This window comes from Callorhinus ursinus, unplaced genomic scaffold (genome assembly GCF_003265705.2).
Source record: "Callorhinus ursinus isolate GAN/ISIS: 27379988/994484 unplaced genomic scaffold, GSC_fseal_2.0 scaffold22, whole genome shotgun sequence".
In the NCBI taxonomy this organism is placed as follows: domain Eukaryota; kingdom Metazoa; phylum Chordata; class Mammalia; order Carnivora; family Otariidae; genus Callorhinus; species Callorhinus ursinus.
Window position 1 is genome coordinate 17,817,083 of NW_027397084.1, and position 118,528 is coordinate 17,935,610.

At 36.1% G+C, this 118,528-nt stretch overlaps 1 protein-coding gene across 6 annotated transcripts; it reads left to right on the forward strand.

Moving 5' to 3' along the window:
* Positions 1-29,350: 29,350 nt before the first annotated feature.
* On the forward strand, positions 29,351-115,307 carry PHF3 (PHD finger protein 3). 6 transcript variants are annotated; one of them, XM_025890359.2, is made up of 17 exons: positions 29,351-29,690; positions 30,482-30,630; positions 39,885-40,153; positions 75,100-75,261; positions 79,799-81,578; positions 87,085-87,394; positions 96,162-96,345; positions 99,221-99,368; positions 99,451-99,607; positions 101,153-101,269; positions 102,947-103,078; positions 103,864-103,999; positions 106,442-106,637; positions 107,153-107,300; positions 109,579-109,668; positions 111,800-111,995; positions 112,439-115,307. In XM_025890359.2, coding segments are annotated over exons 2-17 (6,153 nt in total). In that variant the 5' UTR covers positions 29,351-29,690; positions 30,482-30,628; the 3' UTR covers positions 114,565-115,307. The 6 variants fall into 6 exon arrangements, with proteins under 6 accessions (XP_025746144.1, XP_025746145.1, XP_025746147.1 ...); XM_025890360.2 differs by lacking the exon at positions 30,482-30,630; XM_025890362.2 differs by lacking the exon at positions 30,482-30,630 and having other exon boundaries at positions 39,977-40,153.
* The last annotated feature ends 3,221 nt before the right edge of the window (positions 115,308-118,528 follow it).

Sequence of the window (118,528 nt, forward strand, 5' to 3'; positions counted from 1 at the left end):
ACAAATTCCTTTTTTTTTTTTTTTTGCCTAAATTAGTCCCTTAAACTGGGATTTTCTGACTTACAAACAAGAGTTATAATGAACCTATTAGACAAATACTCTGGAAATTTACCAGTTACTAATTACATCTTAGTTAACTAATCTTAGTTAATACTTAGTTATACTTTCAATCTTAGTTAAACTAATGTTTTAACTTTTTTTAATGTTTGATTTGGTCATTTTAAAGTTAATTTTTAATCTTTTTTCCTTGGAAATCCTCCTTTCTAACCTTTCTTTGAAGGTTGTTATTCCACATTTGAAGGATGAGAAGTAACAATACAGAGAAAGAAGTCCTTGGGTAGAGGCAATACCTCAAAATTAAACTCATTCTTTAAGTATACAGTGGCTAAAAAACTCAGATAAATAGGCTAGCATTTTGAAGACAGTGCATTAAACTTTATACTGAAAAGAAAGCACCAAGACTCAAAAAATGAAGTTAAACTTTGAAGCCAAACTCTAGAAGGGTGAGTTATAAGACCACTTTACAAAATAGGTGTATTTCCCATTTGTGGTAAGAACAATGACTCAAATGCAAGGGTGTGCAGTATTGGTGCATTTTCCCTGAACACTGTTTTAATGATGAGATGAAAGGGCTCAGCTGCTTCAGACTGCTTCATTTATTCAACACACATTGATTGTTCCCTCTTGATGATAAAGCACAGCCAGGGACCAGAACAGGGGAAAGAAGAAATTGATACTATTAAATCTGAGAATTCGGGGTCTGGTAACTGGTCCTACCCTCTCTTCCACATGTTCCACTCATATATTGTAGTGTAAAAAAAAACACCCCAAAACTTAGTGGCTGAAAGCAACAATCATTGCCTTATCTTTCATGGTTTCTGTGGATCAGGAATTCAGAAAGGGCTTGGCTATCTAGTTCTGAATACAGTTGCAGTCAGAGCGTGGGACCCGTGGAGGGCTAGAGCAGCTGGGGGCAGGTCAGGCATTTGTCCTTCCAAGTAGTCTCAGAGTTCCTCCTTGTTCTTCAGTGGGTGTTGGTTTAGGCCTCCTCACAGCAGGGCAGCCTCAGAGCACTTGAACTGGTGATATGTGGGTAGCACACCCTAGCGTGAGCATCCCAAGATCAAAATGAACATATGTAGCATATTTATGACCTCTCCTTGGAAATCCCACAGCATCACTGCGTCGTACACTTTGGTTAAGGCCTGGGTTGTCCTTAATACTGTTTAAACCAGATTTCACCTCCACTTTTATGAATATGGATGAATGAGTAATAAAGCAAATAAAAGACACAATGTGCTTCGTTTCAGGTGCTACAACCCACCAGTGATAGCCATGTCCATTGTAAAGTGTCTATAAACTCCCACCAATCCCATCTCTATTCCTATTTGAAAACAGCTGGAAGTACTGAGTTTTGTTTTGACAGACTAGAGATCTCTACAAACCATAGCAGTCAATTTATAGCCTATGTATCTGATATTCCTATTTCCTGGCACATATTCTATAGACAAACCATAGTATATGCATGGCATTTTACAGCTAACAAGCATAAAATTATATCATTGAATAAACCAGATTTTTATTAGGAATTTCATTTTTTCGTTGGTTTCTGAATGTTCTTACATTTTCAGAAATACCTTATAATGAAATCATTTAAAAAATAGCTCTTGGGACATTGTTTAGTTATCTTTTCATTTTTCATTTTAAATTAAAACACTTCACACATATCAAAGAGTGTGAAAATAAAAAGCCATCTACTAATGAACAACAAGATTGAACAAAAGTTAACATCTGACCACATTAGCTCCCCTTCTTTCCCCCCCCAAAATAAGTTACAAATAAAATTTTAAAATGATTCCCATATTTCTGCCCTTGCTTCTCAGGTCTGCCATATAAGAGACTGTACAGATTGTGTAAACATTGTAGTTAACATGAATGTTGATCTAGAGGGTCATGCACCTAGAACACAATTATTCATGGCAGTCCCAGAATTACAAAATTATTGGTTTTCATTATAATCCTAATTTTTATACTTTTACTACAAATAAGGACAATGTATAAATGTTCTTCATGTGCTGGTCTTTAAATTTTTACATTGATACTATTATATAATTAATTTGAAATTTGCTTTTTTACTTACTTTAGTTAATAAATGTGTCTAAATAAGTATTACTATTCTATAGTATTCCATTGAACAAACCACAATCTATCCACTCCTTTGTGAAAGTAGTTATATCTTCCCCCAATTTTTCCTCTACAAACATGAGTGCCACAATTAACATTCTTTTTTTCCCCTTTCTTTTTTAAAATGTAAGCTCTACACCCAACATGGGGTTTGAACTCAGGACCCCAACATCAAGAGTTGCATACCCTACTGAGCCAGCCGGGCACCCCAGCAATTAACATTCTTGAACATGTATCCTTGTTCACATAACTGTGAGTTTCACAGGGAATAAATATACTTAGAAACAGAATTGTTGGCAACTAGGGTATGTAGATACTGTATATTACCAAATGTATCTCTAAGGTATACTAGGCTACAGTATCAAATGGACCCCAAAATGTAATACTTTGACTCAATAGTAGTTTACTTCTCATTCACCCAAAAGCTGAGAATGGCATGAGCTTAGACCTTCATAGTTACTTGAATGAATACTAGATAACTTGCAGAGTGGGTTGGGCGATGGGGACTCCGCTCCACACAGCTGTTCAGGTAACCATGCTCTCCGGGATTCTCCCTTCTTTAACCTGCAGCTTCCAACTTTCCCTGTGCATTGCCATCCCAGTTAGCCAGAAAGGGAAAAATACATGGAGAAGTACATTGCTTTGAATCCCATTCTAATAGTAACTCTCTACATCTAACCACAAGGGAAGCTGGGAAAGTTAGTATCTAGTTGTGTGTCCAGGAAAAAGAGGAGAATGGATTTGGTAAAGACTTAGCATTCTCTGCTTCCTTCATTTTACAAAGTAGTGGAAATAAGTTATATTGCCTCCAGGAGTGTACAAGAATTTCTATTCCCTCACACTCTTACCAATATGTGATATTGTCAAACTTTTCCATTTTCTCAAGATAATGGGTATGCAATAGCCTAGCATTGTGTTCTTAACTTAAATTTCTTTGATTAATGGTACAGTTAACATTTTCACATGTGTTTCTTTTGTCATCCATTTTTCCTCTTCTGTTCAAATCAAGTGCTCCATTTTTTTCTCTAGCTTTTCCTTATTGATCTAACAGTTCTTCCTAAATTCTATCTACCTATTATAACTACTTTGGCTATATGAATTGTACAGTTCTTCTAGTTGGTGGATGTCTTTTCACTTGTTATTGTGCCTTATCAAACTTTGTCATACAAAGTTTCAAATTTTATTGTAAACCTGTTTATGGAGTGTGCCATTTATGCCTTATTTAAGAAATCCATCCTTGCCTAGATGTAATGAAGATATTTTCTATGTTTTTCTTTTGGAAGTTTTATATTTTCACTTTCCATATTCATCACCTATTTTTATCTGAATTTATTTTTGCGGGGGTGGAGTTGGCAAAAGATTCTTTAATACCCACATATGGACAGCTGATTGTTCCAGCATTATTTATTGAATAGTCCAAATGTCCTCCACTGATTAAAAATACCACCTCTGTCATAAGTCAAAATCCATGTACACATGTGTCTGTTTCTATATCCTTATCTCTTTTTATTGGTCTATTTGGCTATCTAACTGGTTGTAACAAGGGCATATTTTAAGTAATATAGATTTCTTGTAAGACTTGATAAATGGTAAGGATAATCCTCCCTCTTCTTCAAAGTTGTCCTGGCTCTTCTTGGCTTTTTCCATTTGAGTTTTAGAATGGGGTTTTCAGGTTCCATTGGAAGTACAATAGGAATTGCAATAACTTCACAGATTGATCTGAAAAAAACCAACATCTCTATAATAAGATTTTGGTATTGTTTAAGTATCTTTTTATTGTGATGTGGAGTTAAGATTTTAAACTGTGCATTTGTCAACGCCCATGATCTGTACAACATAAAACATGAACCCTAACGTAAACTATGGACTTCAGTTAATAATAATATATCAATATTGGTTTATAAATTATAAAAAACATACCACACTAATACAAGAAGTTAATAATAGGGGAAACTGTGATCCTGGGAGTAAGGAGGCATATGGAAACTCCCTGGGCTATCGGCTCAATTTTCTAAAATTGACCTAAAACTAGTCCAAAGAAATCTATGACTTAAGGGAGAAAAAACCCATAAGCTATGATATCTGACATTTAGTAGTTGTGGAAATTTTTTAAGAGAGAGAGAGAGAGAAAGAGTGAGCATGTGGTTTTGGGGGGGGTGGAGAGTGACTGAGGGAGAGGGAGAGAGAGATGCAGGCTCTATAGGCTCTATACCCAGCACAGAGCCTGATGCAGGGCTGAATCTCATGACTGTCTCTCTCTCTCTCTTTCTCTCTCTATTTCAAACAAACAAACAAACAAATAAATAAAATTTGGCATTTGGGGGCACCTGGCTGGCTCAGTTGGTGGAGCATGTGACTCTTGATCTTGGGCTGTGAGTTTGAGCCACATGTTGCATATAAAAATTACTTAAAAATAAAAAAATAAATTTAAAAAATCTGACATTTGGTTTATTGTAATGTTATGACTGCTAAGTAGTAATTACTCTAGAGCACATTATGAGTTCTGAATGTCTTTTTATCCTATAAAAATTGTTCAGTCGTGTTTCCTGCTTCTTTTTGTTCACTGGGTTTCAGTATCACCCACAATGCCCCTCAAAATACTCTTTGGTTTCTTAAGAAACTAACATAGGAAGCAATCAACAAAAACTATATGCATAAACCAAAGAAACAAATCTGATCCTAAATAAAGCTAATATTTGCCCATATATCCACTAACAAGGAATTATTAGAAGATTGCCATAAAATTTGAAAATAGAGTAAATTTCTTTTGTTCTTGCATGCTTTTAATAGAGACCAAAGCTAAACATCTTCTAAAGTTCAAATGTTTTCTATACATGCATTTGTGTACATAGACATATATATACATAGGTGTAATATGAGATGTAATATAAAAAATAATATGTACATACAATTTATTTAGGAAGAATATATATTATTCTCATATTGCAATCAGCACATAGTTCAAATATTTGCTTGTTTGTTTTAAGAAGTAACAAATAAAAAATTAACATATGAACATGAGTTTGCTATCTTAACAGTTTTTTGGAAATATTAGTTAAAGATTTCTTCTTTCCTGATACACTGCTTTTGAATATGATTTTCTAAATCTGGTAAGAATGCTTATTTAGGGATGCCTGGCTGTCTCAGTCAGAAGAGCATCTGAACTCTCGATCTCCGAGTCATGAGTTCAAGCCATCCTGTAAAGATTATTTTTTTAAAAAAGAATGTTTAGGGAGCCTGGGTGGCTCAGTCATTAAGCATCTGCCTTCGGCTCAGGTCATGATCCTGGAGTCCCAGGATCCATCAAGTCCTGCATTGGGCTCCCTGCTAGGCAGGAAGTCTGCTTCTCCCTCTCCCACTCCGCCTGCTTGTGTTCCCTCTCTCGTTGTCTCTCTCTCTCTCTCTCTCAAATAAATAAAATCTTTAAAAAAAATTTAAAAAGAATGCTTACTTATTTTGAATTCATAAAATTATCTTCATAAAATAGTGATGTTAAGTGCATGAAACATAAAATGACTGACTTAGCAAATGTTTTGTCTTATTGCAATATGCAGTTCATTACTTTTAAAAATTGTAATGATTTCCCTGTGCTATCACTTAATTGAAATTTTAGAGTGATAAATGTAAGGGGAATTAGGTAAAAGAATTCCCCTTGTCAGGATGGGAACAGCTATTAGTTGTTATACTATATTATATTATTTATTAATCATCTTACATTAATTTATAGAATTTTTGTCTTATAGCCTTCTACTTAAAATTCATTTGGCATCACAGAAAATGAAAACAAAAGGAAGCCTTTTTTTAAATTAAGAGATTCTTCCTACTGTACTTTTCAGCCTTTGGGAAACATTTTTTTACATTCTTTTTAAAAAAAGAAAGCAAGAAGAAATGGGAGGGGGAAGGAAAGAAAAGAAAAGAAACCTGGTAGAGCACAAAGTAATAATATTAGAAAAATAAGTAAGACCTGAATCTAACCTTGTTGGAACCCATGGTCTGCTGGGAGAGTTAGATAGCTAAACTTCACAATGAAAAGTGATGAATGTGTTTTCCACTGCCATGGTAACTGTAGATTGGAGCCCAACCTCCAGAGAAAGTTCAGGAAAACATCCTTAACTTCCGATGCCAAATTTTGCCAACACTTTGGAAATTTTTTTAAAGATTTATTTATTTATTCCGGGGGGAAGAGGGAGAGAGAGTTTGAGCGCGGAGACCCCAGATCACCACCTGAGGTGAAACCAAGAGTCGAGGGCTTAACCGGCAGAGCCACCCAGATGCCCCTGGAATCTTATTTCTAAGTGAGCATGTGGAGAGCATTTTGATAAGCCTCAGCTATGCTCTGAATTTTTATGCTTTTGAACACTTAGGTTCCACTCAGTATTTTGTAATTATATGTGTAAAACCTTTTCATGTCCACTAAAACAGGTACTAGATCTGAATGCAGTCAACTGAATGCAGTTTTAAGGCAATTCACAAAGACACGTCTTTTTTAGAAGATTCTTTAACTGTGTGTTCTTTTGGTGTAATTATCTTAAACTGACATAGCAAAATAATTTCTGTAGTTAGAACTTATTAAATCTCAAATAGGCCATTAATGCAATTAAGTTGCAATATCTTTTCTCTTCAAAACATATGGCATGTACCTGGATTTTAGAGTCACAAAGTCTTGCATTTGGCACCTTGCTCTATCACTAATAAGCCATTTGACCTGGAAGGTTATTAACTTCTGTGAGTCTTAGTTTTCTCATCTGTAAAATAGGGATAATAATAACTGCTTGTGCTGATTTCAGTACCTGAGACAGCTAAGGCACTGACTAAATCATTACAACTTTGTGGCCCTTTCCTTAAGGCACATCCGTAATTGAGTAGTCAAAGCAATAGTGTCTGTGGTTTGAGGACCTGGAAGGTGACTGGCAAGATTTGTTTTTATTCTTATAAACTAATAAGTTAATATGTTACTGTTTTGTGGATACTGGCCCAAAACACAAGACTGAAGGGTAGGAAAGAAAGGACTTCATTACTCACCGCACAGTAAAGCTGCATGAGCTTTGGGTGGATGCTATGCATACAGTCAGTTTTCACTGAGGCTGAGGAATACTGAGCTTCAGGAATTCATCACTTTTAGAGTAAGCGGCAAACAAACCTACTCTTTGTCTGGGGTAGGCGTCACCTCATCAAGTTTGCTCACTGCAAACACAACCCTGAGAAATGTCCCAGGGAAGGAACAGTAAGAGCCTTGCATTTTTGGCATACCTAGCAAGATTGTACAGGGATGCTCAAGGCCCATGGTGAATTGCCTCTCCACTCCTACCTATCTCACAGGTGACATTGTTATTAAATATAGATTGAGAGGTGCCTTGGGCTTTTTGGAAAAAAACAACTCCCTAGAATTTAACATAAGACGTGACACAGTGTTTAATGAATAAATTAATGAATAAATGAGAGTATGCCCACGAAAATATAATTAGTATATTTATTGAATTGGTTTTTGTTGTAATTTTATTTTAAAACTAACATAAATGTTAAAAGGGCAATAATTTGTTAATTAAAGTAAAACTATGTATCTTGATTATTACTGTATTTTGTAAAACCATGAGGTAGCCAGAGTCCTACTAGGAAATGTAGAAATCTAACTGAGATAATAACAGAGATAAAAGGGGACTAGGGTGTTTAAACAGATAAATGGCCAGAGTTGACAATACCAAAGTAAACATATCCATAACTATTGAATTTACTTATTATTGTTAACTGCCATCCGCTATTCAAGTTGTAATTTATTTTTTAAAGATTTATTTATTTATTTATTTATTTGACAGAGAGAGAGACCAGGGGAGCACAAGCAGGGAGAGGGGCAGAGGGAGAGGGAGAAATAGGGTATCCGCTGAGCAGGGAGCCCAATGCAGGACTCCATCCCAGGACCCTGGGATCATGACCAGAGACAAAGGCAGCCGCTTAACCAACTGAGCCACCCAGGTGCCCATCAAGTTGCAATTTAGAGAAAAGAGTAAATACATGAGTAACTGACTGAATATGTGATATTAGAAATCCTACAGGGCTACACTATTAATTTTAACTCTGTGGAGCTGCCTTATCTAGACATGCTCTTTGGCTTTCACAGCACACCACTTCCTTTATCCTTTCAAAGCCAACCTTCTATATCCTAAGACAGCTGCTTGATTTAAACTCAGTATATTCTTTCGATAATAATTTCTTCACATGCTCTGATCAATTTCAGGTCTGCTTTTGTGTCATGTGCAAAATGTGGATGGTGTGCTCACTAGCTTTTGTCACCCTAAGGACAGCAGGGTATAAATTAAGCAGTCCATGCAGTGAGAGCAGACACTGCCCTCCGCACTTAAAGTCCACTCTCACAATTTCCAAAATCCTCTGACATATTGTATGCAACTACTTATACCAAAAAATATGAAAGCTTTAACCATGTTTGGGAGGTAGAGAAAGTTGAGCCATTCATTACCAGAAAGGAACTCTTACAGATCAAACACCCCTAGGGAGTGAAGTTCTTGCCAGTCGGATCGTCCTGAGTCTATTGTAGGTGAGCGTTGAGGCTACCTTCTCTTGGTCTCTCTCTTCCTCTCCTCCCTTAAGGTCCCTCTAAAGTTCTTTATCCTTTCCCACCTCTTCCCTCCCATCCCCACCACCCTACTTCCTTTTCCTCACTCTCTGACTCAAAGTCCTTCTGAATCTGACGAACAACTGCCTAAGATAAAGAAGGAGAAAAGGAAGTGGGGTGGGAAGTTAGAGGGCACTGCAGACTATCAAATCTTACACACAATGGAGAAGAGGGAAAGTTGACCACCTCAAGGTCAAAATCATGAAGATAACGAAACTTTCTTTTAGTATCGAATCAAGTGTGTAGTTTTGCCAGAGTATGGTATTTTTTCTTCCATCTTGTTCTCCTTGTAGTATCCCAGCTTTGGGTGAGCCACATCCCCAGCAGAGTTGTGGGTAACTGTCCTAGGAAAAGACTGGGGGGAGGTGGAGTCTCTTACCAAAAATACATGGTTACTTTTGCATGTGATTGGCTTATTAGAGGCATCACATAATATTTCCTTATCTCCTAACCCGTATTTGTCAACCCCAGGGCTGGACCTTACCTTGCTTCCTGAGTGTCATGGAGCACATAACGCTAACACAGTTGCTAAATTGCTCTCTTTATTTTTTCTCCCTGGATCATTTTTCCCTTACTTTTTTTACCGTACCAAATTCTTATCATCTGATGATACTTATCAATTTCCTTCATATACAAAAGATATTTGTATACACATCCTTCATAGTCTCTGCTAGACTGTAAGCTATCTAAGAACAAGTTGCACTTTCAATTTTTATATGCTCACCACTGAACATCTGAAACATATTAAGAATGTATAAATAAATATGTTGAAAAAGAGTGCGAATAAACATTCTCTTCCTTTATACAACTCTATGATGACTCTGCTTTTGGTTTCTCTTTCATTTGGCATCTTTGACTCTTTAGTGTTTTTACTATATAGCTCTTGCTATAATGTTTCCCTCATTTTTACTTTCTAAGGCCATGAGATCTTTCTTTTCTACACTGCTTTTATAGGTCTTGTGACATGGTGACATACTTCAATATCTGTGTAACATATTTTTAATGTCATCTTTTATGAACATAAAATGAATTCTATGCAGACACATGGCAGATGAGGCACTTTCAACCAGAATGAACTCTATTTTGTTACCTGCAATCTTCCCAAATATGACCATACTAATATCTAAAATTGAGAAGAAGCCATCTTTCAGTTAGGAGACTTTTTTTTAAAGATTTTATTTATTTATTTGACAGAGAGAGACAGCAAGAGAGGGAACACAAGCAGGGGGAGTGGGAGAGGGAGAAGCAGGCTTCCCGCTGAGCTGGGAGCCCGATGCCGGGCTCAATCCCAGGACCCCGGGATCATGATCTGAGCCGAAGGCAGACGCTTAACCAACTGAGCCAAGCAGGCGCCCCCTCAGTTAAGAGACTTTTTATTAAATGTGACTGAGTGGGAAGCTTGGGAGGAAGTGATGAGTTTAAATTTAAAGAAAAATATTATGCACATATTAAGTAAATGACTGTTCAAAATGGTTTAAAATGGAAAATACTCTGCTGTCCTGCCTCTAGTTCTTTTAATAATTACCTTCATCGTTCCATAGCTGTAAATAGTTTATTATTTCTAAATTTATCACCTTTATTTAATATGTACTACATCTTGACCCCTAATACAAATTATTTTTCATACTAATTTTCCCATCCACACCTTCTGCCAAATTAAATAGTTGCTTTATTTCCATTATTGATCCATCATTACTAGGTTAACATGGGTAAGTTACTTAACTTACCTGTGTAAGTGGCTGAGTGCCTAACTCAGTTTGTTAGGCACTCTGTGACTGTGTTTTGTGTGTGACTGTGACTCTGTTTTACTGACTCCCAAAAAAAGAAAATCTGAGTACTTCATAAGATTGTTGTGGAAATTAAATGAGTTAATATATGTAAAGAACTGTGCTTAGCATACAGTAAATATTACATAAGTAATGACTTGTTGTTGCTATTTTCCTTCAAATGACTACATTTATAAATTAACATTATATTCTTAAATATTAATTTCTTATTCCATCAGTTTAGAAAATAAATACTAGCTCCCTACTCAAAATGCTATTCTTGCATTTTCCTCCATCTGACCTCTGATCTTGCACCTCCAAATGTATTGGAATTAAATAATTTAATTGCATTAATTTAATTCAATAATTAATTCTGCTTTGTAACCAAAATTAAGGTTTCTGTGTTTTGCAATGAATGATCTTGAAAATTGAACTCTCCCTCAAAAGACAGCATTTACATTATGGTAATGATGTGAATATTATTCAACAAACAAAAGAAGCAGATGATATGATTATACTTCTTTATAAGTCCAACATCATTACCACATACCGATCAAAAAATGATGGGGCACCTAGGTGGCTCAGATGGTTAAGCGACTGCCTTCGGCTCAGGTCATGGTCCCAGGGTCCTGGGATCGAGTCCTGCATCGGGCTCCCTGCTCCTTGGGAGCCTGCTTCTCCCTCTGCCTCTCTCTCTCTCTCTCTCTCTGTCTCTCACGAATAAATAAATAAAATCTTAAAAAACAAAAAACAAAAAATGATGTTCCAAACATTGATAAAATATTTCCTCTTCTCACATTCAATCATCTATTCAAATCATTCCATATTTTAGTTTGCTGTATTTATACCATTGTTTCTGATAAAGCTTTTATTTTTCACTGGTATTTCTAATTGCTTTTCTTTTGCCCTGCTGGTAAAAGAAACATAACCCTTTACCATATGCTGAAGATTATCCAACCTGTACATACTACTATCTGTTGCATTACTATTTCAGGATCCTTCTGATTTCCTGCTTCCATCTGGACAAACTTTGTCCTGATTTTCCTTTGGCTTAGCTTCATTGTTCTAATACTTTCCTCATCATTCACTTCATTCCTTGTTTTGCTAAACTAGATGATTGGGAGGTAAACTTTCTGACTTCTTGCAAGTCTAATATTGTACTATTTGCCCTCATAACTGTCTGATTATTTAACTGGGCATAAAATACTGAGTCCAAAATCATTTCTCTCTTCAGTATTTGTTCATATCCAGTGCTGCTAATTAGAAGACAGAGGCTAGTTGGATTCTCATTACTCTGTTAGTGAACCTGGATTTTCTTTATGGAGGCTTTAGAATTTTCTTTATCCTTGGTAATTTGAAATATAATGAGGACATGTGTGTATGTAATTTTATATATATATAATTATATATGTAATTATATATATATATAATTGACTTGACTCTTCATAGGTATTTTCAATTTAAAAACTTTGTTTTCAATCCCCAAACATTTCTTTTCTTTTATAATTTCCTCTCTCTAGTTCTTCAATTCTCTCTTTCTGAAATACATGTTAGTTAAATGTTGGAGTTCCTGGATTGAGCCTGTATATACCACCTTTCCATCCTTATCTTTTTCCTTCTCATTCTGGGAGATTTTCTTGCAGTCCTTCTATTAATTTTTTTAGAATAATTTTTTGTTGGGGCTCCTGGGTGGCTCAGTCTGTTGAGCAACTGGCTCTTGATTTCCCCTCAGGTCATGATCTCAGGGTCGTGAGATCAAGCCCCACGTTGGGCTGTGCACTCAGTGTGGAGTCAGCTTGTCCCTCTCTCTCTGCTTCTCCTCCTCTCACTCTCACTCTCTTTCAAGTAAATAAATAAGTAAAATCTTTTAAAAATATAATAATATTTTGTTTCCAAAAGTTTTTGTCTTCTGATTGTTTATTTTTCATAGTTTCTAGCAGTCTATAGCATAGTTTTATGAATAAAATATCATTTTGAACTTTTCAGAGGGTAAATTCTGAGTTTTATTCGTGTTATACGTTCTCAATCACACATTGTCTCTGTTTTTGCCAGTTTTACTGTTTGTTCATCTTGGCCGTTTACATTTATTTTATTTTTATTTTTATTATTTTAGAGGTGGGGGGAGGGACAGAGGAGAGAGAAAGCAGGCTCCATGCCCAGCTCAGGGCTCGATCTCACAACCCTGAGATCATGACCTGAGCAAAAATGAAGAGTTAGGCTCTCAGCCAACTGAGCCACCCAGGTGCCCCTTGGCATTTCTACATTTAGACTGTCAATTTCCTTCTTATTTCTCCATTTATGTTTATCTTAAAAAAGTAGATTGAGGGACGCTTGGGTGGCTCAGTCGGTTAAGCAACTGCCTTTGGCTCAGATCATGATCCCAGAGTCCTGGGATCAAGTCCTGCATCAGGCTCCCTGCTCAGTGGGGAGCCTGCTTCTCCTTCTGCTTGCTGTTCCCCCTGTTTGTGCCTTCTCTCTGTCTGATAAATAAATAAAAAAAAAATCTTTAAAAAAAAAAGTAGATTGATTGATGCATGCTTGCGTGGGTTTCTACTGCTGTGTGTTGTTTCTCCAATAGGCCTCTCCATTGACTAGTAGCAACATATATGTAGATGAGTTAGAGGTATTGGTTGGCCAACTTTATTTAGGCTTTTCAAACGTAGAGCAAGAGAACAGTTTGGAGAAACACCAAAGAGTCAGAGTGGGGATGGGGGCAGTTTGCTCTGGGATGTAACTCTTGTACTAGAAGCCTTAAACCTCTGTAGGAAGTTCTTTAAATTTCTTTAGAAAACAGCCTCTGTTCAGCCCTACTGGTAAATTCAGGGCATTTAGTTGCTCTGCTCCTATGGGGAGAGTAAAGTCAGAAGGACAAACTGAATGGTTGTTCCTGAAGTGGACTAATAACTATCCTGTTAGAACATGCCAGTTCTACAACCAGAGCCTCTCTAGGTTCCATTGGAAAGTTCAGATCCTATCACGCTATAGCTTTCTCCTCTTTGTAGAGCTTCCCAAGTGTCATTTGTCAACAAACTACCATCCATTTTCCATCTTCCAGAAATTCATTGAGAACTCTGGTTAAATAATTAACCACGTCCCCATTTTATTCACTATTAAGGGTTTATTCTCTTTTGTATTTCTGTATTGTCACTTAGATGGTGATATTGGGGGGGAAGGAGTATTAAATCACTGTACTCAGGCTATTAACTTAATTCACTCATTTTATAAATATTTACTGAGTGCATACCAGGTGTCAATATTAACATGAGATTGGTTTGTTGAGCTATAGATTTTCTCATTCTCAGAAGGCCATTTTGGGAGAGCAAATAATTTAAAAAATTTTTTAAACAAATACACCAAAGAATCATGCAATGTTGCTAGCATTGGATACAATCCTGGGTCACAAGTCTGCACACTCCTTTGCAACTGGTCCTGTGATGGCAGAACCTTTCATTTCACCTTTATTGTTTACTATGACTCCCATGTTATTTTCAAATAAATGGGGAAATCTGGAATTTTACACCAGAGGACCCACCACGTCCTTGCTTTGACATCTTGAACACTGCTCAGAGGCCATTTTTTTTCTTATTTCATATGTGAGAGACATAAAGGGCCCTGAAGCCTGCCCTCTAACCATAGCTTTACTAGATGGAGCTAGTAGGAAAACTAGAAGGAGCTGATTAAGTCTCTCCCTGAACCAGCAGGGAAACTCCCTCTCTCTCCCTTACACTTTTCCCTGAGGTGTTTTTTTTACCTTTCTGGAATGCTGCCCTTCCTTTACAATCTGGCTTCCACATATCCTTAATAGTATGGAATAAATGGCAAGTTATTAAAAAAAAGTTATTAGGCCAAATTTGAAGGAAAAAATAAGAACCTAGGAAGTTACTTTAAAAAAAAAAAAAAAGAAGCTGCTTTTGACCAAAACGTTTTCCCAAGAGTGAGAGAAGAACCTGATGTCATTATGGACTTAAGGCAGATAAATTCATCCAAATCTGGAACAACGGTTGGGGGTTGGGGTGTGCTCTAAAGGATTATCCCTGCAATAAACAGGGACTCTTCTTTCAAACTGAGAAAGAGCGTATGTAGAGTTACAGCCCAGTCAAATTCCCTGGGACATCCAGAAAAACTCAACATGAACCTGGTTTTCTATGGCCCAGGACTTATAACATGCCCAGACACAAATGCTAATTTTTCTGGAGGAAAGTAACTTCAAAGTGTTTTATTTTCAAACATCATGCCCAGGAAACTGACATAACCAGGCATCTCCAAAAACTAGCTACTATGAGCCAGAAGCAGATCCTCAGAGACTTCAGGTGTTGGAACCACCACATGGAGATTCCATAAACATGATGCTGACCATTTAAAGGAATAAATACAGCATCGAAGATATCTTCAGAGAATAGAAAACTATAAAAAATGATACCTGGGGTAGGTAAGTGTGGAAGAAAGAACAGCCTTCTCATCTTGAGAACCTAACAGGAGAGGTGTTAGACCCTTAATGGGCTTGAAAAATAATAGATATTAACAAGAGCTGACAGAATCTGAACGTTCACTACATATTAAATATTTCAGTCGGCTAGGGCTGCCAAACGAAAATACCACAGACTGGGGCGGGGGGCGGGGCTTAAACAAGAGCAATTTATTTCTCACAGTTCTGGAGGCTGGAAGTCTAAGATTAAGGTGGGGTGGTTCCTCCTGAGGCTTTACTCCTTGGCTTGCAGATGTCTGCCTTCTCTCTGTGTCTTCACATGGCCTTTTCTTTGTGTACTCGTATCCCTGGGGGCTCCTCCTCTTCTTGTAAAGTCTCAATCATACCAGATTAGGGTCCCATCCTTATTACTTCATTTAGCCTTAATTATCTCTTTAAAGACCTTAATCAAATACAGTCACATTGAAGGTTAGGGCTTCAATGTATGACTTTTGTTAAGAGAAAATATTTGCTAGGAAGCTTTAAGAAGAATGCTATACCCATTTTGAGTGAACAGATGTTTATAAAAGCTTAAGTAATAATAAAAGAACAAAAGAGATGAGATTTTATCATCATCATAGTTATAATCTTTGTGGAACTTTGGTAGAACCACTTGACATGCTGAAATTCATAGCATCAAACAAAATAACCTTCAAGAACTGTATTTTATTTTTATCTATTTAATTTCATTTATAGTAAAAAGTCTTTGAAGAAAAATCCCTTTGGGAATTTTTTACTTCTGTGAGGCAGAATTAAAAAGAATATTAATTTTGTCAACTCAGATTTTGGAGTTGCTTGTTTACAAACTATTCAAGGAAGATGGAATATCCACTATCACATGTATAGAACCAAAGGAAGCCTTTTTACTATGCTTTGCAGATAATAATACTAGCATATCAGAATTTACTAACAACCACTGATTGCCTGCAAGAGAAGTTCATTTGCTGCTGAAGAAATAAAATGATGTGCCTGGAGAAGATAAGCCTTTCTCAGGTGATACCTAGTGTAAAGATCCTACCGTCATTTAACTCCAGGAAGATTCTGGAATTAGTAAGCTTGTAATGAATGCTGAGAAGGACATGGAAATTCAGTGGTGATTCTATTTTCCTTAAAGCCAAATCCATTTCCACTGCCACATTTTTAAATCCAAAGTGTAAGCACAAAATGTTTGTGTAAAGGTAGTAGTTGATGCAAAAGTATTTTTTAAGATGTGTATATGTAAAAGCAAATTTTTAAAATTTACTTTTTATCATAAAACTTTTCAAATACACACATGAAAGAACAGTATAGTAAACCCTTTTGGACTTGTCACCTATCATCTACAATTACCAGCATTTTATTACTCTTCTTTTATCTAATCTCCAGTAACTTTTAAATTTATTTATATTTTCTGGAGTCTTTTAAATAAAATTCCAGATATCATATGATTTCACCCCATCTGAATTTCCACATGTATCTCTAAAAGATAAGGATTCTTTAAAAAAATACTATTATCACACTTAACAAAGTTTTTAAAATTTTGTAAACACCCAGTCTGTGTTCAGTGTTTACCCTTTGCGTTTAAGAGTCTTTTTTGTGGTTTAGTTATTAGTTCATCCAATTGTTTATTAACTTGTTCAAATCAGAATCTAAATAAGATCTATGCATTGTATTTGTTTCACATGTCTTTAGGTTTCTTTTACTTTTTCTTTTATTTTCTTCTATTTTTTAAGTAGGCCCCATGCCCAATGTGGGGCTTGAACTCATGACCCTGAGATAAAGAGTTGGATGCTCTATCTACTGAGCTGGCCAGGCATCCCTAAGATTCTCTTAATCATAATATTTCTCCCTTCTTTTTTGTTCTTTTTTTGTAATGTTAATTTGTTAAAGAAACTGGGTGTTTTGACTTGTAGAATTTTCCACATTCTGGATTTGCCTGATTGTATCTTAATAGTGAAGGGAACAACAATCTTAAGACTGATTCTAAAAAAATAAATGCATAAGTAATAAAAATAAATAAAAAGTAAGTTAAAAAGACTGCTTCTAAAAATAATTAGAAACATCTTTTTCCTTCAGTTATAAACTGAGAAATAATTGACATACATCACCATGTAAGTTTAAGGAGTACAGTAAGATGGTTTGATTTACATGTATTGTAAAGTGATTACTACAATAGGTTCAACTAGCATCTATTTCTCATACAGATAAATTAAAAAGAAAGGAAAAAATAAATTTCTCTTTGTGACAATAACTCTTAGGAACATCTTTTTGAGGAAGAACAGGATGTTTATCATAATATTGTCTTTAAAAATATATATATCAAAAGTACCAACCAAATCTTCAAGTCCAGAAATAAAAATAAATCTTTATTTTAGTCAATTACTGCTGGAGAAGAAGGAAAGCTTAATCCCCTCAGTAGCAACATCACTATCAGCAGTACCTACACTGACAGACTTACCCAGAAAAATCTGTAGCTCCTTTAAAGATCTCAGTTGAAAGTAAATAAAAAACTCCAATATGATACTTAGTCTCACAAATGAACATATATTGACCATAAGGGCAACATAGTTGCTGTGTATTTAACAATGGTTTTTCATGAGTGTGCTATAAGATCAAAGATCAAGCTGTTGCAGTACCTGGCTGGCTCAGTCAGTAGAACATGCCACTCTTGCTCTCAGGGTTGTGAATTCAAGCCCCACATTGGGCATGGAGACTACTTAAATAAAAATAAAATAAAATATTTTTAAAAATCAAACTTAAAATTGAACTGCTAATATTTTTAATAATAAACTTATAATAATAAAAATTTTTAAAGTTTTATTGTTTTCTAGTGGTTTATTCTTTTTTAAAAAAGACTTTATTTATTTGTCAGAGAGAGAGAGAGAGCACACACACAAACAGGGGGAAGCAGCAGGTAGAGGGAGAAGCAGGTTCCCCACTGAGCAAGGAGCCCAATGTTGGACTTGATCCCAGGACCCTGGGATCATGACTGAGCTGAAGGCAGATGCTTAACTGACTGAGCCACCCAGGCATCCCTAGAGGTTTATTCTTTTAATGTACCATTTGGTTTGGCATCAGTTTTTGCTGCGTATTCATTTTACCATTCAGCCATATGTCATTTGCCTAAAATGTTCACCTCTATGTGACTAAGTACTTACTTCATTTTATTGTAACATGAAAGAAATCCTCACTTCCTCCTGCCCCAGCTGGAACTGGGGTGCTCCAGTCCATCTTTAGTGTGTAGGAATTTGATTTCCTCATATTCTAGTTAGTGATTACATATTTGAACCAAACATCCCTCCTACCACTTTTATTGGGGGGCAGGAGGGAGAGACAGAGGCAGACAAGAATCTAGTGATCCCATAAGAAGTATCAGTGGCTAAAATTTTTGTTTTTACCTTTGTTTTTTTAAAAGACTTATTTATTCATTTGAGAGAGAGAGAGAGAGAGCAGGGGGAAGGGCAGAAGGAGAGGGAGAGGAAGTCCCAAGCAGATGCCACGCCAAGCACATAGCCTGACGCGAGGCTTGATCTCAAGCCCCTGAGATCACAACCTGGGCCAAAACCGAAAGTGGGATGCACAACCAACTGTGCCACCCACTTGCCCCTAAAATTTTTGGTTTAGATGTATTTGCTTTAATCGGAAGTTTTGTGGGTTTCATATATGCTCACAGTCTTCTCCTATTACCATGTCCCACTTTTCCTCCTCATGTTCATTGCCTACTAAATCACTACAAATATATTTGGTGAGGGAGAAGCACTGTGAAAATAGTGATGGCGGGCTGAAGGTCATGTCTTTCAGAGCTATCAAAACTGTGAACACTTAAAGTGCCAACAAAGCACCACATTCCCTGAAGGTAGGTGCCAAAGCTGTTTATGTTCTACTCCAGGCATGGAGGAATGACCTCCTCCCCCGTCCACACCACACTTAGTCTTCTGGATACCAAAGAGGTAGTGCTTTGTATCTTCACATTTTATGAGTGCCTTCATTGAGAACTTCTTTGGCTTCTACCTACAGAAGCATTGGAACAAAGTAATGGCCTCCTTGGCTTATGAGCCAATATGCTGTCCAGACACCACTTTCTTTGACCCCTGGCTTGGGGGATGCTGGAGTGGGGTGATTGGGGCATTGGTGGGATAAAGACAGAGGAAAGCATGACAACGAAACACAACAAAAATCCTTTTGTAGAGGTTAAATTCTTCCTGCAAATCCATTCTTGGCAGATTTAAGTCATCAAGCCATGGAATGTTTATTGAATTACTACTGTGAGCTAAATATTGTGCTGAGGGCTAGAGACTAAGATTTGAGCTGCATATGGTCTCTGTTCTTTTGAAGCCTACAATCCAGAAGAGAGAAGGAACACTAAAAAATTAATATATACATGCTTAATAAAATAGTTACAAGTGGGCAGGGTTAGGAAAAAGTTGAAGGATGCCCAAGAGAATATAACGGAGGACCTGTGATGTAGGTGTCCTGAAAGAAGTGATGTTTGAGCTAAAACCAAAAAATTATATAGTTTCAAGATACCATTGAAATGAAACATCCAGAATAGGCAAATCTACAAAGACAGAAATTAGATTAGTGAAAGTGATTACTGGTTGCTTAGGGCTGGCAGGAGGATGGAAGTTAGGCAGTGATCGCTAAAAGATATGAGATTACTTTTTGAAATGATTTAAACCTCCTAAAATTGATTGTGGTGATGGTGCGCAACTGTGAGTGTACTAAAAATCATTAGATTACACACTTTAAATGCACGAATTATACAGTATGTGAATTATGTCTCCATAAAGCTGTTACAAAAAAAAAATCAGATCATGTCATTCCTTGCTTAACACATTCTCCAGTGGCATTCAATTTTGTCTGTAATAGATTCTAATTTCTCTGCTTTAGCCTACCAGGTTCTTGCCAATCTCTCAGCTTTCTGTCTTGCACCATATGCTCCAGTCACACTAGCCTTTTCTGTTTCTAGAGCATCCCAAATTCATTACCATCACAGTCTTGAATTAGCTTTTTCATTCCCTAGAGTACTCTTCCGTTGTGACCTCCCTGGTTGTCTCTTGTCACACAGTCTCATCCCCTTACTTCCTCTTGTCTGATGAAATCCTTTTCTCTGGTTCTCCCTTCCAGTCTTTCCAGTATGTGCTCTAATTTCCAACTTAGGATCAGTAAAGTTTCCTATATATTTCTTTTTTTAATTTTTCAAAAAGATTTTATTTCTTAAGTAATGTCTATACCAAACGTGGGGCTTGAACTCACAACCCAAGATCAAAAGTCACATGCTCTACCAACTGAGCCAGCCAGGTTCATGTGTTCCTCCCCCCACTTTTTTTAAGTTATCTACATCTTTCCTTTCTTTCTTTCTTTCTTTCTTTCTTTCTTTCTTTCTTTCTTTCTTTCTTTCTTTCTTTCTTTCTTTCTTTCTTCTTTCTTTCTTTTTCTTCCTTCCTTCCTTCCTTCCTTCCTTCCTTCCTTTCTTTCTTTCTTTCTTTCTTTCTTTCTTTCTTTTTCTTTCTTTCTTTCTTTCTTTCTTTCTTTCTTTCTTTCTTTCTTTCTTTCTTTCTTTCTTTCTTTCTCTCTTTTTTTCTTTCTTTCATTTCCTACATATTTCTATTGAATGAACTACCTGAGAGAACTTTTCTCATAAAGCCTGGACCCTTCTAGCAAATGCGACATTTTCTTGAGGCTCTGTCTCTATAGACATTAGGTTGTACATAATATTTTGTAACTTATTTTCTTCAGCAATAGTTTGAATTCAAACACAAATTATAAACAAGTTATTAGCTTTCGGTGATATAATTCGAAAAAGTTTTAAATGGGCAACCTGGCCTAGGAATGCCAGGACTGGTCCTTTTTGAACAAAGCCATGACTACATTTAGTACCAAAAAAAAAGAGAAGTCCCTCACACCTCATTCCAAGTCAGTCTTGCCTCACGGGCTTATGTTCTGTTGTAACTTGCTGAGCTTCCCGTTGAAGTTGCTTCTCCACCTCTGGCCTGAGTGACATAGACTCAGTGCATCTTGGGAAACTGCAAGCTGCAGAAATGACTACCATCTCCTTCTTTATCTTCTGCTTGGTGTGAAGACAGTTGTAATCCTTCCCATGCCTTTGGGCTATGGATCTACCCTTTTGCTTTTCCACTGCGAGTGGGCCTAGTGCAGGCAGCATAAAACTTGTCTTAATCATATCTGATAAATCTGGTTCTCTACTACTCAGAGAACAAATCACAGCTCTAGCAACTGGGAGATCAGTCTTCAACTAGTTGAAAGTTATATTTAACCACCTCTCAGCAGATCCCCTTCATGTTCTTGACTTAATTGAAATCTGGCTATTCCCTGAGGACCTTATTTGCTCTGCAATTCTCTCAAGCAGAGACTACCTATTTTTCACACCCCTCTTACCTTGGGCTGGCTTTCCATTTCTCCACTCCAGCTTCTTCTAGCTCATTCATTTCTTTCCATTTGGGGGGGGGGCGCAAAGCAAAACTGCTACAGCTCTACCCCCCTTCTCATTACCATCATCTACCTGTCCCTTGTCTTTCCATGATGCCCTTAGCTTCTAGCTCAGCCATCTGTACTCCAACCACCATGTCATTTTCACAGTGTAAGTTTTCATGTAAAGACTCATTTAATACACTGAACTCTCACATCCTTGACACTCATTTCCACTTCACCTTAAATATTCATTCCCGTAGTCATACCTGAAAACTTGTAATCGCCTGAAATTATAACACTTCCAATAGTCTTGATTTCAGAAATCCTCAATTTGGTCACCAGCCTGGCCTTCTACCATCCTTACTTTACCATCCTTTGTACTGTTATTTTCTACTTCATTCAGATGCCAGCCTATTGAACCTCACTACTTTCTCATTATCTAGCATGTTCTTCTTGTCTTTACTTCCTGTATCCCTCTGTTTATAGTCTATGGTCTAACAATGTTACTACTCCCTAAAAATTATCTACCACTCATTGCTTCTCTTTTCTTCCACTGCACTTGTCTGGCAAAACCTCAACTCTAATTGAATCCAATTATCCACATTCTCAATACCTATTGCTGCGTAGTAGACTGTTGCTGAGGTAAATCACACAACCAGGCTAACTGGCTTCATTTTATCATCACTGAAACCTTAAATAGACCCCCAAAACTACCCAAAACGTCTCTTCCATTTTCCTTGGTAGGCTTGCTTTTCCACTCCTAGAAACATCAACTTCATTGTTTTTCATTTCTCCTCAAATATTCCAATATGCTTCCTTTGCTTGCTGTTAGTCATTAGGAAGAACTCCCTCATCCTCTCACAACAACAAAACAACAGTTTTAACTGTAGCTTTATCCACTCTTCCCTCCTTTAAAATGGTGAGAGTATCCTTATGCCTATATAAGGCCAACCTCCAAAGGTTTAGGGTCACCACTTAAACCAGCAAACTAACTACTCATACACACACAACTCTCCTTTGAGTAGAGCTCTGTTGCCTCTTGCTGTTGCTCTGTTTCTATGCTTCCCTTAACAACAAAACTTCTCAAATCAGTGGCTATGCACACCATCTCTGCCTCCGTGCCTATTTAGTGCTCATTACCTACTGTTTCTCCTTCTGTTTCTATGGAGGGAGCGTTCGTTGCAAATCAGCTAGTTTTTTCATTTCAAGCTTGATACTATTCTTTTATTTCTTAGGTGGCAAAGCCATCACTATGAATTGCACATCTTTTATTAGACACTATGAGCCAAAAACTGTTCTTGATTAACCTAAAATAAATTACAGAAAGAGAATTCCAGCAAAGCAAAGCATACCCTTTGTAGAACATAATGATGAGAACAGCAGCAGAACCTACAGTGCCCAAGAGAGGGTTCAGCAGGATTTGTGCTAACGCATGTTGACTAAAGGTTTACAGTTCAGTCTACCCAAAGTTAGTTCTCAATGTCTTAGAGTGTGCAATAGCACTCAGAACATGCATAAATACATAAATATATCAATATCTACTAATGGCTGCTTTAAATATACATATCTTTAAAGAAAAATATTTCAGAACCAAGTAACATAAAAATCAGTGCAGTGTGGGGCAACATTAACCAAATAAGCCAGGCAATAGATGTGCTTACTGCTAGGGACACAGGAAAGAAATGATGTCTTGGTCCTCGAAGAGCTCAATTCTTTTTTTTTTTTTTTTTTAAGATTTATTCATTGATTTGAGAGACAGAGAGTGCACAAGCAGGGGGGTGGGTAGGGGCAGAAAGAGAGGAAAAGAATCTCAAGCAGACTCCACGCAGAGCGCAGAGCCTGACTTGGGATCCTGAGACCATGACCTGAACCAGTCAAGAGTCGGCCACTTAACCGTCTGGGCCTCCCAGCGCCCCCAAGAGCTCAAGTTCTAACTGGAAAGACAGCAGCCTAGTACAGGCTAGAAGTGTGTACAGGATACTAGAAGTGTGTACAGGATACTAGAAGTGTGTACAGGATACAAAGTGGAGGATGAAGTATTTTGCTGTGGGAGGGAGACAATTAGGAAAGATTTTATGAATGAGACATGTGAGTAAGAGTTTGCCAAATAGAATTTTCCAGTAGAGGAAGCATGTGCAAAGGAATGGAAGCATGAGATTGCCCCACAGAATAATAGGAATTTGGTGGCTAGACCATAAGAGCAAGAAAAAGATACTGGTGGCTTGAGATCAGATCATGGATGATCTTATAAATCATGCTAATAAATTAAACATAAGATTATATGTCAGTGTGGAACTTTGAAAGGTCATAGGGAGAGGACTAACATTATTAAATTAGCTTTGGTTTTTGGGAAAAATTGTGTCCTGGCCTGTGGTCAATAGATTGAAGGGGAACTAGAGGGGAGATTACTTCCACAATAAAGTCCAGAGGAGGGGCAGATTTTGGAGATCTCTAGGAGGAAGAATGGATAGGATTTCGCACCATTCTGTTCATTTGGTCATTCCAATAACTTAGTCACTACTTCAGAGAAAATGTTCTAAATATTCAGAAGATGTAAATAAAGTTTTACACATCCTTTAAGTAGGCTTCATGCCTGTAGGCTTCACGCCCAGCTTGGAGCCCAACATAGAGCTCGATGTGGCTCATGAGCCCATGACCCCTGAGATCAAGACCTGAGCCTAGATCAAGAGCCAGATGTTCAGCTGACTGAGCCACCCAGGTGCCCCAAGTTTTACGCATCCTTTAAAATGTTGTTGTAGAGCTACATGATTAACTGGGAGGAATCTTTACTATATATAATTGATTTTTAAAAAACAAACTTAAAGTAATACATACAGTAAATCCCATTTTGTATATAAATCTTTGTGTACTCAACTTTTATTTTCTTAAGATAAATTTCTAGAGGTTGAATTCTAAAGTCAGAAGATTAAAAGTTTAAAATATATATGGGATGGGGTGCAGGGGTGTGTGTGTGTGCATGTGTGCATATATATTGTTATATAGAAAAAAAGTCAGTAAGATATATACTAATATGATGACTGAACTTATAGGTTGTTTTCAATTTTATTTTATGAGCATCCCTATTCATAAATCTTTAGATTCCTCTCCTACTATTTCTTTAGATAAAGTCTTAAGAATGGAAATTCTGTATCAAAAAGTGTGCACACTTAAAGGCTTTTCAGAGATGCCTGGGTGGTTCATTCAGTTAAGCATCTGCTTATCTCTTTCTCTATAATAAATAAATAAATAAATAAATAAATAAATAAATAAATAAATAAATAATCTTTAAAAAATAAAGGCTTTTGATACACCTTGCCAATTTTTTTCTAGAAAATTATCAATTCATATTCCATCCTTAGTATATGAGTTTATACATGCCCACATCAACACTAAATGGTGACTTTTGAAAATATTTTACCTATCTGCCTGCTGATATATGATATATAGTTGAACATTTTCTTTTCTTTTTTTAAAAGATTTTGTTTATTTATTTGAGAGACAGAAAGAACGAGCAGTGGGGAGGGGCAGAGGGAGAGAGAGAGAGAGAGAAGCAGACTCCCTCTATCCCAGGACCCAGAGATCATGATCTGAGCTGAAGGCAGACACTTAACTGACTGAGCCACCCAAGTGCCCCATTTGACCATTTTCTGACACATTTATTAAAGATTCATTTTCTTCTGGAGTCTTAAACATATCTGGAAATACTGTTAGCATACAGTGTGAGATTGGGATTCAACTTCAACTTTCCCCGCAATTGTTGCCATGTAGCAAATAATCCTTTCCCTACAGACTTGAGATGGCATCTTTATTAGAGACAAAAATTTTATTTATATTCATTTTTCTGCTTCCAGACTTTTTTTAACAGCTTTATTGAGATGTAAATTCACAAATTACACAATTAACCCATCTAAACTGTGCAATTTAATTGTTTTTGGTATACTATTTATTTTTAAAGACTGTGGTAAAACATATTTAAAAATTGCCATTTTAACCATGATTCAATGTACAACTTAGCGGCATTAATTACATCCAGAATGTTGCATTATTTCTAAAACTTTTTCATCATCCAAATGGAAACTCTGTAACCATTAAATAGCAAATCCTCATTCCCACTGTTCCTGGCCATCCTATTCTGTTAATCGACCATGTCTCTGTTCTCCAGACAGTCTCATGCCATTTTTATTATGATACATTTATATATTCTGGGACGCCTGGGTGGCTCAGTTGGTTAGGGGTCTGCCTTCAGCTCAGGTCATGATCCCAGGGTTGTGGGATGGAGTCCCGCGTCCCATCGCATTGGAGCTCCTTGCTCAGCAGGGAACCTGCTTCTTCCTCTGCCTGCCGCTCCTTGTGCTTATGTTCTCTCTCTCTCTCTCTGACAAATAAATAAATAAAATCTATAGCTATCGTTGAGCTGCCTCTTAAGAGGATGCAGGAGCAATCCACTTAACATGGTAGGAGGGTCTTTGGTGATGTTTGGGGTCAGTTCAGAAGAGGGCATTCCTGTCAGAGGTAACAGCATGAGCAAAGACTTTAGGTTGAAAGATAGTATGGATGTGTGTAGGAACCAGTATGAACTTACATGTTGTTGCATCATAAATTTAAAAAGCAGGGAATAGTGAGAAAAGATGCTGAAGAACTGGACAAGGACCAATCCTAAAGTGTCTTAATGATCATATTAAGAAGTTTGGATTTTATTCTTTTTATTTTGGAGAACCAGGGAAAGATTTCAAGTAGGCAGATGACATTATCACGGAGGGACATTATCACACTTATTTTATTTATTTATTTTTAGGGAGGGAGAGAGAGATGGGAGGGAGGGGAAGAGGGAGAGGCCCCATGGTCAGCACAGAGCCTGACAGTGGGGCTTGATCTCACAACCCTAACACTATGACCTGAGCGGAAATTGAGAGTTGGATGCTTAACTGACTGAGCCACCCACGCATCCCTCATTAACACATTTTTTTTGTTAAAAGATTTTCAATTATTTTCATTTGCAGTATGTCCAACCAGATAATGAATTGTTTGCAGCTCCAGAACCACAGAGATTTTTCTGGAACTTTCTTGTCCTTGAAGGCATTGCTATGTCAGAAATGCCTTCTCTCCACTCCAGGCCAGTTAAAACATGAATACATGTCCTCTGTGCCAAGCGCTGTCAAAGCACTTAATGACAGAATTGATCCTTCCCCGTGCTAAAGTCTGCAAAGGTCCTTTCTATGCCTTGTGCATGGAAAAGTTTTATTTTATTGTTTGACCTAGCCTCTCTAGGCCCCCCTGATCTCTAGTATGCTGTCCAAATGATTTACCCTGGGTCAGGATATGCACTTCTTTTTCACCTACTGTTTCCTGCTGAAAGCCTGAGTAGCTAGAAGCTATCTTTTTGGAGAAAGTAGGTAAAAAATTGTGTGGAAGGGAGGAAGCCTGACATAAGGAACGATGGTGTTCTGGGTTAAGCCCCTAAATTCCACAATGATCTTAGTAAAATGAATTCAGAATATTTTGATTTCACTGCCTTGGTCCCATGTTTAAGAATAAAAACATTTACATCTATTCTAAACTAACAGGAAAGTGTGTCTGTGTATACAGAAAGTGTTTTCCAGAAAAAAAACCATTAAATATATTTGATATTTTTACTGATTTTCTGTTTGCTGCAGTTAACTCTTCCCATTTTTTCATCTTTAGTGAACTGATACTGTAGAGACCAGTGTTTCAGTGATGACAAGCATTTTTCATATCAGACTTAACCTGCATACCAGCTTGGTGAGCCTCACTCTCCGCCAGGCTCAATATTCCTGGGTAAAGTTTTGCAAGATCCAAATTTTGTCAATTTTCATTTTCCATCATTTTTAGTCATTTACAAGTATACTGGTCATTATTAGCCACTGTTAGTTGTCTTGTCTTGTTTTCTACCAAATTTAATTTTCCTGAGTTAATTTGGAGGTTTCAACACTATCAATACAATCTGATTTTCCAATAAGTCCTTTAACCAAAGCAGTGTCCTCCATGTTGTTAAAGCCATTCCCAGTATGATTATGATGGTTCTTTCTTCTTGTAACCTTTTTATAGACTGGGTAAAGACAGATTGTGTTTATATCTAGAAGTAAAAAGCAAAGATCATTAATGAACAAATGTGAACCTGGGTGCTTGGCTGGTTCAAAATAAGAGTCAAAACATCATGCTTTGTGGTAAGCTTGTTGACTTTTTTAGGATGAGAAATCTTTGTTTTGTGAATGTGACAGGCTTGTCATTTCTGTATTTTCTTTTTACCTCCATTGTGTTTTTTCATAAATTTACTAAAGTTTCCTTAACAAGGTAAATTTTCCCCAGATCTTCCAAGGAAATTTTCCGTCTAATGATTTTCCATTTGATTTCTACTCTAGTAAGTCCCTTAGGATTGGATTTTGTTTATAATCTTATTCTTTCCCAATGCCTTTTTCAAATTTCACATTAAGGTCCAGAAGAAGAGTAAAAATAAATTTAAGATTTATTTATGCAATTCATCCCAGACATTCCAAGTGAAAAAAAAACTACTCATTTCTATTTTCCTTTCTCAAAAAAAAACAACATAAAAAAGATAGTAAAACCAAGTTTTTACGGATTGATGAGTCAAGGCAAGGGATGGAATTCTAGGATTCCAGTAGAATTAGGACAATCTTAAACCTCCTTTGTGGAAGAGTATTTAGTATTGGGAGTGCTCGAAATACCAGAAGTCTGGAGAGAGTAAAGAACAGCTCTTCACCACATGCCTGTGAGCTATTATTCTACTCTGCACAAAACCTACAGTGTGGACTACGGTTGGCATGAGGCTTAAATTAACAAGTAAAGGTTTCTGAAGAGCCTAGCAGGTGCTGGCTATCATTCTTTAGTGGGTACTGTAATGGTCTTTGCAAAAAGAAGGCACAATCCCTGTCCTTAAACGGGCTCATTTTGGTCCTAGTGATGACTGGCAACAATGATCTCACAGTGTTTATAATGGACCGAGATAGAGGTCAGCCCAAGCTGCTGTGGAAGCAAGTAATCTAGACCAGTGGTTTTCAAACTTTTTCGTCTCAGGACCCCTATACACTTCCAAGAGCTTTTGTTTATATGGGTTAGTTATTTACCATCATAGGAATTAAATCTAAGAATAAAACATTTTAAAAAATAACAAAATTCATTGTTATAATCGATTATGAAAAATACATTTTCCAACAAAATTTAATGAAAAGGGTGGCATTGTTTTAAATTTTTGCACATTTCTTCAGGGTCTGGCTGAATAGATGGCTGGATTCTCCTGCTTCTGAATTTAATCAGTTGCTACATGTTTTGGTTGAAGAAGATGAAGAAAATTTGGCCTTAAAACATATGGAATTGTCAAAGAGTTAAAGCTTCTCTGAAAGGTTTCCGGAATCCTTCAGAAGATCCTCTTGATACATTTTGAGAACTGCTGACTTCGACCAGGAATGATTCTTGGAGAAGGCAACTTGAGTCCTGAAGATGACTAAGAAGGGGAATGGAGGTGGTTAATGATGGGACTGTTGTGCACACCCAGCCGGGATTCTTGGGCAAGGGGCTCATCTACTCCGCTCTAGTCTTCCATTTTTGAAAGCAAATCCAATTAATGAAAAGTATTGGGGGGGCAAATTTGACTATCAATATTACATTATCTATGAAGCCTTCGTGCTTATTACAATCGAGAAAAACTGATCTTTGCCTCACCCCTTCGGGCCGCCAGCGAGATGATAGCTAAAGGCCCGAAGGCGTGCCGCGCCCTCAGAAGACTGGGAGGGGCGCGGAAGCGCAGGGAAGTGCGACTGCCTGGGCCCCGCGGAGGCGCGGCGCGGGAGGGCCCACACTGCGCAGGCGCAGCGTGCAGGCCGCGGCCCCCGGAACGGTAAACAGTGGGGTCACGTGACGCGGCCCGGCTCCTGCCCCCGCGCCGCCGCCGCACGCCGATGGCTGCGGGGTCTCGCGCCGCCGCACGGTCCCCACGAGGCGAGCGACCCTCGGGCCCTGGGCGGCGGTGGCTGCTACGAAGATAAAGAGGGCGGCGCGGAAGCCGGGCTAGTGTCGTCAGCAGCAGCCGCTCGGCCCGGTGAGGAAAAGAGGCTGTGGCAGCGACGCCGACGTCCTGCGCGTACCCCCTCTCCTCGGCACCCACCGGGCCCCCTCCTCCTCGGCGGCGGCGGCGGCGGCGGCGGCAGCGGCCACCATCTTCCTCTTGCTGCCAGTGGTAGCGCTCGTCTGGCGGAGCTGGGTGAGTTGCGGCTCTGGCCGCGGCCAGGGAGACGGGCAATCCTCCCCTCCCCCATCCCCTTCCACACGCACAGCGCCTCCGCGGGCCTCCCCGCCCCTCCTGCGGCGGGCACTCCGCGCCTTTCTCCCGCGCAGCCGGGAAACCTGACCGACCTCTTGCGCAACGTCCTCGGCCTGCCCGGGCCGCGCCTCTGTAGCCCGGGACCGTTTGGACCTTGGGCTGGGAGGGAGGCGCGGCGGCGAGGTCGTCAGGCGGGGAGGGTCGGGACCGCGGCCTCTCCCCGGCTCCTGCTCCCGGGCCTTCGGCGGTGAGTGTGCCCTACAGCCGGCGCCGCCGCCGCGCGGGCGCGCAGGCCCGCAGGGACCGCGGGCGCTGCCAGGAAGGCCTGGTCCGCAGGCCCCCGGACCCGGCCCTTCGGACCTCTTTCCTCCAAAGGAGTCCGGCTTTGAGCTTTGGGCCCTGGGTCTGGGAAGCCAGGATTGGCCTTTGCCGCGAGGCCCAGCCTCGTCCCAGCTTTTGGAGGGGGGGGAGTTGGCGCTCTATCCATCCTCCTGCAACCGCGCGCTTTTGTGCTCGGGACCCAAACTGTCGACTCCTTTTGCTTAGTTTGAAATGGGAAGCCTAGAATCTGGCCTTCGGGTAATACGATTAATTTAATGAACCACTTGTCGATACGTGTGTGTTAATGGTGCTAAATAACTGATCACCTGACACGGGGGGGGGCGGGGAGGAGGAAGAAAGGGAGAGAATGTTGGTACGGCGCATAGTCCTGTTTCCCTTCTTTCCCCCAGCAATGTGTTGCCGGGTCCGACGACCTTTTCCCATCTTTGGATTTTTAAGTGCCATTTCCTAGAGACTATGATTCGAGGTAGTTTGAATGCATGGTTATTGGTGCTATTCAGGAATCATTCGCAGATTATGATCATGGATAATCATTAATGTAAGTGGCAACAACGCTTTGTTATCTACCTTTTTAAAATCTTAATTACGTGTAGAGATACTTAATTTAAAATCAGACATTGGTTACTGAGCCTTTCCCAAATGCTTTACTACCTTATTTTAAGCTAAAAAAAAAAAAGATGCAGTAAACTATTTAGGGAGTACTTAGTACATTGTTCTACTTAGTTACTATTTTGGGGTCGGACTTGTCTTCCTTTTTACAAACTGGTTGTTTGAGATCTTCCGAAACTACGCCTGCATTACTCATTCATTTCCTACCATTTTTTGATTCTTGAATGAAGTGTTTGGGATTGTGAAAATGTTTGTAGATGTGTTTGTGGTTGGAAAGAGACATGAGTCAAAGAACCAAGAAATCTTTGCAGCATTCTTCTGTTTTTGAATTTGTATATTCATTCCGGAGCACAAGAGATGTGTAAATATTATTTCGGGTAGTTTTTACCTTTACTACCACTCGACCTTTTCTTAATTTTCTATTATTTTCTGTCCAGTGCTTCTGTTTACTAGCCCTATAGTACAATAACGAATTTTTTCTCCATCATTACACTTTTTTCATTTTTTTTCATTATCACTATTTTAAATTACAAACTTCCCCATGATAGTAATATAATTTGAGAGGGGACTTAGGAGCTGTTATCGCTCTGATTAAGCCACACACTGTTCAGTCAATTCTTGAGCTGCAGAAAGACATCTACTCAACTGAAGTGGGCCACTTTTTAAGTATGCAGAATTTCAACAATAGATTTTAAGCTTTATTTGATAGCTGTATTGGTGATTTGTCAAAAGGATAACAAATGAGTTACTGATGGGACCAGTTTTCCCCTGTTCCTTGCATGCTTTATAGGTCCGTTTATTGAAGAGCATGAAAATGTAATTTATTATACTGCTTTTGCATCCTTGGGGAAGGTAGTGAATTTCCTTATCTATCACATGCCGTTGGGATAGACTTCACATAACTTTAGTTGATCCTTTGGTATACTCATCTGTTGCATATTCAAATAAGTCAAATCTAAAAGAAGTGGTATGTAAATGTAGGTGAAAATTAGCGTTGGTTAAATGCAAATTTCAGAATAGAAAAGTGGTAAAGAAGTTGTCTCTATGTTAAAATGGCTTAAAGCCATACTATTAAAATTTAAAATGTATTGAGATTGGAATTAGATAAGAAAGGTTGGTAATTTTTGAGTTCTGTCATAGCATATTAATAAAACTATTATTGATAAAAGTTTGGAAAGCAGCAGTTGACAATTTGGATTACTGCAAAATTATCTTGAATTTAGATTTTTACATAGTATGGATTATATTTGGAAAAAACTGATGAATGTAAATTAGGCATACAGTTCTGTTGTTTTGAGTGCTGAAATGTAATGGTTATCTTCCTTGGTAATATGGTGTTGCCTTTTTGATACATTTTGCTTTCTTAAATGTGCACTTTTTTCCTTGTTTTTTACACAGATTTCTCATGAAATCCTTTTTACTTAATTTTTTGTCTAGAGATAAAATCTTTTTATTTTTTGAGGTAATGAAATTTATTAATCACCATCTCAGGTTTGTAGGTTACCCATAACTACTTCACCAACATCATGAAGTATCAGGAGGAGGGCTGATTTCAAAATATTTTCATTCATCCATGTTTCAGGAATTCTTTCTGACAAGTGGCTGCTGATTACTTTCTTGTGTGGAGCAGTACATCTTGGGCTTTATTTCTCTCATTTCTTCTTGGAGCACCTCTGAGAATCCTGGAGTATCTTTTCAGAAGCTTAGACATTTTATTTTTTAACTACAAAAATGTCTTGGCAAGTTGTTAGACACTTAAAATACAGTTGTATGTTGAACAGTAAAAGGTAACTCCCTTTTAGTTTCTGCTGTCTGATTACTGGAAAAAGATAATTGAGGGTATTGATTTGATTCAAAATGTTTGACACCCAGGTGCTGTTTGTACCCTCAAACCCTCAAGAAACCTAGGTTGAGAAACAAGATTCAAAGACATGGGGCGTTAAATCATTGTATTAGAGTTAAAAGAAGAAATTTCAAGAATTACAAAAGGCATTGTGTGAGGAATTGTCAAATGTATAGACTGGATACTTCTATGCATTGTATGTTTAATTTAGATCATTTTTTAATGGTCGGGATTTTCATTTTTATCATCATTTGTACCATGAAGAGAGGTGATGGATGAAGAGAAATAGTTGAATAAAAATTTCAAAATACTATACAGAAGTTTTAATCCACACAATCTATTAGATGAAGTTTTAAATGGCATAGTAGATTGTACAGAAAGGCTAAACGTAATAGTTTTGTTTCATTCATAATTCGTGAGAGTTGGCCACATGAAAAAATTCTAAAATTGTAGACTGTGAAAATAAATTGCAGAGTTTGTAGTGGATAACTTCCAAAATGATGTTTATACACACTGAGGATAGATAGCCACTGTATTTTTTATATGTAGGGAGTGGCTTAGTGCGTATTTTCTAACTTATTTTGGAAGAAGTGTATGTCACTTTATTTTTAGTATTTTTAGGATTTCATTAATGATATATTAAGAACAGAAAAATTAGTTTGTGTTATGTGAGTAGAGTGCATAAAGTATGGTAGTTTAAATGTGCAGACTCAGGAATCACAACACTGCCTGGGTTCCAGTTTGGGTATATTGGATATGTGACCTTGGGTAAATTACATAATGGTCTGGGCCTCCGTTTGTTCATCTGTAAAATAGATGCAATAATTGCACCTACCTCACAGTGTTGTTGGGAGGAACTAATGAGATAATGCATACAATACACTGAGCATAGGGCCTGGCACATAGTATATGCTAAAAGTACATGTTAGCAGGACTGTTATTACCTAGGCCATAGTTCTAATGATGAACTACTTCCACTGTTTCTGTGGTTAATCCAAACTGCTAATGCTTTCCATAATATCAATAGGATATAGTTATAAACTTTGAAGTTAACTCAGTACAGTTGGCTGGTGTGATTCTGCTTTTGCCAGTTTGAACTTGTACTTGATAGTTCTTTTTCTAGATTCTTAGGTCAGCTTTAGTCTTAGTATGGCAGACACCTTGGGTTCTTATATTCTTTTACCTGATAAATTCAGAAAAGTTATGAACCTTGGTGCTTCTTACAGATTCTAACCAGTGAAACTGGAGTAGAATTTGATGTGTGTGTTTAGAGCAGTTGATGAGGTTGTGTTGCTCTATAGAATTATACTTCTAGAATTGTGTCATACCACATGGTTTAACCATTTAGTGATTTTCCTTACCTCTGTCGTGGAAGGATAATTTATTATTCATCTTTAATGTTGTTATATTATGGTGGTTAAGAACTGACCTATGTCTCAGAGCAGAATTGAGTCCCAGCCCTGTCACTTACTTATTCTATAATATTGGGTGTAACTTCGCTAAGCTTTAGCCCCACTCTTATGACTTGAGAATAATGATAGTACCTTACTAATTGTGTGGTTGTGAAGATTAAATGACATGCATTTAGCTTTAGTATAGTGCTTGGCACATAATAAATATTCAATGCATTTTACTTTATAAACAGATATTATAGGGTAGTGGTAAGTGCATTGATTCTCGAATGAAATTTTCTGGGTTCAGATTTCAACACCACTTACTATAACAAGTAATTTAATCTCCTTGATCCCAATTAATTTCTTCCTTCCTTCATTTGTTTCTTCCTTTGTTTACTGGATTATAATATAGCATTGTTGTGAGGATTAAATTAATAAATGTAGAGCAGAGTTTCTTAACTTTAGCAGTTTTCTGGCTGGATAATTCTTTGTTGTGGGGCTTTCCTAGTGCATTGTAGTATATTTACTAGATGCCGGTAGCCTGCCCTTCAGTTGCGATGGCCAAATGTCCTCTAGAGGGGCATAATCACCTCTGATTGAGAATTACTGATGTAAAGCATGTAGAACATTGCCTGGTGTAAAATTAGAGCACATCATTTTACGTTTTTCGTCACCATTAGTGGTACTTTTATTTTTCTACTACTACTGCCTATTAGAAATTTGTTTATGGTAAGCATGACTAATGAATTGATGGCTTAATTTAAACTGTAGTATAGGGGCTGGAAGGCACCAAGTTTCCATTTCCAGGCTTTGCATTTAGGTCTTTGCCTGGATTGCTTTTCCCCATTTTTGTATGGATCACTCTCTCTTTCCAGTTTTTGGCTTACATGTTGCCCTGTAATAAGATCTTCGTTTAGCATTGTATATAGAAACTCTCCTCCCCCCATCACTATTACTCTAAGTTTTCATCATAGATTTTATAATCTCCTGAATATATTTGTATCCCCCATGCCATCCCCATACACTTACACACAAATATAGACTGTATGAGACAGACTGTATGAGACAGCTTCATCATGGGATAACCTCTTAGGGCCTTTGATAGCTTTAGTGATTTATTGTTAGGCTTAGATAGATACATATATATATATTTTTTAAGGAGGTAACATGATAGAATACGTAGTTTTACTTTGAAGGTGCTTCTGAAAAGTTGAGATAATTTTAATGTACTCTTAATTTAAAGGGGATTTTTGTAGAAGTGTAATTTTTTGTGTGTGTGCTGTTGGTGCTTTCTAAATCTTTCTGCTTTCTAGTCATACATGGAAAAATACATGCTGGTTTTTTTTCAGCATAAACTAAATTTGGCTGCAGTATAATTTTTTGTGAGTTAAGATAAAATAAGTATTTTAAAGTGGTAAATATCTTCAAACTCAGATTAAATTTTATTCAGAATGTTGGTAGTAATACTTATTTTTTAATTGTATTCTGAGTCTTTCTAAATGGTCTGTTAGGACTAAACTCTGTCATTCATAATTAGCATATGCTGTTCCCTTTGCCTGGAGTATCCTCTGGACCTTGAGGATCCAGCTGCTTAGATTTTCTTGGCCTCATAAGTTTCACCTTCCTCTGTGATGATGTCAGTCTTTCAGTATGACACTTTCGTATTTTGTTGTGATGTTTACATGTTGTATTTGTTTATATGTCTGTAAGTTCCTTGAATTTTGAGAATTGTGTTTGTTTCACAGGTACCTGTGATAACTGATTAAGTGGATTATCCAATTCCCTGACTTAGTTGGATATATTTTATGGTCTGTAAACATGAGTTGTGACTGTGAACTGAGAAATAATTTCTGATTTTAGCATATATATATTCCCAAATTATTAGTATCGATTTAATTGGGTATATTCGTGTCATTAGTCACATAGCGTACACCCTAGATAGGCTTGTTATATTTTATTTTTCTTTATTTTTTTGAAGATTTTATTATTATTTTTTTTATTGGGGGGAGGGACAGAGGGAAAGGGACAGAGAGAATCTCAAATAGAGTCCACCCAGTGTAGAGCCCGATGCGGGCTTGATTTCACAACCTTGAGGTCATGAGCTGAGCTGAAATCAAGAGTTGGACGCTTAGCTGACTGAGCCACTCAGGTGCCCTTTGAAGATTTTATTTTTAAGTAATATGTCTGTACTCAGCGTGGGACTCAAACTCACAACCAAGAGATCAAGAGTTGGATGCCCCACTGACTGAGCCAGCCAGGCTCCCTTGTTTTAATTATTAAACTTATAATGGCAAATATAAGGAAGCATTTAAGTATAATGTCATTGTAAGAAATAGGAATTTGTTTAACTCAGTCTGTTTACTTAACAGGTATTGAATCAACTCTTAATTTTTTTCTTAATTAGATCTGATTGTTTATCCACAATACTAGGTATCTCCCCTAATTCTATTTTATTATTATTTTTAAAATAAACCTTTAAACAATATCATTTTTTAAAAGTTTGTTTATTTAAATAATCTCTACACCCAACTTTGGGCTGGAACTCATGACCCCAAGATCAAGAGTCGCTTGCTCTTCCGACTGAGCCAGCCAGCTGCCCCTTCTCTAATTTTAGGTTAGTGTTTTAAAAAACTTATTTGGAATAATTTTAGACTTATAGAAAAATTGCTGACATTGTATAGAGTTCGTATATATCCTCATCCCATTTTCCTGATTGGTACATCTGACATAATGCTAGTGCCTTAATCAGAACTAGAGATTAAAATTGGTACATTGCTATTAACTAACTTCCGGACTTTATTTTGATTTTACTAGTTTTTCTACTACTGTCCTTTTTTTCTTCCATGATCCAACCCAGTTTACCACTCTGCATTTAGTAGATTTTTATGTTCATGTTAAGTGACTTAATACTCCTGCAGTCAGCTTGTTTTCCAGTTTAGCATGGAAATAACAATAAAATGTTATTATTTTATTTTTGATACTGAATGCTTGAAACTGATTTTTTAAAATAAATTTCTTTATACTTCCATTAAATGTTACTTTCAAGATAGTCTTGTGGGATGACTATATACTATCATTTTTGGAATTCTTTGGAATTGCCCCCAGAGCCAGTTGCAACTGCTTATGAAAAGTCAGTCTTACGAATTTATAGCAATTTTACAAGAAAACTAGTCTTGTGATGTGCTGTGTAAAAATTGTCTTCTTGGGACCCTTAAGTTTGGGATGCTTTATACCCTATTCTCTGTTGGCATATTAGAGATGTCTCAATGGTAGATGCTTAGCAAACATTTGTTGAAAGAATTAAAGGTATTATTAAAGAAATGTAATTTTGTTTTGCCAGTCCTTCTCAACATTTGACCATGGAAGCTTTTTCCCTGATGTTCTTCTTTAAATCCAGATAAAACACGCCTTTTAAGTCATATACCAGTTTTGGCCAAATACCTGTACTGGAAAGTTTGGTTCACCCATCTTATTTACAATATGTTTTACTTTTTTTTTTAATTGTTCTTTAAAGACTAAATATTGTTTACCATTGAGATTAAAAAATATGCCACAGGCTCTTAAGGTAAGGATGGTTCACTAATAGCAGTGTTACTGAAAAAAATATGTTGCCTGTTTAGGTCACTATTTAGAGTGGGCTGGTCTTCCCTATAGCTTTGTGAGTTTGAGCTGTGTGATCATAATTTCTCAATACTCTGAATGTCTCCATCACTTGAAAGCACACAGCTAGTAGTAACAGAAAGGCTGACTTCAGGTGAAGTTTGTAGAATTTACCAGACTCGTGTTGCTGTGAGACTGAGTGCATTTTTAGTAGGTTCAGCATACATTTTTTTAAAGAAGGAAAGTTAACTACTTGCTTTTAGAACTGGAGTTGCCCTTTTTTTCTTTTTGATTTATCTGAGGAAAGAAAAGATTGCTAATTGGGATGCAACTTTGAAGAGGAGGTAGTCTTGGGTTCCAGCACATTCAGATAAACTAATTTGTCTGTAGTTCTAGCTACTTGATTGTGTAAACATTTAGTTAACATCTTTGTAAATTATTTTTAATTACCAGAAATTTATTATACTAAAAATTTTTTTTTGAACTTAAAAACATATTGGTGGAAGTATTGGTGATGTATGATAATTGAGCTTTTCTTAGTTACTGAGAATCAGGTAATTAGAGAATTAAAACTTTTCCTGACTTTTCGTCAGCCTTGTGAGCTATAATTTTCTTTTAATGGTATAGTTAGAGAATGCATGTAAAATAACCAGCAGATCAATCAGATAGTTAACATTTTATTTCAGTGTTTTATCAATATTTTAATATAAGTAAATTGCAAAATTTGAGAAGAGGTAGTAAAATCCTGTTTAGAAGGGGATTAACTTTTGTGAGAATGAGGAAATTTTCTTTCCTTTTTTTAGGATTTTAAATTGCGTTACAATAAACTTTCCACTTAAAATGAACAGGTTGATGAATTTCAGTGTATGTATACATTCATGATTTAGGACATTTTCATCATCTCCCAAAGTATCTTCCTGTCCCTTTGCAGTCTAGCCTTCTGTTATCCGAGGACCCAGGCAACCACTGATTTGTTGAAAGTTATGGACAATTATTTTTAAAGAAGAGCCTTTGATGAGTCAAATCTAGTCAATTTCTAGCTTTGTAGCTCAGTGTGAAAGAGGAAGAGGTGTGGCTATGGGCTATGGAGCCTTGGAACCTGGGATTGAATCTTGGCTATTTTTTGGTTTGGGGGGAAGACATTTAAATTGTTTAAATGAATTTTATTTTATAAAACAAGTTATTTACATGTATCTTCTATATAGAGCCTATTACTAGAAATAAATGTGTTAAATTTAAGTAAAATGTTTAGCAGCATATAATATATAACCAGTAAATTGTTGAGTGTCTTTGGACTTCCTCTTCTTTCATCATTTTTATAGGAGAAAGAATCAAGGACAGTTTGAGGAAATTTTGGTAGATTTGGAGGCAGTCTAAAAATCATGGGAATTTTGGAACCCAAGATACTATCAGTTAATTGATTTTCTAGCTAACTGAATATTATTAGATGTTTTTGTTGATGCGCCCCCCCCCCGCCTCCCAGAATACATTGGTTCAGTTTTTTCTGAAACCAGTATTGAAGATAATTCAACTTTTGATTAATCGAGGATCTTCTAGGGCATTAGATCACCTTTCTGAGCAGTATCTAGTATCAGTAGGTAACTAGCTTGACATCTGTATATATCTCACATAACTCACTAAAATAAAATTAAATCTCTGCTATGTTGTTTTCTTGTCATTTATCTCAATTTATACTAAAGGAGTTCCCCCCCCCACTAAAATGCGTGTGTGTTCACATCTCTCCTGCATATGTGTAGTTTTTTGAGTTTTGATTTGTTGGGTTTAATTAATAGTTTCTTTCCATTTTTTCCTCCTACCCCTGCAAACAACCTTTTCTCTCTATATTACCTTTCTTTAAATAATGTAAATGCTTTATAAATAAAACAAGGCTATTTTACAGTTTTAATAGGTATGGGACAATAATTTAAATAATTTGATTTTGGCTCTTCTATATGGATTTATTGTAAAAGCAGTGTCATTCTTAATTTATGAGAAGATTATGGTTAAAAACATATGGTTTTTATGGTTTAAGCCATGTCATTCTTTCAACTGTATCAAATTAATGGATTATATACATAGGTTTCCCCCCCTCAAAATAATGAATTGAGTAAACATTTAATAGGATTTCTGGTAAAATGATACTCTACATGTGTGATAAAGAAACATTTAGTAAAGATTCGTTCTACATGTCCAAATGTTTATTTTAAAAACAGAGAGGATTTTTTTTAAACAATTCAGAAATACCTAAGTGTGTTCTTAGACTCAAAACTATTAAAATAATTTGGTTTTAGGTGATTATCAATTGATAGCTTTATTTCTTATGGTATTTTTTTTGTCTTTCTATAGGGCTGAAAGACACACAGAAGTCTTCATGGATATAGTTGATACATTTAATCATTTAATTCCTACTGAACACTTAGATGATGCCCTATTTCTAGGATCCAACCTGGAGAATGAAGTCTGTGAGGATTTTAGTACAAGTCAAAATGTCTTAGAGGACTCGCTGAAGAACATGCTCAGCGATAAGGATCCTATGCTAGGATCTGCAAGTAACCAGTTCTGTTTGCCTGTTTTGGATAGCAATGATCCCAATTTCCAGATGCCTTGTTCAACAGGTAATTCTTACTTTTTTTTTTTCTTTTTTCTTTTTCTTTTTTTTTTTTTAGTCTGCAATTTAAAATAAAAAGAATTTTCAGCAGCATCTTTTTTTTTCTTTTTCTTTTTTTTTTTTTTTTGATGAGGGTAGTGAATTTAGGATTCTTTAACTTGAATTTAGAGCTTCTTTTCTAGACATCAGAATTAGACTTTAAATTTTCTTCCAAGGAATGTGGAATTATCTTTGAGGATATTATGGATGTAGATAGGATGACCAATGACCATATAATTTATTATCCAAAGGGGGATACTTTTTGAGAATTACAGGGGTGCTGTTAATAGTTACATCATGACAAAAAGTATAAATTGGGACTCTCCCTAGTATATAGGGGTTTCCTGGCAAATTGGGACATTATATTACCCTAGGCCTGCTGGAGTCAAGGGGAATTGCTGAATAGACCTTTTTCAGTGCTCCTTCCAGCCCTTCAAATTTAATATATTGTGTGCTTCCATTTCAGATATTTTGGCATTTTGAGAACTCTAGACCTGTGCTGTCCAACTTAGTAACCACTAGCCACACGTAACTATTAATCACTTGAGAGGAGTCCAGTCTTAATTGAGATGTGCTATAAAGTGCACATGAGATTTTAAAGACTCAATATGAAAAAATATATAAAATATATTTACCAGAGTTTTTTAAATGTTGGTTACATTTGTGATATTTTAGATACTTTTGGTTAAATAAAATATATGATTAAAATTAATTTCATCTTTTTACCTTTTTTTAAAGTGGCTACTTGAAAATTTAAAATTATGTATGTGGTTTCCATTATATTTCTATTGGATAACACTGTTCTAGGTTCTGTAGTTGAAGTAACTGATTGAGGATAGTAACTTTCTGTAAGGCTAAACTAATTCTTACTACTTCAGAGATATATTAATATGTGGAAGAATATGTAGGCTTTCTTTTATAAAGCAAAGCAAATATTACAACAAATCTTGGGGCAATTAGCTGTTCCTTAAGCTAAAATTAAATAAAGGAAAATCAGCTTCACATGGAGAAGTTAGGCTTCCTCTCACTGTTCCCTAGAATAGTTCACAGGTTTATGTGGTGTTGATCTGTCTTTCAATGACTCTAGACTTCTGCACTGTAGTTTTTCAGTATAGTTTTTGTTTCCTTTTAGTATTTTCTACCTAATATTTTAATGATATTTAAAGTTTGGATTAGGCTGGCCTGCTATTCATCCATAAATCTGTCAGATTACTCTGCTCGAAGACCTCAACACTTTGACTACTAGGAATTTTTTCATTTTAACAACTCTTTAATGCTGAGATCTTTTGAATTGCTTGCTAATGGTGTATCTCTGAATTATATACATTGTGTTGTGTTATTGCATAGGTTTATTGTTTTTGTTGTATTCTAAATGTTACAAAGCTTTTAAAATTTGTTTTATGTATGCATTGTTCAAGTTTTTTACTTTGGTTCCTGTGTCAGTACAATATACCTAATTATCTTTATTGTCAAGTGCTTTTGACGGTTCTTGGTTGTATACACAGTTTCACAGTTCAGTCCAAATTCAGGAAAAACATTTATTGCATACTTAATGTGCTTGTTACTGGAAATATAGATCCTCTTAAGGATGTTATTCTAGGTCTGAAATTGGCAAATGTATCATCCTGTTAGACTTTATTTATAAAATTTCAGCCCTTTAGTAATACTACTGGTATTCCTACTTGCTGTCCCCCTTTTTTAAAAAAATTATTTCTGCTGATATGAAAAGTTTTTATTGATGTGAAAAGTCTCTTCAGTTTGGTGAACATTTCTTTTGTTATTTGAAGATACTTGACAATTTTTTTGAGGTATGATTAATACTCGTTTGTGATTCTTTTATCTTACAAACTAACTTTTTTATTCAAGAACTTAAGTGAATTCTTTTCTAAAAATTTTTTTTAAATTGCTACAGTTATCTTTGTTCTGAAGCAGAATTGTTTGTGTTAACATGTATGTAGTATATGTGTTTTTAAGGTATGTAGGGAATTTGTAGAGGAAATTTTAAATAATAAAGCTTTCTGTCTTGGATTGTTGAGATTTCTTTGCCACCAGGTAGGGCATTTATCTGGATTGCTTCGACGTTCCCTCTGCGGTTTGGGATATTTGGTTGAGTAAAAGACCTGTATATTTTCTAATGATAGCAAAATGGAAATCATTTCAATTTTAAAAGAACTTGTTTTGACATAATTTTAGATTTAAGAGAAAGTTGGAAAGAAGAAATTTTATTATAAACTAGTGAAAACCTTATATGGACAACTTTTATATGTTTTAGCTATTCACATACTACTTCAGCTTTTTGTTATAAAAAGGACAGAGTTTTTGCCCAGCTGTTTTGTTTGTGGGTCCATAGGTTTTTACTAATTGTCCTTACTGACCTTTAGCAGGGAAATGATCCTGGCAGTATTACTCATGTCAATGAAAGCTATAGATTATGGTTATTTTGTAACCTTGGTTTAGATAGTGCTAAAACTAGCAAACAAAGTAACTGCTATGTCTTGTTCTCTGCTATGCTGAACCAAGTTGATTTGCTTTAGTTGTTAAAGACCAGTTTTTTGTTGACACGGTTGAGTAGCTTGCATACATTTCAGTTGTCTCCAGAAATCATAGGATAGCTTTAACAAGTACAAAAATAGGAAAGAAACATGGAAGATTACTTTTAGGGCTCTGTTCAAGGCAAAAGAGTTAGGATGCTAATTGCTTCATTTTGGGAGATAACCAGTAGATTTCTCATCCCCCCCTTTTTTTAAATGCTTTTGACTCTAAAGTATTTCTTTATATACATATTGCCGTATTTACATAGGTTTTTAGATTTGCCCAGTAAACTTTTTTTTTTTTAAGTCTAGTAAGGAAAATCATTAAGTATTGTTGGGGAAATGTTTGGTCTTGATGTTCAATCAAGCCAGTTATTGGTATTTAAAAATCCTTTTATCCTTAAAATTAAAATATTTGCCCACATAATAGTTTCAAGATGCCAAATATATTATTTATATAAACACATGAAGAGTATATGTAAAATCATTGAAATGGTTTTTGAAAAACTGGTGGTATAGAGTGTCATGAAATAGTTTATCATTTTACAAACATGTTCCTCTTTTACATAGATGACAGGATTCATAAATGTGAAGCAAACCTTGTATTTAATTATTTCTTTACATGGTATATTGAAAAGTTAAGTGGCTATAATTTGATTTATTTTCTTAAGACCAGGAAGACAGATACATTGTATATATATGGGTATTCAGAGTAGCCTTTCATTCAGATAGCACTCATAGCTACTGCACCCTTCATTAATATCAAGGTGTTCTTTCCAGGCTACATCATGGCTTACAAAATCTTCATTCACTAAATTAAAAAAAAAAAAGCCCCTCCTGTAGTATGCTGTTTGGAGATTAAAGAACTCAAAAAGTCATTAAATTCTTACAGGTATTTTGCTTATTTGCTAAGTTGATTCATATTGTATACTTAAGTATTTTTTTCAACTGTAAAGGAAAATTTCTGCTAGCATGCATATGTGATAGTTACTTTCCTATCATGAATGACATTGATAATATATGACATTAGGCAGTTTTGTTTAAGAAGAATTTTAGCTTATACTGCTTTCCTCTCACCAAAGTATCATAATACTTGTTAAGACTGGTTTTATAAGCCTCTTAGCAGTAGTGTGATTTAGTCCCTTTTTTGGGACACAAGTTTTAACTTTCAATCATAGCGCTATAGTTGGGGCTTCTTCATCATTAGAGGTAGAATTCATCTATGTAATATTAGAAAAATGGTGTTGTACTTGTCCTGAAAAAATAATTTCTGTCTTAGTGCATCACTGAGATTTGTTTAAAAGGTGTTTATAAGTTTTTATGGCTTCATGCTTCTCTTAGACAAATATCCAATCAGACAGTACATTGAACTAAACACAGTGGACCTTTGGTCCAATAAAATCCTGTTTTCAAATTTTAATTATTGTTCTTGTCCAGGGATGGCAAACTCTTTGTGCAAATTATTTAGGCGCGTGGATCCAAGTACACATATAAATTCATTCCATATTTGCACTGGGGTCCTTTTTCACTGTTTTTGTTTATTATTCTGGTAGTTTTTTTTTTTTTAACTTCCTGTGCCATTACAAGAAGTCAAAATCAATGAACCTCTTGTGTGGTTGATCTTCTTTTTGAGAATTGCATTTGAACAAGAAAGTACAAATCTAATACATGTAAGTGAAGTAGTTATACAAATGAGATGAAATATATTGTTTGAGACAAAGTGTATACTGTTTAAGACAGTGTATTCTGTTAATTGATTGGTAGAGTAACTGATCAGCCTTGTAAGAACATTCATAGCCCTTTAAGAATAAAACTTAATTTCTTAAGATTGATTAATATTAAATATCATTTTGAGTTCTACTTTAGAGGGATTTTGGTGAAAGAGGGTATGTTTAGAAGAGAGCAAATAGAAAAGATTGGTGGACGCCTGGGTGGCTCAGTCGTTAAGCGTCTGCCTCCGGCTCAGGTCGTGATCCCAGGGTCCTGGGATCGAGCCCTGCATCGGGCTCCCTGCTCCGCGGGAAGCCTGCTTCTCCCTCTCCCACTCCCCCTGCTTGTGTTCCCTCTCTCGCTGTCTCTGTCTCTGTCAAATAAATAAATAAATAAATAAATAAATAATCTTAAAAAAAGAGAAGAAAAGATTGGCAAAAGTTTGTGGAATTGGAGATGTAACATAGTGGAGGAGAGAAAATGCTGGAAGGTGGGACGAGTAGGATATAGTAGCAGCCATAGATCCTTGAGAGTTTGTCACATGGCAAGAGATTTGACCTTTTAATGGGTAATGGGAAAGAGCTGGATCCATTATGTAGCAGTTAGAGATACAGTTTGGCTAAAAGGAGGAACTTGGGGTTCCCCAAAAATAGAGTAATAGTTTCCCGGGGATATGAGATTTACACTTTTTTTTTTTTACAATTGAGTTTTGCTCTGCTTAGCTTGAGCTAAATATAAAACCAAGTGTATTTTAATTTTAGTTTGCATTGACTGAGCCTTTAATTTTTTGTCTTTTCAATTTAAAATCTGAAATCATGGGGCACCTGGGTGGCTCAGTCAGTTAAGCTTCTGCCTTTGGCTCAGGTCATGATCCCAGGGTCCTGGGCGGGCTCCCTGCTCAGTGGGGAGTCTGCTTCTCTCTCTCCCCCTGCCCCTCCACCCTGCTTGTGCTCACTCACTCTCGCTCACTCTCAAATTAATAAAATTTAAAAAGAAATCTGAAATCATGTCTTCATCACTATATCCCTAATTAATGTCTTTTAGTTTTTTCTTTTATTTATTACTTAAAATTTATCTCTATTTTTATTCCTGTAACCCATTGCTTACTTCACTTAAAAACAAAATACAAACCTTGGATCAAGACTAGAATAGTTTTTATTCTTTGGGTTGCTGACTGAATCTTTTTTTTTTTAATTTAACCTGCATATCTATGCTGTTAAAACAGGCTTCTCTTTTCAAGGTCTTGGACATTTGATTCTGTTGAATCTACCTTTTTTCTGGAGGTCTGCCTCACAGGGTCCTTTGTCTTGTTCTTGTCTGGATTTGCTGTTCTCTAGGCCTGTTGAATATCTGTCATCCCTGAGCTTCACTGTGCTCCTGGAGTAGAGAGCTATTGTTTTCCTGTATTTCATTTTCTTTATCTGTGCCCTCTTAATGACATTCTTAGTAACTTTCTTATAACATCATATTTCAGTAATAATTTGCTTTTATATAGAAAACAAATTTGAATATCTCCTTTTCTTAAAATTTTAAGACATTGCTTCTTAGCTTCTAGCACCTGGTATTGTGGATGGGTTGTCTGATTTCTTGTATGAGACTTTTAGGTGGCCTTTGTTAGGTGGCCCTCCCCGCATCCCTGCTTTAGGATCTTTTCTTTATCTTTTGGTGTTTAGCATTTAATTTTTGCGGGGAGGACCACTTGGTGGTCCTTTTCTGTTTGAAGAGTGATTCCTTCAGCTCTGTGAAATTTTCTTCTGTTTTTTTTTTTTTTTTTTTTTTTTTTTTTTTAGATAGTTTTTCCTCTTTTTAGAGCCTTTGGTTGGTGGTTTTTTTTTTTTTTAATCACTTTCTTGCATCTTTACCATCTTTTGTCTTTTTAAAGTTCACTGCCATATTTTCTCTTTGAATATTTAATTTTGACAACTATATTACAGTTTCTAAGAACTCTTGTGTCCATTCGTACCATTTTTCTAAAAAATTTTATTTATTTATTTTTTATTTTATTTTATTAAGTAAGCTCTATACCCAGTGTGGGGCTTGAATTCAACCCTAAGATCAAGAGTCACAAGCAGTAATGTCCTGAGCCAGCCAGGAGCCCCTGTTCGTACCATTTTAAAAATAGTATTCTGTTGTTATAGGGATATAGTAAGAGTTTTTTTATAGTCCACATTGGTTTGTGTATTTGTATATTTTGATCTTTCTCATTGTGTTGCAAGTGTTTTTCAAATGTCTAGTTATTTTTGGTTGTTTGTTGATGTTTAAACTGGGAGAATTGGAAATTTGTGCTAGGTTTGCTGTGGGATAAGTGAATGTTAGCTAAATAGCCTGCAGTTATTTGGGGGAACCTCTGAATACCAGGGTGAGAGGCCCTTTATCATGAGGTGTTAACTGTCTTAGTCTCTCCAGCTTAAAGTTTCAGTTTAGGGTTAAGAAAAAATTTTCTTGCTTGGAGTTCAGTGCTTGGCTGCAGGCCTTGCTGTGGGTGGTAATGAAGTCAGGAGAAAAGATGAGCTTGACCACTTAGCACATTAGTCCTTAAGTTAATTCTTCATTTCTAACCCAGTCACTACCAATGCCCTTTGCTGGGTGGGGTTGTTCCCTTTTGAGTTGCAGCTCCTTTTGGCTGTAGGCTGTAACTTTTTCATGCTCTGTTTCATTAATCTCTTCTCTTCAGTTTTCTTTTCATCTTTCAGAAGTGTGTTACAATCTTTCATCTGTTTTTGGGCTTCTCCTTACTCTTTGTTATTATGGGCTTTACCTTTTATTTCTTTATTCTCATTTTAATGGGATTTAGGTAGAAATAGGAGATAAAAATTGGCCATATGGAGCCAATGACTCTTTTAATTAGATCAGATAAAATTTCTGATAACCAGTAATTCCTACTTAAGAATTTTGGAACCCTGTCCATTGTTATCTTGCCTTTGTCAGTGTAGAATTTTACCCTGTTCTTTATTTCTTCTATGGTCAGTTTGCATTTGTTCCCTTCCTTTTAAGATTTCTTAACCTATTAGTAGTATTAATCTTAATTGCTAGTTTTTTGTTAGTAATAAAGCTATTAACAAACTCCTCAGAGTTTGCAGGTTTATTAGTCAGATTTTTCCAAAGAAAGAGAAACCAGTAGGGGTGTGTGTGTGTGTGTGTGTGTGTGTGTGTATTATAGGGAGAGATATTAAAATTAAGATTGTTTTATTTTAAGAAATTGGTTTATGTGATTGTGGAGGCTAGCAAGCCTAAAATCTGCAGGGTAGGCTGGTAGGCTGGAGACCATAGGAAGAATTGATGTTGTATCATCAGTCTGAAGAATCTTAAGTCTGAAGACAAAATTCCCTCTTACTTGGGGGACCTCCATCTTTTTTCTCTTAAGGTCTTCAGTTGACTTGATGGGCCCGATCCATGTTATGGAGGGTAATCTGCTTTATTCAAAGTCTACTGGTGTAAATGTTAATCTCATCAAAAATATATTCACAGTAACATTTAGATAGGCATGTCAATAAATAACTAAGTTCTGTGGCATGATGAAGTTGACACGTAATATTAACCATCAGAGCAAGGTACCAAACTCTCAGAACATGATAGATTATTCTTTGAACTATTAGTGCTAGTTTATGTATGTTGTCATGAAAACAACTTTTAATTTCAGGAGTTTTGAGATAGTGGTTTCATGGGGAGTTTGCAGGCAGAGGTATCTTATAAAGCCCCCAGGTCTTTTCTCTTGTAAGGGATTATATATAAAGGAAGTTGATAGAAAAGCTAGTATTTGTGGATGTTAATGTAACAAGTACTGTACAAAACTATTTGGCTGGCATTATCTTATTAACTCTTTACAAAAACCTTAAAAGCTGTAAATAACTATTATTAATCTCATAGGTAAATAAACTGAGATTTTGAGAGTTAACTCATTTTCCAAGTTCACTAATAAGTATGTCATAGTAACTTAGGCTAGAAAAGATTTTCAGTCTTTTTTGCCTTCAAATACATGAGTGCTCTTTTGGTCAAGGCTCTAAACTGTATCCCAAATTTCATTCGGCTTCATAGTCAGCAAAAGTAGCATGAGGCGTGTTGTTTTGTTTTTGTTTTTCTTTTTGTTTTAAGTTCCATTTTTAAAAGAACAAAGGGGATAGTTGTCTTCTTTTCCTTTCAAAGAATTTGTGGATTTGTAGGAGAGATTTATGAATGCCTGATATGACTCTTCACTATTAAAGACTAGGTGTTTTAGAGAGAGATAGTCATTAGCCAGTGATTTAGCAATTGTAAATATTAGAAAGTTGCTCTAAGGATGTGCTTTTTAACTCATTGTCAACAGGTAGAAGTGTACTACTCTTCAACAGGTAAAGTACTGATTCAAGATGGTATTCAGTTAGATAAAAGGAAAAAAAAAATCAAACCTCTTCTCATTTTATAGTTGATTAAGAGTTAAACATTAACTTGAAGAAATTTTGTTAACAGTGGGTCATTTTTGGCTTTATTCACTTACTGAGTGTGTATTTTATATCAGGTAGTGTGCCAGACAGTAGATATACAATGCTGTGTAAAACAAAACTGTTGCAATTTTAATGGAGCTTTAAGTTTAGTATAGAAGTAACGTTTCTGATATTTTGAGGTTGCTTAATAAGTCTAGTTATTTAACATGTACTTGCTGGGAGAGGTAGTCTGTCATGGGTCTTGTGTGTTCCTGAATGTTCCTGCTGAGTGTGCCAAGAATGCAAGGTCTTAACCAGTCTGAAACCGGGCTATTTTTTTAGGGTTGCATATTGAAAAATACAAAAAATTGTATTTTTAAGGTTGTGCAAGCAACCTTGAAGACTAAGATAACATTTATTCCTTCACCCCCCCCACACCAGACAAATTGCAAGTTTGCTTATTGCTTACTATGAAAACGATAAATTCCCCACACTGTTCCTCTTCTGTATCTCAGCCTACTATGTAGGCCCACCTGTTGCCCCTATGGAACTTGGGGGTGGGGGGGGGCAAAGAGGACTGACATCGAGGTCATGCTGCTTGCTCTGCCATGATGACAGAATTCTTTGTCTCTGACCCAGTAGTCTCATGTCTTTTGTCAACACCATGTATCAGTAACAGGCTGGTTTTTTAGTTTGCAAGTAGGGTAAAATCCCAAACCCTTCATAGTTCTCAGCATTACTGTGTTGAAGTTCAGAAATGATAATATGAGGGCTTATTACCAAGCACTTTAATTATTAAATATGAAAAAATGATTTACTTCCGTGAAGGCAAAGATAGCTTTAAATACCGTATGTTGTTTATACTGGCATTAGAATAGTTCCTAGTCTAGCACATAGTAGGTGTTCAGTAAATTTTAACTGGGGTGGGTGGGAAGGGACAAAGAAAGGAAAAACAGTAGGGCCAGGTAGTGGGACCAGAAGTTAAGGTAGTAAATAAAATGTTTGCTGCAGGTGGGGCACAGTTTTGGCTCTCAGATTGCTAGCAGTCATTGTGGAAGAGGAAAACATTCCAAGGTGAAAAATTAGTGTCTTAAAGTAAAACCAAATCCAGTACCTAGGAAAAGGAAAACTATTTCTGACACTAAAACTAGAAAGAAATTTTATCCACAAAGTTTTGTCCTAATGTGTGATGCAATTAAAAAAAAAAAATTCTTAGTAGGTGCCTCGTTAGCACAGTAGGTAGCGCTTCAGTCTCATCATAAAAAAAATCCTTAGCAACATACTCTCAATAAACATAGGGCTCAACACTCAATATGTATCCCAGTATGAGCACTATCACGAGGACTAATAGAATGGTCTGACCCAATCCTACGTTAGATTTTACACTGTCTTTCAAACAACCTTACTTGGATGTCATTTCTTACACCAGATTTTTAAATGTATTCATGTGAGGGTGAGTTATATAATACTGTCTGAGAACTGGTGGGAATGCAATTACCCCCCCCTTTTTTTTTTGCCACTGTAAATGCATAGACATAAGCCTTATAAATAAACAGGGCTGTGTATGGGATTGTGTAAATTTAAAAGCTCTGATGGGGGTATTTGTTTGAATAGGAGGCTTCTCTCCCTCCATAGCAGAGGAGGACAGAGCCACTATTTTCCTTAGAAAATGATTTTGGGATCCTCCATAATGCATAAATGAACAGGAGAAGCCTCATATTTCAGATATAAATGAAGATCATTTTGGCATAGCTAATCTTTGTTTTATAGCCCTTGTTTTAAGTAGCAACTTGTTGAGTAAAATTAATAGATTCTACCCTCTTTAGTTCCAATCGATTATTCTTGCTGTTCTCTTCTAGTCATGGGAGGATTGCATAATCCTTGTGGCTATTTTCACTATTATCACTGCCCAGATTCCTTTGGAACTCTTTAGGCTTGTTCTTTCTACTTCTGCCCCTTGTACCTTTCTCCCCTCCATATTTATTTGCCTTAGTTAGTGAATGTTTTAAAAAGATTTTTTAGCTTTAGCTGTTAGTGTTGGTATTGTCCTCTGCCATCTCTTCTCTAAAATACTGCCTTTCTCTAATTTTGCTTTTCTTTTTTCATAGACTTTATTAAGTCTAAGTGCATCTTGAATGGTAATTTGTTACAAAATGTATACTTACAATAAAAGAGGTAAATTATCATGGGATGATTAACTAGAAGTTTATTTACTAAAGCAGAGAAATACCCAAAATTGTTCTGAGCATAATTGGTCTAATTCCTTTTTACCTGGTAAAGCTATTTCCTATAATCAGAGTCTCAGATTAAGGTGAAAGCATTAGTTGGGTTGCACATCTTCAGTAAGTACCAGTCCAGGAATACAGTGTGAAAAATACCTCCTTAAGTGAACAGCTGCCTGGGATAGCTTAGGGAAGTAAACATTTTAAGTTTATATTTAGATATTTTTATTGAAAATGATGTCTGATAATTATTTAATTACACTGTGGTTATTTTAATAGTTTTTAATTTTCTTAAATAGGAGGAACATCATATCTGATAAATCTCATTAAAAAACTACTAGTTTGAAAAACTAGTCTAAAACTAGACTTCTGTCTGTGATGATTAGACTACCATCACCTAGTGGTGGTGCCTTTTAATAGCAAGAAAAGAGAAAAATATCTCCTGTATTTTGAGTCAGAAAAGCAAGGTATTTTTTTCTCCTCCCAGAGCTAAGTATAGTCTTAATTTTAAAAACTTTCATTACAGGAAATATTCTTATTATTTAAAAAATATAAAATTTGGGGTGCCTGGGTAGCTCAGACGGTTAATTAAGCCGTCTGCCTTCAGCTCAGGTCATGATCTCAGGTTCCTGGGATGGGGCTCCCAGCTCAGCAAGGAGTCTTCTTCTCCCTCTCCCTGGGCCTGTCTCCCCCCATCCCTTGTGTACTGTCTCTCTGAAATAAATAAAATCTTCAAAAAGAAAAATGTAAAATTTATAAAATATGGCTGGCACAGTATTTTGAAGAGAATAATGTCAGATATTAAAGATATCCTAATTATAGTTAAAATGAAGAACATAAACAGGAGTCTGTTCTGATGATGTATAAATTTGAATTTACTTTTCTCATTAATAGGGTTAGGAATGGTCAGATTTTCATATTAGCTTTCATGTGCTTTTTAAACGCATTCTCTGTTGAATTAGAATAATAGAGTGAGCCTGACCTTGGTGCGTGGTTTTGTGGAGAAGTATGAAAGAGAAGTGTTGTTAAACCCCTTATCCTGGTGCATTTTGAAAATATGTGATATAACTTGTTTTTAACCATCTTATATTTTATTATCTCAATTCTCTCACCTTCCTACCTCTTTCTTCCTAGCTGATTCCCTTTCAGCCTCATTCTTTATCTGTGAGGTTTTTTTTTTTCTCCAGAATTAACTGCTTACTCTATTATCAAAATGTATTTTTTACCTTGTTTGTGATCTCAAGTCACAGTTTAAGCAAAGTAAGCTTATCTGGCTAATTTAGACATGATTGGTAACTCTTTAACAGTTCCAGAACTACTTATATTATTAAAAGAGAATGCTTTCTAATGCAAATGATTTTGCAGTTATTGGATGTTTGTACATTCTAACATAGTTGGTAAAAAAGTTTTCTGGATTATATGTGGATGATGGGTAGTATTCTTTGGGCAGGAAAGCTAATGTTCTAAGTTTAAAAGTTTAAACTTTGCAGTTTAAAAGACGAGTTCTTAAATTGACAGCTGTTTAATGTGGTAGCAATTTGATCAAATATACTTCTCATCACAGAATATTTGTTATATACTAGATGTGAAAACATTGATATTTAGTGTATTTATTAATCATTAGATGGTTTGTGAACAGCTTTTTAATCTTTAAAGTAGTGAATTCTGCTTTGCAATTTAAAAATTTTGGTATAAAAAGAAAATCAAGGATCCTTGTGCAAATGCTTCTTGGCTTTGGTTTTGTTTTTTTTTTTAGTCTTTTTTTTTTTTTTAAGATTTTATTTATTCATTTGAGACACAGAGATACAGAGAGAGAGAGAACATGAGCAGGGAGAGAGGCAGAGGGAGAAAGAGAAGCAGGCTTCCCACTGAGCCAGGAGCCCGATGTGGGGCTCGATCCCAGGACCCTGGGATCATGACCCGGGCTGAAGGCAGACGCTTAACCATCTGAGCCACCCAGGCGCCCCTCTTGGCTTTGGTTTTGATCTTCTGTTCCTTTGTCTAATTAATCCTATAGTTTTTTCCTTACCATTTTTTTTTAAAGATTTTATTTATTTGTTTTGAGAGAGAGAGAATGAGAGATAGTGAGCACGAGAGGGAAGAGGGTCAGAGGGAGAAGCAGACTCCCTGCTGAGCAGGGAGCCCGATGTGGGACTCGATCCCAGGACTCCAGGATCATGACCTGAGCCGAAGGCAGTCGCTTAACCAACTGAGCCACCCAGGCGCCCTTTCCTTACCATTTTTTTCCATTGGCAAGAAAAATGAATAATGAACTCTCATTTTGCTATCTCTTGATTTTTCTATCTCTTTAGGATGTTGACCAAAAGGAATTCTGATAAAAGAGTGTGAGCTGCATCTGCAGTTCTTATGGGATCTCAATGATGAGACAGTTTGGCTGACTTTTAGTGACCCTGGAGAGAGTAACTTGTTTTAAGGCCCTGTCCTGGCGTACCTTCCCTGTCCTAGTGATTGTTGTACCTGCCAGCCAGAGGAATTGAATTTCATAATTCCTTGGCACTGGGATTCCTGTTATTAGAGAATTGGGAAAGCCTAATTACCTAGAATTACTCAAATCATAGATGTAGGCATCCTCAGCCTACTGGTTGATCCCAGAAATACTTTCCCTATTCCAGGCTCTGTTCTTTCCCTAGTCTGTTGCTGGGATGGATTCGGTTCTCATAGATTATGATTTACTGGGTCATCTTGATAAAATTTTTTGGCTTTTTGGCCTAGGATTAAGTTCAGCTTGGGAGTGACAGAAAACTCCAAATAACAGTGGTATGAAGAAAAACGTATTTTGTTATATAGTAGCTCAGAAGGTAACTGAGAGTTGGTGTGGAGCTTCACAGTGTAAGGGACCTAAGCTCCTTCTATCTTGTACTATCATGTATGATCCCTAATTTCGGGTTCACCTCATAGTTTGAGATGGCTCCTCCAGCTATGAAGCTGGATTCTAGTCAGTAAAAGAGAAAAGCGTGGGAAGGTATGCCCCCTTCCTTTGTCCTGAAAGTTGCATGTACCATTTCTCCTTTCATTCCAGTGACCATAACTTAGTGGCCATATCTGGCAGTAAGGTAGGTTGAAAAGTGTAGTCTTTATTTTGGGTGACCATATACTCAGCTAGAAAACAGAGATTCTGCATGAGGAAGGGTGGATGAACAGATACTGGGCAACATTTGGCCAGCCCTTGCAAGCACACGTTCTGTAGTTCACTCTGTGGAGAGGCTAAGATCAGGATCTTTTTCTTGGTAAGCCGAACTCAGCATACAGGTTATCCTGGGAGGTTTGAATACTTGGCTTGTTTTCAGAGTTGATTCTGCTTCACTCACCAAAGACTTTCCAAGGCTGTATATCTATTTTTTACCCCCAACTAATGGAACTTGGGTCCCAGTTCATAAAATTCCAGGTCTTGTTCATAGATCATGATTGCTCATTTCAAAAATTTTAGGAGAATTCTTCTGTTGTTTCACCCTGAAGGGATGGGTGTCAGAATTGCTACTTGTATATCTGAGCCTTTATTTCATTACGATAATGGTGTCCAAACCTTTTTGACTGTACATGTTTATTAGACATTTTGGAGAGTTCATCAATATATTAATGTCCATTATATAACATGTAACAGATATTTTATTTTTTATAAAGATATTTTAAAATAAGCTATAGATAACATAAATGATATTTGCACTTTAAAAATTATCAATTGTACAATAACTTTTTTGGAGTGCAGTTTAATTATACTTAATTATTTTTGAAAATTATATCTTGTCACTTTGATACAGTGTTTTATACATTTGGTTCCAAGTTGAGTTTATTTTGATCTTTATTTTAATGGCTCTCATGGATGAAAGCCATAACTCAAGAAAGATACATGTATTTAAATGGAAGAAATTTACTGTAGGCTCTATATAACAGATTATAATCCTAGGTTTTTGTTCCTATCAGGTATACAAAGGCTTTTATTGCAACTAAACTGGGAACATTTCTGCCATCTTCACTGTGTCTGTTATTCTTTTAAACCAATAGGAAGTTTTTACCTTTTAAAATATTTATCATTTGAGCTCAGAACTCACTAAACCTTTTTATTTGGAAAAATTTTAAAGTGTCCAGATAAGAGGGGCGCCTGGGTGGCTGAGTCCGTTGAGAGTTTGACTCTTGGTTTCTGCTCAGGTCCATGATCTCAGGATCCTGAGATGAGGCTCCGCACTTGGCACAGAGTGGGCTTGAGATTCTTCCCCCCCTTCTCCTCCTCCTGTCTGCGCTCCCTTTCTTGCTCTCAAATAAATAAATAAATAAATAAATAAATAAAATCTCAAGTGTCCAGATAAGAGTTTTTTGTAGGTGTCAGATTTCATTTTTAGTTACAAATCATGTAATAATGGAAGCATTTCTAAACTTCAGTTTTCTTAGCCCAAGTTTTTTTTTCTTTCTTTTGATTCTGGTATAGTTAACATACAGTGTTATATTAGTTTCAGGTGTTCAGTATAGTGATTCAGTAATTCCATACATCACCAGTGCTCATCATGACAAGTACACTCAATTCCCATCCCTATTTCACCCATTTCCCCTGCCCACCTTCCCTCTGGTAACCATCAGTCTGTCCTCTATAGTTAAGAGTCTGTTAGCCCAAGTTTCTTTTTGAAAAACAATTTCTTACTCATTACTAAAAATGTCACCTTTATCTAAAAAGGACAGATTAAGGGTGCTTATTTTTTCATGTGACCTATCCCTTACAGCTGGTTATAATAGAAAAGGCTTGTAACACTTGTCTCATTTATAAAACATTTGTCTTATTTTAAAAAAATGTATAACTCACCCTTAAGTATAACACTTCTTTCTTTCTCTTCCTCCCTCCCTCCCTCCCTCCCTCCCCCCCCCCCCCCCTCTGTCTCTCTATCTGAGAGAGCCAGAGAACACAAGCAGAGGGAATAGAGGGAATGGCAGAAGGAGAGGGAGAAGCAGGCTCTGCACTGAGCAGGGAACCCGACATGGGACTCGATCCCAGGACCCTGGGATCATGACCCAAGCCGAAGGCCAACTCTTAACCATCTGAGCCACCCAGGCGCCCCAAGTATAACACTTCTTAAGGACTTTGCTATGAATTAATGGAGAATCTTACTGTAGTATAAAGATTTTAATGGTCCTTTCCCATTTAATGAAACTTACTGTAAACAGTCCACCCTTTATAAAGGTTTTGTTTTTGTTTTTGTTTTTAAATATAAAAAGAACTGTGTTGATGACATCCTGTAACTGCAAAATGTTGAAGACAAACAAGTGGTTTAAGGGTGCCAACTCCACAACTTTATGGAATTCTCACTCTTCTCTTGGGGTATCTCTCTTTAGATTAGTTGTGACTGACAATTCAGCAAGGATACTAGTGTCAGTTTGATTAAATATCAGTGAAGTTTAATTTCTTTTTAGTTTTTAGATAACAGTAGGTAATATTACTTCATTCCTGGACAGAGATTGTGTGTACACGCCTTTAGTTCTATATACCTCCTTAAGAGACCATTTGTTTAGTATATACTTGAAGTCTAATGGAAGTTGTTATAAGGGTATCTGTTGAAATGGTATTTTATTTACAGGCAGTACCTTTTTTTTTTGGTATACCCAAATATCATGTTGTACATCTTAAATATGTACAATTTTATTTGTTAATCACACCTCAATAAAACTGGGGGAAAACCCCTAAAAATAAAATAGGAAAAAAAATCAGGATACACACTCAATTTAGTATGATCCTCGTTATATACACATAGAAATAAAGGCTGACAAAACTCATCTACAAATACTAGCTAGAGGCAGTACCTTTTTAATGTATACTGACCATTTTTTCATATTTTTCTTTTTAAAGAGTTTTTGATAAATACCTGACAAACTTTGACTTTTAAGCTTCGTAAAATGTAAATATATGTAACTCATTCTGGGTACTTACATTATCCTTGACTTAATCTTAGTTTCTTACTTATATTTTTCTTTTGCTTAGGTTTTTTTTTTTTTCTTTTTAAATATTAGCTTGTTTATCTTTTGTAAGACCACTTTAAGTCTGTTTTGGAACAAAGTGGGCTATAAATCAAATGTATGCTGTTCAGATACCTGATTAAGGGTATATTTTATTTTGAGCTTCTCTTTTTTGTCTTTTTAAAGATTTTATTTTTAAGTAATCTCTGTACCCAATGTGGGGCTCAAACTTAGAACCTCGAGAATAAGAGTCACAATCTCTGCCTACCAGCTGAGCTAGCCAGGTGCCCCGAGCTTCTCTTTTTTTCTAAAAATTTAACTTTGTATTTTGAAAATTTAAAACATACTGAAACAGGAAGAATAGTACAGTATACACACATGGTGTATGTGCACCATCAGCACGATTCAACTATTAATGTTTTGCTCTGTTGGCTGCATCCATTTATCAGTGTATCGGATCATCTACCCACTCCTTCCATCTAATCAGTTTATAACTTCATCATGCATCTACAAAAAAAAAAAAGGATTTCTACATGACAGTGTCATAAGCACACCTAAAACATAGATAATTCCCTTAAATGTAATATTCTGTCCATATTCAAGTTTGCCATTTGTCCACAAAATATTTTCATTTGGTTTGCTCAAATCAAGATAAAATCAAGGGATTTAAGTGTTGTGTTTAATACTGTTTCTGAAGCCTCCCACATTCTTTTCCAGTGATACTGGCTTTTTGAAGAAATAAGACCAGATATTTCTTAGGAATGCCCCAAGTTTTGGATTTTTAATATTGTTTCTTTGTGATGTTAGTTAGCTTTTTCTATTCCTTTTATTTCCTGCGAATTGGAAGTTAGGTTTAAAAGCGTGATTAGATTCAGGTTAAACATTTTGGCAAGATTCCTTCATAGGTGAAGCTTTGTAGTTAATATTATATAACATCAAGAAGTCTTAATGTTTCGTTTCGATGGTAAATTCAATTACTGGGTTTGGCAATAGCCAAAACTGTGCTTCCTAAATACTTGAGATAGCACGTAATCTGTAGAGATAGAACTTTGGCAACGTTAAAATATTAGTTCTTCAGTAGCGTTTCCTCTAATGGTTTTAGGCATCCATTGATGAGACTTGGTAGAATCATTTGAAGTAAAGTGGTGATTTTTTATAACTCAGTTAACACTGAAATTAAAAAAAAGATAAAAACTGTCAACTCCAGTAAATTTAGAACACATAAGAGAATTATTACAACTTGGAAAACACAAGAAAAGAGCATAAAAATACCTGATAAACTTAAATATACCTAGGTAAAGATCTTGATTTAATGAGCAAAACATGAATTAATACTTTATGTATTTAGCCTTGAAGCAACAGTATATATAGTAAAACATATCTCATTCCATTTCATAATGTAGGTTTAGAAGTCAGTACACCCTTTCTGTCATTTCACTAAGTCTCTCTGGGCTCTTATGAACAAACTGGACTGGGTGAGTCCTTATCAAGTTCATTTCAGTTAAGATTCTAATTCTAGAGCCCTCCCTAAGGAAAAGTTAATAGCAGACCTCAGTGAAAAACTACTTTAATAAAGTTTATCTTTGTCTGTGTTACACACACCTTTATTTACAAGCATGCACTCCCTTACTTTTATTTCGTGTATTTTTAACAATCTCATTTCCCTGAGCTTTAACAAAATATACTCAGTGCTTGAGAAAGATACACTAATAGTTCCAAAGACATTATTATTTAAAAAGGAAAAGTAAATCACTAAGAAAATTTTTTTTCCAAGTATATTTGTCTCAGGTCTAATTAACATAGGGAACAAAAGCCCTACCTACTACAACAGTACCTAAGGATATCACTAATATTGAATGATGTAATAATTTATTTCCTAATTCAGTCAACAGTTACTAAATTCATGTTCACTATATTGATTAAAAAAAAGTTTATGTAACATATTTTAGAAAATGACCCACCCAAAATAGTTTTTAAAAAAATCATTTGAAAACTACTCTTTCTTGGGGACTATCTTATATGGGATAATTACTTTCCTAAAACATCACATCGGTGTTTCTCTATTAAAGTCAATATTGGGGGTGCCTGGGTGGCTCAGTTGGTTAAGCATCTGCTTTTCACGCTCAGGTCATGATCCTGAGGTCCTGGGATCAAGCCCTGTGGCGGACTCCCTGCTCAGCAGGGGAGTCTGCTTCTCCCTCTCCCTTAACCCCTCCCCCCGCTTGTGCTCTCAAATAAATGAAGAAAATCTTTTTAAAAATATATTTTTAAAAAGCCAGTACTGCTTGTCCATTAGTCATGGTCATTTATTTGACAATTCTCCTGTGACCAAAGTGTATCAAATTTGATTTAAAGCTTTTCTATCAATGTTAAACCTTAAACCTAGGAAAATTTTTCTGTCAAATCCTATCAACAGATTCGTTACCAAGATGACTTCTTTTTACACATTAGATGTACTTTTGTAAAGCTGCTTATCAGGAAATCTTTCAAGAAATTGACTGGATTACACATGTAAAACAGGAAAATATGGTTCTAAGGCCAAAATTAATATTTAATCTCAGAATGAAAAAAGGAAATCAGTAGTACTTTAAGAAGCACTCTACCTCTGTAACAAAGCCAAAGTATGTAAATTTTCCCTATAAAAATGTATATAACTGGACATCAATACATACATTTAAAATATTCCATCTCACTGATTACAGCTGGGGCAATTTGAGCATATAAAACAAAAAGGACAATTTGAGCATCAACAACAAAAAAAGCGTAGGGGCGCCTGGGAGGCTCAGTGGGCTGAGTGTCTGCCTTCCACTCAGGTCATGATCCCAGGACCCTGGGATTGAGCCCTGCATCAGGCCCCCTGCTCAGCCAGGAGTCTGCTTCTCCCTCTCCCTCTGCCTGTGCGTGCTCTCTTGCTCTCTCTCTGTCAAATAAGTAAAATCTTAAAAAAAAAAAAAAAAAGTAACACAATTAATGTATTTTTTAAATCTGTGCACCAATTAGGACAACCTAAAAGGAAAGAGCCAAAAAAATAATCTGCCACCTCTGGCACTGGATGTGATCTGGAAACTGATAATAAGATGTTCATTCTTTCCCCTTAATCTGCCTCTTCACGAGGAACTAGTTCGGAATAACCAGATAATAAGGGAAAACTTTTCTTTGCCAGAAGAATTTCAACAAATAAATGTAAAAGAAAAGATAGAAAATCACCACTTTACTACAAATGATTCACCAAGTATCATCAATGGACGCATAAAACCATTAGAGGAAATGAGTTATAATTGGCATATAAAACTGTAAGGTATTTAGAGTGTATATCATGGTGATTTGATAACGTGTACTTTGTGAAAGGATTTCCCCTTCTAGTTAATAATTATCACCTGATATATTCATGTTCATATTTTTTTTGTTAAGAACATTTCACTTCTCTTACTAAGTTTCAATTATGCAATAAAGTCGTATCAATTATAGACATCATGTTTTACATTAGATCCTCAGATCATATTCATTTTATAGCTGGAAGTTTGTACCCTTTACAAACCTCAGCCTCTTCCTATTTCCCCCACCCACTGGCATCCACATTTTTACACTCTGTTTCTATAAGTTTGACTTTTTTTTTGATTCCACATATAAGTGATATCATGTAGTATTTGTCTTTGTCTTTCTCTTGACTTATTTCACTTAGCATAGTACTCAGGGTCCATCCATGTAATCCCAGATGGTAGGATCTCCTTCTTTTCTCATGGCTGGATAATATTTCAGTGTGTGTGTGTATCTATCTGTCTGTCTCTATCTAGACACCACATCTTCATCCACTCATTGATGGACACTTCAGTTTCTGTGTCTTGGCTATTGCGAATAATACTGCAACATGGGAGTGCAGATATCTCTTTGATACCCTGTCTTCATTTGGTTTGGATATGTACCCAGAAGTGGGATTGCTGGATCATATGTTAGTTCTGTTTTTAGTATTTTGAGGAATTTCTGTACTGTTTTCCATAGTGCCTATGCCAGTTTACATTCACACCAACAGTGAACAAGCGTTCCCTTTTCTCCATATCCTCAATAACACTTGTTATTTTTTTGTCTTTTTGAAGATAGCCATTCTAACAGGTGTGAGGTGGTCTTTCATTATGGTTTTGATTTGCATTTCCCTGATGATTAGGGATGTTGATCGCCTTTTCATATACCTGTCTATTTATTTGTATGTCGTCTTTGGAAAAATGTCTATTCAGTTCCTCTGCCTGTTATTTCATTGGATTGTTTGGTTTTGCTATTTTGTGAGTTCTTTGTGTACTTTGGATATTAACCCCTTTTCAGATAAATGATACGCAGATATTTTCTCCCATTCTGTAGGTTGCTGTTTCATTTTGTTGATGGCTTTCTTTGCTGTGCAGAAACTTTTTAGTTTAATGTAGTTCCCCTTATTTATTTTTGCTTTTGTTGCCTTAGTGTTTGGTGTCAAAAAAGGATTGCCAAGGCTTTTTTTTTTTTTTTTAAGATTTTATTTGACAGAGACACAGCGAGAGAGGGAACACAAGAAGGGGGGAGTGGGAGAGGGAGAAGCAGGCTCCCCCGCCAAGCAGGGAACCCGATGAGGGGCTCGATCCCAGGACCCTGGGATCATGACCCAAGCCGAAGGCAGATGCTTAACGACTGAGCCACCCAGATGCCCTGGATTGCCAAGGCTTATATGAGGAACCTACCCTCTGTATTTTCTTCTAGGAGTTTTATGATTTCATGTCTTATGCTCTGGTCTTTAATTCATTTTGAGTTGATTTTTATGTATGGGGTGAGATAGAGGTCCACTTCCATTCTTTTGCATGTGGCTATCCAATTTTCCCAACACTATCTATTGAAGAGAATATCTTTTTTCCATTGTATATTCTTGGCTCTGTTGTCATAAATTAATTGACTATATATGCATGGGTTTATTTCTGGGCTCTCTATTCTGTTCCATAGATCTGTGTGTAGTTTTGTGCCCAGTACCATATTGTTTTGATTGCTATAGCTTTGTAATTAGTAGCTTGAAATCAGGGAGTGTGATTCCTCTAGCTTTGTTCTTTCTCAAGATGGCTTTGGTTATTTGGGGTCTTTTGTGATTCCATAGGAATTTTAGGATTGTTCTATTTCTGTGAAAAATGCCATTGGAATTTTGATAGGGATTGCATTGAATCTGTAGATTGCTTTGGGTAGTTTGGGAATTTTAACATTAATTCTTTTTTTTTTTGGAATTTTTTTTTAAAGATTTTGTTTATTTATTTGAGAGAGAGAGAATGAGAGATAGAGAGCACGAGAGGAAAGAGGGTCAGAGGGAGAAGCAGACTCCCCGCCGAGCAGGGAGCCCGATGTGGGACTCTATCCCGGGACTCCAGGATCATGACCTGAGCCGAAGGCAGTCGCTTAACCAACTGAGCCACCCAGGAATTTTTTTTTTCTTAAGTAGTCTCCATGCCCAGCATGGAGCCCAACACAGGGCTTGAACTCAGGACCCTGAGATCAAGAGTCTGACGCTTAACTGACTGAGCCACCCAGGCACCCCTAACATTAATTCTTCTAATCCATGATGGAACATCTGTCCATTTATTTGTGTCTTCTTCCTTTTTTTTTCATCAGTGTCCTACAGTTTTCAGTGTACAGATCTTTTACCCCATTCGTTAAACTTGTTCTTAAGTATTGTATTCTTTTTGAAGCCGTTGTAAGTGGAAGTTTATGTCTTTAATCTCTATGTAATATACTTGGCCAAAGTTCCTTTTAGAGACTTTATCCGTTCTACTTTTTAGAGGATTTAGTTCCTATGCAAATATCCTGAAAAAAAGCTACCAGTTGTATCTTTTTGAGTGAGTAGGTTTTTGTTGTTGTTGGTTGTTCCGTGGTGGGGTATTTCTGGTCTTTGTTTAGAAAACAACTGTTGGCATTCTTACTCTGAGTCCTGCAAGGGGTCAGAGTGCAAGGGGTCAGTCAGCACTACTATGATGAAGTAGAGGTGTTTTATTCTGTTTCTTTGCTTGCTATGGGTAATTTCCTGATTAGAGTCAAGTTTAAGTTCAGATCTCTTGAGATGGAAACTTGGGAACAATAACATTTTTGTATACTTTCATGCAGTTCATTCAGACTGTGCTTAAGGGTGAACGCTATGTTCAGGTGTGTTCTCGGAATTAGGGATATATCAGAAGGCATAATGACAAATTCCTGCACTCATGGAGTTTACATTTTATTTTACATTGTTTATAATGTCATTAAAAATCTTTTCTTGGGGGGCACCTGGGTGGCTCAGTCATTTAAGCGTCTGCCTTCGGCTTAGGTCATGATCCCAGGGTCCTGGGATCGAGTTCTGCATCGGGCTCCCCACTCCACGGGAAGCCTGTACTCCCTCTCCCACTCCCTCTGCTTGTGTTCCCTCTCTCACTGTGTCTCTGTTAAAAAATAAATAAAATCTTAAAAAAGTCTTTCCTTGGGCTGTTACAGATTAGAGATATTAATTAAGTCTTTAACTACTGAAAAATAACGTAATCGTCTGCGAACTTTTTTCTTGGCCTCATTTGCCTTTGGTTTTCTCTTGTATTTGAGTAAAAGTGAACCAAGTGTTACAGAACAAAGTGCATAACTGGGTTCTGATTCACTGAAATGGGAAACTCAGTTAATACTGGTAAGATCCATATTACAAGATGGTTATATCACATTTTTTTCAAACGATTTTTGTTTTATGGAATCATTCTCATTAAATAGCATTCCGGACTTCAGGAGCTTATGGCATAGTCCACAGTGTGAAGTATAATGATTTGTTCTGGCATAAAAATGGTTGGTACTGTTTGTTCATTTAACACATATTTATTGCATATGCATCAGGTACCAGAGTGTTTTCAATGCTGGAGGGTACAGTTTTGTTTGAGACAAATAAAGCCCGTCCTCATGGAGCTTACAAAAAGTGTAAGGCAATAGAGAATGTCTGGTTGTTTGGTGCTGGAGGCCATGGTTTATTTGAGTTGGGCTGGTCAGAGGAGGTCTCTGTGGAGGTGACATTAAAATAGCAGCATTCTTAGAGACTTGTAGTGGCCAGCCTTTGAAGATCCTGGGTTCCTGGGTAAGTGAAGTACATTCCATGTAGAGAAATAGCAAGTGAAAAGTATGCATTAATTTAAGTGGTGATTAGTCAGTCCTTTTGTCAAATTAAAGTAATCCACTGTTAATAAATATCTCTACTATCCCCTTGGATTGTGATTACATGATTACATTCATACTTAATTTTTCACCCAGGTGACTCTATAATTGGTAGAATATGTAAATGAATAATGAAACACAGATTTCCCCATGTGCTGTCCCACCAAAAAAGAAAAAAACTAAGAAATAAAAAATGAAATTTAGATAACCAGAAGCAATCCCTAAGCAACTAAGTACTCCCCAGTATTCCCTAAACACTTATGCTTATATTAACAGTGTTTACCTGGTCACTATAACTTTTTTCCAGAGTTAGCTAGTGGGTGGCCAAGTGCTTTCTTCTCTGCGCTTGTTTTTAGAAGCATGGGATGGAGCTAATCCATGTGAAAATTTGTTACGTGCATTTTTTCCCCGCAAAGATTTTATTTGTTTGTCGTGGAGAGAGAGAGAGCGTGTGCGTGCGCGAGCAGGCACAAGCAGGGGGAGCAGCAGACACAGGGAGAAGCAGGCTCCCCGCTGAGCAAGGAGCCTGATGCGGTACTTGATCCCAGGACCCTGGGATCATGACCTGAGCCCCAGGCAGACGCTTAACCGATTGAGCCACCCAGGCACCCCTGTCAAAGTCTTTACAATTGAATTTTATTGTTATCACACATCATGGTTTGGAAGTTCATTTTGTATACATTTGTATATTTGTCATATATTTGTATTACCCTATTCTTTTGCCCTTTGCTTACAGCAGAATTCCTGGAAAGAATTATCTATGCTATCTCCAGTCTTTCCTCCAAATTCTGATTTTACCCCACGTACTCCCCTGGATTATAGTTACTGTCACTCTACCAAGGCCATTTTTCTTTTCAAGGCCATTTTTCTTTTCTTCTATCAGTGGTATTCAACTCAGCGGATCTCTGCCTTTTGAAATGATCTGTTCACTTGATTGGTTTATAACTCTCTTCCTTATTCTTTCGACTTCCTGTCTTCTCTCTCTCAGTTTCTTTTGGTACTCCTCTTCATTTTCCTGGCCTCTAAACATTGGAGTATCTCAGGGTTCAGATTTAAGGTATCTTCTCTCTTTGTACTTACTGTTGTGCTGATTTTATCCAATTTTATAACTTAAAAAACTCTTCGTGGGGCAGCTGGCTTGCTCACTTGGTAGAGCATGTGACTCTTGAACTCAGGGTTGTAAGTTCGAGCCCCATGTTGTGTGTAGAGATTACTTAAAATCTTAAAAAAAATACTCTTTATAATTAAGCTCATATAAATACCTGTATCTATCTATCTATCTTTCTGTCTATATCTTTAGTCTCAATTTCTTAACTTCTTGTCTAAAGTTGGGTGTCTGTTGGGCATCTTAGGCTTAATGTCTAAAACTGAACTATCAGTGCCTTCTTTCCCACCCCCCACTTCCCCTAGTACCACTTCTTCCTATAGTCTTTCCCATCTCTATAAATGGCAACTCCTTCTTTTGAATTGCTTGGCAAAAAACTTTGAAGTCATTATTTACCTATCCTTTTCTTTCACATTTTCATATTCAGTTGGTCAGCAGATATTGTTGGCTTTATTTTTAGGATATATCCAGAATCTGACTACTTGTACTCATTTTCTTCACTACCGCTGTGGTTTTAGCCATTGCCATCTCTCACCTGGATTATCCCATTAGCCTGTAAGAGGAAAGCCTATAAGCTTTCCAGCTTCTGCCCTTGGGGATTTGTTAACAGTCTGTTCTGAAAAGAGCACCACCATAAGTAATCCTTTACAAAGTTAGGTCATATCACCCTTGTGTTCACAGTGCTCTGGTAACTTTCTATTTCACACAGAGAAAAAAACTAAAGTCCTTGTAGCCTAGACCCTTCTTAGTTTCCCCTGATACTTCTGCAATTTTATCTGTTATTCTCCCCCTCACTTTCCCTAATCTAGCCACACAGACCTGCCCCCGAATCTGTTCTGACATCCTAGGCATGTTCCTTCTTCAGAGTCTAGATATTTGAATATGCTTCTAGATAGCTGTTGCCTCAACCTGCTCAGGTTTTTGCTGCACAGTCATCTCAGCATTGTCATCCCCAGGCCCCTTCTAGACTATACAGTATCTTTTGGGGAATTAGAAAAAGTCATCCTTTACTCCTGTGCACTTCTAGGAGAGCAGACAGAGGCCTGGATGTCAGTCTTCACTTTTCCTTTGGGCCCGAAGCTGTTGTGCAGTAAACAACCAGTACAACAAACAACGAGTACAAGTATCCCTGGCTTTCCCTGGCTATTCTGTTTAAAATTACAAACCATACTTTGTTCCCCTCTCACACTCTGTATTACTTTTTCCTTTTAAGTGTTAAGACTTACCATCTAACATCTCACCCTCATTAAAATGAAGCTGAAGCTTCATGGAAACAGTTTTTAAAAATTTCTTATTTTTTTTTTAAAGATTTTATTTATTTATTTGACAAAGAGAGCACAAGCAGGGGGAGCGGCAGGCAGAGGGAGAGGGAGAAGCAGGCCCCCGGCTGAGCAAGAGCCTGATGCAGGACTCGACCCCAGGACCCTGGGGTCATGACCTGAGCCGAAGGCAGACGCTTAACCAGTGAGCAACCCAGGTGCCCTAAAAATTTTGTATTTTATGGAAAACATCAAACAAAGGAGTGAGAATAGTGTAATGAACCTACGTGTACCTGTTACTTAAACAGTTAGTAGTTGGTTTTATTTCATTTATACCCTACTGACTTCTCCTTACCTACCTCCCACCACAAGATTATTTGAAGCACAGCCCAGAAGTCATATAATTTCATCTGTAAGTATTTCAGCATGTATCTTTAAAATATAAGAATTCTTGGGGTACCTGGGTGGCTCAGTTGGTTAAGCATCTGCCTTTGGCTCAGGTCGTGATCCTGGGGTACTGGGATCAAGCCCCACATCGTGTTCCCTGCTCAGTGCGGAGTCTGCCCCCCTCCCCCCCGCCGACTTGTGCTCTCTTTCTTTCTCAGATACATAAAATCTTAAAAATAAATAAATAAAATAAGAGAATTCTTTATTTAAAAAAATAGCCAAAATGATATTATCCAGTCTAAAACATTTAAAGATAGTTCTTAATATTTTCAAGTGTGCAATCTGTCAGCTTTCAGTTTTAACCCAGTTCCCTAAATTTTTTTTAAGTTTGAATTGGAATTGAAATAAGTTCAATATATTCATCTGGTTAGTATGTAAGTATGTATCAGTCTATATAAGCCCCCCCAACCTCCTTTCTTGGTACTTATTTATTGAAGAAATCAGGTCATTTCATCTTAAGTATTCTGTATCATTGGTATCTAGAATAATTGAGGCCAACATGTGATATATAGTAGTACTCAGTAAATGTTTTTAAAGGAGTTAACTGAAAGGTAAGTAATTTATAGTATTCTAGGATGGAATTAAAATGTTAAATTTTTAGGGAATGATTACCATCTCACTTTTACATTAGCTTGATAGAATGATCTTGGCAATAAGAGAAATTATTTAAGAAAATAAGAGAAATTATTTAGACAGTTGAGAAGGGGTCAGATACAGGGCACTTAGGGCTACAGAAAGTTATTTGAAAAAATCTACCAAGATACATTAATAATTGCTACCATTTAAGATCTTATTATTTGCATACCAAGCACAGTATTAGAAGTTATATATTAGTCAATTCAGTTTTCACAGCAGCCTTTCAATGAGGGGTTCAGTGTCTTCCTTTTCCCTGTGAGATTATTGAAGTTAGTTGGGGAAGTGGAGAAGTGGTTCCTGGGCATTAATGTTTTTCTTAACAAACTTTATAAAACTAGAGACAACTCTTTAAAACCATATGCATGTATAACTTTGATAAAAAAGAAAAATAATAAAGAGGCATCAATAATACTGCTTACTTCTACATAGAAAACCTTTGTTCAGTGTGTATCTTTCTAGTTTCTTTTTCTAGAACTATTTTTTGTGAAATGGATTAGAAAATGTGAAAAAGAAGAAAGGGAAAAATCTCTGAAATAACCATTATTAGTATTTTTGTGTATGTTTTTTGGGGTTTGTGTGTCTGAATATAAAGCTTGGAAGACAGTTGTACCACATGCGGTTCTTTCCCTCATATAATGCCTGTTTAGCATATTGAAGACTGAAGATCTGTAGTGAAAAAACTGTTCTAATTTGCTTTAACTCAGTGTCTTTCTTTTATACTTATTTGATGGAAAATCCCCTTTCCAAGACAAAGTGATAAGTTTTACCCAAAGTATGAAGTTGAGTTTGGCAAAAGTTGAAGTATTTGTGCACAATTAAATATAAAACTTTATAAATTTGTTAAATTACAGCAGGAGGATGGATAATTTGATAGTATTGGAGTAATTGAAGATAACATTCTGAAGAAAAATTAGCTTAGATTGACACCAAATAATACTAAAATAAGGTAAACAAGGGAAAATACTTGTGTCAGATAGGTAACATAGATATTACATAAAATATTCATATACAAAAAAAATATTCGTGTACATTGGAGAGAAAAACACCTTAACACCTGAGTGGGGGAGTAGGCAGAGCTAAAGAAATACAAAAAGTCAGTATACACATCTGAAGTGTTCAAGGTATTTTAGTAACTGTTTCTTTTAAAAATCTGAAACTCAATACCAGTGAGTTCTTAGTAACACGCTCTCTGCACAGTAATTCTTTATAATCTTTATGGAAAGACATGATGAGATATATAAAATAATAAAATATGTATATTTTCATTCTTTGACTCAGTATATTTTCATTCTTTGACTCTTTGACTATGTTTTAAAGTTTATTGTAGAGAAGGAATTGAAGAGGAAAAAAAAAGATATGTGTGCATAGTAGCAATATTTATATTTTCAAATTAGGAACATTTAATATCTAAAAGGATAAATTCACCCAAAATGGTTTATTTTATGTAACATACAACTTGATATATATCATGCCACAGCTTCTTCTAGGAATGAATGGATGAATCATCCATAAAGGAAAGAACTCTCACTGAAGGGAGTTTAAGTAGAGGCTGGGTGGTATTCTACAATATTGGAGGAGAAAGTTGTGGTGCCTCTCTTAGGAGGATATTACCATATAATTTCTTTTTCTACTTCAAACACAAGTCCTGTAAATAGATACCTAACCTTTATTGGAACGCTGCAACATCATGCTCGTTAGGTTTATCTCAAGTCTGATACTTAATGCCAACTTTTATAACAGAAAATAATTGTAGTTGAGGAAATAAAAGCAGTTGAGTTTGGCCTTTGTACTGCCAGTGTGAATTAAGGCATGTCAAATGTGAAGAATTTCCTACTGTACTTGTGGTTTTTTCCCTTTTATATGGTATTAAAGTGATTTAAACTAATCCTAGTTGTTGAGAAATTCAGTAAGTTTAACTCCAAATCATTTGGTTTTATTTTCTTTATCTCATTTACCTCCTTTTCCCAAAAAGATAGATTGGAAATAGTCTGGAATAAAGTAATATTAGTGTCAGGAGGACGTCACATAGACTTGACTGGCGCCAGAACTCAGCAGATTTAATTAGGCCCATTTGTGGATAGGGATGGGTGGGAGGAATTTTAATGTGATCTAAACTCAAGCTCAAGGATTTCTGAGTATGATGATAGATTTTATGCCAAAATTTCAAAATGAGAGTGACATCTAATTCTGGAATCTGGGAGGGAGGAAAAAGTGTATTGTTTTTTTCTGTATGCCATGACCATACACTTGTCTCCTAGAGAATCTGGACCATTGCATTCTTTTGGTAACTCAAAGTTCCCATTTTAGTGAATTTAAAAAGTTGGATATCAAATATTGAATCTTGGTTAGCCTTGTGGCAGAAGGAGGGGGAGGGGGAGATGTGGGAGGTCCCTGAGAATAGGCAGGGTTCTGAAAAGAGCCCAGATTCTCCTTTACTTCTGTTCATTTTCTTAGCAGAACCAGTTGGATTAAACTCTTTAAAACACAAAAACCTATTTGGGAAGGTTTTGCCCCAGAGTATTCATTCTGCACTGTGAATTACTGCAATCAGATGAATAGATTAGAAGAAAGAAGTTTCAGATACTTTTCAAAATTTGATTTGTTCTAGGAGGAGTTGAGGAAAAGCAGTGAGGGAGAAGGAATACATAATTATTGATGGTGGGTACATGGAGGGGGGAGACTGAAACAGAAGTTAACAGGAAATGTAGGGCTTTCTAAGTGCCAGATACTGTTCCAAGCCTTTTAAACATAATAGTTTAATCATCACAGTAGCTCTCTGACCCACTAGTATTTTCTCCATTTTATTGAAGAATTTGAGGCACAGAGAAGTTAAGTAGGTGCTTTACTTGTTGGGGGCCTTGTTCAGATGAGAGCACAGGAAATGTTAGGAGACCATGTAGAGCTTGATTTAATATAAAGATGGGCTTTTTGAGGTGAAGGAAATATATGTGTTGCCAGATAGAGCAGGAGTACAAAAAAAGGCTGCATTCTTGGTAATCTCAACTCTGAGAGATATCTCAAATGAAGTCTTAGGTATTCTAATTGTAGGTTGTTGACCTAGGAGGTTTTTGTATGATAGTGGGACCTCAAAGCATCACTTATCTTCAGAGTTATTTACCAACACAAACATGCTGGGATCTTTGTTGATTTCCCTTCTTTCCCTTTCCTCTCTCTACCTCCTGTCCCCCACCACTTTTTTTTTTTTTTTTTTTTTTTTTTTTCCCTTTTTTTCTTTTCTTTCCTCTCCCCCCCCCCTTTTTTTTTTTTTTTTTTTTTTTTTTGGGCCACATTCTCTCTCCCTTCCCATTCCCATTCCCTCATCTCTCTTTTGGTAAAGGTGATTCTTCCTGACCTCCTTCCATTTCCCCTTTCCCATTTGTCACTTATACAGAAAAATTATCTTTTGTCCCTTTAACTTCCTTTAGTTGGTTGTCCACCTTTCTGTCTTTTACCATTAAACTTCTTTAAAAATAAAAGAGACTGCAGTTGTCATTCTTTACTCACTTTTTAACTTCTTGTCATCTGATCCTGCTTCTGTGTGTCAAATAGTGAATTTTTCTCCATTGTTTTCTCTTTTGCATTAACCTTCCTTATCCCTACTTCATTGAAATTCTCCTTAGCCTTTTTATGTGTGTGTGATGTTGTATTATCTTGATTCTTCTTTTGCCTGCTCTTTTTCTTTGTATCATCAGTATATCCAAAAAGTGAAGTCAGCGCCTCACTTCGAAATTTGTTCTTTCCAACTTCTCTCTTGGTTAGTGAAAACATGTTCTCTCACTCATCAACATTAAATTTTCCTGACCCCTTCTTTTCCCTAGGTCTTTTGCTCAGCAGATATTTCTGGAGTGCTTCCTGTATTATAGGTTATTATTCTAGGTTCTGGAGTTTCAGCAACGAATAGAGAGATAGAGTTCTGACTTGAAGAGCGTACATTCTAGTGGAGAAGATAATTAATAAACATATTTCATCAGTATTGTGAAAAATGTTTTAAAGAATGAAGTACACTAAGCATCAGTAGGCAGTGATGGGAGTATGTGCTGTTCTGGATAAGATTGTTATGAAGAGTTTCTCTGAGAAGGTGATATTTGGGTATAACTTGAAGAGAGTGAGCCACATGGAAATGTGGGAGAAAAGCACCCAGGCAGAGGGAATAGCAAGTACAAAGACCATGAGATAATTTTAGGCTTTCCTGTGTCAGGAAAGGCCAGTGTGACTGGAGTAGAGTGAGTCATAGATTGGTAGGTGAGAAGTCAGAGAAGTTGGCCCTGGCTAGGATTTTGGACTTAAATCTAAGTGCGGTGGTAAGAGTTTGGAGGGTCTTAAACAGAAGAATGGTAACAAGATAGGACTTTATATTTTAGAAGGATCACAGTGATGACTGTGTGGGGAGTAAACTGTGTATGTGTGTAGGGGGTGTGTCAGAAGAACTTGGGATGCTGTTATGGTATAATTTTGGTAAGAGGTGGTGGTAATTTGGAGTCGAATGTTAGCTGTGGAGGTGGTAAATGGTCAGATGAATGATAGGTTTTATTTATTTTTTTATTTACTTTTTTTAAAGATTTATCTTATTTTTATTTTTTAAAACAAGATTTTATTTATTTGACAGAGAGAGAGCACAAGCAGGGGGGGCGGGAGAGGGAGACTTGATCCTAGGACCGTGGGATCGTGACCTGAGCTGAAGGCAGGTGCTTCACCAACTGAGCCACCCAGGCACCCCAAGATTTATTTATTTTAGGGGATAAAGAGTGTGTGTGCACGAGCTGGGGGGAAGGGGAAAGGAAGAGAGAGAATCCTCAAGCAGAGCCAAGGAAGGGCTCCATCCCAGGACCCTGAGATCATGACCTGAGCCGAAATCAAGAGCTGGCCTGCTTAACTGACTGAGCCACCCAGGTACCCCGAGTGTTTTATAGAACTAGCAGGATATGCTGATCACTTGAATGTGGTATATGAGGAGATTGGGGCTAAAGATAGTTCTAGAGTTTTAGGTTTGAACAGCTGGGTGAATGGAGGTTCCATTACCAGGAATACTTTAGGAGGGACAGTTTTATTGAGGAATGGGTAGAAGCAGTGTTTATTTTCAGTGTGTTAAGCTTGAGATACCTGTTAGACCTAGTGGAGATGTCAAATTGTACTCTTCCAGAGGTCAAATGTAAGCTTGGGGCTGGAGAAGATAATTTTGGGAGTCATCCAAGTATAGGTGTACTGGATGAGATCACTTAGGGAGGTTTGAGTGTAGATAAAGAAGAGAGACAGAAGGACTGAACCCTTAAGTTCTCCAGTGTGGAGACCTCTGCAAGAAGAGGAAGTTCTATCAAAAGATACTGAAAAATAGCTAGAGAGATAGGAAGATGTGTGATGTTCAAAAGCTAAGTGAGGAGAAAGGGATTCAGGAAGGGAGAGATGGGTCAGCTATGTCGGGAGGAAAGGGAGTAAGATAAAAACCTAATAATTGACCTTTGGATTTGGCTTGCTAAATCCCATTGATTTTTGCTTTGCAATATAGCCCTAAAATCTAGAGCATACCTTTTCACTCCCTGCCAACAAACACTATTAATCAGGCTTTAATTGCCCTTCTCCTGGACTATTTTCATACTCTTGACTTTTTCTTTTTTCTCCTGATTACAATACAAAATACGTTGTGATTGTAAAAAAAGTTGGAAAACACAGGGACAGTATAACAATGATGTAAAAAACTTAAATTCCTTATCTGCCTTACCACTAGAGATAATCACTGATAACACTCCAGTGCTTTTTTCCCCCTATTTCTATCTATGCATATTTGTAATGCATATATTGTATATATACTTTTATATAAAATTGGAATGAAAAGTAGTCTTAAATTTTACTTTTTTAAATGAATATTAAAATTTTTTGAGAATGTGTGTGAATGTGTGACAGCATAAGTTTTTCATCATGGTGAAATAGCCTTCTAAATGAACTTTCCACCCATTTATCCCCTAATTATATCTTAAGTGAGTCCTGATGAATTTTCCTGAAGTGATATTCTTTAAGCTTTTAGCGCGTAGGATAGTGATTGAAGCATAGACTATTTTTGAGAGTAATACATGCATATAGCAGGAAATCTGGAAAACAGGAAAGTATATTATCTTTTATAGAATAACTTATAATTTTCATCTATTTCCTGCTAATAATCTTTTTTCTGTTTGTCTAAATGTACATACACATGCATTTTGTTTTTTACTAACAAAGATCACACTGTGTTTTCTAGCCAGCCTTTTTCCCATAATTTATTCTATTTATAATTTATTGGTCAAAGTATATAAGCAGTTTCATTATTCTGTTTGTTGTCAAAGTGCTCTTCAAAAAGATTGTACCATTTGAAAGTATATTTATAAAGAATTTTGTTCTCTTTAAATTTTAGGATAGACCACTATCTTGTTGAGCTCTTTTAATTGAAGTTCTTCTTGGATACAAAGATGAGGACTAGATAACTTCTTGAGGTTCCTTCTAACCCCTAGGATGAAGATAATAACTAACATTTGTATAGTGCTCTAAAGTTTACAAAGTGAGTTCTCATACATCATCTCACTTGATCCTCACAACAGCCCTGTGAGGTAGGTAGGACAGGTATTGTTATTCTCATTTTAGAGATAAACTGAAAGAGAGGTTAAGTGACTTGGTCAAGTTTTATTTAAGTGTTTTAGCTGGGATTTGAATCCAAGCCTTCTGATCTAAATAATCACATTCTTTTTACAAGATTTCATACAGCTGCACATTTAGAATTGCTATATGTCAGCTAGTGAAGTGAAATAAATTTGTCATATACAGAAATAAACCCAATGACAATATAAATACAGTGTTTATATTTTCTTCAATGTCCCCCAGTCCTTTTCTATATCTCCCCCTCCCCATTAAATGAAATGCTCTCTCTTTTGACTAGAAGATAATTTAATTATATAGCTATACACCTACCATTTTACCTGGCATTTGGGAGAGGGGGATGTTATGTTTTTCATTTCTCTCTGTGTATATTTTTTTTGCTACCACTTAAAGGTGTACCTATATTACTTTCTACACATGTAGCATAAAGTCTTTAATAGAGTTATACTTCGAACTAGAATCTTTTGGGTCTAGCATGAACTTAGAATCACAAGCTTTTCAGGGTATTAAAATTTGTACTACTTTAACTAAAATTGGGATAATTGAGTATTTCAGGTATAGTTGCTTATGATGTTCACAGAGGTACAGTGAATAATAAGTGAGAGTGACAGTGGAGGTCAAATCAAGAACAATTACAGCTAATCTACTCTTTGATTAGTTACCTCATAAGGTAAAAGTTTGTAAAGCTGAATTGGGAGCTTGGTAGTGGCAATATCACATAATAGAAGTAGACCTAGATTTTCAAGACTGTGTAGTATAGTATTGCATTAAAATGTCTCACAATGTTTTCTGTAACTGCCTTTAAATACTTAAGGTAGTCAGTATTTTTAAAAATTAATTTTCTTGTTGTTTTTGTTTTTTCTCTAGTTGTTGGTCTTGACGATATTATGGATGAAGGAGTTGTTAAAGAAAGTGGCAATGATACCATTGATGAAGAAGAACTGATTTTACCTAACAGGAATTTGAGGGACAAAGTAGAAGAAAATTCAGTGAGATCACCAAGAAAATCACCTCGTTTAATGGCACAAGGTAATCCTTCCAGAGAGGTTGAGCTAGAAAATCAAAGGTACAGGGACGGATGTGATAGTTCGTAAACTTGCTAAGCAGAGACTGTATTTTCATGATGTTTGCTAGTCTGAGCATTTTGATAATAATTTTGAGGTTATATCAATTTGTTGGTATAATTTTTAAAAATTTTTGTTGAAATTATATATTTACAAAATTTGAAGGGTTCACTAATTCTGTAAGTTTCTAATGCCTATTTTCCTTTCCCCAGAGGAAATCATTATTAACTTTCCCAGCTGTTTTTACTATTTTTTTTTGGTATTTATTTCCATGTCTCTTAAGTAACATATGTATATTGCTACTTTTTGATTATTCTGATGTGTAGGTATTTATTGATTTCCCACTCTAGATGATGAACTTAGTGTTTGTCTTCTTGTCCTCATCTCAGAAAAGTATATTTTCTCATCCTTCTAATAAGTAATTTTGTTAGATCAGTAATAATTATTTATGTTATTGTGACTCTGTGCTGTTCGAGATGATTGATTTAATAAACTAAGGGTACTTTTCCTATACAACTTTTTGTCTTTCTGATTTAATAATTGTTTTTGTTCATTTGCTTATAGTTTTGTACATTTGTACACACAGTTTTCTGTGTACATTATCAGTAATAACACCTCAGCTACTCTGGTAGTTGTCTAAATCTTTCCTAAAAATACGTGTGCATATCAGATAACTCTGTCATTTTCATTTTATTGAAGTCTCTTGGAGCTTTCTGATCTGCTTCCATGTGTACTGGTTTGTTAGCCCTGTGTAAGCGTGATGCATAGCTATTATCCAGGGATTTCCCTTTACTATTCTTCTGACGATTCTGTTTGGTGGTATAGTTCTTATTTCCTTTTTTTTTTTGGCTTAACTCCTTCATTTTGGTGACACTTCTTCTAGTAGTTTGCCATGAGAAAGGAACATGGAGATACGTTATTTTAAAACTGTGTGTCTGCAAATGTATTTAATCTGGTATAAGGTTGGAATTACAGTCTGGTTGAACATAGAATTCAAGGTTGGACATAATTTTCCCTCAGAAATTTAATAGTGCTCCTCTATTTTCTTCTAACTTAAGTGTTGTTGAGAAGTTTATTCTGATTCCTTTTTTTTCTTTTTTGTTATGTTATTTACTTTCTTCTGGAAGTTTGTGGAATCTTCCTCTTCAGCTCGAGTATTTTGATATTTCTGATAATGTATCTTGGTGTAAGTGTATTTTAAGTATTGAGCTCTGGATATTCCATAGGTCCTTTTAGTCTGAAAAGTATCATTCAATTCTGGGAAAATTTTTTGTATTATCTCATTGGTAATTCCTCTCTTTTTTTTTTCTCAGCTCTTGCTTTCTGGAACTCATTATTCAAGTGTTAGGTAGGAAGGACTGGCCCTTCCATTTTCTTTATATTGCCTACTTTGTACCTCTATGTCTTTTTCCTCTACTTGAAGTCTTTTCATGTTTATCCTCCAACTTTTCCATCAAATTTTACATTTCTAATTTCTGAATAGTCTTTTTTTTGTTTTGGGAATAGTCCTTTTGTAGCATTGTCGTCTTGTTTCATGGACACAGTATCTTCTGCTATCTTTCATAAGGTACTTACATTTTAAAAAGTGTTTTAAAAAGTTGTTTTTTAATCTCCTTTCATAGTTATAGTTTCTTTTTTCTCCATGTTGTCTGTCTTTCTGTCTCTCTTTTTCTGTCTCCATCTTTCATGTGAAGAGACTTTTCTAAAATATGATAGTTTGCTCGTGTTTAAGAGTAGGGAGCTAAAACTGTACGAAACTAAAAGGTTAACACTTAAAAGAGAGGGTGAGTTGGGTTTTGTCTACTGTGAGCTTCACTGTATGGTTCTCTGGTCGTGCGGGGTTTTGTTTGTTTTTTGAGGAATCCCTGATGTTAGAGTTGAGGTTATTTATTCCCTTAGGCTCATTAGATTGGTAACATGTTATAGGAACCTTTCAGGGAAGCTGACAGGGTGTCTCAGCTTTCAATATATATAAATTCACTTAATGTCACAAATTTCAGTGTACTTTACTGCCACTTTTAACTGTGCCTGATGTTCCTTAGTCTAGAAACCCTGTTTTATACTCTTCCAGAGAGCAAGCCTCCAGTCTTGGATTAGGGCCAGGAAAGGGTAGTTGCCTGGCAGATGGAGTGGAGGAGAGGGAGCTAGGGATCTAAGTGCTTCTTACACAGCTTTCATCTCATCTTCATTTTAACTCACTGCCTTCATCCACACTTTAGAATCATCTGGGGTCACCAATTCCTAGCCCTTTTGAAGTATTAATTGTATTGGTTCTTGCTGACACTGCCATCTTAGGGTTTGTCTTTTTTTGGGGGGTCTCTCCTGCATCAGTTACTTCTTGAGCATCTCTTGTTTGACTTCCAGAATTGTTACTGTTTTCTCCTGTTCTTCCTTTCATTTTAGATTTATGCTTTTGTATAGCTTTAGTGTGGGGTAGATGCATGTATTTACTTTATCTTCTTTTCCTCAATTTATATGTATATATATGTGTATATATATGTGTGTATATAGATTAAAGATTTTATTTCTCATAGAGTGAGTGCATGGAGGAGCAGAAAGGGCGGGAGAGGGAGGGGGAAAGAATCTCAAGCAGACTTTGAGCTGAGTGTGGAGCCTGACGCAGGGCTCGATCTCACGACCCAAACGTCACGACCTGAGCTGAAACCAAAAGTAGATGCTTAACCAGCTGAGCCACCCAGTCTCCCCACTCTCAATTTATATTTCTGATCAGCTTTTTAAATCTGTTATTTGGTAATACTTGTCATTTTGAGTAATGAAAAGAATAGGATGAAAATTATGGACAAATGATTAATGTTTGGCCCATTCAGCCAGGATTCAGACTAAGGCAGTTTATATTTAGAGGAGGAAAAACAGCTTGATCTTTGGCTCAATAAATCAGTTACTGTTGGAAAATGTTTTTTTCATCTTAATTACCCTGATAGTTGAATATGCTGTTCATTGTTATTTTTAGCAACAACCTAGATAATGGGTGTTAAAAGTTCATTTATCTTATTTCAAGGCAGACAGGGTAGAGCTGTAAATTATGTCAGGCTGTCTTCAAAGCTTAAAATATATAAAAATATTATTAAAGTATATAAAAATATCCAGATATTGATATTGAACCATTAAGTTTTTAGTTATTTAAAAATGTTATATATCCGGACATGTGATATATGGTTAATAGTCCACACTAAGTAATTTTTTAAAAATTGTTGGGTACTTATCTAATGATGAAATACTGTGCCATGTTCTGGGAGAATTAGAAGGAGTCTCTAAGACTAGGATGAACAAATAATTTTTTTTTCAAACTAGGACACTTTTTGAAAGTAAAAGTGTGCTATTAATCACATCAGGACTGTACGTGTCACCTAAGACTGTTATACACAAATGAAGACACATGATACCTTCCTTAAGAGTTTAGTGGTATATGACAAATAAGCAAGTGGTTAAGTATTGGTGCATAGTAGGGTTTTGCATTGAAGGGAGGGAGTCTTTTTTTTTTTTTTTGGTAATTGATAGTGTTCAGTTTTCATGCAGAGTTTATTCGGAGGCATTGGATGTGCATAGGCTTGGACATAGCTTATTTTGTATTTCAGTTTGTGGGTTTTTCTAATTAATGAATCTACTTTAGCTCTCTTTCCTTCTAGTTTCTTTTCATTCCATTTGTTCTCCTGGAGGGTTTATCCAGATAGGGAAAAGAGGAAAAACTTATATAGTGGATTCTTTGTTAGGAATATAGTTAAAGGTGGGAAGCTTTATTAAATTATTTTCATATTTTCCACATTTTCTTTTATGATATATTTTCTTGGCTTAAATTTCTTTGATTGTAATTTCTCTTTATCTGTGTTTAGTACTCTAGCATGTGCTTCATTTCTTAGGAATAGCTTGTATGCTAAAATGGTGATACAAGTGAAAGACATTCATAAAAAGGAGTTAGTGTTCTTGTGAGGCTGTGTTTTGAAATTCACACAGATCCTGTTTATGATAGGTGGTCTAGTTCATATTTGGCTGGGACCTGAACTTGTTTGGTATTATTTATTTGAAGATATTTAATGTTAAAAAAAGACATTTGGTGTTTAAAACTGTATGACAGTCTTGCTTTATGATGGCCATTAATGTGAAGGAAGCTTATTTTACTCCTAGCTTACTTACTATAGAAAAGAAACTTGATGTAAACATTCTTGTTTTGTAGTAAAGTATAACAACAGTCTGAATTTTGTAGTTTTTTCTCCTGCCAGAATTTATAGAACTTTGATAAATATAAAACTTAACATGGGTATGTGTATATATATATATATATATATACACACATATGTATGTGTGTGTGTATATATATATATATATAAAATCATCATCATGAGTTAACTATTCAGTACATTTTCATTGAAATGAGCAAATTTATAACTCAGAGTAAAGAAGTAATATATTCTAAATTGTATTGAAATAAAAACACATGGCAAAATAGCTAAGTTATTTTTATTTATTTTTTTCCCTTGTGATAGAACAAGTAAGAAGTTTGCGACAAAGCACTATTGCCAAGCGTTCAAATGCAGCACCTTTAAATAGCACAAAAAAGGCGTCTGGGAAGACTGTATCTGCCCCTAAAGCAGGGGTGAAACATCCAGAAAGGTGTCCGATTAAAGAAGTTTCTGTGTCACCGAAACCTGAGTACCATAAAGAGAGCAGAAGGAGCAGCCGACATATTGGACAAATTGAAGTGGTACCAGAAGTATCAGTGTCTTCAAGTCATTCTTCAGTGTCATCTTGTCTTGAAATGAAGGATGAAGCTGGATTAGATTCTAAGCAGAAGTGTAATAATCAGGGAGAAGCAAATGTGCCATCTCATGAATTAAATTGTTCACTCCTTTCAGAGACTTGTGTTAGTATTGAAGAAAAGAAAAATGAAGCTCTGATGGAATGTAAAGTCAAGACTGTTAGTAGCCCACAGTTTAAGTTTTCAGATGAAGAACAGAATGATTCTCTTGCAGATAAAACGGATGGCACTGTTGTTGAAGAAGTGAGGGAAAAGGGGAAAGTTGAACAGGAATCACATGAGACAGTAAAATTATCCCATGAAGATGACCAAATTACTGAGGAACCTGGATCTTCTGCTTCTCTCTCTGATGCTGCTGCTTGTACAAATCCAATTAAGACCGAAAAGAACCTTGTAGGTTTGTCTTGTTCTGTGAATGAAGTAAACAAATGTAATTTGGAATTGAAGAATACCATGGAAGTTGCTGATAAAGCTAAGAACTCCCTTCCAAGAAATGAAATAGAACCGTTGGGTTATTGTAAAGACACAGAGTCTAATGATAAGCATTTGGGGAACGCAGAATTTAATAACTCAAGCTTAGAGATGGTTGATACTAATGCTTTTGAACCAGAAAGTAGTATTTTAGAAAATGCTATTTGTGGTGCACCTGACCAAAATTCAGAACAGTTGAATATTGTTGAAAGTATTAAAATGGAGTCTCATGAAATAGCAAACCTTCAGGATGATAGAAACAGCCAGTCAAGTAGTGTTTCTTGCTTAGAGTCAAAAACTGTAAAATCCAAACAAACAAAACCTATAATTCATTCTAAGCAAAACATGACCACAGATACTCTGAAAAAAATTGTCGCAGCAAAGCATGAATTAATGCATAACAAAACTAAAGTTAATGTCAAAAGTGTGAAACGAAATGTTGATGAACCAGAATCTCAGCAAAATTTTCATAGGCCGGTCAAAGTGAGAAAAAAACAAGTTGAGAAGGATTCAAAAATTCAGAGTTGCAATTCTGGTGTTAAATCTGTGAAAAATCAAGCTCATTCTATATTGAAAAAAACATCACAGGATCAAAATTTAGTACAGGTTCCCAAATCCTTAACTCATTCTTTGAGTGATAAGCCTCATGGTCACCCTGGTTGCTCTAAAGAACCCCATCATCCTGCACAAACTGGACATTTATTACATTCCAGCCAGAAACAATGCCATAAGCCCCAGCAGCTGGCTGCAGCAATGAAAACCAATAGTCACGTGAAGGAAGAGCTTGAACATATAGGTGGTGTAGAGCTTTTTAAGGAGGAAGATAAACTGAAGCTAAAAAAACCTGAGAAGAACCTACAACCCCGCCAGAGAAGAAGCAGCAGAAGTTTTTCTTTGGATGAGCCACCATTGTTCATTCCAGACAACATAGCTACTATAAAAAGAGAAGGCTCAGATCATAGCTCTTCATTTGAAAGCAAATATATGTGGACTCCCAGCAAGCAGTGTGGGTTTTGCAAAAAACCACATGGCAACAGGTGTGTGTGTGTGTGTGTGTGTGTGTGTGTGTGTGTGTGTGTGTGTTTGTTTGTGTGACACGTGCATTAAAGAGAAATTGCTTTTTAGGGTGGGGTTATGTAAGAACTTTTTTATAGAAAAATTATTTAACATACAAAGACTTTTGCAGAAACAAAAAAACCCCTCATCAATCCTGGATAAATGATAGAAAGATGGAGCCACTGAATTTATAAATATATCATCCCAGAACATGTGAAAAAGCATAGCCTGACCAATGGCTGGTATATATTGAAATGTTTTGTCATTGTAACCAGTTAGTGTGATTTAGTTACTGCATCTGAAAGAGAAAAAAAGCTTGCTGCTAATCAGAAAATTGTTACACTGCTTTGGGTCTGTAAGTTATATATTACTTTATTTGGCTTGAGAAGAACTAGTAATAAAGTGTAACGGTCATAATGGAAATTCTATTTTTCTTTCGAAGACTTTTTTTTTTTTTTTGGGTAAATGAAGCACACTTAACCATGACTTAATACCACCACTTCATAACTATCAAACTTAACCTTGGAATGAAGTTTGGTAGCTAAAACAACTGTTAAATTATCCTGGTGAATTGTGTATGTAACACAATAGAAAAGCTGTATTTCTTTTCTGAATGTTTTAATGATTTGAAAGATTTCTTATGAATTCTAATCTTTTAAGTCATTTTAGGATTCAGTGTTTATAGCTTTTTGATACTGCCCGACCCTCCCCCATGAATTTTTTATTTGCTAGCTTTTTAAAAAAAGGAAAACAGGAGATGAAGTGGAGTTTGCAGTACAAGATTGTCCTGTTCAAGTGTTGAAATTGCTGTTGGAACGTCTGTCAACGCTGACATGATAAAAGAACATTATAACTTGCACATTGTAATATTATCCTTACTCATGAAAGTAAATATTAGGATGACTTTTCCCAGTACTATCAGATTACATAAAAATACGGAACTTCTTAGATAGGGAAAATTTAGTAAAGTACGTTGTGTAATTATTTTGTGTGGGAGCTGGTGGTTGGGGAGAGTGGGTGGGAGTTTGTGGGGTTATTCTGTAAAAAGTTTTATGTCAACTGTTATGTCAAAGACATAACAAAGTTTTATTACTTCATTTATGATTCAGCCCATGTCCTATTTTTAAATGTCAGTGGTTACTCTTCATAACAGCATATTCCAGTTTTAAAAAATTGTGTTTTGAGTATAGTTCTACATTTGTCCTCACGTATATGCTCTTTTAAGTTTTTTGGTTTTTTTTTAACAGCTTATTCAGATATTCTAAAGTGGGCCTGCTAAATTTTCAGAATTAAGGACTGGGTGGTGCTTTTAAGTGTTCTTTTAAGCCAACACTTTTCTCTCTGCCAGAATCTTCTAAAAATCATTACACTGACATGCGGTCAGAGTAGTAGAATAGGAACCTTCACTTGAATGAGTTTCTAAAGTGAAACTTGAGCCTAGAGTTGGAAGTCATGTTAGGTGTATTACCATATAGCTTTGTTGCAGATAAGCTGCTCTTCTGATGGCTTGGTCCTCAGGAGTTTGCCTAGGCTTTTTAACCATGGCTCACTTTACCAACATCAGTTATTTTCCTAAAATGAAGATTAAATTTTAAGTCCCATTGTGGTCCCCCCCATGCCACCTTCTGTATCTACTCCATAAAACCTAGAGTTTCTTTGCCTCATTGTGGAAAATGACTTAGAATATTAGATATGTAGATATGTAGATTTTGAGTTTACCCAATGTAATTAACATGAATCATACATAATGACACTGGAAATAATTTGGGAAGCAACATTTCACATTATTTCAATTTTGTGAATAAAGAAGCCTAAGTAATTGTTTTTTCTTTACATATTAACTAGCCTTCACTACTTTTTTGATACATTGTGCTTGTATACATTGAGTTTACTCAGAAAATGTACCTGACATACAGCATGTAATTTTCCTATTTTAATCCATGTGTAAGATTTTGAATTTATTAGGAAGGGCATATCTGGAAATAATTTTCATTCATTTCATGCACTAGCCATATGGAAAGCTGTTAATATGACATTTTCTAGCACTTGTGACAGGTTTGCTTCTGTAAGACTATTTTGTAACTCCAGCATTTAACATGTATTACAACTGAAGTTAGCTTCCTGTCTGCGCTTCAGTTGGAAATTACATTTTTAAATATAGATTTCTTCATGGCATCACCAGATGTAATAAATATTTGACCATAAGCAACTTCTGTACATACCCTAAAGACAGTAGGTATGGACTCTAACAATTTACACATCAAGCTTTTGTTTTTGCTTCCATTTATTTTCCTCATTCGCCTTGTAACAAAGGTAAACTCATTATTTTCAAAACCGGACTACTTAATAGTCATTTTTAAAAAATGATCTTTGGACATGTTTACATAAGCCAGTTGGCATTTTGGAAGGAAGAAGTGTGGGTCTTTTCATATTACCTATCTTGCAGTTTCTGGTATTTCCCTACTGCTCCAGAAGGTGTTTATGTTTTTAGTTTGTATTGCAGTTTCTTGCCCAGATGTAGATGATTAGTATATTGGATGAAGTTTAGAAACAAAAAAAATCTCCATAGCAGGATGAATTCATAGCTTTATACTCAAATTTTTTCTGAGAAGGAAATTTTCTTCCAGAATAAAAGATTTCTGTTTTTTCTCAAGATTTTAAGAGTTTGACAGATAAATATTTTTGTCTGTGTATTAGATTGTTAGTGACAAAAACAGTGATTTAATGTTTATATGGAATAGAATCATTTTAGAAAAAAGTGAATCTACATTCACAGTAATATGGTATAGATTGTCACACACTTATCAGAACTGAACACCCATCTTGTAACAGGTCCATTGTTAGTAGTTATAACACAGATATGCTAAGAACAGAAGTTCTCAAATGTTGCTTGCCTTTGTGATTTACTTTGAAGAAACTTGGAAGTTTTCTAAGAATATATTTGGCTTATGCCAAAAAGATTAGAATTTTAGTTTTTGTCTTATAACAAGCCTAATTAGTTTTTATTTTTAAATTTTGTGTATGAACATTTAACAGTAAAAGAATACAACAAATAATTCTGAACTCTTCTATTTAACTGATTCATGTCTATCTGGTTTACTTAACCGAGCCAGTGGTAAACTCCATACAACATTATTTTTTTTTAGTGAAATATTTAACATCCAGGTTATAGTCTTTTCCGTAAGTGATTTTGCCTATTAGTAATCAGAAATTCATGGCCAGAGCAGAAAATGGAATAATTCTGTTAGCTTTGTGATTCATACTCCTGCCCTTCTCCCCCCTTTTTTAAACCATGAGGAAAAATACAAAAAGGAAAGAAAATAATACTCCCTTTTTGTGGTAGGACTTTTTTCCCCCAATATGGTTCATAAAATTTGTAGTACCTTTAACTTTCAGACCTAAAAATGATCCATATTTACATTTTTACAAAATCAGTTTTATTTTCAAATGAATTAGTTCTATTTTTCCCTAGGACATATGGAAATTATAAATGACTTTTCAGAATTTATATAACCGCAATATCTTTTATATAAAATCCTAAACTATTATGATAACTCTGTAGATGGCACTAGAGATTTGCTTTTCAGAGCGTCAAGTTTCAGGAGACATTTCCAAAGTAAGCTTGAAAGGAAGCATGATGAAATATTTAGTTTTGTCATCATAAAACAACTCTTTTCCTGATTAAGAATTTGAAATTTTTAAATATGTGCTTTATAATTTGATATTTAAATTTGAATATGGGCTAACAGTATAGCTATGGCCATAGTGTGTAGGTTTTTAAGTAGTGTCTTATTGAAACTAGTTTAGACTTACTTTGAAGAAATCATACTATAGCTCTGATAGTGGAAGTAAAGGGAAACGACTGCTAGTTTGCTTTCAGTATTTCAAAGACATTCATATTACCCACTTTGAAGAAATAGTTCTTACAACTTTGCAATAGAAAAACTGTGCACTTGCATTTTTCATTTACTTTGTTGGCTGGAAGATTTGTATCATTGAAGCATGGACCCATCTAAAATTTCCCCAAGACTAGATAGACCATTTCTATCTTGTAAACAAATACCACATTTTTTGAAAGTTTTCTTGCTGGCTTATGAATCCAAAACATTTGTTTTGACATAAGACAGGAGGTTTTCTTCTTTCTGTTTCTTTCCCCATCATTTTGGGGAAATGAGGACTTACTTGATAAAGCTAGCGCAGGCATTACTAGTTAGGGTAAAGAATGGTGAATTACAAACATGAAGTCAAGTTTCCTTAATGTGCAGCAATAGTTTGATACACAATAGAAAGGCACAAGAAGAAGAGAAAAATGTGCTGCTGCTGAGGAATGAGTAGTTGCTGTGACTTGAATTTTCAAGACCTGTAAGGATTGAAAGTGTAATTTCAACTTTAAAATCTCTGGTGTAAGAGAGTTGGTTGTATCACTTATTGTATTACCTTAAAATGAGTTTTGGCATTGTTGATGCCACTCTTACAAAATCAGCAGAAAGTCTTTAATTAAAGAATATACCTAAATCTTTTTATCTTAACCTTTCAAAACATACCATGAATTACTAACCTGAAGAAGAAAGAAAAATGTTAAACATGATTAAGTGAGCTCTCTAGTTTACCTAACAATGGGTTAAAATAAAAAAAAAAAATCCCCCAAATTGCCATTTGTACATCTTATTTACCATTTTATTAAAAAGTAATTGCAGATATTAAGTTAGACTAAATCTTGTGTCCACTGATTTTTTTCATTGTTAGTGAAGTTATTTAGATAAAATGTAGTAAAGGGAAACTTTATTATAAAGAGATTGGAAATTAAAAAAAATTCAGCCTGAATATTAATATCTTCATGTTAAAATATCTTTATTCAGAGAAACAAGTTTATTATCTAAAGCATGGTCAGTAGTAAGGAAGTCTGCACACACAAGTATGTAAAAAGATTCTTCAGCTTAATCACTGTGATACCACGAGCCAGAATATTTTGAGCTCAAAGAATAGTGACATAGTTAAAGTGGTTAATAAACAATCTGAGTCTCCATTTTGTCAGTTTTTGAGTTGCGTTTTTGCTCCGATCTTGTCATTCAAAATTACTCATTGGATGACCGATTCTTCAGTTTTAGGTGGGATTTCTGGTGTGTGGGGTAAATGTTACCGTAACTTTCACGGATTGTCTGTGATCAGATTTTCGCAGATCTTACCACCCTTCTCAGTGGAGGAATGTTATTTTATACTTTGTTACTCTATGCAATATGCTGACAAAGGTCAGTTGCCCTTTATTTTGCCTTTATGGTTTTGTGTATTTTCTCATTCATACTAGAGTGGGTATATTTGACTTAAAAGTTCTGTCTTGAATATTCTTTGAAAACTTGCTCCATGGCGAACCAATAGAATAGGTAAAGATGGAAAACATATCAGAAAATGATTAAAAATTTAATTTAGGCTCACTTTTAACATTTATTTTTAATGTATTAAATCAAAGTTTTTTTCCCCTCTTCCCAGGTTTATGGTTGGCTGTGGGAGATGTGATGACTGGTTTCATGGTGATTGTGTTGGTTTAAGTCTTTGTCAAGCACAACAAATGGGAGAAGAAGACAAAGAATACGTGTGTGTGAAATGTTGTGCTGAAGAAGATAAAAGGACTGAAATAGTAGATTCAGATATTTTGGAAAACCAGGCTAAAGTTGAAGTCCATAGTGAAGACAGAACAATGGAATGTGAAAAGCTTGGGTTATCAAAGCACACAGCAACAAATGATAAAACCAAATATATAGAAGATACAGTGAAGCACAAGGTCAAAATTTTAAAACGGGTAAGCTCATTAATGCATTCTTTTTAAGAACTTTGTATGGTCTGACAATTTGAAATTTCTCTGGGTTTTATTCTAAGTGTATGTATTTTTCCATAAAAATGAATGGATTTTTATTCAAACATTTGTATTTTTCCATAAAAAATGGATTTTTATTCAAAGTATTTTGGCAGTCTTGGTGAAACCAGGAAATCTTCAAAATATGTATATCTTATTTCTTACAGTATTTTGTGCAGTTTCTAGTCTCTAGTTTGATACTTGGATTTCCTTTGATATGATGTGTGTGTGATTTTGTGATATTAAAGTGGTACTGGGCTCTACATTGTGCTTGCTGATAAGTTTTTAAAACTTTTTAGTCCATAACTATCTACTAATTCTTAAACCACATTTGACATTATTATTTTCAGGTAGAAGAGTTATTTTGTCTCTTTAAGGAAAAGTAGACTTAATTTTTTTGATTTTGTCCCAGTGTTTGCTTGGAACTTCATTACTTTTTCTCTTTAAAAAGTCAGTTTTCCCTTACCTTATATTTTTAACTAATTTCTGAATGTATTTTCTGAATGTATTTTCTAAATAGAAATTTCAAGATACTTAGTTACCAGAGAGATGTATAAAAGATTCAGTGCTTTATCTGATTAAATTTTTATAATTTTCATTGTCTTATATTTTTTAATACCTATGATTTTTCTATTTTTGTTCTTATAATGGTAGGAAAGAGACAACAGAGGCAACAAATATATGTGGATAGTCAAATATAATAATCCAAGAAACAGTGAACATGAGTTGGAGTGTTAGAAGAACCATGGAAATCTTTTAGTCTAGCCATTGAGATTGAAGAACATAACCATGTTTTCTCCAAAATCTTCTTCATTATATATAAACTCAGTTCTTTGAGATATTTCTTATATTCAAGTCTGGATTAAGTTGCAGTTTGCCAGTCCTTGTAGCATGCAGTATTTTCTGGCTCCCCAGCCATTTTGAGAATTAGGGTATGTCCTTCTGACATTTGCTGTTCCTTTTTCTGTTGATTTGATTAGCACCAAAGTAATTGACACAGAATTGAGAGCTCCATTGAGAACAGTTTACAGCACATCTTTGGAAAATTTCTGTTAATTATTAACTATTAATCATCGCTTCTTGGATGTAATCCCTTGGCTATTCAGAAATATAGCTCATTGTTTTGTCATTTAGCTAAGTTGTCTCCATCTTGTCTGAAAAGACATGAAACATTAAATGTTTTGAGGAAACCACTCTATCCATTCTCTGTATCAGAAAAGAAATTGAAGTTTGATTTTTAAGGACGTGCAATCCAAGTAATTACTGCTTCCTTTTCTTTTTGATGGGGAACTGTTGAATCTTATTTGGACTCTGCTGATAATGTTTGTGGAATCTGCTTTTTAAATATCACTTCTTATACCTAGATTTTATGTTGAACCATTTCTTGAGTTCCTGTTGTGTGCCAAGCATGGTACCAGACTTGGGTATATAGCACTGATTGAAATATGTTTCTGTTCTCAAGTAAATCTAGTTGGAGAGATAGAAAATAAGTAAATAAAAAATTAGAGGATTCCTAGTCTAGAGAAAATCAGTTTTTTTGTATGTACTCTGTCTTCTTAAAGCCTATAAAAACCTATGATTATATATCATAGTGTTCTTTTCCCTGTCATTCTTTTTTTTAAATTTTCACTTTTTAATTTAAATTCAAGTAACATGTATTATTTGTTTCAGAGGTAGAGGTCAGTGATTCATCAGTCTTATATAATACCCAGTGCTCATTATATCACATGCTCTCCTTAATGTTCATCACCCACTTACCCCACCCCGTCCCACCCCCGTCCCCTCCAGCAAACCTCAGTTTGTTTTCTGTGATTAAGAATCTCTTATGGTTTGTCTCCCTTTGGTTTCATCTTGTTTTATTTTTTCCTCTTTTCCCCTATGATCCTCTGTTTTGTTTCTTAAATTCCACATATGAGTGAGATCATATGGTAATTGTCTTTCTCTGATTGACTTATGTCTCTTAGCATAATACCCTCTAGTTCCATCCACATCATTTCAAATGGCAAGATTTCATTTTTTCATGGCTGAGTAGTATTCCATTTTATATATGTACACATCTTCTTTATCCATTCATCTGTCGATGGACATCTGGGCTCTTTCCATAATTTGGCTATTGTGGACATTGCTGCTATAAACATTGGGGTACAGGTGCCCTTTTGGATCACTACATTTGTATCTTTGGGGTAAATCCCTAGTAGTGCAATTGCTGGGTTGTAGGATAGCTCTAGTTTCAACTTTTTGAGGAATTTCCATATTGTTTTCCAGAGTGGATGTACCAGTTTGCATTCCCACCAACATCCTAATAGGGTTTCCCTTTCTCCGAATCCTCGCCAATATCTGTCCTTTCCCTCCTGACTCGATTATAGCCATTCTGACTGGTGTGAGGTGGTATTTCATTGTGGTTTTGATTTGTATTTGTATTTGATGATGAGTGATGAGCAGTTTTTTCAAGTCTGTTGCCCATTTGTATGTCTTCTTTGGAGAAATGACTGTTCATGTCTTCTGCCCATTTCTTGATTGGATTATTTGTTCTTTGGGTGTTGAGTTTGATAAGTTCTTTATAGATTTTGGATACTAGCCCTTTATCTGATATGTCATTTGTAAATACCTTCTCCCATTCTGTCTGTTGTCTTTTGGTTTTGTTGACTGTTTCCTTTGCTGTGGAGAAGCTTTTTATCTTGATGAAATCCCAATAGTTCATTTTTGCATTTGTTTCCCTTACCTTTGAAGACATGTCTAACAAGAAGTTGCTGTGGCCAAGGACACAGAGGTTGCTGCCTTTGTTCTTCTCTAGGATTTTGATATATTCCTGTCTCACATTTAGGTCTGTCATCCATTTTGAGTCTCTCTTGGTGTATGGTGTAAGGAAGTGGTCCAGTTTTATTCTTCTGCATGTGGCTGTCCCATTTTCCCAACACCATTTGTTGAAGAGACTGTCTTTTTTCCATTGAACATTCTTTCCTGCTTTGCTGAAGATTAGTTGACCATAGAGTTAAGGGTCCGTTTCTGGGTTGTCTATTCTGTTCCATTGATCTATGTGTCTGTTTTTGTGCCAGTACCATGCTGTCTTGATGATTACAGCTTTGTGTAATACAGCTTGAAGTCCAGAATTGTGATGCCACCGGCTTTGGTTTTCTTTTTCAACATTCCTTTGGCTATTTGGGGTCTTTTTTGGTTCCATACAAATCTTAGGATTATTTGTTCTAGCTCTGTGAAAAAAGTTGATGGTATTTTGATGGGGGTTGCATTGAATGTATAGATTGCTGTAGGTAGCATAGACATTTTAACAATATTTGTTCTTCCAGTACGTGAGCATGGAACATTTTTCCATTTCTTTATGTCTTTCTCAATTTCTTTCATGAGTGTTCTATAGTTTTCTGAGTACAAATCCTTTGCCTCTTTGGTTAGGTTTATTCCTAGGTATCTTATGGTATTTGGTGCAGTTGTAAATGGGATCAACTCCTTAATTTCTCTTTCTTCTGTCTCATTGTTAATGTATAGAAATGCAGCTGATTTCTGTGCATTGATTTTATATCCTGCCACTTTGCTGAATTCCTGTATGAGTTCTAGCAATTTTGGGGTGGAGTCTTTTGGATTTTCCACATAGAGTATTGTGTCATCTGCAGAGAGTGAGAGTTTGACGACTTCTTTGCTAGTTCAGATGCCTTTTATTTCTTTTTGTTGTCTGATTGCTGAGGCTAGGAGTTCTAGTACTATGTTGAACAACAGTGGTCATAGTGGACATTGTTGCCATGTTCCTGACCTTAGGGGAAAAGCTCTCAGTTTTTCCTCATTGAGAATGATATTCACTGTGGGCTTTTCGTATGTGGCTTTTATGATAATGTCGAGGTATGTTCCCTCTATCCCTACACTGTGAAGAGTTTTAATCAAGAAAGGATGCTGTACTTCGTCAAATGCTTTTTGATAAGTCTGGCTGTGATTTTATACGATCTTATTAATTCTTTCAGAGAACCAGCTCCTAGTTTTGTTGCTGTCTTCTGCTGTTCTTTTGGTTTCTATTTCATTGATTTCTGCTCTAATCTTTATTATTTCTCTTCTCCTGCTGGGTTTAAGCTTTATTTGCTGTTCTTTCTCCAGCTCCTTTAGGTGTAAGGTTAGGTTGTTTATTGGAGACCTTTCTTCTTTCTTGAGAAAGGCTTGTATTGCTATATACTTCCCTCTCAGGACCACCTTAGCTGCATCCCAAAGGTCTTGAACAGTTGAGTTTTCATTTTTCATTTGTTTCCAGGGATTTTTTTAAATTCTTCTTCAATTTCCTGGTTGATCCATTCATTCCTTAGTAGGATGCTCTTTAACCTCCATGTATTTGAGTTCTTTCCAAATTTCCTCTTGTGACTGAGTTCCGTATTCAAAGCATTGTGGTCTCAAAATATGCAGGGAGTGATCCCAGTCTTTTGGTACCAGTTGAGACCTGATTTGTGACCCAGTATGTGATCTATTCTAGAGAATGTTTCATGTGCACTGGAGAAGAATGCTTTAGGATGGAATGCTCTGAATATATCTGTGAAGTCCCATCTGGTCCCGTGTGTCATTCAAAGCCCTTGTTTCCTTGTTGATCTGCGTAGATGATGTGTCCATTGCAGTGAGTGGTGTGTTAAAAGTCCCCTACCATTACTGTATTATTTTTTTTTCTTTAAAATTTTTTTAATGTTATATTAATCACCATACATTACATCATTAGTTTTTGTTGTAGTGTTCCCCATTACTGTATGATTATAGATGTATTTTTTTAGTTTTGTTATTAATTGGTTCATATAATTGGCTGCTCCCGTGTTAGGGGCATAAATATTTACAATTGATCTTCTTGTTGGATAGACCCTTTAATTATGATATATTGTCCTTCCTCATCTTTTATTGCAGTCTTTGGTTTAAAATCTAATTTGATGTAAGGATTGTGACCCCAGCTTTCTTTTGTTGTCCATTAGCATGATAAATGGTTTTCCACCTCCTCACTTTCAATCTGGAGGTGTCTTTGGGTCTAAAATGAGTCTCTTGCAGACAGCGTATTGATGGGTCTTGCTTTTTTTTTAATTTCTAATTTTTTAAAAGATTTTATTTATTTATTTGACAGCGAGAGAGAGCTAAGTAGGCAGAGAAGGGCAGAGGGAGAGGGAGAAGCAGGCTCCCTGCTGAGCAGAGAGCCTGTCTCAGGCCTTGATCCCAGGACCCTAGGGTCATGATCTGAGCAAAAGGCAGATGCTTAACCAGCTGAGCCACCCAGGCGCCCCCGGGTCTTGTTTTTTTATCCAGTCTGATACCCCGTGTCTTCTGATTGGGGCATTTAGCCTATTTACATTCAGAGTAACTATTGAAAGATACGAATTTAGTGCTGTATTACTTGTAAAGTCACTGTTTCTGTATATTGTCTCTGTTCCTTTCCGGTTTATGTTACTTTGGGGCTCTCTCTTCGCTTAAAGGATCCCCTTAAATATTTCTTGCAGGGCTGGCTTAGTGCTCACAAATTCTTTTAGTTTCTCTTTGTTTTGGAAGCATTTTGTCTCTGTTTTGAATGATAGCCTTTGGATAAAGTATTCTTGGCTGCATATTGTTCTCATTTAGCACCCTGAATATGTCACGCCACTCCGTCTCTGTGGATAGGTCTGCTGCCAACCTAATGTTTCTACCCTTGTAGGTTACGGACCTCTTGTCCTGATTTGCAAGCTTCACTATTATATGTTGAGGTGTTGACCTATTTTATTGCTTTTGAGGGCAGTTCTCTGTGCCTCCTGACTTGAATGCCTGCTTCCTTCCCCAGATTAGGGAAGTTCCTTGCTATATTTTACTCTGATATACCTTCTGCCACACACTCTCTCTCTCTTTTTCCTCTTCTGGGATCCCAATTATTCTAATACTGTTTCGCTTTATGGTATCACTGATCTCTCGACTTCTCCCCTCTTGATCCAGTAGTTGTTTATCTCTTTCTCAGCTTCTTTATTCTCCATCCTTTTGTCTGCTATATCACTAATTCTCTCATCTGCTTCATTTATCCTGGCAGTTAGAATCTCCATTTTCGATTGCATCTCATTAATAGCCTTTTTGATTTCAACTTGATTAGATTTTATTTCTTTTATTTCTCCAGAAAGGGATTCTCTAGTGTCTTCTATGCTTTATCTTTATAATCGTTATTCTGAACTCCAGTTTTGACCCCTTATATCCATATTGATTAGGTCCCTAGCAGTCAGTACTGCCTCTTGTTCTCCTTTTTGAGGTGAGTTTTTCCATTTTATCGTCTGTCCAGAGAAGAATAGATGAACAAGAGAATAAAATACTAAAATGGCAACAGTGACCCCAGAGAAATATACACTAAACAAGTTAGAAGAGACTGGAAATTGGGGAAAAAAAAAAAAAGAATATAATCAGACAGGTGAACAGAAAAGAGCAATACACTGGATCCTGTGTGTATTTTGGTCTGTTTGTTAGAAGACTAGATCCCAAAATTTTAAAGAAAGAAAAAACTTATATATGTACAAAAATGAAATTAAATACATTGAAAGGATAGAATGTAACTGTAAAAATGAAAATTAAAAGACAAAAAAGAAGGAATATAAACAGGTGAACAGAACAGAGCAGTACACTATATCCTGAGTGTATTTTGGTCTTTGTTAGAAGAAACTACATCCCAGAATTGTAAGGAAAGAAAAACTTATATATCTATAGAAAAATAAAATTAAATACAGTGAAAGGATAGAATTTAACTGTAAAGATGAAAACTTAAAAAAGTTTAACAAAAAACAAAAAAGAAAAATAAAGAATATGATCAGACAGGTGAAGAGAACCGAGCTATACACTAGATTCTGGGTGTATTTTGGTCTGTTAGAAACTGCATCCCAAAATTATAAAGAAAGAAAAACTTACGTATATACAAAAATAAAATTAAATACAATGAAAGGGTAGAATGTAAGTGTAAAAATGAAAATTAAAAAAGAATTTTAAAAGTTGATAAAATAAGAAATTGGTTGAGAAAGGAGAGAGAAAAAAAATTGAAAGACTAAAGAATCATGGGAAAAACCATGACTTCTGTATATTATTTTCCCCTAGTACTGGAGTTTTGCAGTTCTCTATGATGGGTAAACTTGGTGTTAGCTGGATGTTCTTGCTGATCTTCTGGGAAAAGGGCTTGTTGTGCTGATTATCAGGTGTCATTTCCTCAGGCAGAATTGCACTGCTCTTGCCATGGGGCCAGTCTAAGTAAGTGGCTCTGGATTGCTCTGTGTGACTCTTGTTTCCTGAAGGCTTTCTGTGCTGCTTTAGAGGATGAAAATGAAAATGGCAGCCTCCCAGTCTCCAGTCCTAAAACCCAAAACTCCCCCCCCCCCAATTCCTCAGTGTGCCCTCAGGGAAAAGTAGTCAACCACTCTGGTCTCCCTGGTCTCTGGCTGCACTCTCTGCTCACCCAGACTGTGACCTATTTCATGGCACGCAACCCTGTTTCGAGTCTCCAAACCCTACAGACTCCTGTAGTGCCCCCCTCCCCAGGGGAGGGGTCTCGGGGTGGTTCTCCTGTTTGCTGGGCCCCTGCTCAGAGGCGGTCACCCGACCATGCTGCACTTCGCAGTATATGGCAATGCTGAGCTGAGAGCCCTCTCCTGGGCTCCCTGATTGCAGCCGGCTTCCCCGCTTTGATGCCTGGGAGCACTGCCGCACTCAGGCACCCCCCGGTCTTCCTGTGTCCCCTGAGGATCCTGAGACCACACTGTCTCACCAGGATTCCACCCTGCTTCGCCATCTGAGCACCTTTCAGGCAGGGATGTCCCTCACTGGAGCAGACTTTTAAAAGTTCTGATTTTGTGCTCTGCTGCTATATCACTTTCTGGTGTTGGCTGCCAGACGCTCCCTCCCCCTACAGTTTATCTTCCCGTATATCACCTCAGAGTCACTTCTCCACATCTCCTACCTTGCAGAAAGTGGTTGCTTTTCTATTTAGAGTTGCAGCTATCCTTTTCTTAGACCTCTGGTTGAGTTCGCAAGTGTTCAGAATGACTTGATAGCTATCTAGCTGAATTCCTGGGACCAGATGAAACTAAGGTCTCCTACTCCTCCACCATCTATGGAAAAACTTCTCCCTGTCTTTCAAACACTACCATGGTGTGATTAATTACTTTAAAGGCTCTCAGAATTCTAGTTCACTAGTAGTTCTTTGTTGGTTATAATTAGGATGAGAGTAGCAAGTATCCTGATGGTTTGTTCTAATTTATGGAAGTTAAAAGTGCCAATTGAGACAGTGAGAATATAAGTGATAAACTTATAGGTGGGTGTGATTTCATTTGTTTTAGAAAATAGTGTAAAACATAGATACCTATTTCTCCACAATCTTTCCCTCCTTTTTCCATATCTACAGCCAACTAAAAGAACTCTTACTATCTTATATCTGATTTTTTTTTTCTAACATCATTACTGGGAAAATGGTATCCAAGTTTTTTAGTTCTCCTTTATAGGCTATTATGTGTTTTGCAAAATAGGTGCTTAACAAATGGATTTTGAATGAGAGTGAAACTCCTTTTAGCTATTAATTGAGAGTTATTTTTGTACATCTTAAAAAAAAACTTTTAAATACTTATTAGGCTAAAGAATATAATGTTTGCTATCTTAATAGACTGTAATACTAATTAGGTTTAATTTTTCTCATCCACATACTCTGGATCCTTGCTTTAGTAGTTTTCATTCTAATGAATTAAATACTATTTTTTCCAAGGAATCTGGTGAAGGCAAAAACTCATCAGACTGTAGAGATAGTGAAATAAAAAAATGGCAGCTAGCTCCTCTTCGAAAGACGGGACAACCAGTTTTACCTCGGAGATCCTCAGAAGAAAAAAATGAAAAAATGCCAAAAGAGACTACAGCTGTTATTTGCACAGGAGAAAAAGGTTCCAAACCAGGTAGTAAGATTAATAAAAATTATTATGTATTAATAAAGTTATATTTCATACACTATCAATTAGTATATTTTAGGGAAATTTAACCATTTTAACATTTTAATGGCAATAAAAATAGTTTAGGTGATATTTCTTGAAATTAAAAACTATTGCTCTAAATTCTGGGAAGGACTAATGAACTTAGTAAGACCCCATCCTCATGGCACTTAAACACTAATAGAAGACACAATAAGTAGACAAAATGGTGTGCTATTTTTACAGCATTTAGGCACTGTGAAGAAAATGTAAATGGGGTTAAGAGTCACAGTTGAGGAGAATGGTGGGAGTTTGTTTTAGGTAGGAGGAGGTAAATTGTGAGGTGGGATTTGAAGGGATGGGAACTCTTTTTTGGAGGACTGGGTAGGATGCAGTCTCAAGGTTTCAAGGTAGAATCAAGCTTGGTATTTGAGGAGCACGAAAGCCACTGTGGAGTGGTTAGTAATACATGGGATGGAATGATGGTCGAGGTGAGTTCAGAGAAAATTATGTGGGAACTTTGAGACCATGACCAAGAGTTTGTATTTTATTCTGAATGTAATGAGAAACCTTCAGAGGATATTGTACAAGGTAATGATGGGTTACTTTCGTTTTCCTGTGAAGATTGGCTGGTAGGAGAATAGGAGAGAACGAGGGTAGTTAGGAGTCTGTAATAGCCTAGGAAAGACATGATGGTAGCTTGGAACAGAGGCAGAGTGGAAGGTTGAGAAACGGTCAGATTCCGATATATTTTATAGTAGAATTGGCAGAACTTGCTGGTGGATTAGTTATAGGTAGGTGAAGGAAAGAGAGTCTTAGCAGAGGATTAAATAAATGGTGCCATTTATTGAGAAAAACAGATTTGGGGAGGAAAATTGAAAAATTATGTTTGGGTGTTTTAACTTTGAGCTGCCTTGTAGATACCCAGGTAAAGATGTTTGAGTAAACCTTTGGCTGATGAGTCTGGAGCTTAGAGAAGACTTAAAGGGTGGTATATAGACAAGGGATTTATCAGTGCATAGTTACTTAAAATCATGGACTTAGATATAAATAGTTACAAAAAGAGTTTGATAATGAAGAGGCAGAAGCACAGCACTTGGGGGGCACATCAGCATTAGAAGTTGAGAAGACAAGAGGTTCCAGCAAAGGAGACTAAAAGATGGTCTGTGAGGTAAGAGAACTAAGGGACCATGATGAAGTTTCAAGAAGGAGGGAATGATCAGTTCAGTGTTGTCTGGACATCTAATAAGATGAGCACAGATCCTATGTGATTTAGTGAAATGGAAATCATTGGTGACCTTGACTAGAATGGTTTTGGTGGAGCACTGGGGATAAAAGCCAGTTGTAGTGGTTTATGGAAGAATGGAAAGCCAGGAATCTGATTAGTGTTTTAAAGAATTTTGCTCTTAAAGGGAACAGAAATGGTGTGGTAGCTAGAGGGATATGGGAGGTCAAGAATTTTTTAAGGGAGATATAGCATGTTTGTGAGACTCTGGGAATGATCCAGTAGAGAGAATTTTTTTTTTATTTAAAGATTTTATTTATTTATTTGACAGAGAGAGGCACAGCGAGAGAGGGAACACAAGCAGGGGGAGTGGGAGAGGGAGAAGCAGGCTTCCCGCGGAGCAGGGAGCCCGATGCGGGGCTCGATCCCAGGACCCCTGGATCATGACCTGAGCCGAAGGCAGACGCTTAACGACTGAGCCACCCAGGGACCCCGAGAGAGAGAATTTGATGATGTAATTGAGGGGCTCAAAATCCATGAAGAAACAAGAGGGGATGGGATTTTCATAGAAAAGGACAGCTTATCCATTTTAATAGTAGGGAAGATGATTGTATATGGTGGGAGGGAGGGTAGATGCAGGTAGGTTAGATTTGGTGATGGGAAGATGTGATAGCTGTCATTTTCCTGTTTCCTTAGTAAAATATGAAGTGAAAAAAATCAAATGAGGTTGAAGTTGGGGAAGGAGGTATTGTTGGTTTGAGAAGAAAGGAGAAAGAAGTCTAAAATAGATGTTGGGAGGTGGAGAGCAGATTTACTGGGAAAACTTAATAGGATTAGGACAGCAGATTGTTATCTACTTCAGATTTGTGGTTATAAATTTAAAGCAAGATCTGTTAGCATCAGTGTTTATTTTTCTCCAGTTGCCTTCAGCTGGTCGTAGGCTATTTGGCTTTTATCGGGGTTGTAGTTTTGCAAATGCAGATGTTTAAAGGAGAGAGGATAAAGGTGTTTAGTATACAAGGGTGGGGTAATAATGTTGGACTGTCAAATCAAAGTTGGTTATGTAGGAAAATGAAGACATGAATGATAAAAATGATAGATTTCAGAATTGTTGGGGCAGGGAAGGGGGTGGGGGGTGGGGGGGCTGGCTGGCCTCCTCAGAAAAACATGTGATTCTTGATCTTGGGGTTGTGAGTCAGAGCCCCATGTGGGGTATAGAGATTACTTAAATAAATAAAGCTTAAAAAAATGGGAAAAAATAAAATAGGAAAAGGGCATATGCGTTTCATAGCTTTAAGCCACTTTTTAGTCAATTTGTCATTAAAATTCATTTAAATTAGAATTTCTTTTTTTTAATTGAGATATAATTGGCATATAACATTATGTTAGTTTCATGTGTATGACAATGATTGGATGTTTATATATTGCAAAATGATCACAGTAAGTCTTGTTAACATCTGTCACCATATGTAGATTAGAATTTTAATGTCAGAAATATTTCAGTATGGAATATGGGTTCTGATCTTATTTCTAAATCGTGATTTTTAATCAGTCAATTTTGTTTATAAACTTACATTATGCATTAAAAAGGAAGATACCTTTTTAAAAACAATGAGTTTTGATAATTGTTTAAATTAGGGGCTCATGAGAAGCAAGAGCTAAAAAAGAAGAAAATTGAAAAGGGAATGCCTAATATGCATCCTCCTGCTACGTCTACTTCCAAGCCTTCTGCAGATCAGATCAGACAAAGTGTCAGACATTCTCTCAAAGACATTCTTATGAAAAGGTAACACACATTATTATTATAGAAGATTAAATAATACATGCTTCATGTATTTGAAGAATAATTGAATTATTCTAATTTTAAGACTTACAGACTCAAATTTGAAGGTACCAGAGGAAAAAGCAGCAAAAGTTGCCACAAAAATTGAAAAAGAGCTTTTCTCTTTTTTTCGGGACACAGATGCTAAATATAAGAACAAATACAGAAGTCTGATGTTCAATCTGAAAGATCCTAAAAACAATGTAAGTATGTTTCGTTCATGTCTATAGATATCTATCCTTCCAGCTTTTCTGAATACATTGGAATTTAAGATGATAATACAATAGATCTATAATTTATTTCTCCAAGTGAGACTGTCATTTTAATAGTCATTTGCTACTGAACTGAGTTATGACTTCTGCATAATGGTAACTAGTGTTATATAATGAGTGTATTAAAATGTAAAATACCAAGTCTGCCTTAACCTGATTTATGTGAATTTTCTTTCCTTTATGTCCCTTATTTAATCCAACTTACTAAAAATTCATTCATTATGTATTTTTTAAAATTACTTTTAAGCCAAAATTCATAACAAACACAATATTGCATATTGGTACTTCTGATTTAAATCTAAAAATAGTTAACAGTCCTTAAGAAAAAACTGACATTTAGGTAAAAAAGAATACTATTTTAAAACATTTTGTTCATTTGAATATGATTTTAATTCTAAATATCTTTTAGTGGGGCGCCTGGGTGGCTCAGTCATTCAGCGTCTGCCTTTGGCTCAGGTCACGATCCCAGGGTCCTGGGATTGAGCCCCACATTGGGCTCCCTGCTCAGTGGGAAGCTTGCTTCTCCCTCTCCCACTTCCCCTGTTTGTGTTCCCTCTCTCGTTCTCTCTCTCTGTCAAATAAATAAATCTTTTAAAAATAAATACATATATATACACATACATACATAAATATCTTTTAGCAGTGAAGCAAACAGTACTTGAACTGTTAATCATTTCCTGGCATTTCCTGTTTGGGACTTAGAGGATATCTAAAAACTGTGTGTAAATGCAAACTCCTTGTATATTTGCTTAAGTTTTGTAAGATTTTCACATAAGTGATAACAGTTCATCAATTTGTATAATGATATTTGCAATAGATAGTATGTGATATGAGGTTTTCCTTGAGGTATACTAACAGCTGCTTAAGAAAAATCTACATGTGCAATCCGTCATCATGGTCTAGGGGATCAGATACATCTTGAATTATATAGTCTGGAAGCTTTTCTTCAGTTAGTAAACATTTATTTCCTTTAGGTTTCTTTCTTGCAGTGGGTTCTTTGCTCCGGAGTCCCCTCTAAGCCTGTTAGAACTTAAACATGAAATCTTAAAAATATGAAGGACCTCACGTTCAGTAAAGTTCTTTTATGGAGTACCTTGCTATACTACAGGTTGGCTAATAAGACCGAGTGTGTGTCCTTAGGAATACTCTTGAGAGTCTTTTTTGGTTGGGGGGGGGCGGGGAACAGTCTCAGTACAATTTTTGGATAGACATAATGATTCTACATGCTTCTCCACTGTGTGTTGATTTTCATATGAAAGGTATATTTTGCTGCCTTAGATGATAAGTTCCTAGAATACAAGGCTGTCAATAAATTTCTCTGTAGTAGATAATATATAAATCATTAAACATTTGTAAATCAGGTTTCAGAACTGATTTTTTTTATTACATCTTTATTTATTACAAGTTTTTATACGGCATTTCTTCTTTATTTTAAAACTGTTTTTCTCCTCCATTCCCATTTTTAAATATTTCCAGATATTATTTAAAAAAGTACTGAAAGGAGAAGTAACCCCTGATCATCTTATAAGAATGAGTCCAGAAGAACTGGCTTCTAAAGAGTTAGCTGCATGGAGACGGAGAGAAAACAGACATGTAAGATTATCTCTGAATATGGTGTTTGACTATATCGGAACCTATATTTTTCAGCCATAGGGGGAAAATTATATATACACAGAGGTAATTTAACACAGAATGCACGGTAATACAAACTTCCTGTTCTGTGCTTATCCCCCATTAACTGAGTTCTTAAATTCAGTTTTTGTTTTTATCTCTGCTGCTTTTTTCTCATTTTTTCCAGTTATGAGAGTACATAATTAACTTGCATTTTGTTATGTTTTGTAAATCAGAAAGGTGGGAAGATAAGCACATCTTAATCACATCTGTATTTTTCCAGAACACAATTTGAAGGTATTATGAATATTGGTAATTTGTAGCACTAGATTAAGTCAGATTGAAAATTTTATAGGTGTATAATTCCTTTCTAGTCATAAGTTTCAAAAGTCAAAAGCTCAGAAAAACAAGGTTTTCTTTCCCTTAACACATTTATTGATGAAACCTGATGCAAATTGTCATGTATGAGTGTTCATATTTGTTGTGGGCTTAAGTACCTCAGCCCCAGCTCAGTTGAAGTGCTATATAACATAAATAGTATGTGCACCATAGTCCATTTTTAAAACTAAAAAATTATGAAAGTAACCAATGCCAAGAGTTTTCATTTGGGGGTTGTGAACTTTTACGTACCTTTAAAGATTAAGTGAATATGACTTAGGGTTATTGTGACAGTGGGATGACCACATTATCTTCTATTTTGATTACAGTGGCCTCAGAATATTAGCTTTTTATGCTAGAAAATACTGGTTACTTATAGTTCATAGGAACTGTACATGATTTACCTGATTCTAAATACTTGTATCTCAGGCATTAAACCTCTCTGTAGGTCTTTTGCCCAAACTAGTTTGAAGCATGAGGCCTTGATTTGTTATATTATACTTATTCATATAATTCTTCCACTTTCAACCTGTGTAATTTTTCCTTTTATGTTGAAAATAGTATCACCTCATCTTTCCCTCCATATCCCAAATATGCACACGGCTTTCTTCTGCTTTGAAACTGTGGCTGCAAGTACCATCTGCTTTGGAGACCAGCTTGTTCTTTAGGGCATGTACCTGATTTCTTTCTTTAAAGGATGATTTGCACCTAACAAAGGCAAGATTAATGACCAGACCCATCTTTACCTTTCTTAACCCATTCCACTCTTGACTACTTTTCAGTAGTTCTTGCTACACTTGCTTAACATTTTGTTGCCAAGTTTGTTCAACTAAATTACCACTGTCACAAAGTATGCTTAGTCAGGAGACAGCTGACAGGGACTACCTGATAATTTTTGGTGTTTGAATAAACTTCCATTATTTGGGGGGATGTTAAGAACATCAAGTTAGGAATCTGAGGAAGATAATTCTCATTTCCCTGGTGGCAGCCAGTAAAAAACTAGATAAATATCATGTTTCAACCCTTTGCAAATTACATTGCACTTTAGTTGGCTCTGGTTAATTTACATGTGAACTTCTCAAGGTTTATAACCCCAGCACTTAAAATAGTATCTGGCATTTGTAAGTACTCAATATATGTTTGTTGTTTGAGAGACCACCTAAAGATTAAAAATCATCTGTGATGTTGCTTTCATTTTTAGGTAAGCTATTATTTAAAGCTGTACATTTGGAAATATGTATACTTTAATTATGAAGTGTTTCTTTAAAATATTTCCTTTAGACCATAGAAATGATTGAGAAAGAGCAGAGAGAAGTGGAAAGACGACCAATCACAAAAATAACTCATAAAGGTGAAATTGAAATTGAGAGTGATGCCCCAATGAAAGAACAGGAAGCAGCCATGGAGATTCAGGTAAAAATAATAAAAATGTCATGTTTTGTAATGCTCAAAACATGAAGGTTCAGAAAAGGTTTGTCTAAAATGTTCTTAAAGGTAAAAGAAGAATTTTTAAAAATGTATATATTTTAGTAGTTAATTTTATTGGTTTCATGGTTTTTTTGAGTGTTTACAATATTGTTTCTCTGGTTGTAGTGTGCAGACTATCTGCATCACAAGCACCTGTTAAACACTTGTTAAAATGTAGGTTCCTGGGGTCTCTGTGACTTGGTGAATTCTTTAATAGGCCTATAAATCTGTAAGTGCTTCTTAGGTAGACTGTGGTGTGAGAGCTTGGTACAGCTTTTCTTATTTCAATTATCAGTGAGGAAATAATATGAAATCTTGTTAGTAAGAATGAAGGATGTCTGAGTTTTTGCTCTACTTTAAGTAATAATTAGTATCTAGCATTTATTTTTTAAAGAAATAGTGAAGGGGGGCACATGGGTGGTGCATTTGGTTGAGTGGCTGACTCTTGGATTCACTCAGGTGGTGATCTCAGGTTGTGAAATTGAGCCTTGCATCAGGCTCTGTGCTCAGTATAGAGTCTGCTTGAGATTCTCTCTCCCTCTCCCTCCCCCCCACGGCTTGCTCACTCGCTCTAAATAAATAAAATTCTTTAAAATTAAAAAAAAATAGTGAAAACCTATGAATGGAATAGTTTTCATTTTAGAAAAAAATCAATATGAAATATAAGTTGATTTTAATAATTAGGGCCAAATTTTGTCTGCTAAAACTTTTTTACTCTTTTTTTTTTTAAGGAACCTACAGCTAACAAGTCATTGGAAAAGACAGAAGGAACTGAAAAACAAAAAGAAGAGATTGATTCTATGTCCAAAGATACCACTAGTCAACACAGACAACATCTTTTTGATCTTAACTGTAAAATTTGCATAGGTAATTGGAAATTTTTCTTTCTGAAATGTTGCTTTCATTTTGAGAGATACTTGTATTTGTAATTTAAATAGGTTTTTGTTTTCTCTGAATTGGGGGTCAGGTACCTGCTCACTCCCTTTGAGGAGTAGCACATTTTTTGAGTGGTAGTCTTCAGAGTTGAGTTATAATTTTATACTGTGGTATGGTTTGTGATCTAGAATTAATTATACTATCTAAGATCTGAACTTAACAACCCTGGGGCAAAAGACTAGAATTTAAGCATTAGAGTAGGCATCAGAAATGTTGGGCAGTTGTGATGGTACTGTCATTTATTAAGTGAAGGAGTAAAATAGCATTTATATTTTATTATCATATGTAACAAATCCCAAAATACCTTTTCTCTAGCATTCTTCTATTTGGTCATTCATTCAATAAATATTTACTGAGTTCTTGCTGCGCACTTTCTGGTGCAGGGAATATAGTGGTGAAAAAGTCAGATCTTATCCAGGCTTTAAGAGAAACTCTAACCTAGTGGGAAAGACAGGCAGGTGATGATTTGGGTTACAGAAGTACAGTTGTAAATGTATTTAGCTAGCAGGAAGACCCAGACTAGACTGGGGCATTGGGGAGACTTGGCTGAAGAATTGACATTTAAGCTGAGTCATGAAAGTTGAAAGTAGCCTGCAAAGAGAAAGGGGAAGACCATTCTGAATACTGGGAATGGCATGAGCTTGAAGTGAATTCGAGAGGAGGAGAGAGGCACATCATTAGTTTGAAGAGATATTTAGAGATCACGTCTTGTAATATCTTTTTGCCTTTCAAATTTCAGTTTGTGACTTCTTAGTAGTGAAATCAATTTAGTAAGCAGTTATTAGCATTTCAAAAACAAAGAAAAACAAAATAGAAAGTACCACAGGGAACTGCACTTATAAAGATGAGTACCATTTTGTGAGACTTTAGTTTCAGTTACTTGTATAACAAAAATACATATACACACATACACATACATCTATATACACATACGCATGCACACACACACCCGCAGAGATGTGAGTGTGTGTATATAAGTAATGGATTATGAGATAAAATATTACTTTATAGATCATGATCAGAAATGCTGAAAATCTTTTGTAGCTGCATTGAAGATTTTGGTCTTTTATCTAAGAGCAGTGGACAGTGACTAACGGGTTTCTTAGCAAGGGAATGACATGATCAGATGGGAATTTTATCAAGATCTATCTCTGACTTTGAGAAGAGATTAGAGTGGGAGAAGCCAGAAGAGGAAGGAGGGAAACTGCACAGGAAGCCTTTGCACTAGTCCAAGTAGGAGATGAAGATAGTTTTGATTAGAGAGATTAGAGTGGTCATTGGAGATAGAAATAAGTGGAGGCTTTGAAATACATTAGGTAATATTGATAGATGTTGGAGGTTGACTAGATTTAGGGCATAAAAAATGGGGATGTACTAAGGAAGAATTTAAACTATATTCAGTTTATTGTTAAAAATAGAGGATCAAGAGTTTTGTAAAGTCTGGAGATGTGGCTCTCAATTTTATTTTTATACTGTGGTATTCTAAGAAATGATACATACCTTGTTCAGTAACATGAAAAATTCTTAGGTTAATCTATTTGCTGCTGTCCCTCATTGGATTAGAGGCTAGATGAAATGTATTACAAATTAAGTAATTTTCCTATAATAAAAATCCTATTTACTCAAAATTCTGTTTACATATTTTACAATCTGTACAATGATAAAGACTTAAAGGGCAGAATGTTTTTAGACTTTGTTATTCTTAAAGAAAGCCATCCATGATGTAATAGTATTCTTAAATACACCCATTTAGTTCTGTCTTAATAAAAAATACTTTTAGTTATTTCTATTAATTTTAATCATTTCCGTGGTAATATTTCAGTAAATTTAATGGTATCACACAAAAACAGTTGTTAAACACTACTAGACCTAACCTATTTTCAGAAAGTTTGAGAGATTTTTTTTTTCCCTTCTTGATGCTATAGCCTAAAACCAATGTCATTTTTTAAACTTTACTAATATTTTTCATGTTTAGTAAATAAGCCCTGCACTATGCACTTATGTCACGAGCTGCTGCTATATATGTAACACAAAGTAGGATACAGAGTTGTTTTACTCAGTTCTTCTCAAGACAGAATTTGGTATAGTTTAGTTAAAAAAAATTGCTAGGGAGTCAAGAAACTGACTTCAGGTTCTAGTTACCATGTTTCCATGTCAGCTTACCGAGGTTACTCAGCACCCTCTTTTCCTAATTCCCCATCAGTTGGAGAGGTGTAATACAACGCATCATGAGATGATAGTTAAAAATTACCCCAGGAAATCTAAGGTTATGCAACAATTCAGTCAGAAAAACAGTAACTTTAGAAGCAAAATGGATGAGGTTATAGAAATTTCAGTTTACAAAAGATTTATTTTCATGTCGTCTGATGTTAGGTCGAATGGCACCACCTGTAGATGATCTTTCTCCAAAAAAAGTTAAAGTTGTTGTTGGAGTATCTCGTAAACATTCAGATAATGAAGCAGAAAGTATAGCAGATGCATTGTCTTCAACCTCAAATATTTTGGCTTCTGAATTCTTTGAAGAGGAGAAACAAGAGTCTCCGAAGTCAACATTCTCTCCTGCTCCACGGTAATAATTCTCTTAGCTACAATTTCTATAATAATCATTATAGATCTTTGCCAGATTATATTTGGAGGTCTTCAAAAACAAAAAGGTAACATATTTCTTAGGAACCTTTCTTTTGAGAAAGTAACTGTACCTTCTAAAACATTAAACTTATTGAGATAAAAGAATAAGACTCAAGATTAATTTAGAGATTTGAGTCTGTATGTGGGGACTTGACTTTAAAATTCCGTTTAATTATGTTGGTCCCAAGAGGCAAGAGATAGGTCATTTAAGAAAAATTGCTTGTACTTCTCTGTACCTTCATCTAAGCCACCCTGGAAGGACGATTTTGAAAACACGACCATGTAAATATGAATGTAATTTTTTATAAAGTGAAAATCTAAACTCTTTAATCAATAGTCTTTACATATTTTGGCTTTATTGACATGCTAAAATAGAAATAATTGATGACCTAGTAGAAAATGGATTTATTCATGAGCAGATCTTTAAGGCTGACAATTTTTAATGTTATATTTTAGTCCAGAGATGCCTGGAACTGTTGAAGTTGAGTCTACCTTCCTGGCTCGATTGAACTTCATCTGGAAAGGTTTTATCAACATGCCTTCTGTGGCAAAATTTGTTACCAAAGCCTACCCAGTGTCTGGTTCCCCCGAGTATTTGACAGAGGTACTGTGAACTTTTCTGCCCCTTTCTGTTCTGCTCGGATTAACATATGTGTTTATAAAAGCAGTAGGAGAGAAAACAATATTATAAATAATAAAAATATTAAATGATAAATTTATTTTCATTCATAAGAAAAATATTGACAGTGATCCTTAAACCATTCAATTAATGGAACTGTGAGTTCACAAATGGAGTGTTTGAACTGTAGATAACTGTGTTCTGAAAGTTTTAAACCCACATGTCCTATACTTTAAGATGTGCTTTCCAGTGTCAGAGAATTAAAAATTAATGAGAGTCTGCATGGATAGCTTAAGTTTTTCTTTAAATATAGACTTGATAAAAGATTGACCTACTTAGTATGGTCTTCAGTATTAGCCTGTCAGGAAGATTTTTTCTTGTTAACAGTTCTTCTCATTCTCCTTGCTTATGTTTCCCAACTGCATGAATACAGTTCTTCCTGCTTCTTTCTGTGAATGAGATGCAGGTTATAGTTGAAACATTACAGCAAGTTGATTGGTCTCATGAGACCAATGACTGTAGTTGCTGCAGGTACCCTTGGTTTTATACCTGCAGGAATAGGAAGAAATATTTATGGAATATTAATTTAGAATATTTATGGAAAGTAAGCAGCTATACTATTATGATAAATGAGAAAATATGACATTTTTGAACTATTTTGAAGAAAGTTCTATTTTTCTGTGTTTATGCAGAAGGAAAATAAATCAGTACATGGGTACTGCATTTTTGTTGAGATTATATTTTCTATTAATGTTACTTTTCTTTGTATTCGGCTTAAATTAGTTTATTTTTTAATTTTTTTTTAATATTTATTTATTTGACAGACACAGCCAAAGAGGGAACACAAGCAGGTCAAGTGGGAGAGGGAGAAGCAGGCCTCCCACGGAGCAGGGAGACAGCCTGACGTGGGGCTTGATCCCAGGACCCTGGGATCATGACCTGAGCCAAAGGCAGACGCTTAACGACTAAGCCACCCAGGCGCCCCATTTATTTTTTAATTTTTATTTTAAAAAAATATTTAATAAATTATTAGAGCACATTTAAAAATTTTTTTTTAACATTTATTTAATAAATAAATAATTATTTATTAGAGAGAGAGAGAGCACAAGCAGGGAGAGTGGCAGGCAGAGGGAGAGGGAGAAGCAGGCTCCCTGCTGAGTGCAAAGCCTGAGTGGAATAAGCAGCTGAGCCACCCAGGCGCCCCTAGCTGAAATTAGTTTACATGTAATGTGGCTTAACTAATGTTGATCAGTTTATTTGTTTAGCATTATGTTTTAATAAGCAACCTAATTATTACTTTTACATACATTTTGCTTGGCAAGTAATATTTTAGAAACATTGATTTTATAAGAGGAAAATTAAATGGACCCAGGATATTCTTTTTGAACAAATCTGTTTAGAGATGTAGTCTTTGACCAGTCTGTGGTGATGAGAACTCTTTTAAATGGGAAAGAAGTCCTAAACAATGGAATTTGATCTTAAACAAATTACTCTCCTTTCTAAGCCAGTTTCTATGTGGTTGCTTTCCTGAATTCTACCTCTGCTTTCTGCTTATTTTTAGTTTAGGACTAAAATCCCAAATAAATATTTAAAGTAATTAATAATTTAAATAAACTTAATATCAATTAATTGTGCTTTTTATGAGTTCTCAGCTTCTTAGAAAAATAGAAACATACTGATTAGTTTTAAATATTTTCAGTTACACACTTAACTGATTTTATGTATAGTCATCTATTTTCAGAAAGATTCTACCATTTAAAAAAATGAATTTGCATTATTACAATGTTATTCTCTACTGTGTAAAAATATGCACTATAATTAAACTTAATAACTTTTGAGATGCAGCTGTTAATGAATAAATGATATCCTTGCCCACTACCACCAAGAAGAGGGGGCGGGGTGGGGGGAGGTCAGAGAAGAAAAACCATCTCTAATATTCTGAAGTCTGTTGTATTCTTTCTGGATTTTTAATGTGTCGTATGCTTGCCACTACCCCTTTACTGTGCCTGTCATTCCTGCTGAGAACTGACATGACCTCAGATTTGATCTCAGTTGTATCTTGGGTACCCACCTTAGTTATTTGGAGTTGACATTTGAGGTCAAGCCTGATTGCTGCCCCTGTACTTTCTTATGTTCTGTGATGCAAATCTTTTTACTTGTTTTTTTATTACCATTTCAAATTAGTCTTAGAGCTAAATTTAAATGAATTATGACTATTATACTATATTTTGTATATGACGCTCACCTTTCTTTCTAACTGTAGGATCTACCAGATAGTATTCAAGTAGGTGGCAGGATATCGCCTCAGACAGTCTGGGATTATGTTGAAAAAATTAAAGCATCAGGAACCAAGGTAAGGGAAATTTCTTTAGTTATACCAAAATGAGAGAATATTTGAAAAGTAAATCACTGAGAGTTCTATATGCAGGGTACCTTGGAGGAAGGAGCCAAGACAAATTCTAAATCTACATAGTATGCCTGACAAAACTGAACTAAAGCCATTTGCTAAGGTTCAAAACAGCCCAGCACTCCTTTTGTGGGTTTTTCTTGACTGCTGGTATGCTTTCTTAGTGATTTCTGTGTCAGTGTTTTGGAAGAAATGTTTTAGAATTAAGTATTGAGATTCCTCCTGGAATTTTGCCTTGCTTTGATTATAGACATTTGTTTACTTAGGGCATAGGCTAAGCTGCTGCAACAGAGAGACCCTAAAAGTATAGTGGCTCAAAGAATATAGAAGTTTATTTTTTTTAATATGTCAGTGGTTCAGAGTAGTTCTGGGGCTCTGATTCTACAAGATCTTTCAGGGACCAGTCTCATTCTGTCTTTATTTGGCTGTTTCCAAGAGTGTTACCCTTATCAGTCAAACGTGGTCAAAGCTGACTTACCAACTCATGTGGGAAAAGTGGAAGAATGCCTGTCTAGTTGTTTTAAAAGCAAGACCTGGAAATTGCTGTTATCCTTTCACTTCCTCTAACATCCATTGGCAAGAACTTTTTAGTAACGTAGCCTTATGTAAGCTGCTAAGAAGGCTGGGAAATGTAATCTCTGGAAATGTTATCTCTATTGGATGGTGATGTACCCAGCTAAAAAGGCTTCTTTTTGTAATAGGAAAGGAAGAGAATAGTCGGTGATAATTAGTAGCCTCTATCACAATATTATTTTTTTCTTTTCTCTCTCTATATTTTCTATCATTTCTTTAATGTGTAGAACAGTACTACACAGGAAAATTTACATTAGAAGAAATTGTTTTTACCTCCAAGGATGATAGTACCTAGCATATTACATACATTCAAAAAATAAACTTAAATAAGAGAACATTAATTTTTTATCTTAAGATTAGACACATCTAGTAAGATTAGAAATAATCCAAAATGGATGATCTCAAGCTAAAAAGAATATATATTTTTCAATAATTGATTTTAGAATTTAAATTGATAGTGTTAGAATACAAGTAAACTTTGAAGCACTATAAAAAATATTACAATATTTATTTGCTATCACTTTCTCATGATAGTAAAAGTCATGGGAAAGCATTGGGAAGGTACTACCCTTGGACATTTTGGGAATCACTCTTGATCTACCCCATATATTTCTGCCTAACACTTTATAGTATGCCTCCTTTCTGAACTGACTGAAACACTATAATAGTTGTTACTCCTAAAAGAGGACAGTTTAGATGACCTTTTGTAAGAGGTAGAGCCATAGTTTAGCTCATCTGTACGTTTTCTTTAGAACTTGCATTAATTTAGGCTTGTAGCAGTTCTGGCTCTCTCTGTTTTGACTATGTACCTTCATGAAAAGGCATCCATTTTTTTTACATTACCAAATTAATACTACATTGGAACTCTCTTTTCTATTGGAAACAAAACCTAGTACCCAGAGGCACACTTATTTGTGTGCCAAATAAGTAAGCCAAAGAAAGGATTCTACAAAATTTATGGCCTTTGTGTATTTGAGGTCTTTCACACAGCTTCTTTTATTTCTAAATCCAGTCCCTGTAAATGGGATTTTCAGTGGATTTGAGTGTTTTTGTGTATGTGTACATGGCAGGGTGGTGGTGGTAGGTGATATTAATTTTCAGTATGCTGAAAACACAGGCAGCCCTTCGTGAAGGTTGTAACATATAAATATAAAAACATATAAACATATAAATGAGATAATATAGACACCAAAAGACTTGGGTTTAAATATGTTCTCTATCACTGAAAGTTGTGTCACCTTGAGCAAATTAATTGCCTCGGGACTCAGTGTCTTATGGGACACCTTCAGGTAAAACAGATCTATCAGTGGATCAGCGAAGATCTTTCCCTAAGAGTTGCTTCCCTTTACTCTTTTTATCTGCATTTAAGTTGGTAAATCATGTTATTTGGTAATCATCACTATAAAATTTACTAGATTATTACTATAATTGAGAAATGATATTTAAAACCAAGCTGTTCTTTAGGTTATTATTTTAAACAATCATTTATTATTTTCTTGAATAGGAAATTTGTGTGGTTCGCTTCACACCCGTAACTGAAGAAGATCAAATTTCTTATACTTTGCTGTTTGCGTACTTTAGTAGCAGAAAGCGCTATGGAGTAGCTGCTAACAACATGAAGCAGGTTAAAGATATGTACCTTATTCCTTTGGGTGCTGCAGATAAAATTCCACACCCTCTTGTGCCTTTTGATGGACCTGGTAGGTATACATTTTAATAATAGAGTATGAATAAAATAAAGTGGGAGGTGAGACCAGAGTGACAAAATGGACTCTGCTTGCTTTCTCAGGATCCAGCCCTCTAGAGCTGACTTGACAGGGCAGGCACCCATTTAATAGACTGTAATAAGCTGGATGCAAAAATGTACCCTTTATTGTAATGGTTGAAAATGACTGTTTTTATTTTATTTTATTTTTTTTTAAAGATTTAAAAAAAAAATTTAACAGAGCTGTGCGTGCACACAAGTGGGGTGGGGTGTGGCAGGCAGAGGGACAGGGAGAAGCAGGCTCCCAGCTGAGCATGGAGCCCAACATGGGGCTCGATCCCAGGACCCTGGGGTCATGACATGAGCTGAAGCTTAACCGACTGAACCACCCAGGTGTCCCGAAAATGACGGTTAATTGATGTTTTTTATTTCATACAGGGCTTGAACTGCATAGACCTAATCTGTTGTTGGGCTTAATTATCCGTCAAAAACTGAAACGGCAACATAGTGCTAGTGCTAGTACTAGTCACACAGCTGAGACTTCTGAAAGTGTACCAATGGCTTTGCCACCTGATAAAAAAAGTAAAATAGACGTTTCCACAGAAGAAACACCAGAGGAAGAAAATGACTTTTTTAATTCTTTTACAACTGTATTACATAAGCAGAGAAATAAGCCTCAGCAAACTCTTCAGGAAGACCTTCCAACAGTAATTGAACCTTTAGTGGAAGTCACCAAACAAGAGCCACCAAAACCTTTAAGATTCCTTCCTGGGGTATTGATTGGCTGGGAAAATCAACCTTCTACTCTGGAATTAGCAAATAAACCTCTTCCTGTGGACGATATACTTCAGAGCCTTTTGGGCACTACTGGTCAGGTATATGAACAGGCTCAATCAGTGATAGAACAAAACACTCTCAAAGAAATTCCATTTATAAATGAGCAAGCTGACCCCAAAGCAGAGAAAATAGACAAAGTGGAAGCAACTGATGGTGAAGCCAAGGAGGTAAATGTTAAAGTAGATGATCTTTCAGAATCTACAGTTAATTCAGTAGTAGTAGGAGAAGAAACATCAGTAATGGGGTCTTCTTCCATTTCTCCTGGACCTTTGGCAAGTCTTAGCCTCAGAGGTAAGCCACCAGATGTTTCTACAGAAGCATTCTTAGCAAATTTATCAATTCAGTCAAAACAGGAGGAAACTGTGGAGAATAAAGAGAGAACATTAAAAAGACAGCTGCTGCAAGATCAAGAGAATAATGTGCAAGATAATCGGACTTCAAATACTAGTTCTCCATGCCGGTCTAATGTAGGAAAAGGAAACATAGACAGTAATGTCAGTTGCAGTGAAAACCTTGTTGCTAATACAACAAGGTCCCCACAGTTTATCAACCTGAAACGGGATCCTAGACAAGCAGCAGGACGAAGTCAGCAGATAACTGCTTCAGAAAGCAAGGATGGAGATAATTGCCGGAATGGAGAGAAACACATCCTGCCTGGTCTGTCACACAAGGAGCACTTAACGGAACAAATCAATGTAGAGGAAAAGTTGTCTTCTGTAGAGAAAAACTCATGTGTTCAGCAGGGTGAAAATTCAGGGGTTGCACAAAACTCACCGTTGGTAGAAAACATACACACTTCTCAAACAGAACAAGCAAAACCCTTACAGGAGGATATTTTAATGCAAAATATCGAAACTGTGCACCCGTTTCGAAGAGGATCGACAGCAGCATCATCTCATTTTGAAGTTGGAAACACATGTCAATCAGAATTTCCTTCTAAAAGCATCAACTTTACTTCCAGAAGCACCAGCCCCAGAACAAGTGCAAACTTTTCACCCATGAGGCCACAGCAGCCCAACCTTCAGCATCTCAAGTCTAGCCCCCCTGGATTTCCATTTCCAGGGCCTCCTAATTTTCCCCCACAAAGCATGTTTGGATTTCCACCACATTTACCACCCCCTTTACTTCCCCCTCCAGGCTTTGGCTTTGCTCAGAATCCCATGGTTCCCTGGCCACCTGTTGTTCATCTGACAGGCCAGCCACAACGTATGATGGGTCCCCTTTCACAAACATCAAGGTATATAGGCCCACAAAATTTTTACCAGGTTAAAGACATTCGAAGACCAGAAAGGCGCCATAGTGACCCTTGGGGTAGGCCAGATCAACAGCAACTGGATAGGCCATTTAATAGGGGTAAAGGAGATCGACAGAGATTTTATAGTGATTCACACCATTTGAAAAGAGAGCGACATGAAAAGGAATGGGAGCAAGAATCTGAAAGGCATAGACGCAGAGACAGAACCCAAGACAAGGACAGAGACAGGAAAAGCAGGGAGGAAGGGCACAAAGATAAAGAGAGGGCACGGTTATCACATGGTGATCGAGGAGCAGATGGAAAAGCAAGCCGGGATAGTAGGAATGTAGACAAGAAACCAGACAAACCTAAAAGTGAAGACCATGAAAAGGACAAAGAACGAGAGAAAAGTAAACATAGAGAAGGAGAAAAGGACAGAGATAGATACCACAAAGATAGGGACCACACTGACAGAGCTAAAAGCAAAAGGTAAAATTTGCAGGCTGCTTCAAGATTACATTTAAATAACTGAAATGTTGTCTCTTAAAAACTTTATGATTGCCTGCTAGGATTGTGCCATCTTTTAAATTTTTAATATTGGTGGTTTGCAGAACAATAAAATCTGTGTGTTGGTGCAGAGTGCTCTCTGTATCAGTGCCCATCACCCCTTCTTCATACCAACTGTCCCTAGTTATAGGAATTTAATATTTTTAAAAGTTTTACATTGCTGTATATTCAAAGATTTGTTTTATTAATATGCAATAAAGGCTTAGAAATTTTAGTTTTATTCCTTACTTGGTAAATATGGTTAACTATGGAATATATTTACTGCCTCTAGTGAATGTCCTTTATATAATGACTAATTTGAGAGTAATGTGTGCTCTGTAAGTTTGTTTTAAATTGCACTGTTTTTAAAGAAACTGTAGAGGAGCAACAGAAAGCCAAGCAACTTCATAATCAGATTATATTAATCATTTAGTTGAGCAGTTTTTGACTAAGAATCAGACACCCAAGGGAGTACTTTTATTGCTTTAATCTGCACTCATTGAAGGCATTTATTACCATATACTACAACTTTGTGGTAGGCCATTTTTTTCCTTTTCATTTTTGGCTCTTTGGAAACTTGAATACTTAAGCTTGTACATGATCTTGTGTTTTGCTATCCTTTTTACTGTAAAATGTAAATATTTTAAGGGATATTTTGATTCTAAATATGATAAAAGAATTTCTCACCTATTTTGTGTGTGTGGTTTGAAATTCAGTAGTAAAAGCATTTCTTCTTTAAAGCTTTAATTATCAGATACTAAACTCTTTCTCCACCAAGAACATACAGGTAATAGCTCTCTAGATCAGGCAATAGATGGGGGGAAAAACAATTTCTATGTCATGGATTACAGGCTATTGAGATAAATCATGTAGTTCTAAAGAGGTTAGAATTGAGAACTACCAATGAAAAAGTGTGTAGCTATAACCCATTATATAGGTATGTTTCTGAAAACTTGTATACCATCAAAATTTGATACACTGACTAATCATTACAGAACTTTTATTTAAGAGAAACGTGGTGTGAATCTCTTTGTAAAATGTATAATTAACTCTAATTTGTTGGTGGAGATGGGGGGATAACTCTCCAGTTCTCTATGCTAGTTCTGCTTGAAATAGCACATGGAGGCTATTGTTAATCCAAATTTAAATTTATTTACACCCTAAGTTACCTACCGTATTGATTGCTATAATTTAAAGCAGTAGCTACCAAAAGATACCAACACTTGAGACCAAAAAAGGGGAGGGGGACCAGTATTTTTACTCATCTATATTAATGAGGAAAAATATAAATGACTTCACAAAATTAAAAAGATAAAGCTTGCTTTCTTAAAAAGTCTAAAGATTACAGTTAAAGCTTTTGAAATTGAATCAGCTTTGCTATTCTTACTGGAGAGAAAAGGGGTGTAAATTCAAAACCAAATATTTTGTCTAATTTGCAGCCCTTTTTTTGTCATCCTTATCCTCCGAAATTAATCATCATAAAAGTTCTGAAACAGGACTTGTATTTAAATAAAGTTTGTTTAATTTTGGTCTACTTTTCTTTTGGAAATTAACTTGTTAGAAAACGAGTCAGTTTGCAAACAAAACCTAAAGTCATCTTTTGCACAATTATGAAGAAATTGTTTTCAGGGTTTTAGTATAAACAAAAAACCACCTCAAACCAAAAAGTTAGCTTTTTTATTTCAAGTATGTATGTTTTAGTAAGTCTGCTTTCTCTGATTTATCTGGTTGTGGGGTTGAGCAGACACTGGATTTTTTTTTTTTTTTTAACAAGGTACAAGTGAAGAAGAGTGAGAATGGAAGAAAGCCTTTAAGTTAGTTTTTGATTACTTCTTAGTAGCTTCTTGTATATATTGTTGCGATGCTTGCTTGAAAGTTCTTTCTTCCTATCTCATTGGAACATGATACATTCCTGTAGAGGCCCCTATTAGTAGCAGTGGCCATCTCCTGGGATTACAGGGTTAAGTGTTACAACCAACTCTGTTGACCCCTCGTTGATTGAAGTATTGTGGAGAGTGGGAGAAGTATAGGCATAATGACTGAGATTTTAACTTGTGAGGAAAGGGAGAAAGAAAAGTTGTCAGTGAGAAGTACATCTAAAGCCATTCTCAGTCTAAGTCTCCCCTATAACTAGCCTTACATAAATGTGAGTTAAATGAAGTTCATCTTTATTTTTCCTGTCTTAAGGAAAACTTGCTCTATAACAACAGTTTGATGCTTTTTAAATAAATTTAGAACCATCTTAAGATGGTTTATACATACGTCTATTAAGTAAAATGTACCAGGGTGTCTCAGTACTTAAAAAGTCCACCTCTTGTAATCCTTGTGGCAATAAGAAAGTCTCTGTGAACCCTCTATGTCAGACCTTGTGTTGGGGTGCTTTATATACGCCTTGGTCAGCCTGAAAGTTGAAGACTTACCTTAGAGGTCTCCTGATGAAACTTGTACTTAGAAGAATTTAAAAACTTGCCCAAGGTTAGACTGCTGTTGTCAGAACTGAGTTCTAGCTCAGTTCTGGTTTTCTCCAAGGTCTGTGTGCATGCCAGTTGTATGAGAATCGAGAACAGGAGAGAGAGACAGAAGCCTGATGACTCTGTATGTCCCTTTTGTATCCCCTTTCCTCTCTAGTCCACCCATCTGTCTGAAACCCTTTATTGAACAACCCAACTGCTCAAAGTGAGAAGGAAGACACAAAAACCCGTGGTTCCCTTGTATAGATTTGCTAAGTTTATATTCATTTCAAATCCTAATTCTCAAGTCTTATTTTCTATTGCTGCTGTGACAAATTATTCAAAACTTAGTGGCTTAAAACCACACAAATTTATTGTACATTTCTGTAGATCAGGAGTCTGAAGCAGATCTCAGCAGGCTGAGATCAAGGTGCTGGAAGAATGCATTCCTTTTCTGGAAGTCTTAGGGGAAAACCCATTCCCCTTGCCTTTTCCAGCTTCTAGGGGCCACCCACTTTCCTTGCCTCATGGTCCCTTCCATCATCTTCAAAGCTAACAAGAGGGGGCTCAGTCTTTCTCATGTTGCCATCTCCGATCCTTTGATTCCCTCTTCCACTTGGAAGGGCCATTGTGATTACATTGGGCCCACCCAGATAATCCAGGATAACCTACTATTTTGAGGTCCACTGATTAGCAACCTAAAAGCCATCTGTGACCTCAGTTCCCTTTTGCCATATAACCTATTTACAGGTTCCATGGATTAGGATGTAGACAACTTTGAGGGACCATTTTACTTACCACAATTTTTAAGTTTAGCTTATGTGTAGGTGAACCAAGTTTTTGGTGGAGTTTTAACAGCTCTCAGGCCAGAGTGAATATGTTTAAAAGTTAAGAAAAAATACCAACAATAGAAAATGGAGTTGACAGTTCAGCCACTTGGCTGTTGACACAGGTATATGTGTTAACAGAAAACTGGTAAATTTAAATCAGATGTTTTTAGTTTTTAATAACTAGGTTTTTTTTTTAAGATTTTATTTATTTGACAAAGCGAGAGAGTACAAGCAGGGGGAGTGGCAGCCAGAGGGAGAGGGAGAAGCAGGCTCCTGGCTGAGCAGAGAGCACAATGCAGGGCTCTATCCCAGGGTCCTGGGATCATGATGTGAGCCAAAGGCAGATGCTTAACCTACTGAGCACCCTCCCACCCGCCCCATGCCCCAGTAGTTGTGTGTGTGTGTTTTTAAAATTTTATTTTTTGATGGCGAGAGAGGGGACACAAGCAGGGGTTGTGGGAGAGGGAGAAGCAGGCTTCCTGCTGAGCAGGGAGCCCGATGTGGGGCTTGATCCCAGGACCCCGGGATCATGACCCGAGCCGAAGGCAGACGCTTAACCGACTGAGCCACCCGGGCGCCCCAGTAGCTGTGTTTTAAAGATGGATATGAATTAATTTTAAATGCATTATGA

Bases quoted from the DNA above. Each gene is read 5' to 3' on its own strand.
- PHF3 (XM_025890359.2), top strand. The intron at 40,154-75,099 runs GTAATTCTTACT...TTTTTTCTCTAG, and splicing joins CCAGATGCCTTGTTCAACAG to TTGTTGGTCTTGACGATATT. The intron at 87,395-96,161 runs GTAAGCTCATTA...ATTTTTTCCAAG, and splicing joins AGGTCAAAATTTTAAAACGG to GAATCTGGTGAAGGCAAAAA.